This window comes from Thalassophryne amazonica, chromosome 14 (genome assembly GCF_902500255.1).
Source record: "Thalassophryne amazonica chromosome 14, fThaAma1.1, whole genome shotgun sequence".
NCBI lineage: Eukaryota > Metazoa > Chordata > Actinopteri > Batrachoidiformes > Batrachoididae > Thalassophryne > Thalassophryne amazonica.
The window spans coordinates 16,553,269-16,697,447 of NC_047116.1; the positions used below are offsets into that span (position 1 = coordinate 16,553,269).

At 39.5% G+C, this 144,179-nt stretch overlaps 4 protein-coding genes and 1 long non-coding RNA gene across 5 annotated transcripts; 4 read left to right on the forward strand and 1 right to left on the reverse strand.

The window, feature by feature from the left end:
* Nucleotides 1-16,647: 16,647 nt before the first annotated feature.
* Nucleotides 16,648-34,551, forward strand: LOC117524526. The gene is made up of 4 exons (XR_004564791.1): nt 16,648-16,765; nt 29,354-29,358; nt 31,674-31,683; nt 34,542-34,551. It is a non-coding gene; the product is annotated as an uncharacterized LOC117524526 (long non-coding RNA).
* On the reverse strand, nt 24,372-26,682 carry trim13 (tripartite motif containing 13). Its single transcript, XM_034186322.1, has one exon. It carries the CDS (start codon nt 25,956-25,958, stop codon nt 24,603-24,605), a length of 1,356 nt encoding a protein of 451 aa, XP_034042213.1. The 5' UTR covers nt 25,959-26,682; the 3' UTR covers nt 24,372-24,602.
* Nucleotides 34,552-35,896: 1,345 nt separating the features above from the next.
* Nucleotides 35,897-52,859, forward strand: spryd7b (SPRY domain containing 7b). Its single transcript, XM_034186798.1, has 5 exons — nt 35,897-36,046; nt 42,492-42,608; nt 43,792-43,958; nt 44,117-44,219; nt 52,270-52,859. Exons 1-5 carry the CDS (start codon nt 35,941-35,943, stop codon nt 52,365-52,367), a joined length of 591 nt encoding a protein of 196 aa, XP_034042689.1. The 5' UTR covers nt 35,897-35,940; the 3' UTR covers nt 52,368-52,859.
* A 3,446-nt stretch (nt 52,860-56,305) lies between these two features.
* Nucleotides 56,306-87,591, forward strand: LOC117524188 (importin subunit alpha-4-like). The gene is given in 18 exon segments (XM_034185950.1): nt 56,306-56,466; nt 65,636-65,680; nt 67,525-67,614; nt 71,926-71,955; nt 72,055-72,107; nt 72,189-72,284; nt 75,423-75,508; nt 77,942-78,028; nt 78,103-78,272; nt 80,204-80,248; nt 80,406-80,537; nt 83,881-84,009; nt 84,195-84,299; nt 84,487-84,558; nt 85,249-85,411; nt 87,316-87,345; nt 87,348-87,408; nt 87,494-87,591. Coding segments are annotated over 18 exon segments (1,485 nt in total). The 5' UTR covers nt 56,306-56,397; the 3' UTR covers nt 87,516-87,591.
* A 7,605-nt stretch (nt 87,592-95,196) lies between these two features.
* On the forward strand, nt 95,197-125,270 carry LOC117525333 (importin subunit alpha-4-like). Its single transcript, XM_034187172.1, is given in 13 exon segments — nt 95,197-95,223; nt 110,872-111,079; nt 113,502-113,588; nt 113,663-113,763; nt 113,765-113,833; nt 115,779-115,823; nt 115,981-116,112; nt 119,452-119,580; nt 119,767-119,871; nt 120,059-120,130; nt 120,821-120,983; nt 122,888-122,982; nt 123,069-125,270. Coding segments are annotated over 13 exon segments (1,332 nt in total). The 3' UTR covers nt 123,168-125,270.
* The last annotated feature ends 18,909 nt before the right edge of the window (nt 125,271-144,179 follow it).

A 144,179-nucleotide genomic window follows, 5' to 3' on the forward strand; every position in this document is an offset into this window, starting at 1 on the left:
ATCCTCACCCCACTGAGTCTGGTCTGCTTTAAGTTTCTTCCTATAATAATAATAATAATAAAAAAAAAAACGGCTGAGGGAGTTTTTCCTTCCCACTATGACCAATGTGTTTGCTCAACGGTTGGGTACGGTTGAAACCTCATTGGTGTACAGCACACTGCGTGACGTGTTGTGGTTTGGTGCTGTATAAATAGAAAATTTTAACCTGTATTAGATTATGGATTTGAAAATCTGTCCTTTCCCCCCATATATTTATTTTGGATTCCCCACAGAAGATATTAAAGTGTCTACGATTCAAGGGAGTGTCATTGCCTTTGCCTCTTTGCTCTGAGAATTTTGCTTTTGTGGAAATCACCCTTGCCACTTTTAATTAAGGCCTGGATGCATGATGTCTTGTGTCTTTTGAAACTGGTTTAAAAAAAAAAAAAAAAAACTCTGTACACACTCAGAGGCTCCTCAGATCAGTCCTATCACCACTGGAAGCCTCCGATTAACTTGCAGGAACTACTGATTGGTCCTCCTGTGTGTGTGTGTGTGTGTGTGTGTGTGTGTGTGTGTGTGTGTGTGTGTGTGTGTGTGTGTGTGTGTGTGTGTGTGTGTGTGTGTGTGTGTTTGTTTGTTTTCTCTGCATCTTTTTTTTCCTTTGATCTGTTTTTATGGTTTGTATATTCGTTTATATTATTCATAATGTTCAATAAAATATATTGATTAAAAAAGTTTAATTATTTATGTAAATTTAAAGGTGTCAAATTCCGCAAAATACATTTTAAACTCATGTTTGGGATTTCATATGAAACGACCTCAAAGTCCCACGATTCTTTACCTTTGCATGTAGACACAACCTGGCCATAATCAAACTTTAGGCCTGGCATAGCTCAATTAATAATAACCATAACAACAATAATCCTGTGACATATGTTTTGGAATTACATGTCTGAAGTCCTACTGGCTCTGACGTGCCCCTTGAACCTGTGCCTATGACACGCTTGCACCCTCTGTCTGAAAGAGATAAGATGTGCTCCAAAACCTTGCATGCTCATCTCCTTCATTAATTTGTATGTGGTGCAAGAAGCACTGGCCTTTGTACATGCAGCCAGTGAGTGCAGGTCGGGGACGACAGAGGAGGGGCTTATACTCATAACATATATGTTGAAATTTTACAATGACAAATTAGTATTCTGTTGACATCAAATATAAAAATCACAAACATGCATGATTAGTTATACACAGTGGTGGGCACAGCTAACCAAAAAGTTATCTTTGATAACCATTAATCCGATAACTGAAAAGTTATCTTTATGATGCTAAACCGAAAAACTGCGAAAAAAATTTATCTTCATTACAGATCACTGATAACCGATAACTTTTATTCGGACGCGGCCACAGTTTCACTGTCACTTTTTGCTGTTGGGTAAAGGATCACAAACACATAAGAATGCATGAAAAATGAATTCATAAAAAAAAAAAAAAAAAAAAAAAAAAAACTGTCATCATCTTTCAAAAGCAGTAAAACACAGTATTAGAAGTCACAGTTTATCTCGGTATTAGATACATTGTCATTTACGAACTAAAAAGCTGCTGCTTTTTTCACATGCTTTGAACCCTGCGGCTTAAACAACTGAAATACGTCCATTAATGCATTGATTGGCAGAGTAAAATGTTAGTTTCAGTGGGGTTCTTCTGAATAAATAATCCAAATAAAGCGTCCTCTTTTTTTAATCCAAAACAGTGTCTAAACATGAAGAAAAGTCCCTCTGTACACACAGCTGCGCCGTGAGAGCTCCTCTCCCCCACCGAGTCTTGGCGATTAAATTACAGCCAGAAAGAAATAAAATAAAATAATGTTAAAATTAGTCCATTTTGTTCTTGTGTTGAGCCGACAACTCACTGTAACGTCCAAAGTGAACCTGAACTACACTACCCACAATGCTCCCTGCATCGACCACCCAATCATGTTTTGCGTTTAATGATGACGTCATCAGCAAGTGACAGCCAGTCTGCCATAAATAAACATACAACATCTAAAAAGCTAATCCGCTAGCAAAAACATTAGCTTCGATAATCTGTTATCGGATTAACTGAACTGTGCCCACTACTGGTTATACAAACAGTTTGAAGTGCAAATAGGTGTAGCAGAGCTAATGACATGGCTAGTGTTTAGCAATGGGTGTATAGCAGAAGAAAGCATAGGGCCACAGGCGGTTTTGGGGACGTGAAGATCTGCATGGTCCAATGGGTTGTACAGAGTGCAAGAACACACCTATGGACTGCTCAGGAATGACCTTAGTATTGCAACCCCTCCCTTCTGAAGATGTATGTGGCTAAGAAACAGGTAGTTTCTAGAAGACCTTTTTAGGGTGCATCACTTCAGTGTCAATGTGACATTTTTGACCACAAAAATTAAAATTTCTTGCAACGTTGATCATTAAAACAATAAATGCTGTCATTGAATGGGCATATAATGAGGACAAACTGATTAAAATCTGGTAAACTTTGAAGCACCACATCAATTGAAAAAGCAACTTTGTTTAGCCTGTGTAAGATCCCATTAACCTGTCTGCCACCTGCTGGATGCAGCGGCCACCTTTACATGAGCTAACAACATCAGCTAGCAACCATAGGGAAAAACATGGCCACGACACGGCCAAATACAGGACAAAATGTACAACAAAATGGGAAAATAAAATTGGAAGTTAATAATGGAACTACCATCTAAATGGGAAAAATACTAAAACTTTTCATCGGTACTTCAAATTACTCATGGTACATTGGTAATTAAATGTCTTGAAAATGAAATACCTGCATTTCCCGGCTTGTTCTGGATTCTGCATGAAAAGAAAAATTCAAATGAATGTGCATTCATATGAAATTACGAGTTTCATGTCAGTGTAGTACCCCACCTCACAGTACACCCTATGGCTGCTGGGTTGGGTATTACCCCGTTGATGGTCAAAGATTATTTTCTAGACTAATTTTTCAAAAAAGGATTTCTGGTTTGCTAGCATGGAAAGTAAATCGTTCTGAGACAGAACTTGCCCACCCCCATGGCTAGAAAGCTAAGGCGAGTGGCTAACTGTATCATTGGTCATCTTAAAAAGCTTCTTTACATCTACTGTGGCAGGATAAACCCCCCAAACATCTAAAAAAATACAGCGCAGGTTGGAAAATATTAGTTCCCCTTTAAGATAGTTAGTGCCCTTGGTCATAGGCGTAGGAGGTGGGGGGCAGGGAGTGGCAATCGCCCCCCTGGGCTCAAATTCGGGCAGATGGGCTGGGAAATTCGGGCATGGGCCATGTAGACTTTGAATACAGAATAGAATGACCTAAAATGTTGTCAGACTTATTTTCGCAATTAATGTAAGCAATCAAACCACTATTTGGTCACCAATATAAATATAAATATGGGTTACCAAATAATTTCATAATAATTTAAATAGTTTAATAATTTAAAGAGCCATGGGGGTTTCTGAAATTCAGGCAAATTTGGTGTCGCTCCCCCAAATAGACCCCACCTCCTACGCCTATGCCCTTGGTGATGGGACTTTTATCATGGGCGGATCCAGCTTCAGCTAAAGGGGGGAACTATGCTGTAGTTGCATGTTCCCCCCACTCCACCTTTAATAAATAAAAAAATAAATAAAAAATCTCAAGCCTTTTTTTCTGCATTTGGGCAATATGGGAAGCTCAATACTCTAGTTGTTTTCAATGCAGTTTTTTTTTTTCATTTTATTTTAACACTGTAACACTTCTAATTCGTCAGTCAACCTTTGTTGATATACCTTTTCCCATATGTTAAAATGTCAAAATACTCAAATATCAGCTAATTTGGTTTATGACAATATAATAAAGATACAAAAAAAACAAACAAAAAAAAACATGAGTGGACTCCCCTCCCCCACCCCCAACATGTAGCTGAGATTATGCTGAGTCAGTAAAGGGCAGTGATGCCGGTAACGCGTTACTTAGTAAGTCTAATCTGACCACTTTTTTTAGTAACGAGTAATCTAACGCGTTAATCTTTCCAAATCAGTAATCAGATTAAAGTTACTTCTCCATGTCACTGTGCGTTACTATTATTTTTGCATTGTGGGTTGATAGCAGCATTAAACTTGGTCCGTGGGCAGGAGGTCGGGGTTCGACTGAACTGCCCACTTTAAACGAGCTGTGAGCTTTTCATCCGCGGTTTTCTACAGCAGCTACAACTCCTCCTCACCTCTTAAAGCGCAGTGATAACAGCACACCTGCACTGAGATTTACAAAGACATTTTTATACTTTTTTTCCTCCTTTATTTAGAATTCTGAGCTGAGCCGCTCCGTATCTGCTGCTAAAAACAGCTGCTCCTCCGCGACACGTCAACAACTAACACTATTTTCCACTCAAATGCACCTAAACTCTCTTTCTGAGGACCACATGATGTGAAAACGCAATAAAACTTTCTTACCTGTAAATCTGGTCATGTTTTCTGCATAAATAAATGTTATCCATTCTTTGCAGGGGCGAATCCAGCTGGAATGGGGGCGTGGGGCAAGGATGTGCCCCCCCCCCCACAACACCCCTAGATTAAAGGTCCAGTTTTGAAGCCTTTTTTGTTTACTACAACTACTAATACTACTTATAATAATAATTTGGATAAGTAAAATGTTTAGAGAGAATTTAAATGTTAGAAAAATGTTAGAAAAAAATTCAATAGTTACATTTATAAACAATGTAGGTTAAAACAAGTATTTATTTTCATTGAAGTCAAGAAAGGGTGACTATAAAGTGAGTTTTGGCAAAACAGGTATCATTGTCATGTTGAGGTGGCAGAGGGTTGTTGTCAGCAGCTGGGAAAAGTAACTAAAAAAGTAACTAGTAATCTAACTTAGTTACTTTTCCAATTGAGTAATCAGTAAAGTAACTAAGTTACTTTTTCAAGGAGTAATCAGTAATCAGTAATTGGATTACTTTTTCAAAGTAACTGTGGCAACACTGGTAAAGGGTAACATGACTCAAGTTTTCTGGACTTGACAGTGTCAGTGGAATATTGTGAGCTCTCCTGAGTACTCCAAAAATAATTTATTTTTAATCACAACTATTAAGAACTTTTCAACTTTTCAGCGAGTGGTTCTGGATTAAGGGTGCGAAAGAGTTAAACTCACCCTGTCGCGCTCTCTCTCTCTCGCTCTCTCTCTCTCTCTCTCGCTCTCTCTCTCTCTCTCTCTCTCTCCCCGGTTGAACTCGGGAGATCCCCGCGAGATCGTCCGAGAGTGCATTTTCGGCGACCAATCAGCTGCTCGTAGCCCGCTCCGCACCCAGCCAATGGCGAGAGTGGGAGGGTCTATCGAATTTGAATGAGGACTGAATCTTTCGGCGCCATTTTCGAGTGAGCAGCGGTCGGTTCGACAGCTGCAGAGAGAGGATGCTGACTGCTGCTGCGAGTTACAGAAGGGCTGCCGTCTGACACGGGAGGGTGAAGAAAGCGCTCCAAACTGGAGGAACACACGGCGAATCCGCAGGTAAAAAAAATAATAATAATAAAAACCAGCAGCACATACGTTTACGTTCATCTTCAGCGTGTGGCGGGAATACGTGGAAAAACAAGCGTAACCGCCGCGGAGGGAGACGTTAGCCGTTTGGCCAGCTTTGCCAGATCCTACTAGCCTGTTAGCTTAGCGTGCTAGCAGACAGAAAATGGGCTTGGAGTTTGCTGCGCTGTAACGGTAATAAATAAATAAATTAAAAAACACCCTCACATCACAATTCATTTCACAAAATACTTACATAAGGCGTACGTCAAATTATCTTGAGTAGCGTCTCGTATGGGTTATTAATCGATTTTTTTTTTTTTTTTTTTTTTGGTAAGCTACTTTATTTTTTTCTCCGCTTTGGAGCTCAGTTTTGAGCGGGAGGTGCGAAAGCAGCCAGGCAGGAGCAGCCGAGGGGAGCACTGGGCAGTGTCAACAAATGCACCTCCGCTGACTTGGGAGGGGACGAGAGAGAGGAAAAAAAAGCCTGAGACAGACACAGTGGTGTCTTTTGTGATAACTTCAAGCGAGTTCGCCGTGGCTGAAATGACGTGTGTCGTTGCGAGCGGGTTTTTTTTTTTTCCCTCCGGGCTTTCGCTCTCCTTGATTGAATTTTAGTACAGTAATGCACAAAATAAATACGTATTTGCCCATTAAAATACACGAACAGCACAAGAAAGCGATAAACTCTTGTTTCCATTGTGGTCTTCACTAGTAAAGTTTAACCACACTCACTGGTGTCTATTTATTATTATGGCGGTGGGGGGTGTTCATGTGGCTGAGTGCTGATATTCTAATTTTCTGAATATTTTTTTTGCATGAGTCGCCTGTATATGTGATGTCACTTTTATAAGTCGTCGCTTATGAATAACTCAAAACCGCTAAATATGCAATAGCCGTTAGATTTGTTGGAATTGCACAGGGGTTATTTTCCCTCCCTTTTTCTTGGTTGCAGACTTGTTATATCTCCTGTCCCAGATTAAACTGAAGTAAAGAATTTGGGGATTTTTTTTTAAGGGGGCATTGCTTTCATCTAACGGGTTTGATGTCATTTTGGATGACTTTGGGTGTACTGATCATGAACATGAAGCAAAAGAGAGCAAAGCTGACTGTTAGTCCGAACCTGCCCCTTGGAGATCGCTTTTCATATATTACATAATGTGATGCACTATGTCTTTTCAAAACGGTTTGTGGATTTAAATTACAATCTGATTACTTTAAAGTGCCATCTTGCAAGATCTGCCAAAGCAGTTACATTGATGGTGTTCAGGTTATAAAGTGTCTGTCAGTTTTGGCACAATATACATTCACATCCTATTAAGGTAAATAAATTCCTCCTGAGGTTTCTGCAACTATCGATTCTGTTATCTTTTTTTTTTAAATATGTTCTCTCACACACACACACACACATATATACGTGTGTGTGTGTAAATTATGCTGGAAAATGTGCAACACACTTCCCTTGAGTCCAGGGTGCTGTCTGTAAACTCAGCTAGTTATAGTCCATATACACATATCCACCCCCACCCCCCAAAAAAGCTTCCATTCTTTACCTGTGAAGGTGATATCGGCAAATGTTAGGCATTTTTATAAGTATGCTAAAATGAAGGAAATGTTTAGGTTGAATAATTAAGTTACATTAATAAAATTAGTCAATTTTAGTATTGTGAAATTTTTGTGCCAAATTTTTGCTGTCTGTATGAGACATTTTTTTTTGGGGGGGGGGGTGTATGTTTTTTTTTTAGTTTTTTTTGTTTGTTTGGTTTTTTTTTTTTTGTTCATGCTCTGATCTTTGGCAAGTTGATTTTAACTATATACACAGTCTTTGCCTGGTAATGCAAATCATTAAAAAAATATTTCTTGATTATCACACAGGGCTACATCATATGCTTGTTTGTTTTATTTTCTGTTACTGGCTTGTTTAGATTACACTCCACCCCCCAAAAAAATTTCAGAAAATACTAATTACACCTCTCTAGATTTTAAGGTGGTTACTTCAAATACTAAGTTATGCTCAAGATATCCAAAATATAAATGTTGTTAATTTCCATTGTGATCAGAGAGAAAGGAAATTTTGTCAGATGTAACTTTTGGCATTCAAATCGTAATATTTAAAATTATTTAATATTTTCGAAGGTGCAGTTGTCTAGAGTGTGATGCCAAATACATGCTAAAATTGAATGGCAGTTTGGTATTAACTGTTAAGTAGATGATTAGTGGTGGGTGTTTTTTGTTCTGTACATTTGGAAATTATTATTATAATTAATTGATCATTAGTTGTTTGACAAGAAATTTGCACAGTTGGACTCATTTGCATGTGTGTGGCAACCCTAACTTTTTTTCTTAATCATTGATTATCTGGCTGATTGATAAGGTCGAAGTGATTTGATGGAAGACAATTACTCAGTACCCTGAGAATTTGTAATTTTGTCTGCGTGTGTTCTGTTTTGTTTTTGTCTTCCCCCTTTGTTTCTCAACCACCACTAAAGTACCTAACAAAGGTGAGTAATGGGGATAATTGTTAGTTGCCATTCTAGTGTTGACTGATGGCATATATTCTAGGAATTTGTACAGTGGCAGTAAAGGTCGGTGGCTGACCTGATCATACACATTGAGATGCTTGTTGAATATAATGGTGTGTTATGTGTAGTTTTGCTGATGGAAGCAGCAGTGTGTGTGGTTAAAATACTTCTCTTGCAGGCATAGCGTTTTATGATGAAACATTTGTATAGTAAGATGCTTATTATTTTTTATCTTAATTATTTATTAGGCATCAAGTGGAAATGAACTTGGCTGATGTGACTTGAGGAAAATACCTTTCAAAGCCACGTAGAATAGCAGGGAGTTGGGAAGCCCAGTAGAAACAGGTCTGATAGTTGGGGATAAAAGTAGAAAGTTGTGCCTAGTAATTTTGAAGTTTGTGGTAATGTGCAGTTGTAGGTTTTTTGTGGTGTCTCCTGAACATGTAAATTGGCTTAAATTTTTGTGTATTTTAGGGCTGCAACTAACTATTTTCATTATTGATTAATCCATGCACTCTTTTTTGTAGTTTACATATGTGTATATATTTGTATGTAAAGTAGTTGTTCGGTCCATAAAATGCTGTTTTCTACAATCCTAGAAGACATCCTCACATCGTGTTTTGTCCACAAACCAAAAATATTCAGTTAACTGTTGGAGAGGAGTAAAGACACCTGAGTGTTAAGTTGAAATTGAATATGGAATTTTTTTTTTTTTCTGACTTAATCAGGTTAACTGATTATCATAATAGTTCACAATGACTTCATGATGGTTAATAATTGATTAATCACTGCAGCTCTAAAGTATTTTTGAAAAGGGTTTAATTTAAACCAAGTGGGTGTTTCACACTACAGTTCTGTAAGCAGTTGTGTACTACAATATTATCATTATTTCATTTTTATTTATTCATTTGTGCATAAATGTTTATTGATATTTTCTAAATATGCAGTTTTTGGGTAAAGCTAAAGGGGAAATAGCTGTGTAGCTTATGACTACCAAATCGAAAAGATTTATAAAGGCAGCATAGGAAAATTGTTTATTCAAAGCTGAATTTGGAGTTTGTTTTACAGGAAACATTCGTAGCAAATACGTATGCGTACTTGGAATATTAATTAAGTATGTCAGCTTCATCTGGTGCCAAAACGTAAGTCTTCCTACTGAATGGGGTCATCAGTTATATGGTGTGATTTCATATGTGGCTCCAAATAATGATAAAGATAGTATCTAGGATTACGTTCTCATTTAGATATTTAAAAAAAAGTGCTGCCTTTGAGGTGTGATTAAAAAAAAATTAAAAATCACAGTAAAAGTGAATGATGCTGACAAGCCCATGTGCTAAAAGAAAGGTGTTAAAGATAATGCAGAGGTTTTAAGTTGAAGGTGCATTAGAGATTATTAAATTCAAGATACTTTTGTCTATATGCTTGTTTTTCAACTTGTTACACTGTTGTTAGTGGTAATGGTTGTGCCTATGCAAGTTTGATTTAAGATGGCTCCAGTGTGTGAAATAAACTTAGTCACAGTGAGATTTTATGATAGAATGTGGTTTAGTAAATTTATGAACTTGTACTTTATAGTTTACTCATGCTATCTTATAACACATATGCAGCATATATATGGTGATCCCTATATATGAGACCAAAGATGAAATTGATAGTCCTTGTAATCTTACACTTGTGCTGTTTCAGTGTTAGCATGACATTCTCTGACTCATCATTCTGTCTTCTCGGACCCCTCCGGCAAAATGGGCTCCCACCCCCATTTCCTGGTGAAACTGTGCCTCTCTTCTCATACGCACTCACATGTGTTTTTGCCGGGCTGTGCAGAACAACCACCCTACAGCGTTTCTTTCTGCACCACTCAGCACAAACTTTGGAGTATTTAAATTTGCTGTGATGAGGGCAAGTTTTCACAGGTTGTCTTGGTGGTTTGCCAGAGGTTGGCCTCGCTGTCCCGGTGACTAATCGGCATTAAACAGAAGCTGTCATTGGTTTATGACGGCTGCCAATTAAACCTGTGACAGGTGTCTAGTTTTTGTGTCCTTGCAGGAAAGGTTAAGTCAGAGCATTTTAAATAGTTTATGAAGGGGGAAGGTGACACTTGTTTTATTAGACACTTTTAAAGATGGCAGTTTGGTCCGTGGTTAATAGAATTGTGGGAAAAACCTGAAAAGGTTGCTTGATTTGTTAATCGACTATTACATTAGTAGACTGACTTGATAATTGATTGGTTTTGATCCTGAGCCCAAAATTCTTTGATTTCAGCTCAAATGTGAATATTTTCTAGTTTCTTTACTCCTCTCTGATTGTAAAATTAGTGTCTTTGAGGTGTGGACTAAGCAAGATGTTAGAGGACGTCTTCTTGGGCTTTGCAAAACACTGATCAGCATTTAGTGTATTTTATGGAACAAATGACTAATTGAGAAAATATGCAACTTGTTACTGGTAATAAAAATAATTATTATTTGTAGCCCTACTTAAAAAAAATTTTTGTCCTTCTCATTAGCAGGGGGACTTGTTACAAAATTAATTGAAGGATTAATTGGAACTGACAGTAATCCTTCAATGCATGAGTGAGATTACACTTTCCAGCAGTGTCACTGAAATAAATATGTACAGTATGTATGTTTTATTATTCTGACTCAGCATTGTACAAAAGGCTAAATGTCACATTCTGTAGCTCCACACACATCAGTGTTGCACACAACCACACTGTAGACAGCAAGTCATAGAGCTAATTATGCCTATGATTTTTCTTATTTATTTATTTTAAGCTTGCGACACCACTGGCAGTCACACATTTCTCCTCACACTGGGGGGTGGGTGATGTCTAATTTTGCTTTTTTGTTATTATTCATTGTTATTTATTTATTTTATTTTACTGAAGAGAGAGGTTAGCCAACTTGGAGGTTATTTTATAAGCGCGGGGGGGGGGGGGTAGAGATTTGTAATGCTTTGAAAATAATTTGATTTCTGTAGCACCTTGTGTGCTCCTTCAGACAGGAAGTGTGTGTGTGTGTGTGTGTGTGTGTGTGTGTGTGTGTGTGTGTGTGTGTGTGTGTGTGTGTGTGTGTGTGTCTGTGTGTCTGTGTGTCTGTGTGTGTGTGTGTGTGTGTGTAGAGTGACCAGACATTTTCGTGCAGAGTGCTTTTGTTTTTCAGTTGTTAATGTCTTGCAGAAGTAATTATGAACTTATTCTGGATTTACTGGTGCATTTAATACCCAAGTGCTGTGAAAATTTGCTCAGTGTATTTGGAACTTATTTTATTTTGGGTTAATTTCATGTGGACCATTATATGATATGATTTGAGAACCACTCTTTTACACCAGGGTGGAGTTATGTTTTGTTTTTGTTTATTGTTTGTTTTTTTTTTGGGGGGGGGGGGTTTCACTTCTGAGTAGGAATTTGCAGTAAGGGGGGCAGTGTGTATGTTTTGTGTAGTGGTGCACACTTGTTTATGGGTGTGTGTGTGTGCGTGGCATTCAGCTCTTACACTTTGCTTCCTCTTTTTGCCTCTCTGCTTTGTGTGTTTGCACGTACAACACATGCACAGCTAATCCTAATTTCGGCCCTCCTGCTGCTCCTGTGTGCGGTGATTCACTGTAATTAAACTGTGGCAAGCTGTGGTTATCAAAGCTTCACTGACTTAGGCAGTTGGAGTCAGTGTCCCTTAAAAAAAAAAAAAAAAAAACTTAATACACTAGTGGTCAACTATAAATTGAGTCCTAATGTCTCACATTTGAAGTTGCGTTGCAGTGTACTGCTTTGTCTACATCCTGTTTATAGCTTTACTGTGTTTGACGGCAGAAAGAAAAGTTTAAATGGAGTGAGAGGAAAAAAAATGGACTAAAATCGAGGAACACCATCTTTTTTTTAATAATGGGTATGTAACACATATTTTTCTTAATTGACTATTTTGTGATTTTTAGCATTTACTATGTAAACATTAAGAAAAATAATAGCAAATCACCTCTTCCAGCTTCCTACAGAATATCGAAATATGTGTTTAGTTTGTCTGGCAGCAGAAGATTCTGATATTCAGTGGTGGAACCTGAGAGTCTTCATATTTGCAATGCTAAAAACAGTTGAGGAAGAAAAAATGGCTTGGTATTATTACTCAAGTGATCAACCAGTCATTTCACATCTAGTACAGTAATTTGGGGAGAAATGTTTCACCATCAAATAAGAGTCGTATTTGTATATTTCCATCATTAGTGCTGTTCAAGCAGCTCTGTGACTGCTGGGGTCATTTGTAATATTTGTAATATCCATCACAGTGGAACATCTTCAGGTCTGACATGTTTAAGAAGTTGCTGACAAATTACCAAAGTTACTGTTTGAGAATGTGTTTAATGTATTGGTTAAAGTGTCTACTCATTAAGAGATTAGCTGTGCAGACTTCATCCCAGATGATATTCAGGGACTCCATGCATCACAGTGACACGCATTTGAGTAAAATTTCTTCTCATATTTTTGAACCTCTGACTCTATTTACGAGCGTGGGTATTGTCCGTCACATTCACACCCGACGGTAAATGGAGATATTGCTGACAGGGTAGTGTAGAGAAAGTGACTCATAGATCGCTTGCAGCTATCTGCTAGTTCTGTCCTGTGAAATGGTTTTACGCTGTTGTGGATCTGCTGTTGTTGTTGTTGCTTATTTCTGGTGTGTATATATGTATATATGTGTGTATATGTATATATGTGTGTATATGTATAATAAAAAAATCCAGGTGCTAGACTGCTGGGTGTGGAAATAGAATCGGTTTATGTAGGATTATGAAAACTATTTTTTTTTTTTTTTTTTGGTGTGTGTGTGCTTACTTTTACATTTCTACACCCCTTGAGCAGTTTTTAATTTGTGATGTACTGATTGTTGTGGGTATTTTATTTAGAGAGGACAGTGGGGTTTTTTTTTGGGGGGGGGGGGGGGTCATGCTGCTCTTTTAGCTGATGAAATGTTTCATCACACCTTTCTTACAGTTGTGCCACAGCTGAACAAGTCACATTTGTAGCATGTGCCTGTGTGCATCTTTTCCCATCACAGGGCAAATGACTGGCCTCATGTCTTTGGTTTATTTGATTTTGTTTAGTTTTTTTAGCAGTGTTGCATGTTGAAACTGTACTATAACTGTGGATTGAAGTAATCTTGGTGTTTTAGTTGTGGAATGTCTGCATTAGGACTGCCCAGGGCTTGATTTATAATTTATCACTGAGGGGCCAGCTGGCTTGCAACTTTAACTAGAGCACCGCACTTGTAGAGCACAAACCTCAGCCAACACTAGTTTCCAATTCCACAAATTTTTACCTTACTTATCCCTAAGTGAAGTGATTTTTACATTTGCACAAGATGTTCGACAATATTGCACATAACTCTAACTGAATACTTCTTAATAACTTTGTTCATTGTGTTCATCCTGCAGAGGAGGGAGGAATTATAGAGTCTGATTGCCATAGTAGGAAAGACATTCTGTGGTGCACCTCGGTGATCTGTCTGTGGATGAAGGTGCTCTGATAGGACATCAGTGTGGTATGCAGGGGGTAGGAGGTGCTGTCCTGGATGCTGAGCAGTTTCCTCAACATCCTCCTCTCTGACACCTTTGCCACAGACTCTAGCTCAACCCCCAGGACAGAGACAGCTCTCCTGTTGAGCTTGCTGTGTCTGTTTGTGTCAGCTGCCTTCAGCCTGCTGCCCCAGCACACTACAACGTTGAAGATGACGCAGGAGACCACAAAATCTGTAATCCAGATCAGATCCGAATCAAACATTCAGTCTATAAAGGATGCCATCCTACATAACGCTCACCAGTATGAAAGAAATTAAATCTTTTTGGACAGTTACGAATTTTTGAAAATTAATTGATAAAATTAATTGATATTTAATAAAATATAGGGATTTTTCCTTACTTTGACCCATGACCTTGAAAATTTAATCAGTTCTTGCCTATCAGGATATGAATCCTCTGTTTAAAATCATAATGATGGATGAAAAATTATGGATTAAGGCTGTTTACACCCAAACAGGGTGAAAACATAACCTCCGCCCATCTTCACTGGCAGAGATAAAATTTAGGTGCCAGTCAGAATTTCAAGGAGCAACTAAGACTTAAAAACTTAGCTTTTCAGAGTTTTTCTTGGAGTGAAATGTAATTTTTTATTGGTGGGGGGGCCATTGGACAAAGGGATTTTTATTTATTTTTGGTCTGAGATTTAAAAACAAAATAAAAACATCATGCATAAACGTGTTAATGAGATTGAGGGACAAAAAATGTAAAACATAACGCTCAATTAAAGTAATCAACAAGAAAAGGGCTAAAAATTAAGTTCTTATTTAATTTGTATTTTTGTCAAAGATGTCTTTCACTGCCCTCCTGGTGGAAAGGGCATTTAAAAATTCAAGTCACTGACTGGAGATCTATTTTGGGAAAGTTTGTCAACCTTAAAAAAGGCAAAAAATTACAACTTGGTCACCACAGAGCACTTTTTGTTGCATGATATATTGTTTCAGGAATAACTGCAATAAACATCTGCTTTTTTTGCCATTTCACACAACTGCTAATGCAAGTTCGCCCTTTTGAAAATTGTAAATAAAAATATTGCAGGTGGTGTGTGTTGGGGGGTGGATGGATATTAAAATATTATTTTTAAAAAACTTGACTCTCGGGCTGTAAACAGAATTTGTGTGGTAATAAATAATATTAAAAGCTGCTTACTGGCTCATTCAGTTTGAACCCAGAATGGAGTGGCACTTTGAAACCATCTCAGTTTGAACTTACTCTTCCAAACTTTTTGGTTGGAATTATGCAGTTGTCTGACGAAAGGCCTATTGTCATCAAGTAACGCGTTATCTTCACCTGCCTCACCGTCACTATATGTGTGTGCGAATATACACATTAGCAGAGCATTCTGATTATATGTGTTTTGTTTTTTTTTTTTGATTTAGTTTATCTTATTTCTCTCTTCAGTGAACCTCTGATAAAGAGCAGAAGAGATGTCTGTCCTGTTAATTTGGCTCAGTGTGGAAATGGGCCTGGTCATGTTGCCCAAGTCTTAGAATAGTAGGGAAAACCATGCTGTTTATTGTGGCATCATGTTGTTGAAATTCTTGTGTAAACAAACATGCATGTAAACACAACGGGTAATGTTGGCATCATATCCATGTCCATATATCATTTGATAAGTATAGTAAAGACTGGTGTAGTCTGTATATTTTGAGGTAAAGATAACGAGCTGGACAAGAACTATGAAATACCCACTAGAAATAAACTTTAGTTGAGTAAATGTGACTGCAGGTTCGTATTCATTCCTTGGACACCACTGTGGCCTCACTTAGTCTGTCCTCCTGGATGGACCAGAGGCCATCCAGACCACTTGTTCTGGGGAGGAGGTCAGTTGTCATGTCTGTGTCCCCGAACCTAGTGGGGTGTAGAAGGTCGTGTGACCTTCAGCCTCCGGGTCGGGTAATTCTTTGAGACCATTGTGTGTGAGGAGCAAATGCAGGAATGGGTTAAAAAGGCTAAGCAGCAAAGGTGACATGTCTGGGCATAATTTCTGAAACAGGAGAGGGCAAAATGAGAAGCGGTTAAAGCTGTATTGACATGAATTTTTATTCTTGGTTATGTGTGTGGATATATATATATATATATATATATATACACACACACACACACACACACACGGGACTGTGCAAATGTTTTAGGCACATTTAATGTTCATAAACATTAAAATTGTGCAAATCTGGACAAATGAAATGTCTGAATTTCAACTTTAATGATAATCAATATGAAAGCTTGGTTCTATTTATGTGTGGCATTTTTTTTGTGTGTGTATTTGTCATTCCAGAGTATAAGTCATAGGACCTCAAAAACTATATCTTAATATTGCATGATCATTGTATGTGTGGTATTCCACTGATACTTACAAAAGATGTTGTGGAAAAAGAAATGTATTGCTCACATTCACTTCTGTTTGAAATGACTTTGTGTTGACATGCCAATTTAAAAAGGGGGGGGGGGGCATCAAACACTACCTTTTATTAGAACGCTGTGATGCCTAAAGCATTTGCACAGTACTGTGTGTGTATAAAAATGTTTCTTAATGTCAGTAACATATGGTCATAGTCTGGAATTAGCACATCATGTGTCCCCCTCCGGACAGTAATAAATTTACTGATCTTTTAATGGAATATTCACACTTGTTCTGTATACTGTTAACGAGCAGGCATGCTGTGGCTACAAGTAGCTGAAGAGCCAACCCATAAATGGGTAAAGAGGAGGGGTGTGGGCAAGAACCTGTGTGACCTTGGTGGGATGAACACACCCCCCATCTCAATGCTACCAGGCTAACTTTGGTTCAGGGGTTCCTGGTTGTTGCTGTTTATTGGTGTAAGTGGACTGGACTGTGGGGTATAAAAAAAAAAATGACCGGCTTATTGCCTCAGTAACTGGAGTGGAAAGCGTTCCTGCAGATCCTTAGTCTTAAAAGGCATTGGATTTGTTAATCTCAAAGTTAGGCCTTAATTGTATTAAGATGTTTTAAATGCTGAAACGTAGGATTAAAGGACATTAGAATTTTATTCTTGTTCCAACAGTGCAGTTGGAATGAATGTGTATAATTATCTGTCAGGGTTCTACCTAGAACAGTTTTAGTGCCGGGTAAATTACGTGATAGCAGCTCATGGCCGGGGGTGTAGGGCCCCCCAGCGGGGGTCAAGGGGGCAAAAGCCCCCTGAACCTATAGGGTTTTATACCTCTAAAATGTTATTGGCAAGCCCTATTTTAACCAATTTTGAGTGGTTGTATAACATTGAAAAGGTTAGAAACACATTAGTATTTGATGGTCATGTAGCATTTACTCTGTTCTTCTTTAATCCAGTGAAGCAGGCAGTTTTTCTGTCGAGTTTTTTTTTTTTTGCGTGTTTGAGTGGGATTGCATTACTTTTAAAAACAATAACAAAAATTAATTAATAATTTTTAATTAATTGTCTTGTTTGAACATGAGTTGAATGAGGCTCCTCTCTCCTCCTCCCCTCTCTCTCTCATGAGCGTTCTCTCCTGCTCCTCCTCCTCCTCACTCTCGCCATTCCTTCAAGCTTTTTGGTAATGGGAACCTTTAAACTGTAAAATAAACCGTAAACGTCTGAATGTATCAGCATCTACAAACACTGACACTCAGGATTATTTTAATGAAACATTTTAATCAAGTTTTATTCAAGTTTTTTCCTTTAAGTCAGAGCCGATTGAGACGCTGTGCTACACAAATAGAGACCGGACCCGCCAATTTTATTTATTTATTTTCTTTCTTTTTCTTCCTTGCTGGGATGTTCAGAGCAGACAATGAAATTTGTGTTTTCAAGGAAGATTTTTACGGCACAGCTTAAACCAGTACCTGGGAATGTTTGCAGCATGGTGCATTTTATGCAGGAAGTCCTCCAAACTCTGCACAATATCAGTAGAGAATAGTCACATTTCCATTTTGATAAGCAGAGGTTGGACCTTGGTGTATATCACAAACATTAACGTAATCTGAGAATACAAGTAAGAGTACACTGCGAGTTTAGTGTATATAATATACACCATTGACATATGTAGCAAATTTGCATGAGATTAATTTCTGCAAACTGTAAAACCACTCTGGATAAGTGGTAGTCTTATCAATCACGCTGCAAATCCATGTGTTCAAATTAGCCAGAAAATGCAGCAGTACAGCATAGAAATGGCTAGTGGAAATTTAGGCTCTACCTTCTTTGGCTAGAAAACAGCCATGAAAAATAGATTTATTTTTATTTATTTATTTATTTTTTACCATTGTGACTGTTGTCTGGTTCAGAAAGCTCACTTTTCTCTTCCAACCGGATGGCCACATGAAAAAAAAAAACTTTGAATTTTACAAAAAAAAATTAAGCAACAACACATGGAGTAACTTTGGATGATACAAATCATGGAGAAAAAAAGAAAAAGTAAACGGATGGTGAGTCCGCATAAATTTTGATGTACCTATTAATATATTAACATGGTCCACGTGAGGTGTTTTTGTCTGCCCTGATGACAGCTTAATTGATGCTAGAGTTTGTTGCCCTAACAATAATCACGATTACTTATGAGCTGTGGTGGTTAGACGGGTGATGCTGTGATGTAATCCTTTCAGGAACATTCTGTATACTCAGATTAGTTGTGAGAACACATCTGTGTCTTATCTTGGAATAAAACAAGTTTACCTGTATTCACTGGCTGTGTTTAGTTAAGTTTGTTCATGTTCTCCAGTTATATTAAAAACAAAACAAAAAATCAAAAATATAATTCTTACTCTTTAATTTGTCTTGTTGGCCCAGATTTGCTCCTACAACCTCATATTTTATAAAAAATTATGTTGGGAGGCCCTCTCCGCAACTTACCCACATACCACTGTTGGGGGCGGCATGGCCCTTTGGGACATTTCAGGTTTTTCCATCATTACCTATTGGCACCCCTGCAGGCTAGTTTAAAGAAAAAAATGTGACTGATACTTGTGGGGGGGGGGGTGATATATTTATTTTCTAAAACATAACTTGAATTGTGAAAAGGTGCTTATTGCGGGCACCTGAATGACCGGAAATTGGATATGAAGACTGGGAGAATTTAATTTGGCTCATGACCGAAAGAACGAGATTGCGAGTACAAGCGGCCGAGATGAGTTTCCTCCGCAGGGTGGTTGGGCGCTCCCTTAGAGGGTGAGGAGCTCGGTCACTCGGGAGGAGCACGGAGTCGAGCCGCTGCTCCGCCACGTCGAAAGGAGTCAGTTGAGGTGGCTCGGGCATCTTTTCCGGATGCCCCCCTGGACGCCTCGCTGGAGAGGTGTCCCGGGCACATCCGATTGGGAGGAGGTCCCAGGGAAGACCCAGGACACGCTGGAGGGACTACATCTCTCAGCTAACTTGGGAACACCTTGGGGTTCCCCCGGAGGAGCTGGGGGAGGTGTGTGTGGATCGGGAGGTCTGGGTGGCTTTGCTTGAGCTGCTGCCCCCGCGACCCAACTCCGGATAAAGTGGAAGAAAATGGATGGATGGACTCAAAAAATAGTAAGGTACAGGAAGTATTTGGAGAAGTTGCTGGTGAAGACTACAGCAGTTCAGTTATATTCCTGTGCACTAATTGCAATGCCATTTTGCAGGTCTGTCATAATTTTGTCTTTAATACTCATGATACAAATCAAGGTGGGTTGGAGTGAAGCATTGGACAAGTGTGGGTCCCCCATCGCTGCCACCATTCAAGTCTATGCTCGTTAGCGAACCAGCAACATGGCTGTATATTTACAAAAGGTATCTATGCTCTGCTTCGCTTCAAATGTGCTTTTTACTTTTCACCAAATTAAATATTTGTTCCATTGAAAGAATGTAAAAACACATTGTTTTATATAATGGCTAAAATAGATCCTTGTCATTTGACATTATTCATTTACAGAAAAGGGACTTACATTTTGGTGTGCATCACTGGTGCTTTATCAGTAGTCCAGCACAAACTTTAAATAGAAGTCCAAAATTGTTCTCAGTCAACTTGAAAAAACTGATGTAGTCACTGATACTTCTAAAAAAAAAAAAAAAAAAATTCTGCACTTCCTCAGTACACCAAAAAAATGTCAGAAATTTGTCCAGGTTTTCATCTTAACAGCTCTTCATGCCTCCAGACGGGTTCTTGTGTAGTGGATGTTTGTGTGTGTGCTAGAAGACTTAGCACCATCCATTAGCTCATTGAAATCATCGTCCGCCAGCAAAATAAACTGTCATGTTTAACTAAACGACACCACCACTATTTTGTGTGTGTGTGTGTGTGTGTGGAGGGGGTTGCAGCATGCAATGGTACAAAACGTATGGAACCAAATTTGCACACTAAATGCAACGCAACACAAATGGGACAAATAAGCCATGTCACATGACATACAAAGCACCAATCAAATGACAAGGATCCACTCAGCCGTTATGAGATCTAATGATGGATCAGGTGGGCAGGATCCAGTTTGAAGGTCTCATTTCAAAGATTGTGTTGCTATTTTATTTATTTATTTTTTAACATTTGCACACAACGGGTCTATGGAGCAGGACTTCTATCAGCTAAAATTTACACACTCTCACAAGTTGAGCCGATAATTTGACAGATTGAGTGTGCTTTTCCACATGCGTAAGGGTGACGGCCAAGCAGTTAAGTGCACTTGTTGCCCATGCGGAAGGTTCCCAGCTCAAAAACACCTCTGCTCGTTCTCCATGTAGTATATGAAGTTGTGTCAGGGAGGGCAACCAGTGTAAAACTTGTGCTGAATTAACATGCAGAGACCCAGAGTAAAAACAAGGGAGCAGCTGAAGGGGCTTACGAAAGGGGGGGTAATGTGGATGAATGCATTTTTAACATCTAAAATACAGCAATCTTTGATACGTGTTGTTCAGTCTGGACCGGAAACCTTTATAGGCTGCAGCACAAGGCAGGTAATGAATGACAAACCTGATTTTTATAAAAGACAACCAAAAAAAAATTACATGTTGAGTACTTACCCATTATAGAAGTGCAAAAATCATAGGGGGGGGGGGGGGGGGGATCAATGTGCAACATAATGTAATGCAAAAGATCTGCACCCAGTGTTTTAGAGTTTAAGAAAGGGGAGAAAAGAGACTGCATCTGCACGATGATGGTTTGAGATGTTCCGGTGATCAGCTGCGGTGGACCAGGATGAATGTCAACGTGACCTGAAGGTTTTCTGTGACAGAGAAAATAGCTTGTCAGTGTGTTCAACATAAATGTCTTTGAATATGAACGAATTGATAACAAACCACCATGAACTCACTTTAAATATGTGCTCTGTTTTTGGTTTACTTTATAGTATGTTGTTGCATGTTCAGTGAATCCAAAGTTGAGGGAAAACTACTCTCCCCCCCCCCCCCCCTTCTTTTCCTGTATGGTCAGTGGTATTTTCTTGATCCAGTCGGAGCTGATGTGTAAATGTTGGGTGCCTGAGCTGTCCTCTGGTCTTGGGTGGTCATGTTTGTCTTGGCAGCGGCGTAATGTCAGCCAAAATATTTCATCTTATTTTGCAAAGCTTGCAAAATAAAATTTGATGGAAGCATCTTGTGTCGTATATGCTCAATTTGGCAAAAGTTTTTTAGTCTGCCTGGTAGGATATTAACCGAACATCACAACAAACAGTTGTCTCTGTCGACATTCCAGGGAGAGGGAGAGGTCGTGAACTCTTGTAGATGATTATCCCAAAGACGGTAATATCAAAGGAATAATAATTCATATGCACTTACCAGCATTTAGCCCGAGTCTCTTATCTTAATTATGGGCCTTAACCAGCAGGGCCTGCTGTGGTGACAAGACATATACCACTGTAAGTGACACAGCAAAGCAAAATTATATGATGCATAATGGGCAACAAATTTTTTATTTATTTTAACTGGTTGAGTTCTTGCATTTAATTAATTGCAGACTGATTTAAGAACCTTTCTGCTTGTTTTTAATAAAGTCACTGTTATGTAAGTGTTACTACCTACATACAAAGTATTCACAATTCAATAACGTAAGATGAGTTGTCATCTTCTCCCCCTCCAAGACACACATTTCTGGTCAATCTCAGAGCTGCCACATCTTAATGCATCTCATCCAACAGCTGGGGCTGATCAAGATTATACACACACACACACCAATGAACTAAACTTGGATTTATTTAACATTAAAAGGCAGACTTTATAAAGTTATGTTTTTATTGGGGGGGTCTTTTTATTTTAATTTAAGTTTGAGGGCATATGTGTAGTAAAACTGGCATTTGATCTTTTGGTTATGAGAGTTTGCTTCAAATTGTTCACTTGTATCTAATAGAAACAAAAATGTTTAGAGAACGTAATTGGATCCTCCTACCCCATCAAACTTACTACTGGAACATTGGTTGACAAACTGGTAAACATTTTTTAAGTTGATTTTAAAAAAAATTAAGTCCTGCGTGAGAAAGAAATGACTGAGGATATAAAGGAACTGGATTTGGTTTGGAAGAAAAGTCTGAATTTTGACTTGATATCCAGATAATTGTATTATACCATCTATAAACTTCACACTTTCTTCTCTTGTGTGTTTCAGCTTTCTGCAGCCGTGGAGAAACACATGAATAAATCTGAAGAAGCTGCCGATCGACCTCTTCATCTCTGCACAGACAGTTACTTGTCCAAGTTTGTCTGACCGCTCAGTAAGCCGCTGACTGTGACCCAGAAGTTAAGAGGAATGTGACTTTGGGGGATTTTTGACTGCAGTTCTGGTGATGCTGTAGCAGCACGGAATGGTTTGTGGGTACACTGAGATGCAGGCCGTACTGTGCTGCAGCAGTGACGCCCGGACATACAACCGAACGTCTGCCAACCCTCTGAGTTAACAAATAATCAGCAAGTGTGTTGTGTGGGGTTTTTTTTTGTTTGTTTTCCAGGGTGGGGGGGGGGTGTCTTCTCTCTTCCTACAGGTCACTTTACTGTAGCAGCACGTAAATATTGGAGTTAGAGTCTAGCTGAAACCTCCAGTATTGCCCGTGCTGCTGAAGCAAAACTGACCATTTACACTCTGGCACTCTTTTTTGTTTTTCAATTAATAATAATAACCAGATTCACTGTTCTGGCTGAATACTTGTTGAAGAAATAAATGATTACACTGGCTTTTGTCTCCTGTGTTTTGAACTTTAACCTATTCTTTATTTGGGAAAACTGCAGATTTTTTTTTTTAGTTTGCGTGGTGCTGCAGCCTGTTTGACATGAGCTGTGGATTAAATTTCCACGTATATTAGGTCGATGCAAACACTAAAGTTATGCAAGCATGAAGCGCTAAATGTAATCCCTTTCACTGGTTTCATTGTGACTTTTATTTCTGTGAATTTAAGGCTGTGGGTTCACTGATCAGTCTCATGGTTCTGGCCTGGATTAATTTTTGCGCAACATGCAGTCTGGCACGCAAAGACCTACTTAAAACGCGCGCAATCTGCTTAGGCCTTTTTTTTTTTTTTTTAAGGGGAAATGCCGCTACCGTCAAATTATTTAAAACTGAGGGGAGAAAAGAGGCGACGTGAAGTGACTAATTTTATCTGCGACGCTAAAAGTACAAATGCGCACACTGATTTTAAAGGCCTGAAAACGTTCTTGAAGATTTAACTTGCTTTGGCTTTGCGGGGCCTTTTATATTTTCGTTAAATTTGCGCAACTTAAAGCTTTATTTTCCACTAATTTTGCCCAACAATTTTTTTTTTGCAGTTAATAATTATACATATTTGTGGTAACCGTCGGGCCTTCCTACTTCAACTTAGAATGTTTTTTTTTATATATATATATATTCATTAATTTTATAAATCCGTGAATGCCGCTGTTAAAAATGCACCAGAATATGGATATACATACAATTTATAATCGGCAATTTAGAGAAGTGTTTTTTGTATTTTTATTAATAGCTCACTGGTATGCAGTTTATATGACGCGCGGCCTTTGTTTTGTTAGAATCTTAAAACCTGCAGATAACTTGCAGATTTTGATATTTTGTCACCATCTTGAACAATTTTTTTTTCTTGCATAATAAAGCTGCATTATTTATTAAAACAAAAGTGAATATGGAAATTAAAATAAATCTGGTTGTATCTGCCGGTACATAAATATACATAAATATGCGCATTTACTTGGAAATTTAGTTTTAAATTACATAATCACATAAAAGTGCGATGTAGATTTGTCTAAGAAAACAGCTCAAACATTTAACTGCGCTTAATTTTTTTTTTTTATGACCGGCGTTTGCGAGTTGGACATTAATGCACAGTGGCGCTTCTATTTATTGTGTATGTATGTGTGTATATATGTATATGTATACATATATGTATATGTAGCGTGCGCACTCATGCAGTGAGCGCTGACATCGTAAATTCAGTTATTTTGGAAAATATTTGATGCGTGTCTAAAAGCTTATCTACAAACGATCAATGCAAAAGTTTTTTTTTTTTTTTTATTTCGGCCATGTAAATCTATTTTAATGAAATTCATTTGCAACAATGAGGCAAAATTCAAATCTGAACTGTTTGCAATCAGCGCCCACTTCGTGCAAGAATGGGCTCAACACACGTTCAAATGAATCTTTCCTGGTGTCACTTTCCCAGTATTCATCAATAAACCTCGATGTTAGTCAGTGAGGGAGGAAACAGCCGTGAAGTCTCGTGTGCGTGTGGCTGCGCACGCGGCGCTGTGCTCCTGCAGCCTGCCGTTACGTAACGCGTGTAACCTTGAAGAGGCTGCAGCATCACCGTGCAGGAAAACAGGCCCACGTCAAGATGCCTTACCTCTGTGCAGGAAAACAAAACACTACAGTGGCTCTCACATTCGTGTTTTATTTGACAGCCCTAACTGATCACATGGAGGTAAAAAAAAAAATTCAGCAAAAGAAATCCATTTCAAAATATATTAGAAATTATTGCTGTTTTAACCAAGTCAACCCCGAGCTCCAAAAATGTTGCCAATGTGACTTTTTTTTAACACATTGGAGTGCGTAAAATCCTCGGGGATCAAAGTGTGCATGGGGCGCACACGCGCCACAGGCTGGTAATTAAAATACCCTGAAACTGCCAATAAAATCGACAGCTGAGAGAACAGAGCTGTTGATGTATTCATGGCCTGCACCCACGAAGGTTTTATACATCTCTTGACAGTAGAGGAAAGTGTGAGTCAGATGCGTGTAAACTTCACTGAAAAATTTCTTCTCAGAGTGTAGATATGATTCAGGAATGACAGCCTGATGGATCCAAATTAACGCACAGCACAGCAGAACTCCGAGCAGTGCCATTAGTGTGCGAGCTGCGCGGGAACACTCCGCTCTGTGTGGAACAGAGATCTTGTCCACATCTCTGAGTCTGACCGAGTCCCATTTTTGGACATCGAAATTACGCACGAAGGCACCGGCGTCTTTCCGAGTGGGCATCGGGGTTTCCCGAAGGACACGCACCCTCTCCCGAAACTCCTGCATCTGCAGGAGGAAGCACTGGGGGTCGGTGACGCTCCTGAGGCACTCCGCAGCGCAAAGCGCGCGCGTCTGCTCCTCCAGCGCCGCGCTCAGCTGCGTGATCTCCGGGTCGAACTCTTCCATCACTGCCTGCTTGCGCGTCTCCAAATCGGAGAGGACCTCGCTCTTTTTGCTCTCCAGGGCACCGACCAGACTGTCGAAGTACTGCGTTACTTTCTCCGCGTCACCGGACGCGCGCTGCAGCGCTGCGTTTTTGCCGCTTTGCAGCGTCTCCACGCATGAGTGGATCTTCGCGCTGTCCCAGGTCTCCACCACCCGATGTAACTCTCCAAACTCCGCCTTCTCCTTCTCGAATGCATCCTCCAATGAGCAAAACTCGTGGCTTTTGTGGTCGTCGCTCGTTGCGCAAATCCCGCAAATGAGTTTCAAATCTGTGGCGCAAAACATGTTAAGTGGCTGTCCGCTGTGTTGTTTGCAACTCGGTAATCTGGGCAAGGATCTTATTTTACTGTACTTCTCCACGATTCTGCGCATGGAATAGTTGATCTGCAGGCTGTCTGCGCCGTTCTGAGGCGTCTCTTTGCGGCAGGTTGGACATCTTAAAGGTGTTCTGAAATGCGGAGCTCTGTTGGCCTCTATAACATCCTGCAAACATTTCCTGCAGAAGGTGTGCGAGCACAGCAGGACCCGCGGGTCGTCGAAGAGGTCGCAGCAGACTGGACACGTCAAATCCTCTTCCAGCCGCTCCATCGCGTCCTGTAAGAACATGATCCAGACGTCAAAAACATCAAATGAGAACTTTAGAATTACACGCACCCGCAAACAGAAGGATTGCACGGGGACTATATGAATGACGCACGAACATGCAGCATCTGAAAAGGATACAGAGCAGTCCCGCTCTGGGCGCTCAATCCCGAAAGTGAAACTGACTTGCAGCTCCATGTATCCAAACAAAGAAATGGAAAAAGGCTCATTTTGAGGGTCTCCGTTTTATGTGATGCGCTAAAACGCGATTAAACCCACGTCGACTACCGCAGAGAACTTTTCAGTCTGCAAAACCCTTTTTTTTTTGTCAGTTTTCTGTTGCTGAATAACAAGGAGAGACGGTTCGGCGAGATAAATCCTGCAAAAATCACCGCCGCGTCATCGAGCCACAGCGACAAATTACGCACGGACGTGCCTCCGTATCCGCGGGAAGATGAGCCGTGACAGATTTTTGCAAGCGCACAGTAACATGCAACTACTGGAGCAAAGAAGAATCACTCACTCACCAGCTGCTGAGACGCACAGTGCAACGCAATCATGGCGCTTGTTGCTGTGCAGACTTCGCCCCTTTCCGGTTAAACACTTAACCGTTTCAGTGCCGCAGCGCAAGTTAAAGACGCGATCGTTCGGATTCATTAGCGCACCGAAAAATCAGGTGAAAATCAAATATGCGAGCTTCTGATGACTGTTGTTTCACTGGCAGTCTTACTCAAAAGACTGGCCGTTTTGCGTTTTTGTCAGCGTTGGGTAATTTGCAGAGGATCCCTGTCTGGTGGATGGGGGAGGGGCTGTTGCTATGCAAAACATTACAGCGTGAAAAACTGTCAACTGCGCTTCTGTCTTTGCGTCACGAGATCGTGTGCTGCCCCACTTCATCTGCTTGTTTGGGTCTTTGCGTCTGCCACAAATACACACACACACATATAATCTTCAGAATCACCTCAACTGGACTGTGAAAGTATTGCACTCAGAGTGCATACCTTGGCCAGAGTTAACATCTCAGGGTACAGCGTTGCGTGCGGCACTTTGCTCGTGACGTGCAAAAAAAAAAAAAGCATAAAAAAAAAATCCAGATTTGTTGGACTTTGATCGTGCAAACCCACTAATCTTTACAGTAGTGACCGTGCTCACAATAAAGGAGATGATTAAGCAATAAGTGTGTAAATCGTGCTATAATTTGAGCAACATTTGTCTGTTTGTTCCCCTTCGCCTGCCAGGTCCTATATCAGATTTCCACCATCTGATATGTGCTTGAAAGTTGACCCCAGAATTTTCCTTAAGGAGTTTGTTTGGGCAAAGGTCAAAATATTATTTCTTTCCACTTCACCACTTCAGTGTCCACCAAAATTGTCACATATGGAAGTGGGTTCCAGAATTGCCCCGCAAGGTCAAATTTACCAAAAGGCAATCATCATTGTTTGTTGGCTTACTTGTCCCACCTCATTTTTACTAGGGGAGCTACAACCACTACCTTTGCCGCCCCCCCCAGGACTTAACCAAACCAACTTTTTTAGGTTCCTTAGATGACCCCAAAACACAATCAGGATGTTCCCAAAAATAAAAACTGGCCTCAAGCCAGTTATCCAAGATGGCCTCCAAAATAGGGTTTTTCACTAAAACACCTTTAAACAACATATGAACAACTTAAATATCACACAGGTTCAATGATAAGGGTCTATTGGTGGCCATTTTGGATGCCATTTTGAATCTTAAACCCATGAATGAATTTAATTTAGGTACAAATGAATTTGCTGTGACCTGTAATGGTCTTCCCATTGAATTTTTGTGATATTTAAGTTGTTTATATGTTGTTTAAAGGTGTTTTAGTGGAAAAACCCTATTTTGGCAGCCATCTTGGATGCCATCTTGGATATGAACTGCACTGGCAGATCTAAGGGGAGTTTAGGGAGTTTGACCCCCCCCCCCCCCCCAGCGACACCAAAAATTAAACGGCTATGTTACAACTTGCCAGTCAAAAGCTTAAAGTATGCCATTCTGAGTACAGTGCTTGATCAAAATATAGGGGCAATGGCTACAAATGAGGCAAAACTATAGGGGAATACTAATCTTGTACAACCAACTTTACAGCAAATACATATTTATTAAAAGCAGATAAGGTTACCCATAGATAACACAAAGAATTTAGGCTCTAACTAGGGTTGCTACAATATACTGAATGTATCACAATTTGATACTTTTTGTGATTTGTATCATGACATTTTGACTGTAGTATTGTGAGAAGCTTAATATATAGTTTAGATGTTAAAATTCAGCAATGCTTAAATGTCTGTTTAAAAAAAAAAAAAAAATTACATCACAGTGGTTTCATGGTTGGCACTGATGCCTCACAGCAACAAGGTCGTGGGATCTGTGTGGAGTTTGCATGTTCTCCCTTTCTGTGGGTTTCCTCTGGTCACTCCGGTTTCTTCCCACAATCAAAATAAATAATGCTTATTTAAAGGTCTGCTTCTTCTCTGCTCTTCTTGACCAAGGCAGCGTCTGTACATCTGGAGTTGGTCCCCAGGTGCCGGACTGTGGCTGCCCACTGCTGCTAGTGGCTGGATTGTGTCTAACTGTAATTAGAATGGAGGCGGGCCGACCGGGCGGCATCGCGGGGGCGGCACGACCGTGCGGGAAAAAAAAAAACGGGGTGGGGGTTGTCCTGACGGGGGGGTTCATGGTTACGTTACGGCAGAGCGGCGCCCTCTCACTCATTCCCGCAGCTTCAGTGCTTTAAACAGTGTGGACGCAGAGTTCAGTAGCGACACAAAGCATGCAGCGAAACGAGACGAGTCATTGGATAAATGCTGGGCTTTGTCCCGCCCATCGGACGCTCAGCGTCTCTGGGGGTCTATTGGGCAGTGGGCTGGCCTCGGCTGGCCCGGACGCTCAGCTTCTGCATGATGATTGGATGATCTGTCTGAGGCTGAATCCCTTTTTGATTGACAGCGAAATGAGCGAATCAGCGATCTTTTGGTGTAAACATCAGTGGGAGCATTTTTTAATTTTCATTCCGTTCTGAGTTGAACCGGAGACTTTCCTAATCCTCTTAGCGGCATTTTCTTTGTTAAATCGACTAGCAACAAATCGAGCTTCTATTTCTGGTGTTTTTTTTTTGTAGCTGCTTGTGTTTGGAGACTGATTTCTATCACTCTTTCTGACTTCTATCGCAGTTTCTGTCCCTACCGAGCAGCGGGTGCTGCTGAGCTCCTCCACCGTCACTAAGCACTCACAGGCGGACACACTTCACACTAGCCTCGCGCCAGTCCCAGCTAGCGAGCTAGCTAAGTAGGAAGTTGCACATGATGGCAGACAATTTGAATGTTGTGGACCGGATTTTGGCGAAGCCATTTGATAGTCTTCCTTACGAAGAAGCCATGGCTGCTGTCATGGCTTCAGCTCTCAATAGTTTTGCAGGCCAAAGTTAAAGCAATTGCCCCCAGTGCAATGTTTGTGCATTGCTATGCACACAGACTGAATCTGGTTCTGTCTCAGGGGGCTAAATGCTTATGAGTGCAGAATATTTTTTGCATCACTCTGGGTTTGCCACATTTTTCTCAGAATCCACAAAGAGGGTGTCTTTTCTTGAGTCTGCAGGCTGCTCAAGGTTGCCCAGAAATAGTGATAGTGATGGTGAGCACTGTGGCAAACAATTATGATGCCTCCTGCAAACTTTTGAGATGATCATTGCAGATAAGTCCATGGATGATGACACATTAGACTGTGCCAATTTCTTTGTTTGTTACTGCAGTAGTCATTAAAACCGGAAATTTGTTCTTGAAAATAGCTGTTGTGAGTTAATTTGTGGGATTGTGGGTGTTCTGGATGAAGTTACTGTTTTCATGGGTGGTGGGGCGGAGGTGGTGGCCACGTTAGTGTGCGCGGGGGCACGCAGGGGTTTCGCCCAGGGAGTAAATCACTCTAGGACCACCACTGACAATAAAAGCTCTTCCTCTTCTTCAATTTGCAACTTTTTTAACATGAGGCAGTTAAATCAGGCAATTGAAGGGGAAATTAACACTGAGGATGTTGTCAAACGCTTCATTCAGGCTCACCCCAGGCACCTCTTCTGCACCCCTGTGTTATTTGAGAATCAGGAGGATAAATAATCTTGAACAATGAAGAATCAATAATCTCTCCAAATAATGTGCTATTTCCAGCTTTCTACCCCCCCCCCCCCCCCTTCTGAGCAAGCTAGATCCGCCCCTGAGTCTATGGGTTGAACTTGTATCAAACTTGTCTGCCAGCTGATAGACTTGTCATAGACTTGTCCCCAGTCTGTCAGACCTCCTCCTCAGTTGTTAGATTGTGACCATCAGTGTTGCCACAGTTACTTTGAAAAAGTAATCTAATTACTGATTACTCCTTTAAAAAGTAATTGATTTTAATGATTACTCAATTTTAAAAGTAACAAAGTTAGACTACGAGTTACTTTCAGCAGCTGACGAGAACAATCCCCCCGCCACCTCAACATGAAAATGATAACCAGTTTTGCCAATCAACACTTTATTGGAAGTGCATTAACAGTAACAAAGTAAACAATGTATGTCCTGACGTTAAGCTGAACTTAAACACTATTTTCTGAAAAAAAAAAAAAAAAAAAAAAGGTTTGGAAAACATGAAACAAAGACAGTCGTTCTTTTCTTCATATTTAACTGTTGCCAGCACTGTAATGGTAAAACTTACAATTTATAATCTACATTGTTTATAAATGTAACAATTAAATTCTACCATTTTTCTAACATTTAAATTTTCTCAGCATTTTAGTTGTTGAAATTATAAGTACAACCCCAATTCCAATGAAGTTGGGACGTTATGTAAAATGTAAATAAAAACAGAATACAATGACTTGCAAATCCTCAACCTATATTCAATTGAATACACCACAAAGACAATATATTTAATGTTCAAACTGATAAACTTTGTTTTTGTGCAAATATTTGCTTATTTTGAAATAGCTGGGACAGTTGCAACAAAAGACTGGGAAAGTTGATGAATGCTCAAAGAACACCTGTTTGGAACATTCCACAGGTGAACAGGTTAATTGGAAACAGGTGAGTGTCATGGTTGGGTATAAAAGGAGCATCCCCAAAAGGCTCAGCCGTTCTCAAGCAAAAATGGGCAGAGGATCACCACTTTGTGAACAACTGTGTGAAAAAATAATCCAACAGTTTAAGAACAATGTTTCTCAAGGTTCAATTGCAAGGAATTTTGGGATTCCATCATCTACAGTCCATAATATAATCAGAAGATTCAGAGAATCTTTCTATGCGTAAGCGACAAGGCCAAAAACCAACATTGAAAGCCTGTGACCTTCGATCCCTCAAGCGGCACTGCGTTAAAAACAGACATCATTGTGCGTCAGCTCAGGAACACAAAAACAATGAAGTTTATCAGTTTGAACATTAAATATATTGTCTTTGTGGTGTATTCAATTGAATATAGGTTGAAGGGGATTTGCAAATCATTGTATTCTGTTTTTATTTACATTTTACACAATTTCCCAACTTCATTGGAATTGGGGTTGTAGTAGTAGTAGTACGAAAAATGTCTTCAGAGGTGAACCTTTAATCTAGGGGTGTTGTGGGGGTCATGTCGCTCCCCCAACTCTCCCTTACCATCTGGATTCGCCCCTGGTTTGCTGTCTGACCAGGAAGAATGGATGTGTATTTCTGCAGAAAGCATGACCAGACGGACAGGTAAAAAAGTTTAATCAGCATTTTTTTTTTTAACATCACGTCGTACTCAGAAACAGACTTTAGGTGCATTTGGATGGAAAAAGAGCGTTAGTATTTGTTGTTAACGCATCACGGGTCTTCAGTTGTTTTTAGCGAGGACACACACAGAGCAGCACACAGTAAAAAAAAAAAAAGTAAAAATGTCTTTGTAAAGCTCTGCAGGTGTGCAGCCATCACCACACTTTGAGAGATGACAACTTTTTTCGACTCAGAGCTGCTGAACAAAACAGCAGCGAAACAGCTCGCAGCATCAAAGGGTAAAAGTGGGCAAAGTGGGCAGTTCAGTTCTGCCAAACCCCAACCTCCCCCTGCCCACGGGCCAGTTTCAATGCTGCAACCGATGTATTGCAGTTTACAGAAAACTCACTTACACTGACCAATATCTGCTCTTTGGCTCAAACCACCCCCTTGAACACAAGCTCGGGGTGATCAGGACTCTTCAACACAGAGCCCTACAGGTGCCCACAACTACAGAGGGAAGGGCTAAAGAACAACAACATGCCTGGAAAACCCTCACCGTATGTGGGTACCCACAATGGTCCCTGGATAAAGTGCAGAAGTCCCAAAGAACAAAGAGACCAGCCAGACAGGAGACAGAGCCAAGAAGAAGAGGAGTGTCTCTCCCTTTTTTAGCAGGAGTAGGGGAAAACCTACAGAGGATCTTCAGACAGCACAAAATCCCAGTTTACTTTAAACCTGTTAACACCTTGAGACAGAAATTAGTTCACCCTAAGGACAGGATCCCTAGTTACAAACATAGCAATGTAGTGTATTCTATCAGATGTCAGGAAAACTGTAACGAACACTACATAGGTGAGACTAAGCAGCCGTTGCACAAAAGGCTATACCAGCACCACAGAGAGGGCGCTGGTGGACCTCAGTCTGCAGTTCATCTCCACCTTAAAGACACTAACCACATGTGTGAGGACAAGGAAGTTAAAATCTTAGTCAGAGAGAAGAAATGGTTTGAGAGGGGAGTGAAGGAAGCTTTGTATGTGAAACAGTTGCAACCCAGCCTTAACCAGGGAGGGGGTCTGAGACATGCTTTGTCCCCTGTTTACAATGGGGTACTCAGATCTAAACACTTTCAGTCTTTGTTCATGGTAATGAGTCATTCACGTCGTCAGGAGAGGTGTCAGTCCCATTGTTAGGAGGGACAGCTGCCCTGTCATTAAGAGGGTGCTAACTAGAGCACAATAGATGCTAATTAGAGCAATTGTTAATCACTAGCCAATAGCAGTCTGCCTCTTGGTAGGAGGGGTCTGGTTAGGTTTAAAACCAGCTGGCTTCTGGCTTCTGTTATTCTTCTCTACAAGAGTCAAGACAGAGGTCAGACTACCAGATCAAGAATTTTATAGCTGAGGAAGCTTCTACGATTAGAAGCGAAACGTCTTCGTATCAAGCAACCCAGTCCAGTCGAAGATTCAAGCTTCTTTGCTATGGAAACCACCTGGACAACTGAGAGCCTTCACAGAAACATCCCAGGTGACCATCAGAGTGCGCTGTGAAAGCAGTGATGTAGCTCTTATGTGACAAAAGCTTTTAGTGTTCAAGTTGTTTGTCATGTGGTATTTGGTAAAGGACTCTTGCTTTAGTTTTCAAAATAATTTTCTCCTCCTACATTACCCTGCTTGGGCACTGCTCCACCATGATGACATAACCAGAGTCTGACTGAAAAAGAACCCGAGGGATGCGCCACCAAGCCGCTGTTGACGCGGCACAAAACCACCTCGGTGTTGGTCTCTCAGGACGGCTTTCAGATGGATTCCGGTTGCTTTTCTGTCATGTGAATATCCGAGGAATTGAGCTTGAGCTGGACAAGCCCCAACATGTCCTGCGAGGCTTCATCACGGCGTTTCTTTGCGCCGAGCGGCTGCACCACGACGCGCCGAACTCCTCCGCACGTCTGTCTTAATGTGCCGAAAAAGTGCTGATGTCCACGTCTTTTCACAATTCCTGTGTTAGTCAGAGGACATACCGGATCAAGACAGCATCCAGTTTAGAAATGAACGGCACATTTCACTGTTACAGGAGTTTTTGTCATGGAAAGAGGAACAAAGGCGGAGGAATTCCGCGCGTCACGGCAGAGCTGCGTGGCGAAAAGAAAGTCCGTGATGAAGCCTCACAGGACATGTTCTGGCATGTCCAGCTCATGCACAATCACAATCGGATATTCACACGACTGGAAAGCAACCGGAATCCGTCTGAAATCCACCTTTAAGCCGTCCTGTGAGACCAACAGCGAGGTGGTTTTGTCCCGCGTAATGAACGGCTCCGTGGCGCGTCCCTCGGCTTCTTTTTCCATGAAAAAAAGAACTCCTGTAACAGTGGAATGTGGCGGACAAAGTGCTGGTGTCCACATCTTCTGCCTTTTTGTGAAAGTCAGACGAGGTCCCGGATCAACAAAGCTTTCACATTGGAAATGATCTGGTTGTTTGTGCGGGGTGTCAGCCTGTCCATCGGCGCTGGGAGCGCGCTGCGCTCTCAGCAGTTGTGGGCCGTCCTTAAAGGGGCAGTAACACTCCTTAATCTGTTTAATCCCCATAAAATCGTCCCTGAAAGCCATATTAATTTTTCGAACGGTGTCCACCTGGAGGTCTCTTACAGTTTCTGGAAAAAAATTGATGCAGCAAAGATCCAATCGTTCAGACATTTATGGGTGATTCTTTAACTACGGGCACTATTGGCCTTGTAAATGTAATTTCCACCACACCATTGCCTTACAATATAAAGCACCTTGGGGCAACTGTTTGTTGTGATTTGGCGCTATATACATGTGCTCTGATGTCACTGTTTATCTCCATAGAAACTACCCAAACAATCTTTCATACAAACTGTTTAAAGGGACATTACAGTGTTGTGGTGGAAATTACGGCAATAGTGTGGGACAACTACATTTTGTTTAAAAAAATCACAACAGTTGTATGACATTGAATACCCCAATTATGTTTTGATTATTTTATTGAGATATTTTAAAACATTAGAAAAAACGTTTCTTTCCCATTCATTTTTATCATTGAAGATCAAAAGTCTGAGTGTGGGACAAGCACAAAACGGCAATATTTGCATATAATGATGCTGAAAAAAGGTGAAAAAGTTATCATGGACTACTAGAACAAATTTCTTAACACACTTTCATTGTAAAGATAACTATAAAAGTGTGAAATTTCCCCTTTTTTCTGTTTTTCATACAATATGATCAAAGGACATAAGTGCCCGTAGTCTAAGAATCACCCTTATTCGCAATAAAAAATAGACGAGAGGGGTAGACCACACCTCACTCAAAGCCTGCTCACAGGCGCATGAAGCAACCGACAGGCATGAAAAAACTCACGCATGCGCACGAGGGTTCAAGCTTGGCTGACGCAATCACACGTGATTCAAATCCATATGGTTTTTGAAAAAAATAAGGTCGGATACTTTTCTAACAGACCTCGTAAATAAAAAAAACTTATTTAACATCCCAGAGATGTGTCTGCAACCTGCTGAATGTGGCACCTGTCTTCATATGAGCGAATAAGTTAGAAATTGCAATGCAAAACATGATACCCACAATTTGTCCAAATATAGGGTAAAATGTACAACAGAACAGAAAAGCATAAGCTGAAATAAATCAAAAAAATAGAATGTGTGACTCTAGATGAAACCAAAACTCTTCCTTGGTGCTACAAATTAAGCACGGAAAACCTGAGCCACTGCTCTGAAACATATATGGAAACACTTGTGTTTTGAACATTGATCCTGAGTCCACACACATAACATACTGTGCTGCCACCTGCTGGACAGTTCAGGAATGTGCATCCATATCAACTTGCAAATATTATTCTTAAATGCTAAGTCAGTGCTGTGCTTGTAGTATCTAAGCACTATTAACATGAAGCAGTTACATGCAAAGTATTCATGCAGTGTTGGCATGCACAGATGACAGAAATTCAATATGAAGATGAGCTACCACAGCACTGCAAAACATAGGATAAAAATACAGTTTAAAAAAAATAATCTTCAGCTGCATATGAACAGAAGTTCAATCACAATGACTTCATTTTCCAACCAGCTGAAATTAACTTCCCAGGAAGCTCTTCAATTATAAATGAGCATTAGCGATTCATGCATTATCAACTACAGAGATGTTAGTATTTCTTCCTCCCCCTAAAAAAAAAAAAAAAAAGACTCTGTTCAGTCGTGGTTATGTAACATTGATATCCAATAGTTACTTAGTCACGTGTGGAATTTTTTGACCTTGATTTTCTTCCCTTGTTTCCATGCCATCAGGAGCAAACCGCCTGTCTTAACCAGCGCTGTGATTGGATACAGGGGGAAGCGGGGCATCGGCAGCGCTGTCTTCTACCGCCGGGTGTCGCTGTTGCGTGAACAGATCCAGTCATTCTTAAAGCGTTGTTGACGTCTCTTCCGGATGAAAAATGGCTGCGATGTTTACGTGTTGTTTGGGCTGCTGCGGCGACGGAGGCTCGGGACATATTCCCCTCAAAGAAATGCCCACGGTTCAGCTTGACACTCACCACATGGGTAAGTGCTTTAATCCTCCCGGGTGGTGACGTACGGTTCACGCTCACCGTGGGTGTTTATTTGCGATGTTCGCGTTAGCTCAAGGCTAATTAGCTTGATCCCCAGGATGAAATCCAATGAGGCTTTTTAAAAAGCTATTTCTGCCCTGTTTTGTTAATTGAGAAAATGTACTGCTTCTTAGCCGAGGAAATGTGCAGGCTCTGCATTAAACAAAACATAACTGTTCACTTGTCGTCTCTGGGCTACAGATCAAGCTTATATTTGAGGTCAGAGGTCACCTATCGTGTGGACAGGTGTACCTGCTGCAGCCACTGTTGATTAATGAAGGCTGGTGTTGCCAAGCTATTGATTAAGCACACCTGACTTAGTTAATTAGCATCGGTTGGACTGGATAAGTGAAAGCTGCAGAACATATATATAGTATATATATATCATACATCATATACACTCAACAAAAATATAAACGCAACACTTTTGGTTTTGCTCCCATTTTGTATGAGATGAACTCAAAGATCTAAAACTTTTTCCACATACACAATATCACCATTCCCCTCAAATATTGTTCACAAACCAGTCTAAATCTGTGATAGTGAGCATTTCTCCTTTGCTGAGATAATCCATCCCACCTCACAGGTGTGCCATATCAAGATGCTGATTAGACACCATGATTAGTGCACAGCTGTGCCTTAGACCAGTGATTCTCAACCGGGGTGCCGCGGCACCCTAGGGTGCCGTGATCGATCGTCAGGGGTGCCGTGGGTATTTTTCATATTCGCGATTACCGTGAATTATTTATTTTATTCATAAAGCATAAAACGACTCAGAATCTGATGTCAAACGTGCTGCAGCCTCGCTCTCGTCTTAAGGCGGGACAATAACAAGGAGGCTGACGGCCGATTAAAACAGTGCCGTCTCCTTCAAAAGCCGTCTAAAATGCGGAGCTGTCGGTGTGTGTGTCTGTGCCTGTGTGTGCACGCGCGGAGTTAACAGGCTGCAGACTGCGAGGGAGGGGGTGAGGGAGGGGAGGGGGTGGGTGAGGGAGATTCCTGAATGCAGGTGCGACACGTTCAGAGGATTTTAAATGGAGTGAACGGAAACATGAAGCTGCCTTTACTTCTCTCTGAACTTTCTCTAAAGGTGTGATTCTGCCGTTACCGTCCTGTTCACACCATGTGCGCGTCGTATGCTGAATTTATGAGATCATGAGATGAAATAAATGGTCAAATATCTTTAAAAACATATTTAAAAAATCAATCAATCAATTTTTTTATATAGCGCCAAATCACAACAAACAGTTGCCCCAAGGCGCTTATGAGAATATATGAATGAACTGAGCCACACACAAAAAAAACAATGTTCAGACGCACAGATCACAAAAAGCAGGTGAGAACTCTGAACTTTAACAGCTGTTATTTTCCAAAGGTATTTATTTGTTCAGTCTTGAGCTTAATGTAGTGTTTAAGCACAAAACGTGACTGATGAGGAGAAACAATTTCAGAAATGCAACAGAAACAACCACAAATCAGAAAAAGTTGGGACTGTATGTAAAATGAAGATAAAAATAAAAATGTTGCACCATTCCGTTTCTCCACTCACAGAAGCCAAACGTTCTTCCAGAGTTGTGTAATTATACTACAATTATAGTAGAATATAAAGAAGGGGAAAAAAGAAAAAAAAAAATAGACAATATATTCGTCAATCGCAATTATTTGTCTGACAATTAATCGTCTCCAGAAATTCGTAATCGTGACAGCCCTACTTGAGATCAGAGCGCAAAATGCTTGAGGATTTTCGAAATGCGATGTTTTCTGTATCGATTTTCTATTGCGATAATTGGGTTTTGCGCAAAACCAGAGGTAATAGCATTATAATATTATTTTGCTTGGTGGTGTGCCGCAGGATTTTGTAAATATAAAAAGGGTGCCGCGGCTCAAAAAAGGTTGAAAAACACTGCCTTAGACTGCCCACAATAAAAGGCCACTCTGAAAGGTGCAGTTTTATCACACAGCACAATGCCACAGATGTCGCAAGATTTGAGGGAGCGTGCAGTTGGCATGCTGACAGCAGGAATGTCAACCAGAGCTGTTGCTCGTGTATTGAATGTTCATTTCTCTACCATAAGCCATCTCCAAAGGCGTTTCAGAGAATTTGGCAGTACATCCAACCAGCCTCACAACTGCAGACCACGTGTAACCACACCAGCCCAGGACCTCCACATCCAGCATGTTCACCTCCAAGATCGTCTGAGACCAGCCACTCAGACAGCTGCTGAAACAATCGGTTTGCATAACCAAAGAATTTCTGCACAAACTGTCAGAAACCGTCTCAGGGAAGCTCATCTGCATGCTCGTTGTCCTCATCGGGGTCTCAACCTGACTCCAGCTTGTCGTCGTTACCGACTTGAGTGGGCAAATGCTCACATTCGCTGGCGTTTGGCACATTGGAGAGGTGTTCTCTTCATGGATGAATCCTGGTTCACACTGTTTAGGGCAGATGGCAGACAGCGTGTGTGGCGTCGTGTGGGTGAGCGGCTTTCTGATGTCAATGTTGTGGATCGAGTGGCCCATGGTGGCGGTGGGGTTATGGTATGGGCAGGCATCTGTTATGGACGAAGAACACAGGTGCATTTTATTGATTGCATTTTGAATGCACAGAGATACCGTGACGAGATCCTGAGGCCCATTGTTGTGCCAACATCCAAGAACATCACCTCATGATGCAGCAGGATAATGCACGGCCCCATGTTGCAAGGATCTGTACACAATTCTTGGAAGCTGAAAATGTCCCAGTTCTTGCATGGCCGGCATACTCGCCGGACATGTCACCCATTGAGCATGTTTGGGATGCTCTGGACTGGCGTATACGACAGCGTGTACCAGTTCCTGCCAATATCCAGCAACTACGCACAGCCATTGAAGAGGAGTGGACCAACATTCCACAGGCCACAATTGACAACCTGATCAACTCTATGCGAAGGAGATGTGTTGCACTGCATGAGACAAATGGTGGTCACACCAGATACTGACTGGTATCCCCCCCAATGAAACAAAACTGCACCTTTCAGAGTGGCCTTTTATTGTGGGCAGTCTAAGGCACACCTGTGCACTAATCATGGTGTCTAATCAGCATCTTGGTATGGCACACCTGTGAGGTGGGATGGATTATCTCAGCAAAGGAGAAGTGCTCACTATTACAGATTTAGACTGGTTTGTGAACAATATTTGAGGGAAATGGTGATATTGTGTATGTGGAAAAAGTTTTAGATCTTTGAGTTCATCTTATACAAAATGGGAGCAAAACGAAAAGTGTTGCGTTTATATTTTTGTTGAGTGTGTGTGTATATATATATATATATGATAGATAAAATCAACTCAAAAAGTGCCACTCCTGGTGTTGCCATGTCCTTCCTTGCTAACCCACAAATGGGTAAAGATGTACAACATGGTGAAACCCTGTGTGATGTGGGCAGGGCAACTAAGCCTAAGCATAGCTGTATCTCAAGCGTTACCAAGCAAGCTAAAGCTAAGAGGCTACCTTTGGTTTTGGTGTTTATAACCCTGTATATTTTTGGGATTAGGTGGGGGTTTTCGTGATGGGTGGTTTAGTTTAGGGTATTAAAATAATTATGACTGCTTATTTCCTCAGTAACTGTGGATTAACTGGACCTAATGCCATCATGTTACCTGTAGCTGCTAAAAGTGCTAACATACAAAACTAAACAGGCAAATTTCATTCAGTGGAAATACAGTGGAAATACTGAAGCACAGACTTATTAGATGATCCATTACAACAGTTAATGACACAACAAGCCTTATTATTACAGATGTTAGTAATAAAATGATCAGAAGGACAGACACTGTATCCACAACAGCTAGCTGTGTCTGCGACCGGCGCTGACTCGGCTCAGCGGCACACACTACCTATAGAGGGTTTTCAATCACATGACCGATTTGCTGCAGGACAGGTGCGGTCTCCATTCTGGATTACAAGGAGGCTGGCACGTGATAGAAAAATCCGTATCTTATACCAGATGGTGAATTAAGTGTTAATGTAACAAACTGGCCGACAGTGTCACACTGCGATATTGTGAACTAGGAAGCTGCCGACCAGGTCAGCCTCGCCGGCCTCCTGCAGAGCATCACAGCGGAGCTCTGAAAGCGGAGGTCGTCTTGAAGTCCTGAGCGATTTCTCTCACCAGGCGCTAGAAGGGTAGCATGCGGATCAGCAGCTCATTGCTCGAGGACCACAATGTAAATAAGCATCCGTATTGGAAGCGTTCTTGTGTTATCCTCAGCGGTATTTTTATGTATTCTTATATAATTTTATTGCCGAATGAAATTATAATATATAATAATATTATAATAAAACAGTGGATTTCTGGTAGCGGCGGATCTCTCTCAGCGCCACGGTGCCGTGAGGCTTCTTCACATCGACGTTGAAGCTTCTGCAATTGTTCACCAAATGTACGTAGCGTATCACAGCGGCCACCGTGTCATAATCCAGATTGGCCGCGGGACACAAAATGACGTGACCGATACATCACATGAAAACCCTCTATTACTCAAAGTGACTGTACTCCTAATTATGCATAATGTTATGGCTTAAAACATCTTAAACTAGTGACATATTTAAAATAATAATAATAATTCACCCCAGTGCACTTGTCACGAAGGGGGAAACTAGCTATAGAGACCAAAACCAGTTTTTGTACCGAGCTGGAAACATTTTTATTTCTACTGAAAAGTTGGACATTTTAATGTGGGCTATTATGGGAACGTGCTGCTTTTTTTTTTGTTTTTTTTTTTTTTTGTTTGTTTGTTTTTGGAGCCAGTCTCAAGTGACCATTCAGGAAACTACAGCTTTTTACATTTTTGAATATACTTCATTTTTGGCAGCTGGGGGTTGGGACTAGGTTACTTTGGGTGATGTTATGGTATGGAAGAAGTCAGACTTGCCTCATCCAGTTGAGTGCCGTGCCATAGCAACCAGCACAAAGGGTAAAATAAAGCCTTCTGCAGTATGTTTCCAAAACCATGTTTGTGACATTTCCATAAATAAATATTGTCAAAAACAGTTGTGTTGGCTGTCTTACGCATAGTATGCAAAGACATATCTTTTGTGTGTGTGTGTGTGTGTGTGTGTGTGTGTGTGTGTGTGTGTGTGTGTGTGTGTGTGTGTGTGTGTGTGTGTGTGTGTGTGTGTGTGTGTGTGTGTGTGTGTGTGTGTGTGTGAGATATATATATCCACTAATCTCCAGCATTTCTGGAAGGGGACGCCATGCTTCTGAGGTCAAAATGAGGATTCTAAGAGGATCTTTGCAAAATTATTTTATCATAAGAGGTTTAGGATTAAGATAAGGGATAGGGTGTAATTTTTGTGAAAAGCACAAAAATTTAGGAAACTATTTGGACAATATTTCTGTTTTGGAACCATAACTTTGCACACATCCCAGAGACTTGCATACCAACAATACTGCTAACAGAGAAGGGCTCTCCTTTCACTTGAGAAATGGCTACAGGTGATTAGAAGAGCTGCTGCTCCAGCTAGCACTAAACTGTGGTGGCCCAGATCGGATTATCATTACGTTTGTTTCACATTTCATAGAAGGCACGTTGAATTTACAGCTTAATGGGAAAAGCATGCACTGTCCTGCTTTAAGGATCCGAGGCAACATGAACAACAGGGCACCCTGCTGTTTATTGTAAGTTGTTTTGTGGCCATTGCAAAATTTTGAAATAATTTGCACGTTTGTACAAATTTATGTTCATTATGTGTATGGATCAGAAAAGTAATGAAAGCATTTGTCTCACTTGCACATTTTTCCATAAAACTGCTTTTTCTTCATATATTGGTCATTAGTCATAATGTTTTCACATTATGCCACAAACAGATTAGAGACTAGGCTGCAACTGATGATGTTTTATAATTGATTAACCCATCAGTTATTCTTTCAGTTAATATGTTAATTTAGTGGGGGGTTTTTTAAGTCTTATTTTGGATTAGTCATTTATCCTTTAATTTAACAGTAAATCTTAACGGTATGTGCTAGCAATAATGTTCATTTTTGCATTCATATGTTTTGTCCTATAAATATTTATTTTTCCAAATTTTAATAAGTCTCAACATATAAAGAATATAAAGTGGCATAAATTAAAAAGGCAGTCATAAAAACAAGAAAATAAAAATTGTAACATTTAATAAAGCTGCAACTAACAATTATTTTCATTATCAATTAATCTGTTGATTATTTTCTGGATAAATCCTGTCTTTGTTCTTTCCATAAGATGCCACAAAATGGTGAAAAATATTGAGTGTTTCTCAAAGCCCGTGATAACATTCTCAAATGTCAGATATTCACTTTGCTGTTAGAGGAATAAAGAAAGCAGAAAATATTCACATTAAAGAAACTGAAATCAGAGAATTTGTATTTGTTTTGTTCTGACAGGCACCGACGTTGTCATTGTAAAGAGTGGACGGCGGATATGTGGCACCGGTGGTTGTCTGGCTAATGCCCCTCTGCATCAGAACAAAAGTTATTTTGAGTTCAAGATCCAGTCCACTGGTGAGCCTTGACTTTTCAGCTAATTGCTGTCTTCCTTTATTCCACTCTGTTCTGTCATAACGCATTTGTGTGGTGCCTTATAAATCTGTCATTTTCATTTGTTTAACATCATGTTCGTGTGGTCACGAGTTTACTGACGTCCACAAGGGATTTACAATCTTCAGTAGATTCAATGATGCTATCTTATCTGGCTGTGAAAGGGACAAACAAGGAGGTCGGTAATGTAGATAAGCAAATTTGTCGAAACAAATTCCAAGAAAACTGGTTGTATTTGTATCAGTTGGTATAGGCTTTGTGCCAGACCTCTGAAATTGAGAGTGTCATAACCACCTACGTACTGCCTGTAATTTACCAGGTATTTATCCCTGGTTAATATTTATGTATGATAGCCATCCCAGGTTGGTAGCTATAGCCAAGTAGGGGTCAATAAAGGATCACACAGGGGTCAAAATCTAAAAGTGCTACAATCGTATTTAGAAGAATACCATATTATTTGTTATATTATAGATTTCAAAAAGGTATATTTTGGACTACCTATGATAGAATGTTACAGAGTTATGAGGTAACAACAGTGCCAAGAAAAAACTAAAACGTGACAAAGGCAAATTTCAGTTTGTATAGGGGTTAAAAGTTAAATTTGCTCCAATTTTGGTAAAAACTGTTTGCACCGTCTTGCTTAGTTTCCATGTTGCTGGGTTAAATATATCAAGCCACTGAATACAATAGACGTTGACTTTGTTTGACCATTACTTTAGACTCTTAAAATTCAGCACAGTTAATACTATTCCACTTATTATTCCTGGTAGCTCAAACAATAATTTACTTGTCTAATTACTAAAGTTGAAATTTTGAACTCTGTACAAACAGAAATAGACCGTGTCCCCATTTTAGCTGTTTTTACTCCATAACATGCCTCAATGGATCATTCAAACTATACCTTTTTGGAATCCCTGTCATCACACAAATGATGTGGTGTATTTTTCAATATGACTGGAAAATTTTTAAATTTTGATCCCTCTCTGGCTATAGCTACCACACTGGAATGGCTGTCATCCTATCAAAGGTTTTGCTACCCTTGATGGTGGTGAGCAACCTGTCTGGCCTACTAACTAGTAATGTTAACCTCTTCCACAAGTTGGATCCTGTTGTTAAATCAACAGATATTTATTGCATTTTTGTTTAGGTGTATGGGGAGTAGGCGTGGCCACTCACAAAGTGAATCTTAATCAAGTACCTATGGGCAGAGACACAAACAGTCTTGTTCTGAGGCATGATGGGTCTGTTTACCATAATAATGAAGAGAAGAACCGTCTACCTGCAAACAGTCTTCCTCAGGAGGGAGACATTGTGGTAAGTAGTTTTATAAGCATCTAAATATATTTGGGAGACTTAAGTTGATGAATAGACAAAGACTTTAGGGACTGCTTTTTAATAAAGCAGGAGTATCTGATTATATCTACATGCCTCAAGTTGTTTGTTCCTTATTTTAATTTTTTTGTGCTTCTCAGGGTCTCACGTATGACCATGTGGAGCTGAATTTATATCTGAATGGGAAAAACATGCACTGTCCTGCCTCAGGGATCCGAGGGACAGTATACCCTGTTGTTTATGGTGAGTCCTTTTGTCATCTTGAAATAATGTTGCTTGTTTTTTTAGGAAATACCTATTCATCGTTTGGCTGAAAAAAGTAATGACAGCATTTCTCTCACTAGAGGGCAGCATTTACACACAAAAATTCTTTCTATGGCGTGTTGAAAGTAATGATTATACTTTTATCTTGTACGACAAACAGTTCACAAATGGTGGCCGTTAGTTTTAAGTATTTATTTGAATTTGAAAACAAAAAATTCTGATAGTTATCTTCTCTCATAATTTTCTTCTGCTTCTGGAGTTACACCATTGAAAACAAGTTGAACACATGAGCTGTTTATTTATTTTTTCCTCAATTCATAAATGACTCCAAACATTCCGACAACTTTTGATCTACAGAATCCACCTGATCCGTCACACTGTAATGGTTGATGCCTTCATTTTCGGGTTGTCATGATACTAGAATTTCAAATTCTATGCCAATATCTGGAAATACTTAATGCCATTTTTGATACCATGGGAAGGAAAATTACAAAAAGTAAGAGGCACATTTTTAAATAAAGGTTTGAATATACAAACTATAATACAGTATCAACGACAACACTGTTTTTAAGTTGACTGGCATCGAGCAAAACAAAAATACAGCAACATTAATGTATATGAGACATATTTTCTAATATATTTCATATAGGTAGTGCCAAAAAGGACGATATTTTTAGATTGTCTCAGCCAGGGTAGATAAATAAATAAATAACCCAAACAAACCCCAAAACAAGTTATGTTGTCATTATGGGGTGTTGTGAGTAGAATTTTGAGGGGAAAATAATTGACTCCATTTTGGAATAAGGCTGTAACATAACAAAATGTGGAAAAAGTGAAGCGCTGTGAATACTTTCCGGATGCACCGTACCTTGTTTTTGTTTTGGGCTATATTTTGGTTCACATTGACTGTGCTTACAGTTGTATTGTCATATGAGATCTGAAATTGGGATTCCTATCACAAACCTCTCAAGGCCAAACCTGATTTGTGACCACATTTGAAAATGATGAACTGGTAAATTTTTGATCTTTTGTGGGTGAGATTTTTGAGTTTTGTTTGTCAAACTCACTTTAATCAGTTTTCACCAAATGTAAGACTGAAGTCAGGTGTGACTCATAATCAAACATACTGAATTTTGTGCAATTCTGTCCACAAATACTTTTAATTTTTACATGTTTTTGTAAAAACAGGTCATGTGCCCCACATGACCTACTACTACCAAATATATCAGATAGCATCTGTTCATTCTCCTGTATCACTGTACAAACTTTTGTGTTTATCAGAGTTACTGTTACAGAAATATACATACCACCTGTTTTGACTGCTACCTGTAGCAGGTTTTCCTTCATTACTTTAACAGCTTTGCAATTTTAATAACTTCAGGTCTTGAGGGTGCAGAAATTGCACATTGAAATCAGTGTCTGTGATCTGTGAGTTTGAAAAAATAGGTTTTGCATATGTTGCAATTATGTGTAGCAACCAGAAATGGGTGTGGTCTATAACAGAAGATTCAGCACAAGGCATTGCTTCGCATCCGCTGCTTTCTGCATCGTAGGGCTTGGACCCGTAATTATGTTCAGATAATTGCCATGACGCTGGGACTGCTCAATCCGATGTCAATTTATAATGTGTCTATCTATCATCTGTCTCACTATTCGTTCATTTATTCATTTTCTGTGTCTCAGTGGCAGCAGACCAAGAAACTCTGGATATGTGTCTCTCTATGTACTTGTATGTTTGACTGGGTGTGGCATTCTGCAACATATCAGTCCATTTCAACCTATCTTCTTGAAAGTAGGAGAATAATCTGTTTTTCCAAAGACTATATATATATATATAATATATATATAGAATTTATTTATTTCTTTTTTTTTTTTTATTAGCCTACTGAACTTGATCAGACCTGTCAGTCACATATATCCAATTTTTGTGGGGGTGGCAGGTCCTCATAGGGCTCACAATCTCTTACAATAAAATATTGTATCCAGTCACAAAGGGAATTGTGATATTGAAGTTGCTGAATTGCATATATCAAATAATTAAAAATTTACTTTTGACCTAATGGAAGTGGTATCTTAGCTTCTCTTAGTTTATCTCACCTTAAAGGAGCCTGGGATGGTCGGGTACCACACAGCAAATGGAATTGGCTTAAAGAAGCGTGGTGTAATCAGTCAGACATCACGTTTGCTGCCGCCACACCCAAGACTGATAATCGGTAATACAACAGTGCTAAATCGCTGTGCCAATTGGCTTGGAGCTGTGGGGTTGCCTTGAAAACGCGTGTCTTTACAAAACAAGGACCAGTTTGCAGTTATGAAACAGACACTAACCCTAAAGTGTATATTGTGCCAAAACTGAGCTAATAAGATGACTGCTTCCAAAGATTTTAATAATGCCAAACACAGACTGCTTTTAACTCTGCTCAGTGAGACCTGGTGTTCACATTGTTACTTTGAACAACTGCAAGAAATACTTAACAGAATTAGAATGAGACCTGGTGTTCACATCGTTACTGTTAACAACTGCAAGAAATACTTAACAATTAGGAGTGCAGAACCCAGAAAGCCAGCTGTTTCTTATATTAATCTTTCAGAAAAATAAAGAGCCTGTTTAGGATTTTTGTTTTTTTTAAAGAGGAAATTATTTTAATACATTTGTACTCCCCGTGTATTTCACTCAACCAGACATTCATTTCTTTGTCTGTGTCCATAAACATCATAAAATATTCACCAGAATTACATGAAGTTTCTCAGTTTTGCACTTGAACCGAGTGAATTTGAAGCAGTTTTTGTGCATGTTACGCCTCATGTTTTCCATTTCTAACACCTGAACACCTACTGCTGACAACTCATGTTCTCCTGAATGCTCTTTACAAGAAAAGCATTTTACCATCACACCAGCAGCAGAGTCCATTTATACCACATCCATGAACATAGCCAGGAATAAGTGACGCATAGAGCCATTTTGTTTCAAAACTCAAGATGTTCCTCCGGAAAAAATAATTACAATCTGCTCCTAAATTTATCAATGGATGTAAAATGAAGTACATTCAGTTGATCGTATTTGAAAATACCTATAGAGGCAACAAGATTTTACCTCGTGTGATGGTTGTTGACTGATTAGGGAATTTACTCAGCAAGGCGGCCAACAAGTGTTTCTATTCTAGCCATCATTGTGACAAAGCTACACATGCATGTCTTGATTTTTGTTTTCTAAAGTCACTGATTAATTATTGGTCAATAATTAACCCTAGAGCAAAGTGATATTGGTTTTATTGGGGCAGATAAAAAAAAACTGGTATTGAAGAGTAAAAAACATTTCCGATGCTGATATATACATAAAAATGGCAGTGATTCATTCTGAAAATTTCATCATCACCGGTGTCACAGAGTCTCAGTGGTGCGGTAGTCTGAGCAATCCACGTTAGCAGTGATTAACAGATTATCACCTTGTTTCTGCTTAAAACTGCACTCAGTCATCATCTATCTCAGCAACAGATACCTAAAGCTTTTGTACAACAATTATTTCCACATAAATTCAGCATTATTTCATAATAAAAGACGAGGTAGCAATCACAACATGACACCAGCGCATCTGAGACTGACTCTGTCTGACTCTCTACTGAGCAAAGAGAATAATGTTATTATTAACCATCAGATGACAAAGTAAAACCTCTTAAATCATTCTAAAATCAGTTTTAAGCAGAAACGAGGAGATAATCTGTTAATCGCTGCTCACACTCCGACATGATGCATGTGCAGTGAAGTCGGTGGGGGGACTGATCAGACTGTGACACGGGATCGCATATGCGCAGACTAGTGTAGAGGATCACTCAGACTAGGGGAGTGCTCAGACCCCGACACTGAGAAATATATATATATATATAATGTGTACTGTGTGTGTAAAATTTTTGTATTATTCCTAGCATACAGCCTTCCCCTCTGTGAACAATTCTTCCATAAATACATAACATTGATGCCAGTAAATAGCAAGCCCATTTGTAATAAACAGCATACTTTTTTCTAAAGTACTAAAAACATGGCAAAATGACAGTAAGAATGTGTAAACATGTCTTATTTCAGCCAGCTCTCACACTTTGTTGTTGTTCTGATCCGCCTCGCTGTTTCACTCCGCCATTTTTATTGTGAAACGTGTAGTTTTGCGTGTTAGAGTTATGTAATGTTCTGTGTCTGTGATAACTTGCCCATTTGAGTTACTTGCCCTTACTTACTGAGTGACTATACTGTTCCTTCAAGAAGCCACAGAATGCCCCATTTTGAACTCAAATTTTCAAAAGCTCTGCAATGTTCCTAGAAAACACATTTCATAATCAAACCTTATGACAAAGAAATGTAATTAGTGCTTGATGTTTTACAGTTTAAACATGAACTTTATCAGTAACTACAAATATAGCCAACAAACCAATTATGTACATCATACTGCCTTCACTCAGATTGGCAGTCCCGATGTTACATTGTTCTGTATTTGCATAAAACAGACTTTTTGTATATTTTGGCCCCACCTAGCTGGCAGATTAGTGATCTCTTGTTGCTGTAAAATGACCATTCTGATTGAAAATGAATGACAGGTGGACGCTTTGTCTCTGTTTCTTGTTGCTAATGTGATCAAGGAACCTTGGAGGTTGCAGCCATGCTTGATAGCATTCTTAGCAATACCATTGGAGTGCTCTCTGCTGGACACACTATGAAATGCTACTGTTTCCAACAGCTAGTGTTTATTCTGTAAAATAAGTTTTAGTATTTGCAGAAATAATGCAGATACCAATATGTTCATGGAAGGCTCATATTGGCCAACCCGATATATTGATCACGGCTCTAATGAACCTTTTACAATAACTAGTATTTGTGAAAAGTATATGAGTGTGTGTACACATGACACTGAATCCTATTAAAACACACTGGAACAACAGTACACTTGGAAAAAAAAGCCACTCAGACTTTCTGTTGTTGCTACTTTCTAAACGTAGGGACTGTAGGAGACAGTACAGAACTGAATTGTGCAAGCTTAACACCAGCCATCAGACTAATTGTTACAAAATTAAAAAAAGGATACACAGGGGCACACACCAATTATGATATATTGAATTAAAAAAGCAATTATGTAATGGGTATATTTGCTACACTGTTGCTTTGTTTTAAACTATAATCAGGATCTCATGCTCCATCCTTGAAATTTGTTCATTGCATGAAATAATGATTGAGAATTGAATGTGATGATTTCACAATTGTGGCTCAGTAATAAAATATTACACAGGCAATTCTTGCCCTCATCTGTGTTGCTGAGTAGCTAGTTTCATCACAGTCCAGGAAGTCCTTGTGGAGTTCTTGCATAAATTTGGTTTCGGAAACTCCGCTCCCTGATGGCAATACTTAAGATAGAAGTGTCCCCAATGTCAAATATTAGATGATTTTGTTTACTTAGTTTTGCCTTGATAGTTGAATTGCTTGACAAAATAATGCACACACAAGGTTTTTGAGACTCTGCCCCCTGGTGGCAACAATGAGAATTGAAGCAGACCCGTGCCAAACATTTCTCAGTGTCAGTGAGGTGACCTTGTGTTCCAAATTTTACCTTTTTATACAAAGTCTTTGACCAAATATCGCATTCACAAGGTTTGTGGGACTTAGCCCCCCTACTGGCCACAATTTAAATTAGTTTTCTAACATCTACCGTGACAGAGTTGTTAGCAAAGTCAAAGTTTGACTTTGAGACACAGGCTACATCAGAATACTCACACTAAGGTCAAAAATGGTACGTCACAGTCCATAGGGTATCCAAATACTCAGGCATTTAGTAGTAGTCAGATGTAGCTGAATGATCTGCTTCATCCATAGTGTACAAACTGACTGCACTAACCCAGCTGCAGCTGGAGCCAGTGCTAAAACAGTGAGCAGTGGGGGGGAATCACTCTTTAAAAACCATTACAGAAATATTTTATTGTTAAAAAATAAATAAAATGTTGGAAATGTAACCTGGGGAATAGAATGAGTGCAGACTCTAATTGGTACGGGACTTACAGTTAAAGGTCAGTGGAATTACAAAAATAAGATGAACTGTGTTCAGGGAAGAGGGCTGCTAAACTGGACAGAGGATATTGTCAGGTGGTGGAAAGCACAGTTTGAAGCTCTCCGTCAAAGAGGTAGGAATGGAAGACTCGGGCGGACGTGGTGCCACCACCCAAGCGGAAGTCACAGAGTTAGTCAAAAGCTCCTCTGTGGCAAGTCGTCTGGAGCAGACAAGATTTGTCCTGAGATGCTGAAGTCTCAGGCTGAAGTCATGCTTGACACACTTATACAATTTTGCATGGAAGTTGGGGACAGTACCTCTGGATTGGCAAACTGCCGTGATGGTCCCCATCTTTTTAAAAAAAAAAGGGAACCTGAGAGTGTGTTTCAATAATAGAGGAATCACACTTTTCAGCCTCCCTGGGAAAGTCTATGTCAGGGTACAAGAGAGGAGACTTAGACCGTCAGTCGAAGCTCAGATTCAGGAGGAGCAATGCGGGTTCCATCCTGGTCTTGGAACGGTGACCAGCTCTCTACTCTTGCAAGGATTTCAATGGTCTTGGGAGTATATCTAAGAACCAATCTGCATGTGTTTTGTGGACTTGGAAAAGGCATATGACCAGGTCCCTTGCGGTATCCTATGAGAGTATGGGCTACCGGATTCACTGCAGTGTGTGATCTGGTCTCTGTTTGACCATAGTAGGAGCTGTGTCCACATTCTCTGCATTACCTCAGACCTGTTCCATGGGGGTGCTGGACTCTGCCAGGGCTGCCCCTTGTCATTAATCCTGTTTGTGATGTTCAGGGAAAGAATTTCAAGGAGCAGTCAGGGACAGTAAGGTGTCCAATTTGGTGAGCTCAAAGTTGCATCTCTGCTTTTTGCAGATGATGTGGTTCTGTTGGCTTCATCAGACAGTGGCCTCCAGTGTGCACTGAGCAAGTTTGAGGCAGTGTGAAGTGACTGGGATGAGAATTGACACCTCCAAATCTGAGACCATGGTCCTCTGTCAGAAAAGGGTGGATTGACCCCTCTGGGTTAGGGGGAGAGTTATTGCCCCAAGTATTGGAGTTTAAGTATATCTGGATCTTGTTCCTGAGTGGGGGTAATTTAGAGTTTGAGAACGATTGACTGATTGGGGCAGCTTCTGATGTTTTATGGACCCTTTACCCAACTGTCGTGGTGAAGAAGGAGCTGAGCCAGAAGGTGAGGCTGTCTGTACACCAGTCAATTTACACTCCTATCCTCACCTATGGTCATGAACTTTGGGTAATGACGAAAAGAATTAAGACTGAGGATACAAACGGCAGGTATGAGATTCCTCCGTTGGGTATTTGGGTTTACACTCCTGGACAGGGTGAGAATCTCGGTTATCCGGGAGGGACTCTGAGTAGAGCTGCTGCTTCTTTGAATCGAAAGGAGCCAACTGAGGTGGTTCGGGCATCTAGTGAAGATGCCCCTGGTTGTCTCCCTGGGGGGGGTTGTCTTACAGGCATGTTCAACTGGGAGGAGGCCCAGGGGAGACCCAGGACACGCTGGAGGAATTATATTACCCAGATGGCTTGGGAACACTTCTGGATTCCCTGAGAAGGGTTACAGGACTTTCCCAAGGATAGAGAAGTGTTGGATTACAATTGATTACAGTAGATTGGTTTACTGCCACCACACCCAGAACCTGATCAGCAGCATAAAATAAATGAGCTGAACTATAACCTATGGAGTTTCACTTTCATAAACAGTTTTCATCAAGATGCCACACACACATTGATTGCACGGACACACAAATGCACACAGAGAGCCGAGCTGTCTCCAGACCCGCTCTGCGTTTGTTAATTAACTGAACAAGCAGACACAGAACGTATACGGCGTTACTGTCAGATATTGTTGAAGAGTTGTTTGATTTGTTTCCTGTTTGAACAGGAATGCTATAAGCAGATGGAGTGGTTGGTATTTACAGTGCTTATTTTTAAGCTTGTGCTTTGTTGCATTTCTCTTCTGTTCTTCCAGTTGATGACAGCGCCATCTTAGACTGCCAGTTTACTGACTTCTATCACACACCTCCACAAGGATTCGAGAAGATCCTGTTTGAGCAGCAAATCTTCTGAAGCAGCACTTCAGAACCCCAGCCTGCAGTTAGCTTCTCCAGTGTGTTATTGCAGGCTGTGTGACACTACAGTGTGATCTTGATTGGATGATGTCGTTATGTGCATTTTGAATGCCTCTGTTTGGTTTTCCTGTGATTGCTCCGAATGTCCCGTGGATTCCTGATGGTGGGTCGATAAGACTGCTTAACGTTTAAAGCGAAACCATTTTCATCTACGTGTCCGTCTCATGTGGATTTTCATTTTTTCAGGATCACAAGCCATATTTTATTGACCAAACTTCATATTAGGTTTCTGATTTAGAAATTTGGACTGTATATGGTTTATCATACATTTAGTCATTTATTTGGTTCACAGAGTAATGTGACCCCCCCCCCCCCCCCATCATAATTGATACCTGGTTATGTCTTGCCTTATTTTATTTGCTGACACATATAGAAATGTATTGAACCTATATCTTCTACACCAGACTCTACAAATAAAAACAATGTACAACAAACAATATATAATTAAATGAAATGTCTCTTATTAACCACAGTTGCTGCCTGTTTTAAAAAAGAAATAAATATACTAGGGAGCCCCATTACATCATTCTCATTATTATTCCAAAGTTTTACAACATGGAAAAATTCACTCTTTTTTTTTTTTTTTTTTTTTTCCTCCTGAGTGACATTTCAGTATGAAAATGTTAGAAAGTGAAGTTACAATGATCGCCTCTGCCTTTGTTGGATTGATGCAGTAATTCCTGAAAAAGCCCCAGCCAAGTAATTGAGTGCAGAAATTAACATACTTTTCCAGTTCAGCATTTTTGTATTATAAATTCTTTTTTAATTTGTTTTTAATAGCTGCAGACCATAATTATGAAAACTAAAAAAAAATGCTTGATACATTTTAGTTTATGTAATGAGTCTAATTTATAAAATTACTTTCTGAAATAACACAAATACGTATTGAGCTTTTCCGTGATATTCTATATTTTTTTTTTTTTTTTAAAGATGAAGACTATAGGGCACATTTTGCATCATAACTCTTATTTCATAATGAAAAAAGAGATTTTCATACAAAACAGATTGAGGCTTGCATCTCCCATGTGCCTTCTGGCAGACTCCAGCCAAATTTTTAAGATCCTCCTCTGTATCACTTCGTGAAGCTGCTGATGCAAAACCTGCAAGATGCACATTTTCTTCAGTTGCAGCCACATATGTAAGCCAATAACCTTCAGGGTTGTGTTGGTGGCTTTTCTCACTAGTCTCATTCTTGAACAGTCAGCCAGTTTATGGGAACTGCCTCCAGACAGGTTTACCACACAGTCACTAATATGGTAATGTTCATATATCCATCTGATGAGCTGTCTAAAGACAACTGGCTATAAAAATGATTTATTTGAGTTATACTAAAGGATGCCATCATTTATGCCACCCATCATTTTGGTTTTGATCATGGAGAGGTCATCATTTTAGGGGATCATTTTAGAATTTTTTTTCTATACAGAAGCCTGATTTATTTATTTATTTATTTGTCATTCCAATATTGAGCCATGTAATGGCTCAAGGCTTCACATACTTTTTCTTGCCATTGATTTGTGTGAAATTTTAAACACCTTGCTAGCACTGGGTTGGACCCCTTTTTGCCTTCAGAGCTGCCTTAATTCTCCATGGCATGGATGTTGGAAACATTCCTCAGAGATGTTGGTCCATATTGACATGATAGCATCACAGGGTCACCTATTCGACCAGTTTGTCCATTCTCCTCTGACTTCTATCATCAACAAGGCATTTACCTCCACAGAACTGCCGCTCACTGGATATCTTCTGTTTTTCAGACCATTCTCTGTAAACCCTAGAGATGGTTGTGCATGGAAAATCCCAGTACATCAGCAGTTTCTGAAATACTCAGACCAGCCCATCTGGAGGCAACAACCATGCCACATTCAAAGTCACTTAAATCCCATTTCTTCCCCATTGTGGTGCTCAGTTTGAAAATCAAGTCATTTTCACCATGTCTAGATGCCTAAATACATTAAGTTGCTACCATATGATTGGCTGATTAGCTATTTGTGTTTAACAAGTAGTTGAACTGGTGTGCCTAATAAAGTGGCTGGTCAGTGTATACCACAAAGATTATCTGTGAATGTTGGCGGTATTTAAATGAATACAACCCAATAATTATGGAATCACCGGCCTCGGGGGATGTTCATTCAATTGTTTAATTTTGTAGAAAAAAAGCAGATCACAGACATGACACAAAACTTTCACCCTGTAAATTTTCATCCCCAAAACTAACACCTGCATCAAATCAGATCTGCTGGTTAGTCTGCATCTGAAAAGGAGTGATCACACCTTGGAGAGCTGTTGCACCAAGTGGACTGACATGAATCATGGCTCCAATACGAGAGATGTCAATTGAAACAAAGGAGAGGATTATCAAACTCTTAAAAGAGGGTAAATCATCACGCAATGTTGCAAAAGATGTTGGTTGTTCACAGTCAGCTGTGTCTAAACTCTGGACCAAATACAAACAACATGGGAAGGTTGTTAAAGGCAAACATACTGGTAGACCAAGGAAAACATCAAAGCATCAAGACAGAAAACTTAAAGCAATATGTCTCAAAAATCGAAAATGCACAACAAAACAAATGAGGAACGAATGGGAGGAAACTGGAGTCAACGTCTGTGACCGAACTGTAAGAAACCACCTAAAGGAAATGGGATTTACATACAGAAAAGCTAAACGAAAGCCATCATTAACACCTAAACAGAAAAAACAAGGTTACAATGGGCTAAGGAAAAGCAATCGTGGACTGTGGATGACAGGATGAAAGTCATATTCAGTGATGAATCTCGAATCTGCATTGGGCAAGGTGATGATGCTGGAACTTTTGTTTGATGCCTGTTCCAATGAGATTTATAAAGATGACTGCCTGAAGAGAACATGTAAATTTCCACAGGCATTGATGATATGGGGCTGCATGTCAGGTAAAGGCACTGGGGAGATGGCTGTCATTACATCATCAATAAATGCACAAGTTTATGTTGATATTTTGGACACTTTTCTTATCCCATCAATTGAAAGGATTTTTGGGGATGATGAAATCATTTTTCAAGATGATAATGCATCTTGCTATAGAGCAAAAACTGTGAAAACATTCCTTGCAAAAAGACACACAGGGTCAATGTCATGGCCTGCAAATAGTCCGGATCTTAATCCAATTGAAAATCTTTGGTGGAAGTTGAAGAAAATGGTCCATGACAAGGCTCCAACCTGCAAAGCTGATCTGGCAACAGCAATCAGAGAAAGTTGGAGCCAGATTGATGAAGAGTACTGTTTGTCACTCATTAAGTCCATGCCTCAGACTGCAAGCTGTTATAAAAGCCAGAGGTGGTGCAACAAAATACTAGTGATGTGTTGGAGTGTTCTTTTGTTTTTCATGATTCCATAATTTTTTTCCTCAGAACTGAGTGATTCCATATTTTTTTCCCCTCTGCTTGGTCTAAAAAAGTAACCGTTACTGACTGCCACAATTTTTTTTCCTGATTTCTTATAGTGTTTCTTAAAGCCAGAAAGTTGCCATTTGAAATGACTTTAGTTTTGTGTCATGTCTGTGATCTGCTTTTTTTCTACAAACTTAAAACAACTGAATGAACATCCTCCGAGGCCGGTGATTCCATAATTTTTGCCAGGGGTTATTGTCATTATTTTTCATATATTGATCCATTACCTAAACAAACATTGTGGATGCACGGTTTGTGCAATCTGTGTGTATTTTAAATTCCGTCATAGTGCTTAGACCCATATCAAAAATATATACATACGAGTATATAAAGCATTATAAAAACTGCTTTGAGGTCATAGAGTGTATATGGTTGAGGCTCATGTTGACAGTATGCAGACTCCGCCCCTACGCTCTGTGATCTCCGCCCCCTTCTGACGCACCGCCTCCTCCTCCTCCGCACAGGAGCTGCTGTGCCTCCGCCTCGTCTTTCACCGAGAGGAGATCCTGAGAGCTGGAGACGTAACGAAGCCGCTTACAGCCATGGCAGAAAACGCCGGCTTGGAAAACCACCGTATCAAGAGCTTTAAAAATAAGGGACGCGATGTCGAGGTAAGCTGACGCATAAATGTACTTGTAAAAGACAGGGTTCGAGTTAGTTTGACGTGCAGAACGAATCTTGTTGGGCCTTATGAGTAAGACTGGTCCCGGCTACAGCTAGCTGCTAGCTAGTGTTAGTTGTCATAAAGAGTTTTCCATCTGAAGTAGTTATTAAGCACAAAGTTTCGCCGTGGCGTTGCTTGAAATAAAAGTCGCCCCGGTGTTGTTGTAGTATCCAGTATTCAGTCTTCATATATTCTAAGCAAACGTAAAGCTTCGAATCAAGAGGCGGAATTTAGTGCAGGCGTTGCTGTCACTGCCTGCTAACCGGCTAACTAGTTGGATTGGACGCCGGTACCTCATGAAGCTGGGCTTGTCCAGCACAAGAACACTGACATTTGCTTTCCCGGTGCCCACACGTTAACCAACATAAAACTGGCTGTTTAATATCTTGTATGTCTAATATCTTGAAGTGGACGACACTGTGGTCCACATGGAACCGAACCGGACATTGCCCCTCCTTGCTAACGCTGTCAAGCGGCTAGCTTGTAATGGCAGGTGTGCTAAGTGCTAATGCTATTTAGCCAGCTATCAGCTGCTTAATTACGAAACAGCTGAGTGGAAGTGATGTATTAATTTAATTTAAAGTGCGACTTTTTTAAGACGTGTATGTATCTTACCACCAAAGGTCGGCTAAACTAATACTACGCTGTAACTGAGCAGGCGAGCTTGGTTGTTATTAAGCTGCCAACATTTAGGGCTGCAAAATGCGTTGCTTGGGACACTGGTGATGGAACGTTGCGCGTAATAATAATTAAAAAATGTCAAAAGAATGGAAAATGCATGCCAGTTCCCTGCAGTGCTGTCTGCAGCTTTGTTTTCCCAGCCAGCACCGCAAAACCCAAAGATGTTCCATTTACAAAGACTAAAATGGAGTCGTATTTAATTAATAATAACAAATAAAATCTATAGTAGCACATTTGCTTGTCAAATTACTTAAATATTTAATGGGTGTGGATCAGTGGGAGAATAGTTGGACCACCACAATATAGGCTGGAGTTAAATTCCAGGTGTGTGCTTCAGGCTGCCTATCTGTGTTCTCCTTAAGCAAGATACTTCATCTGTATCATGTCAGATTCAGCTGTAAATGGGTACTGGCTTTGGCTGAGGAAGTTGCCTATGATGGGCTGGCATCCCATCCAGGTGATTCATAGCTTCTCATCCACTTCATGCTGTGATATCCGGGGATAAGCACAAGCTTCTTAAGCGTTAGTGAGAGTTTAAGGCTTTTTTTTTTTTTTTAGCCTATTAATGGGTCAGGGTTTGGTTGAATTTCAGATTTTTGTTTTCATTCTCATGCATTGCAATGTGGTCAGTTACTTTGCCAGTTGGACACCGTAGTCTCCTTGTGTGTCCCCATCAGAAACGTGGCACTTTCTCTTGAGTTTTTGGGCAGATGCCACAGCAAGCAAAGTGAAAATACAAGGAAAGTAACGATGCAGTGGAAAGCAGACATGTTGCGGTTTGTTTATGACCTTGAGCTCAAACATTGACATGCTGAGGTGGTTGTGTAGGCAAGAAAACACAGCTGATCTGTCAAAGTGTGTAGGCCAGTGGTGTCCAAACTATTCCAGAAAGGGCCGAGAGGGTGCAGGTTTTCTTTGTAGCCACTGACTCCAGCAGGTGATTTCACTGATAAACTCATCCCACCTACTCAAAGGGATGTTAATCACAGAAATCACCTGCTGAATTCAGTGGCTGCAAAGAAAACCTGCACCTTCTTGGTCCTTTCAGGAATAGTTTGGACACCACTGGTGTAGGCTAAAACTTACTGACATGACCTCTCATTTGCCTTGTCTTCCCTTCTCCACTGGGAACAGAAAAAAACTGCAGTTTTCGCGACTGCTTTGGTGATTGCATCCGAAAACCAAATGGTACACCATTTTTTCACATGAAGTGATGCTGTGTTTGCATTGCGCAATGGCAGGCTGTCCCCTGAAGTGGTCAAATCCCTCTATCACACAGGTGTTCAAATGAGACTGTGCTGCAATTAATTCAAATTGATCTCTTTTAGTTAAATAAATCTGTTACAGTACAGAGCAGTGGTATTAGAGTAAAGATTTTATTGCATAGTTTTTTTTTATTTTCACAATATTAAAAAAAGCTTTCAGCAACAAATGGTGGACTTAATATCCACCAGAATCAGGTGATTAACACTACTTCACAAGCAACCTGATAGGCCTGTCTGCCTTTAATTTGTGTTATCGCCATTTTGCATGGCAAAAGATTCCAACATTTCCCAAATTAAGAGGGTCAGTAGTTTTTAATTGTATGTATTTTATGTAATTTATGCACACAATTTCCCAATTAAATGCAGTAAATGAGTAATGTTCTTCTCTAGTAGAAATCTTGGATATGCAGTAAGTTAATTTGATATGCTTTGGCATGCTATACAATGGAATTTGTGTGATGATGTCTAGAATTAGTGATTTACACCGGCATCAGTGATTGTAGAAAATGCTGTCATTAGCTCTTGTGGTTTACAGACATACCTGTGGTGTGAATTGGAATTGCAGGGTCCTTCAGTCTAAATATAAATCTGTGACAGTATTTGTCTGAACTGTGCATTGACGTGATGTCCTAATTCTTTGGCAATGAATGTGTTCAGACAAGCCAGGGAATGTTTTTAGTGATGTGACAGTGTTAAATGTGGAGCTGTGTCAGAGTATGTACGTTATATACCTGAACCGATTTATCAAGATAGCATAGGTGCTTACAAATGGAAAAATTTGTTTGTACTTTATATAACTTAGTTACCCTGAGGTAATCCTTAGCAAATAAGATTTCTTGAAAATGCCTGTTATTCATTTACCTTATGCCTGGAATGAGTTTCAATCACTGGTTGCCTAAGAGAACAAATTCATGCCCCATTGGTGGTTGTTTTGAAATTCAGAGGTAGTATGATGAGCACATGGCTACTATGACACTCAGCTGTAGCCAAGTGCATTCCTGATGCTATTTTAGGCATCTTGGAGATCTGACTTAGGTCCCCTCAAGATCCTCTGAGAATTTGACTTTTCCCAAAATGATTACTTGGATTACAGGAACAACCTCTAGTTTTGGGATTTCTCTCATTTAAATTGGCATAATGTGAAGACCCTAATTACTGGTCTTAAATTGTAAAGCTGGGAATTCTGTCATGATTCTTTACTTAATCCTGTTTAACCATAGTCTCCCTATGTGTAGTCTTCAAATCCACCTTGCAGTAGCTTGTAGGTACTATAGTTGGCGTTGCAATTGGTCAAGTTATTTACTTGGAATTGCAAGTATCCTGATTGGTCTTCCATTATTTCTACACGTAAATACACTTATGGTTTAGTTCAGAGCTTTTACTTCTTTAGTTGACAGGTGTAATTTTATTCTAACGGCACTTTTTTGGGGGGGCGGGTATATTTGGGTGTGCTAAGGTGAAAACCAATCACGCTGGTACCTTGTGGATTGAGGACTTGCTTTTTCTAAATCAACATTTGGATATTTTTTGGGGTAGTGTGTTGTGATGTTGTTGGTTTGTATCATTTGGAAGATAGCTCTCTGGTCTGCAGACTCCTGAGTTATGACAGTTCCCGATTATGCAAGAGGCTATTTAGGAAGGCAACTTGAACCGGCGTTGATAGTCACCTGATCTAATACCATCTCAACACACAGTTCAGAATGGAATAGAAAGCCAGCTGACACACAGAATACAGCACTTGTACATAACTTGTTTTTGTGAAGTTCTTGTAAGATGTGTGCTTCAAAATGATTGTCTTTATGGACAAAAAGGCATCTGTAAGAGTTGAATATGTAATCATTCAACTTCTTTTAGCATTCTTTGCTCCGACATGGCAAAAATTTCTTTTGCCTCTTTAACTTCTGATCCCAGCAACATTGATCACTAGGGCTGCCACGATTAGTCGACTAGTCACCATTACATCAACTATCAAAATTGTCAGCGACTAATTTACTAATCAACATCATTTAAAAGCTTTGTTTTTCTCTCAAAGCTGCTGCTGTATATTCCGCTGCCTTTCTGTCCTTGGTGCACATGTGCCATGATGTCACTGGAAAAGTTATGCCCAAACAATATCGTGGCTAGCTGCCAATGGAGCTCAACAGTTTGGGCGCCTTTTAATCAAATTAAAGAGAAAACCATGCAATGCAACATCTGCAAGCAGAACTTTCCTTCCATAGCAGTACAACAGCAATGCAGGAGCATTTGAGAAGGAAGCACATTGTGGCTGATTCTGACTAACAGGGACAGTCATCTCCTGTAAGCTAATTGGCTAGTTAGCCACTAACAATAACATCTTTAGTGAGCTACTTATAATGATGACCGTAAACGTTAACATTAACGATGACGATTTCATTAGCCTTAACACATGTAATGTGTTTGCTGTATTGTTATAACATCAATGTCATATTTGAATAGGAAATGTGATAATGCTAATTAGATTAGATAGAACTTTACTGATCCCTTGAGAAGGCTCCCTCGGGGAAATTAAGGTTCCAGCAGCATTGTATAGCAGCACACAGGGTAAGAAGTACACAGAGTATCAGAAGTGAAAGTAAAAAAAAAAAGTTTGCAAATATTTGATCAATACTGGTTTACTGGTTACTGCTGTTCCTCTCCTTCCCTTCTTCTGTCTTCCTGTTACTACTCCTCCCCCTCAGTGAAGACTTATGTTTTATAACGCTATGTTACAGTGCTAAAGAAATACGTTCATCTTCAGTGGACGACTTTGTTACCAAGCCAACAACATGCACATCTCAGCAAGCAAATATCCTGACATTTTGTGACTGACATGAGATCCCTGGCCATGGTTGGCGATCAAAGTTTCAATTGTTTTTATTTTTTAGTTAGCATGTACCTTAAACACTTCAAGCTTGAAGCCAATGATAGTTACATAAGAGTAGCTGCATGCTGGTGTATTAAGCCGCAATTTACTTATGATCCAATTAGTCAACTAATTTCAAAAGAATCTGTGACTAGTCAATTTTCAAAATAATCTTTTGTGGCAGCCCTGTTGATTACAATATCATGACTTGTTGCTCCCCAAATGGATGTTTCCATTCAGTTAAAACACAAATTGCAGTGTTATTAGCACAGCATTAACACCAGCAAAGTTGCCTAAAGCACATCTATGTTTTCTTTGGGAAAAGCGAGTAGAATGACTGTACTGCCCCATCTCGTTTTTCTTGCACTGTTTGAGCACCAACGTTGTCGTTAGGTTTCTGGTTTCCAAAGTTGACTCGTTAGTATTCTGGACCTCAAAACATGGACAGGGATAACAACAGCTCACATGTTAAGGACTGCAGTATATGCAGTTTCAAAGATGACTTGACTGGCATGTTTTGTCTCTTGAGGTGTACTGACACAGGGGTTCTCTCTGGGGTCCACAATTTGTTAGCCAGCCATTTTGGTTGATGGCAGTTTCAGTTAGCCACATGAGAAGTTGGTTAGCAATATTTTTAAAGTAGTGATGCAAATACACATTCATGCACATTGATAACTCATTAAATATAAACAATTAAAAAAAAATTTACCCAGTTGTTCAGCTGAGGCTTAATATTAGGGAATAACTCTGTGTCTGATTTGCGGGCGTTCATGCTGGTTATAACTTTGCAAATTAAGCTTTACTGGCAGTGCGTTAGTGGATCTGTAAAATGGCTATTTGCGACCATATAATGGCATGAACGTCGGAACACGTCGCCGTAAAACGGCTATTTGCGACCATATAATGGCATGAACATCGGAACACATCGCCGTAAAACGGCTATTTGCGACCGTATAACGGCATGAACATCCGCAAATCATCAGACACAAGGGGGTTATTTACATTCTAATTCAATTCCATCGTTAGGTAATTCAGCCGGCAAGGCTTACCGTCGAGCAGAGGCGGCGTCGCTCCAACAGCAGTCAGGGCGCGTAGTAATCCATCAAATGTGAAACTGTAATTCTGTATCAGAATCCACATCAGTATTTTGAATTTGGTGGCGTAAATTCGGCCATTTCGGCGGCGGTACGCGACTTGCCCTCGCTCACAGCTAGCAGCGCATACAGCCGGTGTTTTGTCAAATTGTGTGTCTCCTCGCCTAAATCGAGTTCCGCGTCCCGACAATATTGCACATGCGTGCGCATGTGCAGTTGCGCGGAGGACAGGAATTACATTTGACAGGAATGACATCTCTTCAGAATACCGGTCAGGGCATGGAGTAATACATCCAAATGTGAAACGGTCGAATATTTTGTCACCGTTACCCCGCTATTATATGGTCTGAAATTTAACGCTTAACCAATCAGATTTGTGGAAAAAATGTAATTGGATTAGAATGCATTTTTAATGCTGTTGATACTATTGCACTGTAGTCGACTCGCTCACTCAGACTGAACTCTGCTGCTCCTTAATACAGTCTGGGTGGTGGATGTTTATATTTGCTGATGCTGAGTTGTGATCAAGGGCTGATTTATTTATTTATTTTGAATACTTTATTTTCAGTTTTCCATTTTACACAAGAACAAACAACCCCCCACCCCCATCCCAAAAGGATGCTCCATTAATTGACAATAAATATGCAATGTTCCAAGGTCAGTCACATTCCAATGTCACATTGTCTATGTAATCTAGATAGGGTTGCCAAATTTTAATAAATGATTTATATCCTTTCTAAGGTTATATGTTGGGTTTTTTTTTTTTTTTCTTAAAGGTACACAGTTATTCATTTTGAGATACCATTTTGTTATGGATAGGGGGAGTCAGACTTCTAGGTGACAGCGATACACTCTTAGCTTCAAAGTGGAGTAGAGCAGAGATATTATTTCACCAAAACAGATCATATCTAAGCTTGCATCTCAGATGTACCTTCTGGCAATTTGTAGATAAACTTTCAGGTCATCTTTTTAAGAAAATCCTCCTCTATACCACTTCATCATGAAGCTGCATATCTGATGAATGCAAAGCTTGCACTCTGCCATATTTCTCAAATCACGGCCACGTAAAGCTGCGCTGACACTGGCATGACTTTGATGCATGCACTTGCATGCACATTGTCGTGATGATCCCACCCACTGTGTTACCAGCTGGACTCAGTGTTTTGTTCCACCACCTGCTACGTGCTCTGCGCTGTGTATATAAAATAATTATTTTGTAGCGGATTAATCATTTTCTCTGCAAGTTGTCTGTTGAAAATGGCTCTAATCGCTTGCGCGTTTATGAGCTGGAGAAAGCATTTGGAGCCGTCTAAAAGGGTAATTATTTGTCTTGTTTACATTGTCATGGCTTCGTAAAACACTTATATGTTCTTGCCTTCTTGTGAGCAGTTGTTAAAGTATGTTTGATAGATTTAACGTCTTGTAATCCTTCAGACGAGCTGCGCTCTGATGCGATCCAATGACGTAACCACTCGCTCTGTTCACTTCTTCACTCCACTTGATGAGCTGCACGTCGTGTTGGTGAGCAGATTGCGCCACATAGCTTGAAATTTATGCATGAAGGATTTTTTTTTTTTTACATTTCAAAATGCTCTTTGCACAGTTACATGCGCTGGCGCCCCTCTCACGTTCAGTCTACACCCGTTAAAGACGGGTTTACTCTCCTGCACGACACAGGTTGTACAAGTGCGTGAATCAGTCATGCAAGTGTCGATGTACCTTAAGCCTGTAACTTCTTCTGGGTTGTCTTTGTGGCTTTCCTCTCTGTTCTCCTTGCACAGTCACTCAGTTTTTGAGAAATGTCTACTCCATGCTGAGATACCATAGAGTGCCACACTGTTTGTACTTCTTCATAATTGAAGTAAATAAAGTCCAAGACCTATTCAATGGCAGCTTGACCATCAGACAGCCTCGTCCACAACTACCACAAAAGACTCCAAGCTGTCATTGATGTTAAAGGAGGCAATACACAGTATTAAGAACAAGGGTATGTAAGCCTTTGATCAGGGTGATTTGGGTAGTTTCTGTTGTCATTGTGATTTAAATTTAACACAGTTGTTTGACAATACATGGCTTCAGGAACCACTAACCATGAGTGGGGAAAAAGTTATCATTCATATTCTCTGAAAAATGGCCAAATAATCCAAAAAGTCTGCCAGGGTACGTAAACTTTTGAGCACAACTGTGTGTGTATGTGTGTATATATTTACACAAAAATAGATATAGGTTAATAATTTGTTTATTATATGGTTGTTCGGAGCTGTGTTTTCATCTTGTTGGTCTTCATTTTGCATGCCCACTTCGAGCTTCTTTACTGTTAATTCGTCCAATTCAAATTCGATGTCATAAAATTCGCTTGGAGAACGGTCCTCTTCATTGCTCATAATTTCTTTCTTCGCTTTTTATTTTGCACCGTGAAAATTATAAACAAAGTTGAAAATCTGATGCGCGATCCAGACCGATTGTCATGGTAACAGTCTGATATGAGAATATATCAGACCGGAAATCAGCCAGTCGGAGCATGCATACCGTTGTAGCTATATATATATATATATATATATATATATATATACACACACACACACACTCTGATATGTAGGCTGCGACTGCAGGCAATATTATTCCCCTAATACCTGGTTTCTGACTGCAGCACAAACCACTAAAAGGTGTTTACCATTTGTCCAAAATGTCAGGAATAAAATGTTTTTGCCAGTAACACTCCCAGAATTTTTAAGCTTGTATTTCTGGTCACCACTGTGACAATTCACCAGCAAACTAGGGTCACTGCATCACACGATAACCATGCACTACATGGCAAGAGCTACAGTGATTCCTCTTTGTACTGTGGTATGTTTTGATAAGCAAAAATCTGGATTCTGTTTGAAATATATACTTGAATAGGGTGTATATTATAATTGTAGATGTGTTGTTTTCAAGTCTGTGTTGTGTACTCATAATTTTTAATCATGGTGGAATCTGAAGGAGTCCATGTAGTACTGTTTTTTAATCATTGCATGTTGTGATTAATTTGAATGAGCCTGAATAAAAATAAGCTACCAGTTAGATGGTAAATCACTTTATCCATGTTTGTAATTCTAGTGCAATGAGTTACATGTGAATTTATTTATTTTTTAAACAGACATTGCCCTGTTATGCCAAAGTGTAAACTTGAAAACAATCTTTATTCTTTTTCTTGATCTTTCTTTGTTGCAGATGATGAGAAGGCATCGAAATGAAGTGACAGTTGAGCTGCGAAAGGTGAGAGAACTGCAGTACAATCAGTAGGGATACACCAGACCAGTCCTCAGAATGCTCTATTCACTTCTCAGACAGGTGCATCCAAAACAGAATATTTTGAATAAGTACAATATTTTTGTCAGTTATTTCAGAAAGTAAAAATTCTTGACTCCCTGCATGTAAACTCAAACGCTTCAAGCATTTTTTTTTTTTTTTTTGGTAATTGTGATCTGCAGCTCAAAAAATAGAAAAATCTCAAATATTAGAATATTTTCTTCTATGGCAAATGACCTGTGCAAGAAAACTAAGTAAATTTTGCACATCATCTGGCCTTCCACATTAGTGCAATTTTTAAGTCGACAAGATACTTAAATTTTATTTGACGAGTTGCAATAAACAAATTATTGGTATGCTCTCTGTAACCCTTTTGTTGATAATTACAATGGCTCTCTTTTGCAACAAATACAAGGACTTAGTGGTACTGCTGTATGTGTTACCTCAGACTTCAGTGCAATAACTGAAGTAAGCAATACACCTGTACTCAAACTGAAGCACTAGATTTCAGCTCGGTTGAGTATAGATGGCAGATTTAATATACAAAGTGAGATAATTTCTTTGTGTACATTTAGCTGTTTTAAACAATTCTGTAATTTTTGGGTGTCTTGAATCATGGTCATGGATGTATATGGAGTTGTTAGATATGACATAGTATGCAACAAACTGCAGATATTACTTTGGCTGACCGTAGTTTGAACAATTACACTGTGAAACTGACACTGAAAGACAGAGTTACAGTGATTAATCGACGACTGTTTTTTAATAATTAATCCTTTTGGTTTAACTCACTGATAGTACTCAGAAAACTCAGACTTCTGCTTCTTTAAGAGCTGTAGGTATTCATCTCATGACAAACAGATCTTATCAGACCTTCTCTCTACCATTGTTTATTAGTTCAGACTGATTTTCAGTGATCTGCGTGACTTGCTTGTGTTTCACTCTGTCTCATTGCATTCTGGGCTGTTTTTGTGATGAAAAGATTGACTGCTGCAGAATCCTTGTTCTGTCAAAATGTTTTTGCAGTGCTGTATGGGAGAACACCGCACTACAAATGCCACACACTGATTAGGTGACAAAGACATTCACTTGCAGTAAAGCAACTTGTTTATAGGCCGGCTGAGCTGGTGATTCTAGTGATCTCATTTTAATGAGACACTTTAAAATTTTCTTCCTCAGAAAGTCAGAAAATTGTCTGGGCTCTATGCGTTACAGCTTCTGTAGACATTCTTCTATATAGTGGATTACCCCGGAATATTAAACACAGTACGTCATAGCTCCAGGCTACTGAGGTGGTTTGCAGTCTAGCACATTCCATTCATCTAGTTCACAGCAGCAAGCACTGCGCTGATTAGCCATCAGTGACGCACAACAGCATGACACACTGGAATGTAGGGCAAGGGAATCTCCTCCTACCACTGACTCGCATCCACTGAATTATTGGGACGTGTGAGTCTGTCTCCCTGTCATAGTCCTAAAGGCCTTCTGACGTCTCAGGAGCTGCACATTCTTTCTCGTCTCCTGATTCCATGTGTACGTACTCTGGTGTGGTGGTGCATGTTACAGTTTGAGCCCTTCAAACATCTGTGGTGTTACACATTGTGCTTTACATAGTTCAGGCAGATTTTTGTTGCTGCGTTCAGAATTTATGACTAACAGCACAAGTTTAAATCTGCAAAAAACAATTTTTTTTGAGAGGCCTAGATTCCTGTCCCTGTTACTTTTAACAATTCATGAATGTATTAGTGAATGCTTTCATCTCATTCCCTTATTGCTTTCTTGTCTTTTTTGTGTGTGCATGTACTTGTCAGAACAAACGAGATGAACATCTACTGAAGAAAAGAAATGTCCCACAGGAGGAGAGTCTGGAGGACTCGGATGTCGACTCAGACTTCAAAGGAGTAAGTGGGTTGCATGAGTGAGCTGTGTTGAGGTCATTGTGTAAAATGAAATGGGTAGTGCGGTTCAAGGACCATCTGAACAGACTCGGTGAAGAGAAATGGTTATTAGTCGACTAATTTATTCTCCATCTTTTTTATGTTATATCTATGTAACCTTTTCTCTGTGACCTGGTCCTGCACCTCTTTGCCCCACAGAGTGAGGTTAAATGGTAAATGGACTGTATTTATATAGCACTTTTCCATCTGCATCATACGCTCAAAGCACTTTACACATCAATGCCTCACATTCACCCCGATATCAGGCTGCTGCCATGCAAGGCGCCCACAGTTTTCGTGTTTTTCTTTATTCATCTACCTCTTGTTCTGTGGTGTGGTAGATGCAGTGACGTGTTGCACCAATGCATGTTCCAAGACTTGTGAGCTCTTGAGAAGCTGAGTGAGGAGATGGAGTGCCTGGGTTTGTTATTGTCCTTGATCAAAATGAAGTCCCACTACTTGGCCACCAGAAGTGTCCCTATATTCTGGGAAAGTGTCAAACTTGTAGAAAGATTAACTTTTCTTGGCGCTGACATTGATTCAGTTGTCATGTTTGGTGATGGTGCCATCTTGTGGCCGTAGATGACAATGCGGTGCATTTTTGACATACAAGTCACGGGAGCAATGAGCAAAGTTTAAAAAAAAATAAAGTCCACTTACTGTTTGGAAAATACAGTGTTTGGCTTTGTTTTTAAAGGTGAAGGTCGACCAAGTTTCTTTCTGGGTTTTGAACTTTTAATCAATATTTTTCGAGGTGAATGGGTTGTAGAAGTAACTCGCACAAAACGGAAGGGCTGAAATTATTTTGTTTTGGTCTGTTTTTAATTTTGTTTTTGTTTGTTTAATCCTTCTTGTCCATGTTTTGTGAGTTATTTGGATCACAAAAAAGGCAGAACTTGCAGTACTACATTAGGGGAGGTGATGGTCTAGTGGTTAAAACATTGGGCTTGAGACCAGAGGATCCTCTATTCAAATCCCAGCCTGACCGGAAAATCACTAAGGGCCCTTGGGCAAGGTTCTTAGTCCCCGAGTTGCTCCTGGTGTGTAGTGGGCACCTTGCATGGCAGCAGCCTCACATCAGGGTGAATGTGAGGCATTGATGTGTAAAGCACTTTAAGCATCTGATGCAGATGGAAAAGTACTATATAAATGCAGTTCATTTACCATTTACATAACAGTGAGTTGTCAGGCCCAACATATTGCAGAGCGGTTTTACATTTCATGACGTTGCTATTAGTCGTCTCAAATAAAGCACAATTATTTGTAATTTGAGAAGGAAAATGCCATTCAAATAAAAATGTTCACAGCACTGTGCGACTGAAGAACAGCGCTGCTGAGGATCTTGTTACTCTTGATTCTCGTGTGTCACTTTATAAAGTCATGCACAAGAACACGGCACAGACTTGGAAGCAGTTGGGAGGCAACAAGCAACTTCTGTCTTGACTAACTGCCTACAGATAAGCTGCAGGCTGGTGGCACTGTGATGGCCAATCATGCTTCACAGCAAGAAGATCCTGGGTTCAACACAGTCTGCTCATTCTCTTTATAGATGTTGAATTGCTTCAGCTGAAACACACATTCTCAATTAAGCGGTGGCCATTACCTTGTGTTAGTGTGTATCAGACAACTAGCTATATATACGAGTGTGTATGTATATGTGTGTGTGTATATATATATAGAGAGAGAGAGAGAGAGAGAGAGAGAGAGAGAGAGAGAGAGAGAGAGAAATATGCAATAAAATAGATTTTTAGAGCTGAACTGAAAAGGGAAGTGGTATTGACAATATTTGATTTAAAAATTTTCTTATCCTTAATGTGTCAGAACAGTTGAAAAGAATCCACCTAATTGAGATTGTCAAAGCACTGTAGGGAAATACCAAGTCTCTCAAAGAGCAAAGCTTCCTCTCCTGAAGCACTCTATTGTATTGTGGTTGACAGCAGAAATGTTATCCTGGCAGACAAACCCAAGCTGTCTCCATGGTTAGATATCACTAATGCTAAGATGTATAAATTTTTGGGGTTAACAATGATCCTTTAATTCTGTCTGGCAAACAGAGGATTTTAGGGATTAGGGAAGCAAAATGTCCAGGATAATCAAGATTTTAGCTGTTAGATGAAGAACTCTGCAGCTAAGAATGCATAACAGTCAGTTTTATTGCCTCATTTCACTTTCTTTAAATAATGTATGTGGGCAGTGTATAGTAATATACAGTCAAAATGTATGGCTTTCTAAAAGCCATTAATTTGTCCTTCAGTAGAAATGTAATTAAAGAAATGATGATGAATGATCTGCAGAGTAGGCAATAAGTTATGCATTTTAATTAGTTACTGCAATCTTTATTTGGGTTTGCATGGCCGCAGTAGCACTGGTGAGGATAAAAATGCACAGTACTAATCAAACACAAGGTCAGTGTGTGCCACCCTGTCCATGCTGCTTCCTTCAACCATATCTCTTTGTGGTATAACTTTAAGTCCTTTTTTTAGTAGCGTTAGCTTCCAACACCAAAAGACATAGGGCCGTTTAACGCTCCAGATATTTAAGTCCCCTGTCTGAACTGTGTGGTTCAGTGGGGGGGAAATAAGTGCAGTGTAAATGTGTCCAGTGAATTTGTCTCCGATTTTAGGTGGGCGTGGCTCAGTTAGAAATATTGTACAATGCCAGCTGAATATGGTATTCTTCCCAAGTCCACTGAGTACCAGAAGCTGGTTCAAGTGCACATGGTATTGTTAACATGATTTGCCCTATTTTCTGGAGTATGTCATGGTTTTATGTTTTGTTTTATGTTTTGTTTTTTTTTTTGTTTTTTTTTGTTTCTTACTAGTTTGGGAGGCCTTGCAATTTTGTCAATTTTTTTTTTATGTTGGACTTTCCCATGAATCAAAGCACTAAACAAAATAAACTCTTATAATAAAATAATGAATGGCAAGAACAAAACATACACTTGAGCAATGCTCAAAAATCCCAAATTAAACAACTAGTAATACAGAAAAAACCGTGGGACTTGTACTCTGGAAAATACGGTAAGTGTCAAAATTTACAATGTTAAAAAAAAAAAATTCTGGTGTGAATGGAGGCTTTTGCGCTGATTCTGATTACATGGTAAAGAAGCTGTAACTACAGCGCTGATGCCATGGTTACATTTAGGTATGTGTGCTGTGGCTCTCCACAGCCAGTGAGACTATAACCATGCCAGCTATCATGATCAGTTTGTCCACTATTATGTGGCTAAACTACACTTATCCCACTTGGATTCAAATTGATTTGACCCAGTTTGAACTTGGCACATGTAAACTGTAAATGTGGCTTTAGAAAACTGTTTTATTCTTGAGGGAGTAAGATAAATTGGTTCATACTAGACTTCTGGCTACAGCTCTTGATTATTATCATGTTTAAATGATGAATTGGCATGTGTCCCTGAAATCCATCATAATCGATCATCACCTTTTTATATTTTAACCTTAAAAGGATAGGTACTGCAATTATTATTTGTTGAACTTTACAATGCACATGAAAAATTGTACTGTACAAAATGCATCTTTAATAAAAATCTGTGGCCAAGTGGTTAATGCGCTTGGTTTCAGTTCAGAAGGCTCCGGGTTCAAATCCCACCCCTGCCACATTTCTCCATGCAATGTGGAGTTGCGTCAGGAAGGGCATCCGGCGTAAAACCTGTGCCAATTCAACATGCAGATCCACCTTGGATTTGCTGTAGCGACCCCGAGCGCAAACAAGGGAGCAGCCTAAGGAACTTTTTTTTATTATCATCCTGATGATTTAAGAGAGCTGCATACACCCTATTTTTATCCCCTGCTGGCTGAAGGCTGGAAGGGGGATTATGTTGTGGTGATGTCCGTCCGTCCCAAAAAGGGTATAAACATTCTGAAATCAACCCCCTCACATTTTTTTGAGGAATTTCTTGAAACTTGGTACAAGTCCTTGTTATAGGTTGATAATACACATATTGTAATATTGTACAAGATTGACACATTTTGGCAGAGTTACGGCTATTGATTAACAAACCTAGACACTGCCAGTTTCATGAGTTGCTGTCTGGTGTTCTGAAATCATCTGTCACATACCTTGAAATGTTATCAGAATGTAGCAAACACTTGTACCAAAGCAGCATTTTTACTAGCAGGGGATATTGTGCTCTGAGCACTTTTGTTAGCTTATCACAGGGAATTGTATCTGCCATCAGCTTCAGGAGTGATATGTATTTTTGTTTGTCTGAGTTTGTCAAACTCAGTGCTAATAGCCATATTTCTTTCCATGCAGCAAAATGTCACACTTGATGCCATCTTACAAGTAAGTCCAGCATTCATTCTTTAAAATGCAAAAAGCCTGCTGCAGCTGGCTCTTTGTGTACTTTTAATATTTACTTTGGTTGCCTTTTCTCATCACCAGAATGCTACCAGTGACAACGCAGTTATCCAGCTCAGTGCTGTACAGGCTGCCAGGTGAGGGATTGAATATTCTCAAGATATCATCTGCTTTTGTATATAAAGTTCTTTACATTTTGTAACCTGCTGTTTTGCCAGAAAACTGCTCTCAAGTGACAGGAACCCCCCCATTGATGACTTGATAAAGTCTGGGATCCTGCCCATTTTAGTCAAATGTCTGGAAAGGGATGACAAGTAAGTCCACTTACAAGACATTTTGACAGTTGTTGTATGTTATAACACTACAGGCTGTTGGGTTGTCGGCTAGGTTGCTGACACATGTACAGTGTGGACAATGAGGTTTCTATCTGCTACAAATGTGTGGAGGAGCATGGGGCTGTTAGCTGGTTGTCTCAGTCCAGCCCAAGCCAAATACAACAGCATTCCTGTCTCCAAGTTGCCAAATTCCCAGGACCTTGTGTTCACTTATGTGGAGAGAATGAATAGCTGGGGTAGGTGAACTTAACATTGTAAGTATTTTACCATGGCAACCCACACCACATAGTGTTACGTTAACCCCCTTTAAACCGACACCGGCAGAGCTCTGTGGGGTAACTAATTTCTCCCTACATGTATATGCTATAGTACACACTGTGAGTACAGTGAGTTGTTGGCCATACAGTGTCTTCAGACATTCCAAAAAATATTTGGGTAATAAGTTTACTGTAGAAAATCTATTGTTTATTCTTAAGGATGCTGGACATTGCTGGCTAAAAATGCTAAATGAAACAGATGGTCATGTCACGTGATGCAACACTGGAGTTCTAAAGATGATCATGTACTCGTATATGCATATGCTCGTGTATATGTTGTTCAGTTAGTGAACCATTTAACGTTTGGTCTACACAGGTGTGGGTGGGGGACAAAGGTGGCATCAGTGGAATGCTAAGAGGTTTCAGTTGGCCCATTAATGAAAGAATTACAACATTGTTCCATCATTATTTCCCTGTGTGTGGACAGTCTGAATGGTAATTCATCATTCCAAACCTTCTATTAATGGCCTCTGGTGACTGTCTGGATCTAAGCTAAAACCACATTGGGGATCTCATCCGTGCTTGATTTGCATCTGTGTTGCAAAGCTCTTTTCTTGGTTGTTCTGTAAATGCTTGATACTGCGTGGGTAACAGACGGGGTGGAAAGCAGAGACTCTGCACTGAACACATTACAGTGGTATTTTTATTCGCTCTTCTTGTGTTCATCGATCAGAACTGATTCACTTCCAAAGCTTCAGCTTCACACTCCCTTTTTAAATGTAACTGTGATCTGAAGCATTGATTTAGTCTTGAGGCAGTTATCTATATTGTAATAGCCAAGTTTGTGTGTGTGTGTGTGTGCGCGCGCATGTGTATGGCTTTGATCACGCAGAAACCAGGGAGAGCTTACATTTCCTGTTTAGTATGCTTATATATTTTGGGTCAAGAATGAATGCTGTGAAAATGGAGTTAGCTAGCCATTGAACAATAGATGTTGTGCTGCAATACACCATGAGAGTTTGGGTTTTTGAGGTTTTAAATGTTGTGGTTCATGTTAGTTTAAAAGTGTTGTTAGTGTTATTGATCTTATTGTGTTTTTTGTAGTTCAATTGGTGTAGTTCAGTGGTGTCCAAAGTATTCCAGAAAGGGCCAAGAGGGTGCAGGTTTTCTTTCCAACCACTGACTCCAGCAGGTGATTTCACTAATTAACATCACTTTAAGCAAATTGCATGAGTTCATCAGTGAAATCACCTGCTGGAGTCAGTGGCTGCAAAGAAAACCTGCACCCTCTTGGCCCTTTCTAGAATACTTTGGACACCACTGTACTATATGCTCCACAGTCTCCTTGAGCACAAACGAGCATTGGGCCTTTACACAGCTGACATTGAACTACCCACTACCTCTGATCTTTCTGGAATACTTTTGACACCACCGGTTTAGTCAATTTAGTTAAGTGTCATGTTGCTGGTACTTAGACTGAGTGTATTGCATTCCTCTTCTGCCACCATCTCTGTTTTTGTATGTTTAAAATTAGAAGCACCTGCTTGGGGCAGAATGCGGAAAAGACAAAAAGCTCTCTGTGCATGCAAGCGTGCATATAACTTTGATCACAGAGAGACTGGGGGAGAACTGACATTTGCCCTTTGGTATGCTTATGTATTTTGGGTCAGATGAAGGCCACCAAAACGGAACATTGATAGGACTAATATTTTTGGAGAAGCTATGTATAATAGCTAACAACAGTGGACGTTGCTAACTACATTCTAGACTTGTACGCCATTCCAGCAGGGTGCGGTAAATCATCTTTATATTAAAAGCGTGAGTGGTTGCTTGCATGGTTTTATTTAGTAAGTTCAATGTAAGAACATAATTTAATTGTAAATACGTTAAAAATACGTGGATACAAAGTGAAAACCCTTATTTCCATTGTGGTCCATTTAAAAATCAAATGACAAAATAAAAGTAATAATAAAATAATGATGATAATAGTGTGTATATGATAACAAGAACCTAAACAATTTATAAATACATTAAGACAGTAAATCAGCATAAAAAAATTACATAATTAATAAGAAATAAAAGGATTTAGTTCTTCTAAAAACTGTTGAGGTTTAAATTTCTAAAAACATTCTGGACTCACACACCATTCCAACTCATTATGCAACCTTTGCTTAATTTATTATCACCCTTGCAAAATGTCAGCTACCTATTTTATTTACACTACCCAATCTAGAGTTTGTGGATCCCCACGGGAAACACACTAGTTACTTTATATTTTGGCTGAATACCTCCAGTATTCAAAAAGGCTATTTTATTCCCTTGTGTTTAAACTCTGAATCAAAGATTGTCACCTGTATTATCTTAACTAGGTCGAGTGTTTTGTGTGTTGCCAAAATTTTGTAAGATTATTTGCTACTGTGACTTTGAAATTTTTGGGCTTGCCATAAAATAGAACTCACATTTTTCTCCAGTTTCCTTTCATGAACAGCTGCAGTTTCCAGGCAGTTATGTCCAACCAACTGAGTTGTCTATATCTTGATCACCACACGTGCAAGTTTTTTTTTTCTCTCTTTTTCTTTCATATGTTTAAAAAAAGCCTTTCATAAGAAAAATTCATTGATTGGAAAACTCATGATGTAATTCAAAGAATGAGGCAAATTGCTTTTCACCACTTTAGAAGCACAAACTGACAAATGCTGTGTACAGCTGCTTGGTGTGTCACAGTAAGAATGTCGTAGAAAACCCAGCAACATTTATCATGTGTTGTAGTCATTCCTCCCCCATTCCCACTACATGAATTAAAACTGTTTGCTTTATTCCATTTAACCTGTTTAAATGTTAAGTTTTCTATCTCCTCTAGCCCTTCTCTCCAGTTTGAGGCAGCTTGGGCCCTGACCAACATTGCCTCTGGGACTTCAGCACAGACTCAGGCTGTGGTTAAATCCAGTAAGTTAACTCTACCCCCCCAAACCCCATGTTACATGTGCAATTATGTACGAACTGGTTGTGAACACATTTATTGGAGTTATTTTCCTACACTCAGTAATGCACAGTCATGTCTACAGCTCCATGTTTTCTTGATGAATTCACTACAGTTAACATTCTGTTTATTGGTGATACAGTTGTGCAATACTGTGTACTAGCACAGAAATTAAAATGCTAATAAACAATATCGATAAAGCGGTGAATAGTCTTCTTGAAGCAAAAACAAAACAAACTTTTTTTTTATGTCAAACACAGAGCACTGATGTCTGGGGAGACTCGGTCCATCTGTCATCTGGTTTGTAGCTTAATCAGAATGTAGAAAAAGTAAAACATCAACAGTGTTTTCAGTGATGAAAGTTTGCCAGAAATTTTCGGGAAACCGGATTTTTACTCGTGGTGAACATTTCCGGGTTATTTTTGATAACATACGTCAGAATCCATTCATTCAGTTCATTCCCAAACAGTTGGTGGCGGTAATGTTTTGCAAGCCGCCATTATACTCAGAATTGTTTCACGTAATCTGTCTTCATGAAGTTTGTGTTTGTAAAAACATCTCTGAGACGCCACAGTGGATATTAACTTTGACATTTTCACATCATGATCCAAGACTGAAGGATTAATGTTACGTGCCGCTGCATGTCCACAAAGCAGCGAAAGAGAGATGACATTCTGATTTTACCGTGAGCTGCGCACTGCGCTGAAATTGTAAGACAAATGGATGAAACATTGTCCTGCTGTGCGAGATGATTTGAAGTTCATCAAAAAAATTAAGCTGGTTTGACCCAAACGAGCGACCCAACTTTTTTTTTGAATCGTCATTTATTCAGAAAAGCTAACAACATGGTAAGTCTTTGATCTTGTTTCACAAAACTTCAAATTGTCTCAATGCAAACTCTAAGAAATGCAGAGAAGACACGCACATCCAAAATGCATAAAAAGGCGTGCTGGACCAAGAAAAATTATACCAAAGGTAGAAACTGAATGATCCGCACAACCACAGCGCTCTAATACAAAAAAAGCTTTATTTAATAAGACATAATGTTTTGGGCAACCTGCCCTTCGTCAGACAGCCAATGAAAATGATGCAAAGTCTAGCCTGCTAAATCTGCGTTTTATGGGTCTTCTGTATACAGGCTTTCTGAAGTTCTGGGATGAAAAAAATCCAAAAGATAATGGCAGATTTCACACTTTTGAAGAGGGGATGGCCTGCCTTGTGACAACAGTGTGATGAACAAGTTTAGATGGCAGTGGTTAGAGGAAAAAGACAAAAATGGCGTTGATTATGTAGCAAGTCAGTTTGACCCTTACTGTGTAAATCCACTCAAAAGTGGAAAAAAAGGGTTAAACCAATAACTTTATTTTAGATTATATAAACATTTAGAAAAAAAAAATACATTTTTAATGCCACTACTACATTTTAGAACTGTTAAAGTTAACACTTTTTTTTCCCCATTTGCCCCATTTTCTCAGATTTTCAGTATTCAACATTTTCAGTGTTTTCCAGACAGAATGTAACTGTGCTTTCTGAGGATGTAATTCTTGTATTTCACACAACCAAAGTACTGCTTATCCTTTCTTCATGAAATTTTGTGACTTTTCCTTAAGGACATTGCAGTTGTGTGTCTCACCATGATTCCACAATGTTAAATTGTCAGACTTTTAAGGTATTCATACTGTTTTTCTGTTAATTTTATAAAAACAACAATATGAAGGACATTTTATTAGGAACACCGTACAATAATGCATATTGTATTAGGTGTGACCTGAAAATAGCATTTGAGTTGACACTCTATAAAGTAGTCGAGAGCTGAAGCAATTTTAATAAGTGAAGTGTTTTTTTATTCAGATTCTGCCCTGCTGAGAGTACACACATTAATCACTGAGCTAAAGTTCTACACAATAGTGCAAGCTAAAGGGTTTTTATTCAACAGTGGCAATCGCTCTTAGCTTCCCTCCACTTTGGGGGACACAGCCTAAGTAACAGCTGCCTGAAAGGATTGGAGTTCACAACAGCATAGTATCACTCACTGAAGCACAGGTTTAACATTTTAAACGTGTAATACCATTATTACAACAGCATGGTACAACATACGGTTGTACAGCGTTCAGTGCCGTTATTAATTGTCAGGTACCCCCAGTGTTTTTAATAAAGATGGGTGCAAAACCAAAGATGAGCTAAAAATTTTGATTGTATGTCTCAAAAATCTCATGCTTGGTTATAAGACATAATTTTACTATGAGAAGTGTGTCCTCCATCTCCAAGGTGCCTGTACTTGGTACAGAAATTTAACTTGACAGCTGTATTATGAAGTATACCATATATTACTGTTCTTAGTAAGTTGCTTTTGAATATGACTGGGCAATTTGCTAACTTGTAGACTTGTATGTATCCAGATGCAGTGCCTCTCTTCCTGCGACTGCTGCACTCTCCCCATCATAACGTCTGTGAACAGGCTGTCTGGGCTCTGGGAAACATTATCGGTGAGAACTTTCTCATTGGCTTGTGTGATACTGCATCTGAGAGTTGTATTAACTTCTGCTTCCTGCATAACCAGGTGATGGTCCACAGTGCAGGGATTATGTAATCTCTCTCGGTGTGGTCAAGCCGCTTCTTTCTTTCATCAACCCCTCAATCCCCATCACTTTTCTCCGCAACGTCACTTGGGTCATTGTTAACCTCTGTCGCAACAAGGACCCGCCACCGCCCATGGAGACTGTGCAGGAGGTACAAACAGCATTTTTGTATGCCATTGGTCATTTAGAATAAGGGCTGAAAGGATTAATCAAGTAACTCGAATAATTCGGTTACAACAAATGTTTGAGGCAAATTCTGTGCCTTGAAGCTTCATTAAACGTTGCAGTACATGTGCCAGGCCTGTGTGGTGCTGCAATGTCCCCAGGAAAAAAAAAAAAAAACAGAAGACGACTAGAGAATAACAGCTAATCAAATTAGCAATGATAGCTACAACTTTCCAACGTGACACAGAGTAAAATAAAGCCTTTAAAGAGAAAGACGGTCCACTCTGATCATCTGAAATAGACTTACTGTGCATTTAAAGCGAAACACACGGTCTGCTTGACGTGGGGAGTGACTACTGAACTGGCGGCCGGCTGCTGTCTCTCTGCGAGTCACAGCTCCGTCCCCAGCTACACTGACAAACAGCAGAAGTCCAGTCTGTCTTCTGTGTTTCGCATTTTAATTTTCTTTTTTGGGGGGGGGGAAGCAACACAGAACGCTTCACAAACAGTAACTTAAATAAAATAATTTAAAAAACTGACTGCAAGGCTTGCATGTTCAACCTCCAGCTGAAATGCATCTGTTGAATTGCAAAGAAAGAGGGATAAAAAAATTACAGTGACCCAATTCACCAACCTTTATATAAAACAAAAAAACAAAAAGCCAAACAAACTTAAAAATGGTTACATTTTACAACTTGGAGAAAACAAAACAAAGCCACATCCCATCGCCATTTCAGCAAAATGTCAACACTTTGGCACAGCGACATTGTGCCATTGCTTAAGGGGCTTTCACAGTGGCGTATTCGTAGAGCTGCTCATTACAGCGTATCATCTATGCTGTAATGAGCAGTTCTCCGCCCACTTCATGTGGAGTTTTTTCTCAATACGCAGCAGTATGTTGAGGGCTACGTGCGTAGGATGGAAGAAATTAAACCGGTTTAATTTTCTTCGGCATACAGCACAGCATGGAGCCTTCACGCGAGTACACCCAGCGCCGTGCTACTGTCTGATATTGTGAGCCTGCCCACGCTTCAACACGGTACTGTACGCCACTTCACATCTCCCTGTTGTTCTTCAGGAGCTATAAAAACTGCAACATCATTGCTTTACTTTATCATAGTGGACTCATTATATGAGGACTGTTTCACTGTATCGCATCGTTTCATAATCTCTCTCTCTCTGTCTCTCTCTCTCTGTGTGTCTGATCAGAGCTGTGACTCTTTAAAATAAACGCGCACTCGCTGCATGTCGGTGCGCTCATCAAACGCCCTGATCGATCAGTCTGATCAAAGCTGAAAAGAGCTGTGACTCTAAAATAAACGCACACTCGCTAAAAATAATAATAATAATGTTACATGACTATTTTTAAGCCGCACAACACCATGCAGTAGTGCAGCATGGCACACGCGACTGTGCACACATTAAAACGCGAACACACGCAGCTGCAAGTATGAACGAACACTGTTAAAGGCTGAGTACGCGCGTGTTTAAATGAAACGCAACGCTGCAATGAGCATCTCTACGAATACGCCAATGTGAAAGCCCCTTTAGTGAGAGCCCTGGGCTATTGATGTTGTTTAAAAACACAAAAGTACTTTTTTGCCAATTACTCGATTAATCACCAGAATACTTGATTACTAAAATAATTGGTAGCTGCAGCCCTATTTAGAATGGAATTCAATTTCTGGCTGAGTCATGTAGGATTGTTGCAGTGCTTCTTTAAGAGCTAAATTAGCCTCATCACCCTGGGAAATTCTTAACTCAAAAGCTATTTGGGGACATTGGAAGTGTGATTACAACAGATTTGTCCATTCTGCCCTGTTTTTCTCCTTTATCCTTGCTGTTTTTTTGTTTTGTTTTTTTTTTCCCCTCTGCCTACATCCAGCCCACTTACCATCTACTTTTCCTTTTCCACAGATTTTGCCGGCCCTTTGTGTGCTAATATACCACACGGATATAAATGTAAGTATAACAGCTATAGCTTACTTGCAGTCATTTTCCTTTTGCACATATTTATGTTACACACACAATAACTGTGCTGTTGGAATTGTCTTTGTAAACAGCAGAAGCATCATTGTTCCATGTTAGTGTTACCAGCTTTTTGTGGTTCTTGGTTTAGATCCTAGTCGACACAGTGTGGGCCCTGTCCTATCTGACGGATGGTGGTAACGAGCAGATCCAGATGGTCATTGATTCAGGTGTCGTTCCATTTCTTGTGCCTCTCCTCAGCCACCAGGAGGTGAAAGTTCAGGTCAGACTTTTCAGATGGCTTTATGAATCAGTACTCTGCAAAAATGTTGTGCATGATTTAAAAATAAATAAATAAGAGAGAGAGAAAATGTTGGCACTAAAAACACATCATGTACGAGGTCTATTAGAAAAGTATTCAACCTTATTTAAAAAAAAAAAACATATGGATTTGAATCACGTGTGCTTGCATGAGCCAGCCTTGAACCTTCATGCGCATCCGTGATTTTTTTCACGCCTGTCGGTTGCATCATTCGCCTGTGAGCAGGCTTTGAGTGAGGAGTGGTCCACCCCCTCGGCGGATTTTCATTGTCAGGGAAATGGCTGAGAGACTGCTGCTTTGCTTGATCAATTTTTTTTTTTTTTTTTAAACTGTGAGGCACATCTATGTGGACACCATTCGAGAAATTCAGGTGGTTTTTGGTGAAAATTTTGTGGGCTTCAAAGACATTAAGGGATGTTACTGTCCCTTTAAGGATGGCCCACAGCAGCTGTGGGGTGCGCCGCGCTCCAGCTGCCATCGACAGGCTGAACGACCATTTCATTTCTAAACGAATGGCTCTGTGGATCCGTGACCATCGTGTGCACTTTCTCTGGTTATCACAAGAGCTGGACATCACCCATTTTCCTGCAGATTTCACTTTTAACAAGAGATTTTGTCGTGGAAAGCCGAGCGGACACTTCGCGCGTCATGATGGATTCGCTGCTGGACCGACACAAAACCACTTCTGTTTTGGTCTCACAGGTCGGCTTTGAGATGGCATTCAGACAGCTGTCAGTGGTTTTTCAGTCGAGTGATTACCCAAGAAATTGTGGATGTGCCTGGACATGCCAGAACATGTTCTGTGACGCTTCATCACGGCGTTGCTTTGCGCGTCTGTCTCAATTTGCCGAAAAAGTGCTGATGTCCACGTCTTTTCACAATTCCTGTGCTAGTCCAGACAACCTCCCGGATAAAACACAGCGTCCAGTTTGGAAATGAACGGCACATTCCACTGTTACGAGGAGATTTTGTCATGGAAATGAGCGGACGCTTCGCGCGTCACGACAGCAAGCGAGACAAAGAACATCTCCGTTTCGGAGTGCCAGAAGGACAAGCTGGGACATGTCCACCTCTCCACAATTTCTCTGATACTCACTCGACTGGTAAGCACTGAAAGGCATGTCCCAGCTTGTCCTTCTGGCACTCTGAAACGGAGGTGTTCTTTCCTCCGCTCCTTTCCATGACAAAAACTCCTCATAACAGTGGAATGTGCCGTTCATTTCCAAACTGGACGCTGTGTTTTATCCGGGACGTCGTCTGGACTAGCACAGGAATTGTGAAAAGACGTGGACATCAGCACTTTTTCGGCAAATTGAGACAGATGTGCGACGCGCAAAGCAACACCGTGATGAAGCGTCACAGAACATGTCCAGGCTCATCCACAATTTCTTGGATAATCACTCGACTGAAAAACCACCGACAGCTGTCTGAATGCCATCTCAAAGCCGTCCTGTGAGACCAAAATGGAGGTGGTTTGTGTCGGTCCAGCAGCGAATCCATCATGACGCGCGAAGCGTCCGCTCGGCTTTCCATGACAAAATCTCTTGTTAAAAGTGAAATCTGCAGGAAAATGGGTGATGTCCAGCTCTTGTGATAACCAGAGAAAGTGCACACGATGGTCACGGATCCACAGAGCCATCCGTTTAGAAATGAAATGGTCGTTCAGCCTGTCGATGGCAGCTGGAGCGCAGCGTGCCCCACAGCTGCTGTGGGCCGTCCTTAAAGCGACAGTAACATCCCTTAATGTCTTTGAAGCCCATAAAATTTTCACCAAAAACCACCTGAATTTCTCAAATGGTGTCCACATGGATGTGCCTCAGTTTCTAAAAAAAATTTGATCAAGCAAAGCAGCAGTCTCTCAGCCATTTCCCTGACAATGAAAATCCGCCGAGGGGGTGGACCACTCCTCACTCAAAGCCTGCTCACAGGCGAATGATGCAACTGACAGGCGTGAAAAAAATCACGCATGCTCATGAAGGTTCAAGGTTGGCTCACGCATGCACGTGATTCAAATCCATATGTTTTTTTTTTTGGTTTTTTTTTAAATAAGGTCGGATACTTTTCTAATACTCCTCGTAGTGTAGGAGTTGGGCTACCAATATGTAGACATGGACATGATCCCCAGTTATGCTACATGTCTGTGTTATTGGATAAGATGCCTAATCTGCACAGCCTCAGTCCAGCCTGGGGGGGGGGTAACCTGCGATGGAGTAGCCGTCCCATCCGAGACAGAGTTAGACACTCATGCTTCATGTTACAGAATCCGGGAATCAGCACTGGCACCAGTGGACCTCAAGGGCTGATATAGGACTTGCGTCTGTATATTGAAAAAAGAGCACAAATAACATGTTAGAAATATCAAATGAGACCATGCTATCTATAGTATTCCTTTGTCATAAGTTAGGAATCATTGAAGCACTATGCAACCTTGTTAATTGTGTAACATTTCAAATACCTTTTAATTCAGCTTCATTTAGTAGTGCATGTTAAATGTACTATGTCAAGGGTGATTGATAAAATGTATTTTGGCCATTGATTTTAAAAAAAAATCATCCTGATAAAATCTGTTAAAGTTTTAGCTTATGCCTGTAAATTGTTAGCTTCAGTGTCAGTTATGCTTTCAGAATAAAGGATACTGTAGTTGGGTCTGATATTAAAATGTATGTATTGTGAAGCACATTCCGGAGAGTCAGAGCTATTGGCATTAGCAGGGAGAGCTGCTCTATAAGGCCTATATGAAGATTTTGGCCATAGTGTTTCTCAAAAATGCTCATTTGCAGGACAAAGATGGACAGAAGTATGAAGAGAATCTATTTTAATGTCCCTGTTTGCACTCTGTGGCTGGGATAATTGCAAGAATCTAATGTTGATTGGTTTATGATTAATTGAATGTCCAGTTTGTTGTCTTTCTTGAATAATGTTTTAAGTTGTAATCCTATACGTCTGAAAAGATCTTTCTTACTCTTAATATATAATGCTAATTCACAAAACTCCCTCATATTTGATTTTTGGAGGTTTACATTTGGAAATTTCAGGAATAGTGTTCTACTAATGTCACAAATACAATATGATTGATTGTAGATATTTTTTCCCCTGCTACAGCGATGTATGATACAAATGTGTTTAAATTGCTGTTCAAAATTAGAATATATGTACAGAATATACTGGAATACATTAGCTATGAATACGTTAACTTATCAAGTAATTGCAGCCTGTCAGTAAAGTGACTGTTTCTCATTTTCACCCTTGGGGAACTGAGCGCTTTCATTTGAAGTGTTTTGTTCTTTGCTTTTCCATCATCCAGACAGCAGCTCTGAGAGCAGTTGGAAACATTGTGACGGGGACAGACGAGCAGACACAGGTTGTCCTCAACTGTGATGTCCTTTCTCACTTTCCCAACCTGCTAACACACCCTAAAGAAAAGATCAACAAGGTGTTATTCTCATAGCATTACTTAAGTAGATGTATGTTTTTAATGTGGGTGGATTTTAGACAGTCTTGTTGAAGAGAGGATTCTTATTGCAGTACTTCTTTGAAACCACAATGCTTTCATTACTGCGAGTGCGCTTCCGTTTTATAGTAACTGCCAACTTCAGTTTGTGTTTTGTCTATTCGTAGGAAGCAGTTTGGTTCCTGTCCAACATTACAGCCGGGAACCAGCAACAAGTCCAAGCTGTGATCGATGCTGGACTGATTCCTATGATCATTCACCAAATGGCCAAGGTAAACATGTCTGTGTGATAGGATGGGAACAAATTCCAGGGGAGAATTTTGCAGCCAGTGAAACAACTCGCAATAAATTAATTGCCAGTGGAGAAAGTGGTCTAGATCTGGTGTGCGTCTTGGTGCTGTGCTGAGGCAGAGAGCTGCTGCTGTGGGTACATGTTGGTGACAGCCTGTCTCTCCACAGGGTGATTTTGGCACTCAGAAGGAGGCAGCGTGGGCAATCAGTAACCTCACCATCAGTGGGAGGAAAGACCAGGTGAGCTGGGCTGTGTGTGCACGGACGGAAAAATCTGAAGCTGCGTTGTATCCAGTTTTATAAAATCCTTCACACTGTTCCAAAAACAGATCATTGTAATTTGTGGTCAGCTGTACAGTGGCTGGATGCTATGAACACAATAATTTGAAGTCAGTGACGTGTTAACATGTAGCATCTGCTAACTTTGCTCAATAATTTAGCCTTGTAATTTTGATACACAATTCGGTACAGAGATTAGCGACGCAGTGATGACACGATAGCACCACGGCAGAAGCCTGTCGCCAAGCTTCCGCTCCTGGAAATTCTGATAGTACGGGTCATGTTGACTTAGTTAATCTGTGGTTTGAGTACAGTGTCATCCTGCTAACAAACAAGGCAAAAAAAAAATCTTAATTTCCAGTGTAGCAGCAATGAAGCTGTATTTCATATGAAGGGGAGAAAAATATCGTAATCATTAGCTTCAGGCCTTATGAGGTGCATAATGGAAGACGTGATGAATTCCTGTTTTGAATGTCAACAATTGTCTATAATTTAAGTTTCTCTCACTGTTGCATTTCTTCAGAGGGCAGAACTTTCTTGTTGTTTTGTGTAGTTATGAAGATGACTGCAAATGATGTCACGATAAGATCTCAAACACTGAACCATCTGTGTTGTAACAGAGTATTTGTGTGCGGGTGTTTGATCTTACAGGTGGAGTTCCTGGTGGAGCAGCACGTCATTCCTCCCTTCTGTAATCTCTTGTCAGTGAAGGACTCCCAGGTGGTGCAGGTTGTCCTGGATGGTCTGAAAAACATTCTCATCATGGCTGGAGATGAAGCTAGCACCATTGCTGAGATCATTGAGGAGTGTGGAGGTCTGTATCTCACTACTGAGGGTTTTATTTAATTTTTAATTTAAATAAATCACCCAGTGTGACTGTCATGACTGACTCCACCAGATGTATCATTGTGGATGTCCAAAATGTCCACCAATGATATGTGCAGCAGTAGCTTAGGATATCATACATTTGAGATCAGTTTTGGGACACAGCGTAACACTTCCAGGAACCTCTTTCTCTAAACTTGACTGACAGGCATGGGTGAGCCCCAGATGTTTACGACAGCTTGGAGTTATCATAATACGTGGAGCCTGCGTGTCTCTTAATTCACAACAAATTGTGTGTCAGAGCCTTTTATGTTGGAATAAACTGTTGCATCAGACATTTTCTTGCAAATAAGTCATGAAAGATGAGAAATGTGAAACTTTTTTCTTTTTTTTTTTTATCAAATAACAAAGGTGTAAGCTGATTTAATTTGCCATACTTGAAATTGCACACCCTGGCTGAATCTTCATGGTGTGACAGCTGCACAACTTAGTCGACGCAGCCAGCGCATTCACCAGATTTTTCACAAGTTGGCATACACTGGCTAAATCGTCAAGGTGCGGCAGACCCATAACATTAGCAGAGCTGTGGATTAATTGCAAAGTTTTCATAAGCGTCATGTTGTCATGACTTGTTTTTAAATCGATAGCTGTTATTTTCGATGTCTGAAACTTCAGCAGCCACTCTCCACGGTGTGAAGATGTGCTGTGGGTCCATATCGAGTAGTCGTAAGTGCAGGCTATTAAAAACAATGTTTGTGAGAGAGACAGTTTTGTGCACATGCACAAGTGTTGTCATCAATGCAGCAACTGTGAAAAGTCTCAAATATATCTGTGTGTTCAGGCAGTCTATAAGAACAGTGTCATAGTGGAGTTTCAGCTACGTGTTCACACAGCCGGGTTAAAACAGTATTGTGGAGAGTTTCACGTGTGCATTAGCAGTTATAACCAAGTTAACAGTACATCTTCCAGTACAGACAGCCAACACTGTACAGATCTGACTGACATTCTCTTCAAAAATTAAAGGAGTTGAGAGCGAAGCGTCTGTCTTCCCTCTGTACGGAGCACTGAACCAGGTGACGCTCGCGTAACACGTGTAGTAGAAAATCCTGAAGCTCCTAAAAATAAGGTATTCTGATTTATTCCAAAGTAAGAAATGCGTTTAGAATCAGGCAGCCTGTAAACACAGCATGGTAGCAGTGGTGGTGTTTCGACTCGTACGGACATCTGGGTTAAAACGGTGTGTCTTCTCGCAGGTCCATCTGATCTGAATGAGTGCTGAGCCATCACTTTCATATGAACACTCAGTAATTTCATGATCTGATGTTGCAACATTTGTTTCACGCGGTCTGTTCGTCATCGTGCTGTTTTGCTGGGACTGACATCACCCGCTGACTTGCAGAGCAAGACGTTTAATTAGCAATAAAGTACGTCACCAACCATCAGTCGTGACCACGTGCACATATAGACTTAAAATTGCAAATACTTTGATGTTGAACGGCAAGTTCACCAACATGCAACATATCTTTTGTTTGGCCAGTGTGTGATATGGTATTTGTCTAGGTTACTTAGGTTGTTTCCCAGTAGCTGTGGGTTGAACGGTGTGGGTGTGTAAGAGTTCCCTGTGCAACAGCATCCTAAAAACGCATCACAGCCCCCAAGGGTGGTGCAGGACCTGATGCAGGGATGATACTACTCCGCGTCCCACTGCTTTGAAAGGTGTACTTGAATATTGTTTTATAAGAAATAAGAGCCGGTTTTCCCCAGCATTTCTTGACAAAGATTTTGTTCATGACAGAAAAGTTATACATTTAGAGTTGCGTCAGACAGGGTGTCCGTGGTGAAACTTGCCAGAAGAACTGTGTGCATGTGAAAACTTTTTTTGTGGTTCTTCAGGTTTGGAGAAGATAGAGAACCTCCAGCACCATGAAATGAAGACATCTACAAACTGGCATTTGAGATTATTGATCAGTACTTTCAGGAGATGATGTAAGTCTACAGTCACTAATTGACAATGCCTCCCTCCCCACCCCACAGGTGCACTGATATCTGGTTTTAATTTTTTTTTCTCCAGATTGATGAGGATCCCAGCTTGATTCCTGAAACTGCTCAAGGAGGAACCTTCAGTTTTGATCCAGCTTCCAGCATGCAAACAAAGGAATTTGATTTCTAGAGACAGGATCCTTTTGGTTCAACCAGCTGCACGGGTACTCTGTAATCACCCCAGACACTCACCCATCACTACTCCAACCTGGCAACTTGGTACTGAAGGATTTAATTAGCATCATTTCACCATGGAAACGTGCTGTTGAAGGATTTTGCCACTCCCATGTCTGGTCATTGGGTGCTTTGGAAATGGTCATCCTTCGCAGAACTCAGCCACCCTACACTGGAGTCCCGCTCACTTGTTTTCACCGTCTGGCAACCTGCATCAGGAGGATTGCCAGCAATTCCTTTACCAGTGCTTCTGAATCTCTCACAGTTCAAAGCAGAAGGAAGATGGGCCTTCCCAGTAAGGTTTAATTGCCAAACTTCGGTCTTCACAAAGACGAACACACAAGCACATTTTCAGTCACGAACCATACGCACTGTTTGACACTTAGAATTTGTGTGCATACTTCTGTTCGATGCATCATATCACTTATGGGCAGAAATACTGCTGTTTTCTTTGTGCTTATTTTTGTGCTTTCCCTCTCCTGGATTGTTGATTGGTGTTTAAACTCACCCACACAGTATGTACATGAGGCACATACAAACAGCCTCCTGATAACCAGGCACCCAGAGATCGCACTCACCCAATTAATGAGTTAAGGCCCAGAGCGAAGCCAAGACTAACCACAGACCCCCACCGCCCTCCCAGGGGTGCTCAGGGACGGGTGGGAGGGGCTGTAAGGGCTCCAAGGCAAAAAGGATTCATGGCAAACTGACTGATGAGATGTTAGGCTCCATGACGTCACTTTCTTACGCAAACCTTTGTTGACATATCAACTTTAAAGGAAATCATCAAAAAATGTGAAGAAAACGTAACTTTTTTTTTCTTGATTACAGAAACTGTAAATTAAGACCTGCTGCTGACTAAGCAGAGCGGGAAGTTTTTTATTTTTAAGTGTGGATATCTGTCATGGGAGGAGGCACCCACAGGTGAAAGTGCAGCAACTTGAAGGAACACGTCACTGTTGCTTCCCCCCCAAAAGACTTTTGGAGCAGCACGAGATCTGCATGTCCTCTGATCCAAAGGTCTCCACTCGTGACTCCTTCTGTAATGTGAAACTCGAGAGGTGTTACTGGAGAAGAAAAATATTGACCTATTATTTTTGGATTCAAACATTTTAGGTTCAGTATCTCCCCCCACCACCACCCATGTTTCTGCAGTCTTAATGCACACGTCCTTGACAGCATGCCATCGTCAGGACTACCACTCTCCGAAGACCAGACCGCGCAGCCTGCAGGTCTCCCAGCCTTCACAGCACAGAGACACATGTCGCCACAGATTTGAGTAACTGTACAAATGTGATGTGGTCTCTTTACCGTCTAATGGATGATATAAATGTATTTACATAAAGCCTGTAAAGAGTTGCTGCAGCGGACAGTTGTTGGATGACCTGTCAGAAGCTGGGGAGGTTTTTTGTTTTTGTTTTTTTAAGCAATATTTCATTTTTAATTTTTAACATGTAATGACAGCTGATAAATCAGAAGCAGCGCTTTTGTTTGTAGTAGTGACGGACTGTGTAAAATGTACCGTCCCAGTTGTGGGACTGGGCTTGTGATGTTTGAAACTTGGAGCCCAGTCCTGGTCTTGTAGACTTACTGATCCTCTGTTTGGCTGCTAACTACTGAAAGGGGGTCAGTGCAGTGGGTCACCCTGTGGGATGTGAAATATTGGGTGGGGATATTTCAAGTGGCCCAGGGTATGTTTCTTCTTTTTGGGAGGTGGGGGGGGTGCTGTTTATTATGGATGAACAAAAACCATTTTGAGGGTGTACAGTGATAAACTAGACTTAGACCGAGCCACTTTAAAGATTACAATTTTGTTGCCTTGTATCGGAATTGGATACAAGCTTATATTTGCAAGATTTTTACTTGCTAATGAAAAGTTGTTTTAAATAAAATGATAGAAGAAAGCAACAGACAGCGTTTTGGCCTCTGATTGTTTATATCTTTTTTAAAATTTTAGATTGAAATCTCTTTAAGGTGGCTCATTGATGCTTTCAACTCTTGTGCATATTAAAGATGAGACTGAGTTGAAGAAAAAAAATTGTGCCTTTTGTTTGTCATTTCAACCAAAAATTAAAAAGGAATTTTAAAAAAGACTGACTTAAAGAATTTTGAAATGGGAGAGGTGGATGCATTGAGTATCCTCCCTGTTGTTGCCATGGGAATGACTGCTGCTCTCTTTTGAATGAGTATTTATTCTTCCCCCCCCCCTGATTCATTGGTACAACATACCATTTGTCCGCTCATAAGCCACAAACCATGGCCACGTTTTAGTCAGGGGATTTGGTTACAATTTCTCCCCCTCATCTCGCCTTCAGGACAATCTGTGTTCTGATCCTAATCAAAATAACTTGCTGTTTAGCCGTTTTATCTTCCGTGCTGCAAGAGTTGTGATTCGCACACTCGGTGACATTTTAATTGTGTAGAGTGGACAGAAGAATTTTAATAGACATTAACTATCATTAACAAATTTTTCATCAAAAAATGACTGCATCATAATAACAAAGATGATTTTAAACTGAGACAACTGGGCATTTTTTGCATTTACTTAGAATCTTAAAGTTGTGCACCTGGGTTCTAAGCCTCATGCTGTCTCTGTCCTTGGACAAGACTGTTGATTTACATTCAGTCCACCCAACGTATGTGACCTCAGTGGATGTTGACCTTGTTTGACCTTTACTTTGAAGACCAAACATTCAGCATAGTCAAAAATATTCCCTTTATTAATCCTTTTATTTCAACCAATAATTTGCATCATTTTTTACTGAAATTGGAGCAGCTTTAACTTTTGGCCCCTGTACAAACTGAAACTGAGCTTTGTCACCATGTTTGCTGTTTTGATCCCATAACTCCAGAACATTCTGTTACAGATCGTCCAAACTATACCTTTTTGGAATCGTTATCAAATAATGTGATAGTTTTCAATATGATTGGAGCATTTTTACATTTTGACCTCTGTGTAATTCTTCATTGACACCTATCTGGCTATAGCTACACACTGTGATATCATACATTTTTGTGTAGGCCATGGTACACTGAGGCTGGATTCTAAGTGTCGTTTGGTCACCTTCAGTGGTACCAATCAGGTCAAAATTGATGACTGGCTCCTGGAGTAATGTGCACAGGGGGGGACCTGGGGTATATAGGGAGAAGGATGCTGAGGATGGAACCACCAGGCAGGAGGAGAAGAGGGAGGCCAAAGAGGAGGTTTATGGATGTGCTGGGAGGACATGCAGGTGCTTGGTGTTACAGAGGAAGTTACTACGGAGTAGTAACTGAGCTGATTCTCTTATGTACTCTTTTGTTCTCCAAGTAATGTAACTGCCATCCCTGCTAATCTGTCTGCCATCATTAGCTATTTGATTTTTTTTTTTTTCTTGACACATTCTCCCCTTCTATTCTCAATTACTCATATCACTAGGACAAATACTCGATTCTAAAAAATTGTTTGGTTTTTTAATCTAAGTTTTATACAAGTGTAGCAAGGTGAAGTCCAGATTGAAAAGATGTTCCTGCTAGCTTGGCTAACGGAATGCCCCTTTGGCTGACCTGGTAGAGCTCTGGTCTTTAGTTCGAGCAGTTTGGGGTTTGATCCCACTGCCATCCCAGCCACAAAGGTCCTCCGGTCACGCAAGTTTTGTTTTTGTTTAATCATCAGCAAGCTTATTGAGATACACACACACCAGTAGTGTTCAGAATAATAGTTGCTATGTGACTAAAAAGATTAATCCAGGTTTGAGTATATTTCTATTGTTACATGGGAAACAAGGTAACAGTAGATTCAGTAGATTTTCACAAATCCAACAAGACCAAGCATTCATGATATGCACACTGTTAAGGTTATGAAATGGGCTATTACTAGTAAAAAAAAAAAAAAAAGTAGAAAGGGGGGTGTTCACAATAATAGTATTGTGGCATTCAGTCAGTGAGTTCATCAATTTTGTGGAACAAACAGTGTGGAATCAGGTGTCCCCTATTTAAGGATGAAGCCACCTGTTGAACATGCTTTTCTCTTTGAAAGCCTGAAGGAAAATGGGACGTTCAAGACATTGTTCAGAAGAACAGCGTAGTCTGATTAAAAAGTTGATTGGAGAGGGGAAAACTTATACACAGGTGCAAAAAATGCTGTTCAACTACAATGATCTCCGATGCTTTAAAATGGACAAAAAAAAACAGACGCGTGGAAGAAAACGGAAAACAACCATCAAAATGGATAGAAGAATAACCAGAATGGCAAAGGCTCACCCATTGATCAGCTCCAGGATGATCAAAGACAGTCTGGAGTTATCTGTAAGTGCTGTGACAGTTAGAAGACGCCTGTGTGAAGCTAATTTATTTGCAAGAATCCCCCACAAAGTCCTCTGTTAAATAAAAGACGTGCAGAAGAGGTTACAATTTGCCAAAGAACACATCAACTGGCCTAAAGAGAAAGTCTTTTTTTATGCCTCGGCAATGCGAGACAGTGGGTTATACCAACAAATCGAGAAAGAACATTAAAATCCACCATGACACACCAAGCAGCACACAGATCAGTATCATGCGTTATTTTGAGAGAAATAATCAGTAGCAGTGCCTCTCCAGGGCAGACCAGCAATTCACAAAGCATGCACGACATAAATGATTTAAAATACAGAAATGCCTGGTGTGTCTATGAGGTAGGAATAATATCAGATATTGAACAACTGGCCATTGTGTAGGATAATTTTAGCCCAACAGCCAGCCTTGAATTGGGCCAGATACTGGCCTCCATTTTGGAGTGAGCATTCCCAATCCTAAATGACCAATAGGAGAGCTGCGCTGGAATTCCCTGTCCTAAACGACCAATTGGAGCAGCGCTCGTGCCACATTAAAATAAGGCTGACATCAGCATCTCGGCAGCCATTCAATCACAGGCCAGGAGTGAGAGGACAGTATCTGGCCCAATTCAGGGCTGGTTGTCGGGCTCGGATAATTTTTCCATTGTCTAGCTTCGACTTGGTACTGTGAAGAAGCCAGTCCCGCTACTGCTAATTTGATTTTATATCGCTCCTGGGTGATATTATCCAAACCCTCTGAATAGTTGATGGCCAGATGGCCCTGACAACAGAAATATTGCTAAATTCAAACAAATTACTTAAATCTGGAATTCAAGAGCAAATACCACTCCCACATACACAGTGTATCTCTATGGTAAAACACGACAACAACCACGCCTTTTCACACCAGCGACGGACCTAATGCGGAAGCAAACCGCAGTAACGTGGATGCGACCAAATCAATATGGCCATTGTCGCCTGTCTGTGGTCAGCGTAACTCCAGTTCTACTGCCAGAGTCTTTAAATTTACAGGGAGCATTCTTGGGACACAGACCGTGGTCAAGTTCAAAGATGGCTAACCTTGACCTATTTTAAGAGGTTAAAAAGTCACATTCTGTTTCAGTCTGTTCAGTTTTGTACTTTAGTGGCAGGTGTGACAGCCGTCAGTGGCTTGTCTCCCAAAATCACTTTGTTTTTGTGTTTATATACATGTTTCTCATAATATTATGTAAAAGCTAGTGAGAAATAAACACTTCTAAAACTGAAAATGCTGTTTTTGGAACCTAATAACACCTCAGAACTTATTTACAACAAGATATTTTACGGACGTTAGCGTGGTGACTTTACGGGCTGGTAGCTATCTGCAAAACTCCATTTTATTTGTGGTAAATATATCCTCTTTGTCATATATGTAAAAGCTAGCGAGAAATAAACGCTTCTAAAACTCAAAATGCTGTTTTTGTAACCTAATAATATGGAGTCATTGACAAGACATTTTGCAGACATTAGAGATTGTAGATTTTGCAGACTTCATATGGAGTTAAATTTGTCTAATAATTGATACCTGCAAATGCACGGAGGATGATCTACAAATATTCCTTGATTTGCACAACTTCCACTCTTAAAATGTAAATATTGTTTTGGATTGACTGGGCCTTTGTTGAACATGTACAGGGTATTTTATCCTTGCATTATTTACAGTATATCAGTCCTGCTTACCTGGATTTTCGGGCATTTAGAAACTTTTGAGTTTTTGAAAGTATGGGCTACATTTGGGCTGTCCTGAAAAAAATATATTCATTCATTCAGCGATTAATAATTCCTTTTTATTCATCTCAAATTATATGTAGCCAAATGATATGCTACAAAAGTTAAATAGTGTCCAAAACATTTACAATAATATAAAATTCAGAAAAGCAGCAACATTTCATAATAGATTAGATTCCATAAATGTGAGGGAATGTAGTTTGAATTTATGATTTTTACCCAGTATTTAATACATCGGTGTCTATTTTTATGGCTGCTGACAGTCAGCTCCAGCTCTTATTTTGGTTTAATAAATAGAATAGAATAGAGCCTTTGTTGTCATTGTACATATATACATACATACAGTGAAATTTGTCCTCTGCTTTTAACCCATCCTAATTACAGTTAGACACAATCCAACCACTAGGAGCAGTGGGCAGCCACTGGCCGGCGTCCGGGAGCAACTCCGATGTAGAGACTCTGCTGTGGTCAGGTCAGGGCAGAGAAAGAAGCAGACCTTTAAATCAGTATGTTGTGATTGTGGGAGGAAATCGGAGTGCCCAGATGATACCTACGCAGGGAGAACATGCAACTCCACACAGAAATGGATTCAGATTCAATTTATTATACCCTTGGGTAAATTTGGTTTACAGTGAGTGAGTCATCTTGTTTTGTAACACACAGAAGAACACAGAACAAGACAAAGTGATGACAGTGCTAAGGCTAAAAAAAAGAACAATAAAAACGGTTGCAAGATAAAAACAAACAAACAAACTCCAATCCAGTCCAGTTTATTTGTAGAGCACATTTAAAAACAACAAGGTTGACCAAAGTTCTGTACAACAAAGACGTAAATAATTACATGATGAGTTGGGATGGCAGGAAGCAATCCCACGACCTTCTTGCTGTGCTAACCACTAAACCACTGTGCTGCCCTTACACCATATGTCTGATTTACTCGTGCTCAGTGTGCTGAATCACAATTTAAATAGGCCAATCACAGCCCAGTATGCAAGTAAACTTGAGAGTATTGATCAGGGGTTAGATCACTGTCCTTTAATAAGGTGTTACTTTCTGTAGCAATAGGAACTGCTTTTGTTCTTGGTTGGGACTCGGACAAGTTAGAGTGTTACACAGGCTGAATAATGCTGTGTTGTCGAGCCATCCTCTGAATAAAGTTCCCTGTGAGCAGGGGTAATGCTCAAACGTCCAGTTTGTAGAGTCATTGACAAACAGAACAAGCTGAAACATGCTGGCAGCGGTGCGTTCTGAGCGGTAAGAACAGCAAAGGTGTCGCAACACGAAGAGTTTGAATGAGGCTGACTAAAGCTAGCTGAAGCTCACGCCACTAGCATAGCAGTGCGCTGCGGGCATGAGCTCTACACAGGAAGAAAATAGAAGCGCTACAAGTACAAGAATGGATGGATTAAGACCGCCTCAACAGTGGTGTATGGACTCTGCTAATCTTGCCAAGTCATGGAAAACTTGGAAGGAAGAATTTACACTGTATATTGAGCTAGCAATGCCGGAAGCAGAAGAGGAGGCACGGGTAAAATTTGTCTACTACCTCATCGGAGAACAGGGCAGAGAACTCTGTGGGACGTTAATAGGCTTGGAAGCAGGAGGGACTGTTACCAGTCTGACATGCAAAATTGTAGAAGAAATGACAATTATAGATGATGTTATAGAAATTTTAACAGTGGAAATTGTACAGGAAACATCTAAAAAATATTCTAATCAGTTGTGTATACAGAGCACCAGATTCTTGTGTTGTGAAATTTACAGATAAAATATAGAATTATTCCATCAAATAAAAAATAAAACACTCTTTGTGTGGAGACTTTAATGTTAATGTGGAAAGTTCCACTTGCCAAAGAGTAAGTGATTTTGTGAATTCAATGAACAGCTTGGGCTTATTCCCTTTGATAACAAAACCAACCAGAATTACATCACAAAGTGCAACTGTAATTGATAATATATTCACAAATAGAACAGATGAAATTATTAAGAATGGGATATTGATGACAGATCTCAGTGATCATTTACCAGTTTTTTCAATATTTAAATATAAAAATAGGCATAAAAACTGATATAAACTTTAAAAGATAAGTCATTACAAGCCATAGAGGCATTAAATTATGACCTTAATAATCAAAATTGGGAAGAAGTTTATGTCGGTGATGTTAATGTAGCATATAGTTCATTTATGAAAATATTGATGAAATCATATAATAAAAATTGTAAATTAATAAAAACTAGTAAGAAAAGAGTAGATAAACCATGGCTGACCAAGGGAATAAAAAACGCTTGTGTAAAGAAAAACTATTTATACAGGTGCTTTTTAAAAATGCAAACAAAGGAAACAGAATACAGATACAAAAAATATAAAAATAAACTATTGACAATAATTAGGAAACAAAAAAAAACATTATTATAGTGAACAATTGAATAAGAGTAAAGATATAAAGGGCAACATGGGGAATTATAAAAAGGGTGATGGAAAGTGATGGAGTGAAATCATCTTTTCTGAACTACCTTGTCAAGGAAAATAAAGAGATATATGACATAAAAGAAGTTTTAAATGAGTTTGATTATTTTTTGAAGGTGGGATCAAATCTGGTGGGAAATAAACCAATAGTAGAAGATAAATACTATTGTAAATACGGTCAATAGTATTTTCCTTGACAATGTGGAAAAAGATGAAATAAGGAATATTGTAAAAAAAAACTGTAAGCAAAAGATCAACTGACTGTGAAGATTTAGACATGATGACTGTAAAAAAGTATAATAGAAACTGTTATTGAACCATTCACTTACATTTGTAATCTGTCTCTGTCAACAGGAATTTTTCCAGAAGAAATGAAAATTGCCAAGGTAGTCCCATTATAGAAAAATGGAGACAAACATATCGTTTCAAATTACAGGCCAGTGTCATTGCTTCCACAGTTTTCTAAAATTATGGAAAAGGTTTTTGTGACAAGGTTGGATAAATTCATTGAGAAACATCATATTTAAAGAATGCTCAGTATGGATTTAGAACAAAACATTCGACAGCTATGGCAATTATGGAATTAACAGAGAAAATCAACAGCAATAGATAATAAGGATTATTTGTAAGTGTTTTTATTCATTTGAAAAAAGCTTTTGATGTTATCGATCATTCAAGATTGCTTCATAAGTTACAACAATATGGAATAAGAGGGATTGCACATCAATGGGTAAAAAGCTACTTAGAAAATAAAAAACAATTTGTTCAGATAAATGATACTAAATCAGAATTGTGTAATATTATGTGTGGAGTACCACAAGGATTGGTACTTGGACCTAAACCATTCATTTTGTATATTAATGATTTTGTGAATGTGTCAAAGGTACTTGGTAGCATTTTATATGCTGACGATACAACATTATTTTACTCTGGATCAGATATACAGGAAGTAGTACAGGTGATAAATACAGAGTTGGAAAAAGTTAAATATTGGTTTGATACAAACAGATTGTCACTTAATCTTAATAAAACAAACTTCATATTGTCTAATGACAGAGTAAAAAAAAATGAGGTGTCAATAAAAATAGATGGAATGGACATTCAAAGGGTAAAAGAAACAAAATTTCTAGGAGTTATGATTGATTGAGGATTTTGCATGGAAGTCACATATAAACTACATAAAAAGAAAGAGCGAAAGCCATTGCTGTTTTGCATAAAGTTAAATATTCATTAAATAATTATGGATTATTAACATTGTACAATTCATTGATTGTTCCATATTTGACTTATTGTGTAGAAATCTGGGGATCAACATGTATAACTTATACACAACCTTTATTTATTTGCAGAAAAGAGCTTTAAAAGTGATTAGCAACAGTCGATTTAGAGATCCATCTAATCCATTGTTCGTTAAGTATAGGGTACTTAAATTTCATGATTTAGTTGATTTGAAATTATTACAATGTACAAAGCCAATAACAATACCTTACCAATAAACATTCAAAATATGTTTGAAAAAAGAGTACGTAGTTATAATTTGAAGGGCATAGAAGTCTTTAAGAAACCAAGATACAGAACCAAGATAAAGGAACGGAGTATTGCAGTGAATGGTGTAAAATTACGGAACAACCTCAGCAAAGAAATCAAAGAATCAAGGTCACTTAAATTATTTAAAAAACGTATTAAACTTGATGTATTTCAAAGTATGAAACTATGAAATAGGTCAGTGGACTGTGACAAAGCTAAAATGTAGCTGTTAATAATGTTTCGAATGTTAGAAGTTTAAAATGTAATCTGTTAGGGGTGTAATCTTATAGATAATGGTTAAAATTAGGAAATAAGTTGGTGGCATGTGACATAATCATAGAAATGTAATTATTGTGTGTCGATTGATGATGCTTTGTGAGATTGTATTGTAAAAAAGGGGGGCAGATTATATAGACTTGTTCTTCTAAACTGCTCCTTTTCATTCAGTGGTTTGTGGTGTTTTGTTGATTCTGCTTTCTGTTGTTATTTTCTTTTAAATGAATTAAATAAATGAATGAAATGAAATGTTTCATGAAAGATTGTGAACTTCCAGAGTGACTGTGGTGCAACCTGCAACGTCATTTCGATCAACCTGCGTGAGTCCAGATTGAAAGTTGGAGCACACGGACAAGTACTATGTATGTACAGTAAGTCCAAAGCAGTGCAAGTGAAGCAGTAAACTCATTCGTCCAATACACATTATTTATGCACTGGACAGTATTGTGACTAAAGAGCCAGGGACCAGTGACACATGGCAGTTGGAGAAATAAGACTGAGGTTCAAGACAATGTTTATGGGCGAAAGACTGTGGGAATAGCACATAATCTATTGAGAGATGGAAGCAGAGAGTGTGGTACACAACTGCAGGTTTGCATCTGGGGATTGTGATTGCCCAGGCCATTTCAGCTATTCCCATTCCCAACTGAGCCAGCCAGGAGAGGAGAATGGACAAGTTAGTCAACAGAAAGCAGCAGCTGGAGTCCGGCAGTGTAAATAACTGGATAATTCTCGTGTCCGTAGTGTACACTTTACTGATGGGAAACGCACAGAACTGCACCCAAACCCAACACTTCAACTTGGCTATGAGCTAAAGCAGGGTGTGTGATAATAAAGCTTATTCTTCATGATTTCTACCTGTTTTAGTGCTTGTTGATCCCTCCTCCACTGCAGGGAGTGACATTAAGCTTTTTCATGCACCTGTTTTCATGCAGGCTGGTGACCATTTTACCTGCCTGACGAAGTTTTTCAATTGCCCACTTTTTCATTTCCTACCAGAAAACATTTATTCTTCTTACTTTAGGTGCAAAATGTTCTTGAAGGGTGCACGCTCATGAGCGATATTGAAGTGTTTTGCCGAAGCGCGTGAGGCACGGGTTTGTTGTAACACTGGCATCCATCAACTCCTGCGCGGCGCGGAACTCCGATACGGTCTGTTTTATTCTTATTTTTAAAAAAAAAAACGGGAAGTCAAAATCAGCCGCATTGTTCTGTCCAGTTTATAATCAGTTGCCTGCACATGCCCATGTTTTTTCCTTTCTGTATAGGAGTTTGGTGTTTACATTTGTTCTACAAAGTTTTAAAACAAACCTAAATAAATAAAATGTTAACATTTTTATAGCAGTTCTGTAACTTCAGAAATGTAACATAAACAACCACAAATCATAAAAAGTTGGGAGTATATGTACAATGAAGATAAAAATAAAAATGTTGCATTACTGGACACCAATACAGTGTTCCACGGTTTAATAAGGTCAGACTGAAACATTCTTTTGTGTATCAGTTGATACTTAAACTAAATAAGAGCTTAATCCATAACAACATTATCAAGGCCACAATGTGAGTAAATTTTTGTTGTATGGATTGTTTGTAAAATATCTGTCTTATTTGTGTTGTTTATGTATTGTGTTGTCATGGAGCAACTGAATATGTAACACAAATTTCGGATCTCTGATCTGATAATAAAGTATTATCTTGTCTTATCTTATTATTTCCAGTGTCTCCACTCACACCCACAGAAGCCAAAAATGATTTCCAAGATTGTCTTGGTGGCTGCACTCACTTGTCTCCATCCAGCATGGACATTTACTTTTTGAGAACTGCCTACTTGACACAGATTTACTATAAAGTACCACATTGTTTGTATTTCTGAATGATTGATGTAAATGAAGTCTAAGAAATATTCAGACTTGTAAATATTCATGTGTCCATCCCCTGACATTTCTCCCTTCTTTTTTCTTGGAATATGCTGTAAGCCTTAAATGTGGAAATGGATGTATATTAAGTAATAAAATGAAGCTAACCACACAAAACATGAAATATTCACACTGTCTGCGGTTACAGAAATAGAAGTCAAAGAAAATATCAAAATCATTATGGACACCCCCCACCAAAAACACATTTTCTGTATCATCCAAAAGTTTTCTGATTTGGAGTTCTCTCTCTCGATAGATAGATATGTATGTATAATTTTATTTGTGGAAGACAGGACAAAAATGGCTCTTGACAGTAAAGGTTGCAGATCTTTGGTATAGAAAGAAAATTGAGGTGTTCATTAGCAAATATACAAATACTTTCATTCATTATGCATTTAACAGCAAGAGAGCAGAAAAGATGGGCATTCAGGTAATGAAAATGTATCTTTAAAATGATTATTTAAACATTAAAACCTCACAGTTGAAAGATGACTACAATGATTGATTCTTTTTTCATTTTTCCAAAGTATAAAATCTTGTTTTTTTGTTTTTTTTTAAGTAGTTTGGAAGGCCCTGCGATTTACACTCATATATACTGAAAAATCATTCATTTTTCATAATTATTGTAACTGTTTATATAGGACTTTCACAGAAATTAAAGCACAAACCAAAGTAAGCTCCAATATTAAACGAATAAAAGCCAATAACCAGTACTTGAAAGCAATGCACAAAAATCCCAAAATGAATGAGTGATGATAATCTAGAAAAAAAAAAAGGTGTGACTTTACTCCAGAGTGATGTATACTCAAGTGCGACTTATGAGTTTTTCCTCTTCAAGAAACCTTTTTTTTAACAGGTGCAACTTCTACCCCGGTGCAACTTATACAGTAGTGTTCAGAAAAATAGTAGTGCTATGTGACTAAAAAGATTAATCCAGGTTTTGAGTATATTTCTTATTGTTACATGGGAAACAAGGTACCAGTAGATTCTCACAAATCCAGCAAGACCAAGCATTCATGATATGCACACTCTTAAAGCTATGAAATTGGGCTATTAGTAAAAAAAAAAAGTAGAAAAGGGGGTGTTCACAATAATAGCAGCATCTGCTGTTGACGCTACAAACTCAAAACTATTATGTTCAAACTACTTTTTTTAAGCAATCCTGTGAATCACTAAAGTAGTATTTAGTTGTATAACCACAGTCTTTCATGATTGTTTTGATTCTGATTTCATGATTGTTGTTTGGAACCAAGATTTTGCTTGTTTACTAGTGTGCTTGGGGTCATTGTCTTGTTGAAACACCCACTTCAAGGGCATGTCCTGTTCAGCATAAGGCAACATGATCTCTTAAAAGTATTTTGACATATCCAAACTGATCCATGATACCTGGTATGCGATATATAGGCCCAACACCATAGTAGGAGAAACATGCCCATATCATGATGCTTGCACCACCATGCTTCACTGTCTTCACTGTGAACTGTGGCTTGAATTCAGAGTTTGGGGGTCGTCTCACAAACTGTCTGCGGCCCTTGGACCCAAAAAGAACAATTTTACTCTCATCAGTCCACAAAATATTCCTCCATTTCTCTTTAGGTCAGTTAATGTGTTCTTTGGCAAATAGTAACCTCTTCTGCACATGTCTTTTATTTAACAGAGGGCCTTTGCAGGGGATTCTTGCAAATAAATTAGCTTCACACAGGCGTCTTCTAACTGTCACAGCACTTACAGGTAACTCCAGACTGTCTTTGATCATCCTGGAGCTGATCAATGGGTGAGCCTTTGCCATTCTGGTTATTCTATCCATTTTGATGGTTGTTTTCCATTTTTTCCACGCGTCTGTTTTTTTTTTTTTTGTCCATTTTAAAGCATTGGAGATCATTGTAGATGAACAGCCTATAATTTTTTGCACCTGCGTATAAGTTTTCCCCTCTCCAATCAACTTTTTAATCAAACTACGCTGTTCTTCTGAACAATGTGTTGAACATCCCATTTTCCTCAGGCTTTAAAAGAGAAAAGCATGTTCAACAGGTGCTGGCTTCATACTTAAATAGGGGACACCTGATTCACACCTGTTTGTTCCACAAAATTGACGAACTCACTGACTGAATTCCACACTACTATTATTGTGAACACCCCCTTTTCTACTTTTTTTTTTTTTTTTTTTTACTAATAGCCCAATTTCATAGCCTTAAGAGTGTGCATATCATGAATGCTTGATCTTGTTGGATTTGTGAGAATCTACTGGTACCTTGTTTTCCATGTAACAATAAGAAATATACTCAAAACCTGGATTAATCGTTTTAGTCACATAGCACTACTATTATTCTGAACACTACTGTACTTCAGAAAATACAGTAATTGATAAATAATTTATGCATGTTACCATGCTTGTCATTGCTAAATGCAAACACAGCAGCGGCCACTATCAGCACCACTCTCGGTTGATGTCTGCGAGTTCTGTTCACAAATATGTTGATTTCCCTCTGTACACATTCAGGTGCTTGTTTTTGGCTTAAACTACAGTAACTGCCTCGGAACTGGCGACAACAAGAGCACCATCATTCCCAATGCTTGACAAGCAGGAAGGTGAACAGTCTGAATTATGGTAGTGGCCCCCACGTCCTGCTGCCCCCTGAGGGTACCTGCACACAAAGTGGAATACTTCTGTTCACTGTTGACTTATGAAGCAATGCTGAATGACTACACGTGTTTTCAGATGGAGACGTTTTTGCTTGGGGACCATAACAGCTACAGCCAACTGGGAAATGGGACCCCCAACCAAGGAGTGTCCCCGGTGCTGGTCTGCCAGTCTACTTAAGAAGAAGGTGACAGAAGTGGCCTGTGGCAGTTTTATGATTACAAGTACGAGTAAATACATACGGGATCAGGCCGATACTGGTATTGGGATCGGTGCATTCCTAACTTATGTATATGTGATTTCTTAGTTTTTATATATATATATATGTGTGTGAGGTGGGGTACACCCTGGACAGGACACCAGTCTGTCACAGGTGTGTGTTTGTGTGTGTGTATATCAGTGGTGGGCACAGATAACCAAAAAATTAACTTCGATAACAGATAATCAGATAACTGAAAATTATCTTCGATAAAGATAAAACAATAAACCACCCAAAAATGTATCAGAAGTTACAGATAACCGATAAATTCTAATATTGTCTCTGGTACATTTACAACTACTAATAAATGAATTTAAGTTTTAATGCCACAATAACTTCTAGTAATATTAAAAGTAACAACAGACCCAAACAATGAGACCACACTTTTGTCTTTGAACATTCTGCCTCTGCTAGAAGCACTTGTTTACTACAGAGCTCCCAGTACAGAGGCACTCTGAGAGCAGCCATAAAACCAACTATCAGTCACAACGCTCCGGTCAGGCGGTGGTCTTGAAAAATAAAGTCATGCTGACTTATGGTTTGATTTATAAATAACATTAATACCGATAGAATAACTCCATTAATGTCAATTCTGTCATTTGTACAAAGTTAAAATATAGCATATATCTTTTAATGTTGAATAATGCACTAATTCTGAGGTTTTGTAACAAACACAGACAGATCGCAAAGAATTCTGGGTAAAAGTGCCTCTGCTAAACACTGATTGGTTCAGTCATTCATTATGTAAACCAACACGTTAATGTGACGTCTGTCGTGTGGGTGTTTACAGATAAATGTGCTTTTGTAAAATATTCCATTTTTTTATTTGTAAAAACAGGCAGTTTTACGGAGCCCTGGAAGTGTCATCGCAAAATGATTTGCATGTGGAGAGAATGTGCGCACGTTTTATGATGTTGTAAAACATGCTTTACACTGTGCGAGATGATTTTTCATGCAGGAATTTTTTGGACCAAGTTTCAGGTTAATCGCACGTCCTGCATCGTGTAGTGTACATGGAGTAACAAGCTGCGTTTAACATCTCAGGACCACCTCCTGATCGTTGATCGTATGGTCCAGTGAAAATCAAACCTGTTTGATATTATTGTGGTCGGCCGTCATGAGGGTATCCTGCTGCTGAAGATCTACAAGCATCTAACCGCTCAAACTGTGCCTGTGCAAACACCGCAGAGCTATCTTGTAATGTTATTTTATTATTATTATTATTATTTTTTTTTTTTTTTTTTGCTGTTGTTTTGTTTTGTTTTTAAACCTCATTTGTAAAAAAAAAGAAAAAAAAAAAGAAGCCATTTGCAAAGCCAAAAAGTTGATTTGGTGCCCAGACGCTTAGTACTTATGGTGAATACTACCATGAACACTACTGGCCAGTAGATGGCAGTAGAGGCCTTGAAAACAAAATTCCAGCTAATCCCTGTCTGCTACATTTAAAATGCGTGGAATTTAACAAACGCAAATACAATAACAACGTCTATAAATCCAGAGAATATATTCACGAGAGTTTTAGGCACTAGAGTTTAATGCTGTTGTCCGTGGAGCCTGAACAGAGTGTCTAAAATGCAATTGTCCTGTCGTGATCGTACTGAGATTACGTCATCCTACCCATAATGCACTGCTGGAAACAGCATGTGCTCACAAAACCTTAAAAATTAGCACATTACTTTAAACTAAAACATATATCTAATATTTTCACTTTATAAAACTTCAGATATGACAGTAATTTTAAATAACTTGTCCAAAATTAGTTTGGTTAAAATTTGAACCATAAGTTAAAAATGTATGCCTCTGGATGACTTAGGTGATATTGCCCGCATATCGGTATGGTGTTAAAGGAAATGATTTTTTTTTTTTTTTTCTTTTGGGCTTTTCATCTTTGTCTACAGAGGATAAAGACGCTTTTCATAGAAGCAGCTCTCTTCTGTCAGCAGAGGGTATAACTGTCCATCTGTTAACCAATACTGTATAAGTTTTCCCCACTCCAATCAACTTTTTAATCAAACTACGCTGTTCTTCTGAACAATGTCTTGAACGTCCCGTTTTCCTCAGGCTTTCAAAGAGAAAAGCATGTTCAACAGGTGCTGGCTTCATCTTAAATAGGGGACACCGGATTCACACCTGTTTGTTCCACAAAATTGACGAACTCACTGACTGAATGCCACACTACTATTATTGTGAATACCTCCTTTTCTACTTTTTTTTTACTAATAGCCCAATTTCATAGCCTTAAGAGTGTGCATCATGACTGCTTGGTCTTGTTGGATTTGTGAATCTACTGAATCTACTGGTACCTTGTTTCCCATGTAACAATAAGAAATATACTCAAACCTGGATTAATCTTTTTAGTTACATAGCACTACTATTATTCTGAACACTACTGTACATACCCTGCAACCCGATTCTGGATAAGTGGTTGAAGATGTGTACACACACAATATCTGCTTGTCATTGCTCGATGCAGTATCGGTGCAGCTCACAGTTGATGTCTCCTGTTCATGAGTCCTGTTCACTAATATGCTGACTGAATTTGTACGTTGATTCGCATTATTCCTCTCTTTGTCTTCCTTCATTCTGAATGACTACACGTGTTTTCAGATGGAGACATTTTTGCTTGGGGCCATAACAGCTACAGCCAACTGGGAAATGGCGCAAATATGCGTCATCTCAGCATCAGCCATAGACAGGATGGGATGAATCTTCGCTATATTTCCCAGGTGGAAGAAAGCAGTCCTCGTAATATTTCTAATGTGGGGGTCAAAGGACAACATAGAATCAAAAATTACCCCAAGGTTCCTCACTTTGTCAGTGTGATGTATGACACATGAGCCTAGGCTAAGTGTTAACTGGTGAAATTGATGCCAATGTCTCACTGGACCAAGAACCATCATTTCAGTCTTATCAGAGTTTAAAAGTAGGACGTTTCTAGACATCCAACTTCTCACTGATTCAAGGCAAAATGATTTTCCAGCCTATCAAGTAGAATATGATGATCCATGGTATCAAATGCAGCACTGAGATCTAACAGCACCAGAACCGTAGTGGTGTCCGAATCCATTGTAACCAGAAGATCATTCACCACTTCAGTGAGAGCCGTCTCTGTGGAATGATATTTTCTAAAAGCAGACTGCAGTGGCTCAAAGAGATTATTCTCAGTAAGATAGTCCACAAGCTGCCGTGACACCACTTTTTCCAGAATTTTAGAGCAAAATGATAGATTTGATATCGGCCAATAGTTTTTCAATGCACTAGTGTCAAGATAAGGTTTCTTAAGTAATGGTTTAATCACTGCAGATTTGAAGCATTTAGGAACAGATCCAGAAGTTAAAGAAAGATTAATAATTTCCAGCACAGTCAGCCCAAGAGTGGGCCATCCTTAAACAGTTTTGTTGGTATAGGATCAAATAAACAGGTTGTGCTTTTTGTTGACGTTACAAGTTTTGTCAGCATGCCTAGTGAGATCCTATCAAATTCTGTAAATCTAGGTAATACCTCAGTAATGGTACCCACCTCAATAGCAGGGTGTAGTGGCTGGATTAAGGCATGCTGGGATATGTTTAACCTAATATATTCTATTTTCTTCTCAAAGTAATTCAGGAAATCTTGTTCTGTAAAAGGAGCGTGAACTACAGGTGGTTGTCCATGAATAAGTGTTGCCACCATGTTGAACAAGAACTTTGAGTTATGCTTGTTTTGTTGATCAAATCAGAGTAGTAGGTCCGCTTTGTAGCCAGTAATGCATGCTTATAGTCTAAGACAGCATCATGCCACACAAGGTGGAGTACTTCTAATTTTGAACAATGCCATTTCTGTTCTAGACCTCTAACCTTATGCTTGAGGTTAAAATCACTGAACCAAATCAGATATTTATCGTCCTCTTGCACAAATACTGTTAAAAAAAAAACTGTTTACTTCTGCAGCAATCTCACCATCTTTCTCTAATTCCTGTCCTTCCTATGATTTTAGTTTTGTAATTGATTGTTTGCTCTTAGTCTTGCTATTAACATACATAGAAGGTTTTTGGATTTCTCTTCACTCTTGCACACTGTTTTTTTTCTAATTCTCTTTTGGCTTTACACACAGCTTTGTTTGCAGCATCCCTTTTCTTGACATATTCCCTATACTTTGCATGAGATCTACTCTCCTGGTACCTCTTCCAAGCAAAATACTTGTTTTCAGAACCCACCTAACAGGCATATTTAGCCACAGTGGCAGGCCGACAGATGGTGGCTGCCAGAAAATGTATCCCCTATGCAACTCCAATAAATAAAGACAAAACTTCCTGAAATTTACTGTAGTAATTGTGGCTGAGCTAAAGTATAAATGAAGATAAAACACCTGATGGTCGGGTGCAATACCAGCTATAACGATAGGGGATACAAATTCTGGCAGGCCGTCAGATGGTGGGTGCCAGAAAATGTATCCCCTATGCAACTCTACTAAAGACAAAACTTCATGAAATTTACTGTAGTAATTGTGGATGAGCTAAGGTATATGAAGTTGAAATATCTGATGGTAGGGTGTAATTTTTTTAACCTTTATTTAACCAGGTTAGTCCCATAGAGATCAAGATCTCTTTTGCAAGGGAGACCTGAATATGTATAAAGTTTCCAGTTCACCTAACTTGCATGTCTTTAAATGTGGGAGTAAATTGAAACACCCGGAGGAAACCCACACAAACATGGGGAGAACATGCAAACTCCACACAGAAAGGCCACAGGTGGGAATCGAAGCAATGACCTTCTTGCTCTGAGGCAACATGTGCTAACCACAAAGCTACTGTGCTTATTAATCTATAAGATACAGACAGATATCAGGGGTGGTGGCCAAGTGTTTAGTGCACTTGGTTTCAGTAACGTAGGTTCCTGGTTCGAACCCCACTCCTGCCACATTTCACTGTGTAATGTGACGTTGCAGCAGGAAGGGCATCTGGTGTACAGCTTCTGCCAAATCAACATGCAGACCCTCCTTGCATCTGCTGTGGTGACCCTGAGTGAAATCATGGGAGCAGCCAAAGGGACTTAATATAGTATTTGCAAATTTTGAAAAAAAAAAAAAAAGGTATAATATCAGCATGGCCATGCCAATTCAACATGAAAAAGACCGTCAGAATTACAGATTAATATTTTTTAATTACAGATTTAAACTAAAATTTACATAAATATGTATGTGCAAACCATTTACATATTCATTGTCATTTTGATAGAATTCCCCTGGAAACCACAGCTGACAAAATTTTTCTGTAAAAACAACTGGATTTTTTTTTTTTTTTTTTTTTTACATCGTAAAAGCTGAATTTTATTTCTTGTAAACCAAAACAACCATCACCCACATCACGTTTGTCTGCTTATCTTTTATTTAAAACAGAAAAAGTCACAGACAAGTACAAGAGTGTACAGTTTATAACTGTTCATATTTTAATCTTGAATGAATGAACTGAACTGAAGAGTGAAAATCATTGAATTATCTTGACGGTGGTGCGATCACAAACGTCTTACATCGTTTTTTTTTTTGTTGTTTTTTTTTTTTTTACATATAAAACGGGTTATAGCGTTTTCTTTTTTAATAAACGTCTTCAGCGTATTTTTTTTAATGTTGGACGTGTAATCGGCGTGAAGACACGCATGCATTTAGCTAAAAAGATGCAACACTGAGTTCTAAAGATGATCATGTACTCGTATATGCATATGCTCGTGTATATGTTGTTCAGTTAGTGAACCATTTAACGTTTGGTCTACAGGTGTGGGTGGGGGACAAAGGTGGCATCAGTGGAATGCTAAGAGGTTTCAGTTGGCCCATTAATGAAAGAATTACAACATTGTTCCATCATTATTTCCCTGTGTGTGGACAGTCTGAATGGTAATTCATCATTCCAAACCTTCTATTAATGGCCTCTGGTGACTGTCTGGATCTAAGCTAAAACCACATTGGGGATCTCATCCGTGCTTGATTTGCATCTGTGTTGCAAAGCTCTTTTCTTGGTTGTTCTGTAAATGCTTGATACTGCGTGGGTAACAGACGGGGTGGAAAGCAGAGACTCTGCACTGAACACATTACAGTGGTATTTTATTCGCTCTTCTTGTGTTCATCGATCAGAACTGATTCACTTCCAAAGCTTCAGCTTCACACTCCCTTTTAAATGTAACTGTGATCTGAAGCATTGATTTAGTCTTGAGGCAGTTATCTATATTGTAATAGCCAAGTTTGTGTGTGTGTGTGTGCGCGCGCATGTGTATGGCTTTGATCACGCAGAAACCAGGGAGAGCTTACATTTCCTGTTTAGTATGCTTATATATTTTGGGTCAAGAATGAATGCTGTGAAAATGGAGTTAGCTAGCCATTGAACAATAGATGTTGTGCTGCAATACACCATGAGAGTTTGGGTTTTTGAGGTTTTAAATGTTGTGGTTCATGTTAGTTTAAAAGTGTTGTTAGTGTTATTGATCTTATTGTGTTTTTGTAGTTCAATTGGTGTAGTTCAGTGGTGTCCAAAGTATTCCAGAAAGGGCCAAGAGGGTGCAGGTTTTCTTTCCAACCACTGACTCCAGCAGGTGATTTCACTAATTAACATCACTTTAAGCAAATTGCATGAGTTCATCAGTGAAATCACCTGCTGGAGTCAGTGGCTGCACCCTCTTGGCCCTTTCTGGAATACTTTGGACACCACTGTACTATATTCCACAGTCTCCTTGAGCACAAACGAGCATTGGGCCTTTACACAGCTGACATTGAACTACCCACTACCTCTGATCTTTCTGGAATACTTTTGACACCACCGGTTTAGTCAATTTAGTTAAGTGTCATGTTGCTGGTACTTAGACTGAGTGTATTGCATTCCTCTTCTGCCACCATCTCTGTTTTTGTATGTTTAAAATTAGAAGCACCTGCTTGGGGCAGAATGCGGAAAAGACAAAAAGCTCTCTGTGCATGCAAGCGTGCATATAACTTTGATCACAGAGAGACTGGGGGAGAACTGACATTTGCCCTTTGGTATGCTTATGTATTTGGGTCAGATTGAAGGCCACCAAAACGGAAACATTGATAGGACTAATATTTTGGAGAAGCTATGTATAATAGCTAACAACAGTGGACGTTGCTAACTACATTCTAGACTTGTACGCCATTCCAGCAGGGTGCGGTAAATCATCTTTATATTAAAAGCGTGAGTGGTTGCTTGCATGGTTTTATTTAGTAAGTTCAATGTAAGAACATAATTTAATTGTAAATACCGTTAAAAATACGTGGATACAAAGTGAAAACCCTTATTTCCATTGTGGTCCAGTTAAAATCAAATGACAAAATAAAAGTAATAATAAAATAATGATGATAATAGTGTGTATATGATAACAAGAACCTAAACAATTTATAAATACATTAAGACAGTAAATCAGCATAAAAAATTACATAATTAATAAGAAATAAAAGGATTTAGTTCTTCTAAAAACTGTTGAGGTTTAAATTTCTAAAAACATTCTGGACTCACACACCATTCCAACTCATTATGCAACCTTTGCTTAATTTATTATCACCCTTGCAAAATGTCAGCTACCTATTTATTTACACTACCCAATCTAGAGTTTGTGGATCCCCCCGGGAAACACACTAGTTTACTTTATATTTTGGCTGAATACCTCCAGTATTCAAAAAGGCTATTTTATTCCCTTGTGTTTAAACTCTGAATCAAAGATTGTCACCTGTATTATCTTAACTAGGTCGAGTGTTTTGGTGTGTTGCCAAAATTTTGTAAGATTATTTGCTACTGTGACTTTGAAATTTTTGGGCTTGCCATAAAATAGAACTCACATTTTCTCCACGTTCCTTTCATGAACAGCTGCAGTGTTCCAGGCAGTTATGTCCAACCAACTGAGTTGTCTATATCTTGATCACCACACGTGCAAGTTTTTTTTTTTCTCTCTTTTTCTTTCATATGTTTAAAAAAAGCCTTTCATAAGAAAATTCATTGATTGGAAAACTCATGATGTAATTCAAAGAATGAGGCAAATGCTTTTCACCACTTTAGAAGCACAAACTGACAAATGCTGTGTACAGCTGCTTGGTGTGTCACAGTAAGAATGTCGTAGAAAACCCAGCAACATTTATCATGTGTTGTAGTCATTCCTCCCCCATTCCCACTACATGAATTAAAACTGTTTGCTTTATTCCATTTAACCTGTTTAAATGTTAAGTTTTCTATCTCCTCTAGCCCTTCTCTCCAGTTTGAGGCAGCTTGGGCCCTGACCAACATTGCCTCTGGGACTTCAGCACAGACTCAGGCTGTGGTTAAATCCAGTAAGTTAACTCTACCCCCCCAAACCCCATGTTACATGTGCAATTATGTACGAACTGGTTGTGAACACATTTATTGGAGTTATTTTCCTACACTCAGTAATGCACAGTCATGTCTACAGCTCCATGTTTCTTGATGAATTCACTACAGTTAACATTCTGTTTATTGGTGATACAGTTGTGCAATACTGTGTACTAGCACAGAAATTAAAATGCTAATAAACAATATCGATAAAGCGGTGAATAGTCTTCTTGAAGCAAAAACAAAACAAACTTTTTTTTTATGTCAAACACAGAGCACTGATGTCTGGGGAGACTCGGTCCATCTGTCATCTGGTTTGTAGCTTAATCAGAATGTAGAAAAAGTAAAACATCAACAGTGTTTTCAGTGATGAAAGTTTGCCAGAAATTTTCGGGAAACCGGATTTTTACTCGTGGTGAACATTTCCGGGTTATTTTTGATAACATACGTCAGAATCCATTCATTCAGTTCATTCCCAAACAGTTGGTGGCGGTAATGTTTTGCAAGCCGCCATTATACTCAGAATTGTTTCACGTAATCTGTCTTCATGAAGTTTGTGTTTGTAAAAACATCTCTGAGACGCCACAGTGGATATTAACTTTGACATTTTCACATCATGATCCAAGACTGAAGGATTAATGTTACGTGCCGCTGCATGTCCACAAAGCAGCGAAAGAGAGATGACATTCTGATTTTACCGTGAGCTGCGCACTGCGCTGAAATTGTAAGACAAATGGATGAAACATTGTCCTGCTGTGCGAGATGATTTGAAGTTCATCAAAAAAATTAAGCTGGTTTGACCCAAACGAGCGACCCAACTTTTTTTTGAATCGTCATTTATTCAGAAAAGCTAACAACATGGTAAGTCTTTGATCTTGTTTCACAAAACTTCAAATTGTCTCAATGCAAACTCTAAGAAATGCAGAGAAGACACGCACATCCAAAATGCATAAAAAGGCGTGCTGGACCAAGAAAAATTATACCAAAGGTAGAAACTGAATGATCCGCACAACCACAGCGCTCTAATACAAAAAAAAGCTTTATTTAATAAGACATAATGTTTTGGGCAACCTGCCCTTCGTCAGACAGCCAATGAAAATGATGCAAAGTCTAGCCTGCTAAATCTGCGTTTTATGGGTCTTCTGTATACAGGCTTTCTGAAGTTCTGGGATGAAAAAATCCAAAAGATAATGGCAGATTTCACACTTTTGAAGAGGGGATGGCCTGCCTTGTGACAACAGTGTGATGAACAAGTTAGATGGCAGTGGTTAGAGGAAAAAGACAAAAATGGCGTTGATTATGTAGCAAGTCAGTTTGACCCTTACTGTGTAAATCCACTCAAAAGTGGAAAAAAAGGGTTAAACCAATAACTTTATTTAGATTATATAAACATTAGAAAAAAAAAATACATTTTAATGCCACTACTACATTTTAGAACTGTTAAAGTTAACACTTTTTTTTCCCCATTTGCCCCATTTTCTCAGATTTTCAGTATTCAACATTTTCAGTGTTCTCCAGACAGAATGTAACTGTGCTTTCTGAGGATGTAATTCTTGTATTTCACACAACCAAGTACTGCTTATCCTTTCTTCATGAAATTTTGTGGACTTTTCCTTAAGGACATTGCAGTTGTGTGTCTCACCATGATTCCACAATGTTAAATTGTCAGACTTTTAAGGTATTCATACTGTTTTTCTGTTAATTTTATAAAAACACAATATGAAAGGACATTTTATTAGGAACCCGTACAATAATGCATATTGTATTAGGTGTGACCTGAAAATAGCATTTGAGTTGACACTCTATAAAGTAGTCGAGAGCTGAAGCAATTTTAATAAGTGAAGTGTTTTTTATTCAGATTCTGCCCTGCTGAGAGTACACACATTAATCACTGAGCTAAAGTTCTACACAATAGTGCAAGCTAAAGGGTTTTATTCAACAGTGGCAATCGCTCTTAGCTTCCCTCCACTTGGGGGACACAGCCTAAGTAACAGCTGCCTGAAAGGATTGGAGTTCACAACAGCATAGTATCACTCACTGAAGCACAGGTTTAACATTTTAAACGTGTAATACCATTATTACAACAGCATGGTACAACATACGGTTGTACAGCGTTCAGTGCCGTTATTAATTGTCAGGTACCCCCAGTGTTTTAATAAAGATGGGTGCAAAACCAAAGATGAGCTAAAAATTTTGATTGTATGTCTCAAAAATCTCATGCTTGGTTATAAGACATAATTTTACTATGAGAAGTGTGTCCTCCATCTCCAAGGTGCCTGTACTTGGTACAGAAATTTAACTTGACAGCTGTATTATGAAGTATACCATATATTACTGTTCTTAGTAAGTTGCTTTTGAATATGACTGGGCAATTTGCTAACTTGTAGACTTGTATGTATCCAGATGCAGTGCCTCTCTTCCTGCGACTGCTGCACTCTCCCCATCATAACGTCTGTGAACAGGCTGTCTGGGCTCTGGGAAACATTATCGGTGAGTAACTTCTCATTGGCTTGTGTGATACTGCATCTGAGAGTTGTATTAACTTCTGCTTCCTGCATAACCAGGTGATGGTCCACAGTGCAGGGATTATGTAATCTCTCTCGGTGTGGTCAAGCCGCTTCTTTCTTTCATCAACCCCTCAATCCCCATCACTTTTCTCCGCAACGGTCACTTGGGTCATTGTTAACCTCTGTCGCAACAAGGACCCGCCACCGCCCATGGAGACTGTGCAGGAGGTACAAACAGCATTTTTGTATGCCATTGGTCATTTAGAATAAGGGCTGAAAGGATTAATCAAGTAACTCGATAATTCGGTTACAACAAATGTTTGAGGCAATTCTGTGCCTTGAAGCTTCATTAAACGTTGCAGTACATGTGCCAGGCCTGTGTGGTGCTGCAATGTCCCCAGGAAAAAAAAAAAAAAAACAGAAGACGACTAGAGAATAACAGCTATCAAATTAGCAATGATAGCTACAACTTTCCAACGTGACACAGAGTAAAATAAAGCCTTTAAAGAGAAGACGGTCCACTCTGATCATCTGAAATAGACTTACTGTGCATTTAAAGCGAAACACACGGTCTGCTTGACGTGGGGAGTGACTACTGAACTGGCGGCCGGCTGCTGTCTCTCTGCGGTCACAGCTCCGTCCCCAGCTACACTGACAAACAGCAGAAGTCCAGTCTGTCTTCTGTGTTTCGCATTTTAATTTTCTTTTTTGGGGGGGGGAAGCAACACAGAACGCTTCACAAACAGTAACTTAAATAAAATAATTTAAAAAACTGACTGCAAGGCTTGCATGTTCACCTCCAGCTGAAAATGCATCTGTTGAATTGCAAAGAAAGAGGGATAAAAAATTACAGTGACCCAATTCACCAACCTTTATATAAACCAACAAACAAAAAGCCAACAAACTAAAAATGGTTACATTTTACAACTTGGAGAAAACAAAACAAAGCCACATCCCATCGCCATTTCAGCAAAATGTCAACACTTTGGCACAGCGACATTGTGCCATTGCTTAAGGGCTTTCACAGTGGCGATTCGTAGAGCTGCTCATTACAGCGTATCATCTATGCTGTAATGAGCAGTTCTCCGCCCACTTCATGTGGAGTTTTTTCTCAATACGCAGCAGTATGTTGAGGGCTACGTGCGTAGGATGGAAGAAATTAAACCGGTTTAATTTTCTTCGGCATACAGCACAGCATGGAGCCTTCACGCGAGTACACCCAGCGCCGTGCTACTGTCTGATATTGTGAGCCTGCCCACGCTTCAACACGGTACTGTACGCCACTTCACATCTCCCTGTTGTTCTTCAGGAGCTATAAAAACTGCAACATCATTGCTTTACTTTATCATAGTGGACTCATTATATGAGGACTGTTTCACTGTATCGCATCGTTTCATAATCTCTCTCTCTCTCTCTCTCTCTCTCTCTCTCTCTCTGTCTCTCTCTCTCTGTGTGTCTGATCAGAGCTGTGACTCTTTAAAATAAACGCGCACTCGCTGCATGTCGGTGCGCTCATCAAACGCCCTGATCGATCAGTCTGATCAAAGCTGAAAAGAGCTGTGACTCTAAAATAAACGCACACTCGCTAAAAATAATAATAATAATGTTACATGACTATTTTTAAGCCGCACAACACCATGCAGTAGTGCAGCATGGCACACGCGACTGTGCACACATTAAAACGCGAACACACGCAGCTGCAAGTATGAACGAACACTGTTAAAGGCTGAGTACGCGCGTGTTTAAATGAAACGCAACGCTGCAATGAGCATCTCTACGAATACGCCAATGTGAAAGCCCCTTTAGTGAGAGCCCTGGGCTATTGATGTTGTTTAAAAACACAAAAGTACTTTTTTTGCCAATTACTCGATTAATCACCAGAATACTTGATTACTAAAATAATTGGTAGCTGCAGCCCTATTTAGAATGGAATTCAATTTCTGCTGAGTCATGTAGGATTGTTGCAGTGCTTCTTTAAGAGCTAAATTAGCCTCATCACCCTGGGAAATTCTTAACTCAAAAGCTATTTGGGGACATTGGAAGTGTGATTACAACAGATTTGTCCATTCTGCCCTGTTTTTTCTCCTTTATCCTTGCTGTTTTTTTGTTTTGTTTTTTTTTTCCCCTCTGCCTACATCCAGCCCACTTACCATCTACTTTTCCTTTTCCACAGATTTTGCCGGCCCTTTGTGTGCTAATATACCACACGGATATAAATGTAAGTATAACAGCTATAGCTTACTTGCAGTCATTTTCCTTTTGCACATATTTATGTTACACACACAATAACTGTGCTGTTGGAATTGTCTTTGTAAACAGCAGAAGCATCATTGTTCCATGTTAGTGTTACCAGCTTTTTGTGGTTCTTGGTTTAGATCCTAGTCGACACAGTGTGGGCCCTGTCCTATCTGACGGATGGTGGTAACGAGCAGATCCAGATGGTCATTGATTCAGGTGTCGTTCCATTTCTTGTGCCTCTCCTCAGCCACCAGGAGGTGAAAGTTCAGGTCAGACTTTTCAGATGGCTTTATGAATCAGTACTCTGCAAAAATGTTGTGCATGATTTAAAAATAAATAAATAAGAGAGAGAGAAAATGTTGGCACTAAAACACATCATGTACGAGGTCTATTAGAAAAGTATTCACCTTATTTAAAAAAAAAAACATATGGATTTGAATCACGTGTGCTTGCATGAGCCAGCCTTGAACCTCATGCGCATCCGTGATTTTTTTCACGCCTGTCGGTTGCATCATTCGCCTGTGAGCAGGCTTTGAGTGAGGAGTGGTCCACCCCCTCGGCGGATTTTCATTGTCAGGGAAATGGCTGAGAGACTGCTGCTTTGCTTGATCAATTTTTTTTTTTTTTTTAAACTGTGAGGCACATCTATGTGGACACCATTCGAGAAATTCAGGTGGTTTTTGGTGAAAATTTTGTGGGCTTCAAAGACATTAAGGGATGTTACTGTCCCTTTAAGGATGGCCCACAGCAGCTGTGGGGTGCGCCGCGCTCCAGCTGCCATCGACAGGCTGAACGACCATTTCATTTCTAAACGAATGGCTCTGTGGATCCGTGACCATCGTGTGCACTTTCTCTGGTTATCACAAGAGCTGGACATCACCCATTTTCCTGCAGATTTCACTTTTAACAAGAGATTTTGTCGTGGAAAGCCGAGCGGACACTTCGCGCGTCATGATGGATTCGCTGCTGGACCGACACAAAACCACTTCTGTTTTGGTCTCACAGGTCGGCTTTGAGATGGCATTCAGACAGCTGTCAGTGGTTTTTCAGTCGAGTGATTACCCAAGAAATTGTGGATGTGCCTGGACATGCCAGAACATGTTCTGTGACGCTTCATCACGGCGTTGCTTTGCGCGTCTGTCTCAATTTGCCGAAAAAGTGCTGATGTCCACGTCTTTTCACAATTCCTGTGCTAGTCCAGACAACCTCCCGGATAAAACACAGCGTCCAGTTTGGAAATGAACGGCACATTCCACTGTTACGAGGAGATTTTGTCATGGAAATGAGCGGACGCTTCGCGCGTCACGACAGCAAGCGAGACAAAGAACATCTCCGTTTCGGAGTGCCAGAAGGACAAGCTGGGACATGTCCACCTCTCCACAATTTTCTCTGATACTCACTCGACTGGTAAGCACTGAAAGGCATGTCCCAGCTTGTCCTTCTGGCACTCTGAAACGGAGGTGTTCTTTCCTCCGCTCCTTTCCATGACAAAAACTCCTCATAACAGTGGAATGTGCCGTTCATTTCCAAACTGGACGCTGTGTTTTATCCGGGACGTCGTCTGGACTAGCACAGGAATTGTGAAAAGACGTGGACATCAGCACTTTTTCGGCAAATTGAGACAGATGTGCGACGCGCAAAGCAACACCGTGATGAAGCGTCACAGAACATGTCCAGGCTCATCCACAATTTCTTGGATAATCACTCGACTGAAAAACCACCGACAGCTGTCTGAATGCCATCTCAAAGCCGTCCTGTGAGACCAAAATGGAGGTGGTTTGTGTCGGTCCAGCAGCGAATCCATCATGACGCGCGAAGCGTCCGCTCGGCTTTCCATGACAAAATCTCTTGTTAAAAGTGAAATCTGCAGGAAAATGGGTGATGTCCAGCTCTTGTGATAACCAGAGAAAGTGCACACGATGGTCACGGATCCACAGAGCCATCCGTTTAGAAATGAAATGGTCGTTCAGCCTGTCGATGGCAGCTGGAGCGCAGCGTGCCCCACAGCTGCTGTGGCCGTCCTTAAGCGACAGTAACATCCCTTAATGTCTTTGAAGCCCATAAAATTTTCACCAAAAACCACCTGAATTTCTCAAATGGTGTCCACATGGATGTGCCTCAGTTTCTAAAAAAAATTTGATCAAGCAAAGCAGCAGTCTCTCAGCCATTTCCCTGACAATGAAAATCCGCCGAGGGGGTGGACCACTCCTCACTCAAAGCCTGCTCACAGGCGAATGATGCAACTGACAGGCGTGAAAAAAATCACGCATGCTCATGAAGGTTCAAGGTTGGCTCACGCATGCACGTGATTCAAATCCATATGTTTTTTTTTTTTGGTTTTTTTTTAAATAAGGTCGGATACTTTTCTAATACTCCTCGTAGTGTAGGAGTTGGGCTACCAATATGTAGACATGGACATGATCCCCAGTTATGCTACATGTCTGTGTTATTGGATAGATGCCTAATCTGCACAGCCTCAGTCCAGCCTGGGGGGGGGGTAACCTGCGATGGAGTAGCCGTCCCATCCGAGACAGAGTTAGACACTCATGCTTCATGTTACAGAATCCGGGAATCAGCACTGGCACCAGTGGACCTCAAGGGCTGATATAGGACTTGCGTCTGTATATTGAAAAAAGAGCACAAATAACATGTTAGAAATATCAAATGAGACCATGCTATCTATAGTATTCCTTTGTCATAAGTTAGGAATCATTGAAGCACTATGCAACCTTGTTAATTGTGTAACATTTCAAATACCTTTTAATTCAGCTTCATTTAGTAGTGCATGTTAAATGTACTATGTCAAGGGTGATTTGATAAAATGTATTTTGGCCATTGATTTTAAAAAAAAATCATCCTGATAAAATCTGTTAAAGTTTTAGCTTATGCCTGTAAATTGTTAGCTTCAGTGTCAGTTATGCTTTCAGAATAAAGGATACTGTAGTTGGGTCTGATATTAAAATGTATGTATTGTGAAGCACATTCCGGAGAGTCAGAGCTATTGGCATTAGCAGGGAGAGCTGCTCTATAAGGCCTATATGAAGATTTTGGCCATAGTGTTTCTCAAAAATGCTCATTTGCAGGACAAAGATGGACAGAAGTATGAAGAGAATCTATTTTAATGTCCCTGTTTGCACTCTGTGGCTGGGATAATTGCAAGAATCTAATGTTGATTGGTTTATGATTAATTGAATGTCCAGTTTGTTGTCTTTCTTGAATAATGTTTTAAGTTGTAATCCTATACGTCTGAAAAGATCTTTCTTACTCTTAATATATAATGCTAATTCACAAAACTCCCTCATATTTGATTTTTGGAGGTTTACATTTGGAAATTTCAGGAATAGTGTTCTACTAATGTCACAAATACAATATGATTGATTGTAGATATTTTTTTCCCCTGCTACAGCGATGTATGATACAAATGTGTTTAAATTGCTGTTCAAAATTAGAATATATGTACAGAATATACTGGAATACATTAGCTATGAATACGTTAACTTATCAAGTAATTGCAGCCTGTCAGTAAAGTGACTGTTTCTCATTTTCACCCTTGGGGAACTGAGCGCTTTCATTTGAAGTGTTTTGTTCTTTGCTTTTCCATCATCCAGACAGCAGCTCTGAGAGCAGTTGGAAACATTGTGACGGGGACAGACGAGCAGACACAGGTTGTCCTCAACTGTGATGTCCTTTCTCACTTTCCCAACCTGCTAACACACCCTAAAGAAAAGATCAACAAGGTGTTATTCTCATAGCATTACTTAAGTAGATGTATGTTTTTAATGTGGGTGGATTTTAGACAGTCTTGTTGAAGAGAGGATTCTTATTGCAGTACTTCTTTGAAACCACAATGCTTTCATTACTGCGAGTGCGCTTCCGTTTTTATAGTAACTGCCAACTTCAGTTTGTGTTTTGTCTATTCGTAGGAAGCAGTTTGGTTCCTGTCCAACATTACAGCCGGGAACCAGCAACAAGTCCAAGCTGTGATCGATGCTGGACTGATTCCTATGATCATTCACCAAATGGCCAAGGTAAACATGTCTGTGTGATAGGATGGGAACAAATTCCAGGGGAGAATTTTGCAGCCAGTGAAACAACTCGCAATAAATTAATTGCCAGTGGAGAAAGTGGTCTAGATCTGGTGTGCGTCTTGGTGCTGTGCTGAGGCAGAGAGCTGCTGCTGTGGGTACATGTTGGTGACAGCCTGTCTCTCCACAGGGTGATTTTGGCACTCAGAAGGAGGCAGCGTGGGCAATCAGTAACCTCACCATCAGTGGGAGGAAAGACCAGGTGAGCTGGGCTGTGTGTGCACGGACGGAAAAATCTGAAGCTGCGTTGTATCCAGTTTTATAAAATCCTTCACACTGTTCCAAAAACAGATCATTGTAATTTGTGGTCAGCTGTACAGTGGCTGGATGCTATGAACACAATAATTTGAAGTCAGTGACGTGTTAACATGTAGCATCTGCTAACTTTGCTCAATAATTTAGCCTTGTAATTTTGATACACAATTCGGTACAGAGATTAGCGACGCAGTGATGACACGATAGCACCACGGCAGAAGCCTGTCGCCAAGCTTCCGCTCCTGGAAATTCTGATAGTACGGGTCATGTTGACTTAGTTAATCTGTGGTTTGAGTACAGTGTCATCCTGCTAACAAACAAGGCAAAAAAAAAATCTTAATTTCCAGTGTAGCAGCAATGAAGCTGTATTTCATATGAAGGGGAGAAAAATATCGTAATCATTAGCTTCAGGCCTTATGAGGTGCATAATGGAAGACGTGATGAATTCCTGTTTTGAATGTCAACAATTGTCTATAATTTAAGTTTCTCTCACTGTTGCATTTCTTCAGAGGGCAGAACTTTCTTGTTGTTTTGTGTAGTTATGAAGATGACTGCAAATGATGTCACGATAAGATCTCAAACACTGAACCATCTGTGTTGTAACAGAGTATTTGTGTGCGGGTGTTTGATCTTACAGGTGGAGTTCCTGGTGGAGCAGCACGTCATTCCTCCCTTCTGTAATCTCTTGTCAGTGAAGGACTCCCAGGTGGTGCAGGTTGTCCTGGATGGTCTGAAAAACATTCTCATCATGGCTGGAGATGAAGCTAGCACCATTGCTGAGATCATTGAGGAGTGTGGAGGTCTGTATCTCACTACTGAGGGTTTTATTTAATTTTTAATTTAAATAAATCACCCAGTGTGACTGTCATGACTGACTCCACCAGATGTATCATTGTGGATGTCCAAAATGTCCACCAATGATATGTGCAGCAGTAGCTTAGGATATCATACATTTGAGATCAGTTTTGGGACACAGCGTAACACTTCCAGGAACCTCTTTCTCTAAACTTGACTGACAGGCATGGGTGAGCCCCAGATGTTACGACAGCTTGGAGTTATCATAATACGTGGAGCCTGCGTGTCTCTTAATTCACAACAAATTGTGTGTCAGAGCCTTTTATGTTGGAATAAACTGTTGCATCAGACATTTTCTTGCAAATAAGTCATGAAAGATGAGAAATGTGAAACTTTTTTCTTTTCTTTTTTTATCAAATAACAAAGGTGTAAGCTGATTTAATTTGCCATACTTGAAATTGCACACCCTGGCTGAATCTTCATGGTGTGACAGCTGCACAACTTAGTCGACGCAGCCAGCGCATTCACCAGATTTTTCACAAGTTGGCATACACTGGCTAAATCGTCAAGGTGCGGCAGACCCATAACATTAGCAGAGCTGTGGATTAATTGCAAAGTTTTCATAAGCGTCATGTTGTCATGACTTGTTTTTAAATCGATAGCTGTTATTTTCGATGTCTGAAACTTCAGCAGCCACTCTCCACGGTGTGAAGATGTGCTGTGGGTCCATATCGAGTAGTCGTAAGTGCAGGCTATTAAAAACAATGTTTGTGAGAGAGACAGTTTTGTGCACATGCACAAGTGTTGTCATCAATGCAGCAACTGTGAAAAGTCTCAAATATATCTGTGTGTTCAGGCAGTCTATAAGAACAGTGTCATAGTGGAGTTTCAGCTACGTGTTCACACAGCCGGGTTAAAACAGTATTGTGGAGAGTTTCACGTGTGCATTAGCAGTTATAACCAAGTTAACAGTACATCTTCCAGTACAGACAGCCAACACTGTACAGATCTGACTGACATTCTCTTCAAAAATTAAAGGAGTTGAGAGCGAAGCGTCTGTCTTCCCTCTGTACGGAGCACTGAACCAGGTGACGCTCGCGTAACACGTGTAGTAGAAAATCCTGAAGCTCCTAAAAATAAGGTATTCCTGATTTATTCCAAAGTAAGAAATGCGTTTAGAATCAGGCAGCCTGTAAACACAGCATGGTAGCAGTGGTGGTGTTTCGACTCGTACGGACATCTGGGTTAAAACGGTGTGTCTTCTCGCAGGTCCATCTGATCTGAATGAGTGCTGAGCCATCACTTTCATATGAACACTCAGTAATTTCATGATCTGATGTTGCAACATTTGTTTCACGCGGTCTGTTCGTCATCGTGCTGTTTTGCTGGGACTGACATCACCCGCTGACTTGCAGAGCAAGACGTTTAATTAGCAATAAAGTACGTCACCAACCATCAGTCGTGACCACGTGCACATATAGACTTAAAATTGCAAATACTTTGATGTTGAACGGCAAGTTCACCAACATGCAACATATCTTTTGTTTGGCCAGTGTGTGATATGGTATTTGTCTAGGTTACTTAGGTTTGTTTCCCAGTAGCTGTGGGTTGAACGGTGTGGGTGTGTAAGAGTTCCCTGTGCAACAGCATCCTAAAAACGCATCACAGCCCCCAAGGGTGGTGCAGGACCTGATGCAGGGATGATACTACTCCGCGTCCCACTGCTTTGAAAGGTGTACTTGAATATTGTTTTATAAGAAATAAGAGCCGGTTTTCCCAGCATTTCTTGACAAAGATTTTGTTCATGACAGAAAAGTTATACATTTAGAGTTGCGTCAGACAGGGTGTCCGTGGTGAAACTTGCCAGAAGAACTGTGTGCATGTGAAAACTTTTTTTGTGGTTCTTCAGGTTTGGAGAAGATAGAGAACCTCCAGCACCATGAAAATGAAGACATCTACAAACTGGCATTTGAGATTATTGATCAGTACTTTTCAGGAGATGATGTAAGTCTACAGTCACTAATTGACAATGCCTCCCTCCCCACCCCACAGGTGCACTGATATCTGGTTTTTAATTTTTTTTTCTCCAGATTGATGAGGATCCCAGCTTGATTCCTGAAACTGCTCAAGGAGGAACCTTCAGTTTTGATCCAGCTTCCAGCATGCAAACAAAGGAATTTGATTTCTAGAGACAGGATCCTTTTGGTTCAACCAGCTGCACGGGTACTCTGTAATCACCCCAGACACTCACCCATCACTACTCCAACCTGGCAACTTGGTACTGAAGGATTTAATTAGCATCATTTCACCATGGAAACGTGCTGTTGAAGGATTTTGCCACTCCCATGTCTGGTCATTGGGGTGCTTTGGAAATGGTCATCCTTCGCAGAACTCAGCCACCCTACACTGGAGTCCCGCTCACTTGTTTTCACCGTCTGGCAACCTGCATCAGGAGGATTTGCCAGCAATTCCTTTACCAGTGCTTCTGAATCTCTCACAGTTCAAAGCAGAAGGAAGATGGGCCTTCCCAGTAAGGTTTAATTGCCAAACTTCGGTCTTCACAAAGACGAACACACAAGCACATTTTTCAGTCACGAACCATACGCACTGTTTGACACTTAGAATTTGTGTGCATACTTCTGTTCGATGCATCATATCACTTATGGGGCAGAAATACTGCTGTTTTCTTTGTGCTTAATTTTTGTGCTTTCCCTCTCCTGGATTGTTGATTGGTGTTTAAACTCACCCACACGTATGTACATGAGCACATACAAACAGCCTCCTGATAACCAGGCACCCAGAGATCGCACTCACCCAATTTAATGAGTTAAGCCCAGAGCGAAGCCAAGACTAACCACAGACCCCCACCGCCCTCCCAGGGGTGCTCAGGGACGGGTGGGAGGGGCTGTAAGGGCTCCAAGGCAAAAAGGATTCATGGCAAACTGACTGATGAGATGTTAGGCTCCATGACGTCACTTTTCTTACGCAACCTTTGTTGACATATCAAACTTTAAAGGAAATCATCAAAAATGTGAAGAAAACGTAACTTTTTTTTTTCTTGATTACAGAAACTGTAATTAAGACCTGCTGCTGACTAAGCAGAGCGGGAAGTTTTTTATTTTTAAGTGTGAATATCTGTCATGGGAGGAGGCACCCACAGGTGAAAGTGCAGCAACTTGAAAGGAACACGTCAGCTGTTGCTTCCCCCCCAAAGACTTTTGGAGCAGCACGAGATCTGCCATGTCCTCTGATCCAAAGGTCTCCACTCGGGACTCTTCTGTAATGTGAAACTCGAGAGGTGTTACTGGAGAAGAAAAATATTGACCTATTATTTTGGATTCAAACATTTTAGGTTTCAGTATCTCCCCCCACCACCACCCATGTTTTCTGCAGTCTTAATGCACACGTCTTGACAGGCATGCCATCGTCAGGACTACCACTCTCCGAAGACCAGACCGGCGCAGCCTGCAGGTCTCCCAGCCTTCACAGCACAGAGATCACATGTCGCCACAGATTTGAGTAACTGTACAAAATGTGATGTGTGTCTCTTTACCGTCTAATGGATGATATAAATGTATTTACATAAAGCCTGTACAGAGTTGCTGCAGCTGACAGTTGTTGGATGGACACTGTCAGAAAGCTGGGGAGGTTTTTTGTTTTTGTTTTTTTTAAGCAATATTTCATTTTTAATTTTTAACATGTAATGACAGCTGATAAATCAGAAGCAGCGCTTTTGTTTGTAGTAGTGACGGACTGTGTAAAATGTACCGTCCCAGTTGTGGGACTGGGCTTGTGATGTTTGAAACTTGGAGCCCAGTCCTGGTCTTGTAGACTTACTGATCCTCTGTTTGGCTGCTAACTACTGAAAGGGGGTCAGTGCAGTGGGTCACCCTGTGGGATGTGAAATATTGGGTGGGGATATTTCAAGTGGCCCAGGGTATGTTTCTTCTTTTTGGGAGGTGGGGGGGGGGTGCTGTTTATTATGGATGAACAAAAACCATTTTGAGGGTGTACAGTGATAAACTAGCAGACTTAGACCGAGCCACTTTAAAGATTTACAATTTTGTTGCCTTGTATCGGAATTGGATACAAGCTTATATTTGCAAGATTTTTACTTGCTAATGAAAAGTTGTTTTAAATAAAATGATAGAAGAAAAGCAACAGACAGCGTTTTGGCCTCTGATTGTTTATATCTTTTTATAAAATTTTAGATTGAAATCTCTTTAAGGTGGCTCATTGATGCTTTCAACTCTTGTGCATATTAAAGATGAGACTGAGTTGAAGAAAAAAAAATTGTGCCTTTTGTTTGTCATTTCAACCAAAAAATTAAAAAGGAATTTTAAAAAAGACTGACTTAAAGAATTTTGAAATGGGAGAGGTGGATGCATTGAGTATCCTCCCTGTTGTTGCCATGGGAATGACTGCTGCTCTCTTTTGAATGAGTATTTATTCTTCCCCCCCCCCTGATTCATTGGTACAACATACCATTTGTCCTGCTCATAAGCCACAAACCATGGCCACGTTTTAGTCAGGGGATTTGGTTACAATTTCTCCCCCTCATCTCGCCTTCAGGACATGATCTGTGTTACTGATCCTAATCAAAATAAACTTGCTGTTTAGCCGTTTTATCTTCCGTGCTGCAAGAGTTGTGATTCGCACACTCGGTGACATTTTAATTGTGTAGAGTGGACAGAAGAATTTTAATAGACATTAACTATCATTAACAAATTTTTCATCAAAAAATATGACTGCATCATAATAACAAAGATGATTTTAAACTGAGACAACTGGGCATTTTTTTGCATTTACTTAGAATCTTAAAGTTGTGCACCTGGGTTCTAAGCCTCATGCTGTCTCTGTCCTTGGACAAGACTGTTGATTTACATTCAGTCCACCCAACTGTATGTGACCTCAGTGGATGTTGACCTTGTTTGACCTTTACTTTGAAGACCAAACATTCAGCATAGTCAAAAATATTCCCTTTATTAATCCTTTTATTTCAACCAATAATTTGCATCATTTTTTACTGAAATTGGAGCAGCTTTAACTTTTGGCCCCTGTACAAACTGAAACTGAGCTTTGTCACCATGTTTGCTGTTTTGATCCCATAACTCCAGAACATTCTGTTACAGATCGTCCAAACTATACCTTTTTGGAATCGTTATCAAATAATGTGATAGTTTTCAATATGATTGGAGCATTTTTACATTTTGACCTCTGTGTAATTCTTCATTGACACCTATCTGGCTACAGCTACACACTGTGATATCATACATTTTTGTGTAGGCCATGGTACACTGAGGCTGGATTCTAAGTGTCGTTTGGTCACCTTCAGTGGTACCAATCAGGTCAAAATTGATGACTGGCTCCTGGAGTAATGTGCACAGGGGGGGACCTGGGGTATATAGGGAGAAGGATGCTGAGGATGGAACCACCAGGCAGGAGGAGAAGAGGGAGGCCAAAGAGGAGGTTTATGGATGTGCTGGGAGGACATGCAGGTGCTTGGTGTTACAGAGGAAGTTACTACGGAGTAGTAACTGAGCTGATTCTCTTATGTACTCTTTTGTTCTCCAAGTAATGTAACTGCCATCCCTGCTAATCTGTCTGCCATCATTAGCTATTTGATTTTTTTTGTTTTCTTTGACACATTCTCCCCTTCTATTCTCAATTACTCATATCACTAGGACAAATACTCGATTCTAAAAAATTGTTTGGTTTTTTTAATCTAAGTTTTATACAAGTGTAGCAAGGTGAAGTCCAGATTGAAAAGATGTTCCTGCTAGCTTGGCTAACGGAATGCCCCTTTGGCTGACCTGGTAGAGCTCTGGTCTTTAGTTCGAGCAGTTTGGGGTTTGATCCCACTGCCATCCCAGCCACAAAGGTCCTCCGGTCACGCAAGTTTTGTTTTTGTTTAATCATCAGCAAGCTTATTGAGATACACACACACACAGTAGTGTTCAGAATAATAGTAGTGCTATGTGACTAAAAAGATTAATCCAGGTTTTGAGTATATTTCTTATTGTTACATGGGAAACAAGGTAACAGTAGATTCAGTAGATTTTCACAAATCCAACAAGACCAAGCATTCATGATATGCACACTGTTAAGGTTATGAAATTGGGCTATTACTAGTAAAAAAAAAAAAAAGTAGAAAGGGGGGTGTTCACAATAATAGTATTGTGGCATTCAGTCAGTGAGTTCATCAATTTTGTGGAACAAACAGGTGTGAATCAGGTGTCCCCTATTTAAGGATGAAGCCAGCACCTGTTGAACATGCTTTTCTCTTTGAAAGCCTGAGGAAAATGGGACGTTCAAGACATTGTTCAGAAGAACAGCGTAGTCTGATTAAAAAGTTGATTGGAGAGGGGAAAACTTATACACAGGTGCAAAAAATGCTGTTCAACTACAATGATCTCCGATGCTTTAAAATGGACAAAAAAAAACAGACGCGTGGAAGAAAACGGAAAACAACCATCAAAATGGATAGAAGAATAACCAGAATGGCAAAGGCTCACCCATTGATCAGCTCCAGGATGATCAAAGACAGTCTGGAGTTATCTGTAAGTGCTGTGACAGTTAGAAGACGCCTGTGTGAAGCTAATTTATTTGCAAGAATCCCCCACAAAGTCCCTCTGTTAAATAAAAGACGTGCAGAAGAGGTTACAATTTGCCAAAGAACACATCAACTGGCCTAAAGAGAAAGTCTTTTTTTTATGCCTCGGCAATGCGAGACAGTGGGTTATACCAACAAATCGAGAAAGAACATTAAAATCCACCATGACACACCAAGAGCAGCACACAGATCAGTATCATGCGTTATTTTGAGAGAAATAATCAGTAGCAGTGCCTCTCCAGGGCAGACCAGCAATTCACAAAGCATGCACGACATAAATGATTTAAAATACAGAAATGCCTGGTGTGTCTATGAGGTAGGAATAATATCAGATATTGAACAACTGGCCATTGTGTAGGATAATTTTAGCCCAACAGCCAGCCTTGAATTGGGCCAGATACTGGCCTCCATTTTGGAGTGAGCATTCCCAATCCTAAATGACCAATAGGAGAGCTGCGCTGGAATTCCCTGTCCTAAACGACCAATTGGAGAGCAGCGCTCGTGCCACATTAAAATAAGGCTGACATCAGCATCTCGGCAGCCATTCAATCACAGGCCAGGAGTGAGAGGACAGTATCTGGCCCAATTCAGGGCTGGTTGTCGGGCTCGGATAATTTTTCCATTGTCTAGCTTCGACTTGGTACTGTGAAGAAGCCAGTCCCGCTACTGCTAATTTGATTTTATATCGCTCCTGGGTGATATTATCCAAACCCTCTGAATAGTTGATGGCCAGATGGCCCTGACAACAGAAATATTGCTAAATTCAAACAAATTACTTAAATCTGGAATTCAAGAGCAAATACCACTCCCACATACACAGTGTATCTCTATGGTAAAACACGACAACAACCACGCCTTTTCACACCAGCGACGGACCTAATGCGGAAGCAAACCGGCAGTAACGTGGATGCGACCAAATCAATATGGCCATTGTCGCCTGTCTGTGGTCAGCGTAACTCCAGTTCTACTGCCAGAGTCTTTAAATTTACAGGGAGCATTCTTGGGACACAGACCGTGGTCAAGTTCAAAGATGGCTAACCTTGACCTATTTTAAGAGGTTAAAAAGTCACATTCTGTTTCAGTCTGTTCAGTTTTGTACTTTAGTGGCAGGTGTGACAGCCGTCAGTGGCTTGTCTCTCCAAAATCACTTTGTTTTTTTGTGTTTATATACATGTTTCTCATAATATTATGTAAAAGCTAGTGAGAAATAAACACTTCTAAAACTGAAAATGCTGTTTTTGGAACCTAATAACACCTCAGAACTTATTTACAACAAGATATTTTACGGACGTTAGCGTGGTGACTTTACGGGCTGGTAGCTATCTGCAAAACTCCATTTTATTTGTGGTAAATATATCCTCTTTGTCATATATTATGTAAAAGCTAGCGAGAAATAAACGCTTCTAAAACTCAAAATGCTGTTTTTGTAACCTAATAATATGGAGTCATTGACAAGACATTTTGCAGACATTAGAGATTGTAGATTTTGCAGACTTCATATGGAGTTAAATTTGTCTAATAATTGATACCTGCAAATGCACGGAGGATGATCTACAAATATTCCTTGATTTGCACAACTTCCACTCTTAAAATGTAAATATTGTTTTGGATTGACTGGGCCTTTGTTGAACATGTACAGGGTATTTTATCCTTGCATTATATTTACAGTATATCAGTCCTGCTTACCTGGATTTTCGGGCATTTAGAAACTTTTGAGTTTTTGAAAGTATGGGCTACATTTGGGCTGTCCTGAAAAAAATATATTCATTCATTCAGCGATTAATAATTCCTTTTTATTCATTACTCAAATTATATGTAGCCAAATGATATGCTACAAAAGTTAAATAGTGTCCAAAACATTTACAATAATATAAAATTCAGAAAAGCAGCAACATTTCATAATAGATTAGATTCCATAAATGTGAGGGAATGTAGTTTGAATTTATGATTTTTACCCAGTATTTAATACATCGGTGTCTATTTTTATGGCTGCTGACAGTCAGCTCCAGCTCTTATTTTGGTTTAATAAATAGAATAGAATAGAGCCTTTGTTGTCATTGTACATATATACATACATACAGTGAAATTTGTCCTCTGCTTTTAACCCATCCTAATTACAGTTAGACACAATCCAACCACTAGGAGCAGTGGGCAGCCACTGGCCGGCGTCCGGGGAGCAACTCCCGATGTAGAGACTCTGCTGTGGTCAGGTCAGGGCAGAGAAAGAAGCAGACCTTTAAATCAGTATGTTGTGATTGTGGGAGGAAATCGGAGTGCCCAGATGATACCTACGCAGGGAGAACATGCAAACTCCACACAGAAATGGATTCAGATTCAATTTATTATACCCTTGGGTAAATTTGGTTTACAGTGAGTGAGTCATCTTGTTTTGTAAACACACAGAAGAACACAGAACAAGACAAAGTGATGACAGTGCTAAGGCTAAAAAAAGAACAATAAAAGACGGTTGCAAGATAAAAAACAAACAAACAAACTCCAATCCAGTCCAGTTTATTTGTAGAGCACATTTAAAAACAACAAGGTTGACCAAAGTTCTGTACAACAAAGACGTAAATAATTACATGATGAGTTGGGATGGCAGGAAGCAATCCCACGACCTTCTTGCTGTGCTAACCACTAAACCACTGTGCTGCCCTTACACCATATGTCTGATTTACTCGTGCTCAGTGTGCTGAATCACAAATTTAAATAGGCCAATCACAGCCCAGTATGCAAGTAAACTTGAGAGTATTGATCAGGGGTTAGATCACTGTCCTTTAATAAGGTGTTACTTTCTGTAGCAATAGGAACTGCTTTTATGTTCTTGGTTGGGACTCGGACAAGTTAGAGTGTTACACAGGCTGAATAATGCTGTGTTGTCGAGCCATCCTCTGAATAAAGTTCCCTGTGAGCAGGGGTAATGCTCAAACGTCCAGTTTGTAGAGTCATTGACAAACAGAACAAGCTGAAACATGCTGGCAGCGGTGCGTTCTGAGCGGTAAGAACAGCAAAGGTGTCGCAACACGAAGAGTTTGAATGAGGCTGACTAAAGCTAGCTGAAGCTCACGCCACTAGCATAGCAGTGCGCTGCGGGCATGAGCTCTACACAGGAAGAAAATAGAAGCGCTACAAGTACAAGAATGGATGGATTAAGACCGCCTCAACAGTGGTGTATGGACTCTGCTAATCTTGCCAAGTCATGGAAAACTTGGAAGGAAGAATTTACACTGTATATTGAGCTAGCAATGCCGGAAGCAGAAGAGGAGGCACGGGTAAAATTTGTCTACTACCTCATCGGAGAACAGGGCAGAGAACTCTGTGGGACGTTAATAGGCTTGGAAGCAGGAGGGACTGTTACCAGTCTGACATGCAAAATTGTAGAAGAAATGACAATTATAGATGATGTTATAGAAATTTTAACAGTGGAAATTGTACAGGAAACATCTAAAAAATATTCTAATCAGTTGTGTATACAGAGCACCAGATTCTTGTGTTGTGAAATTTACAGATAAAATAATAGAATTATTCCATCAAATAAAAAATAAAACACTCTTTATGTGTGGAGACTTTAATGTTAATGTGGAAAGTTCCACTTGCCAAAGAGTAAGTGATTTTGTGAATTCAATGAACAGCTTGGGCTTATTCCCTTTGATAACAAAACCAACCAGAATTACATCACAAAGTGCAACTGTAATTGATAATATATTCACAAATAGAACAGATGAAATTATTAAGAATGGGATATTGATGACAGATCTCAGTGATCATTTACCAGTTTTTTCAATATTTAAATATAAAAATAGGCATAAAAACTGATATAAACTTTAAAAGAGATAAGTCATTACAAGCCATAGAGGCATTAAATTATGACCTTAATAATCAAAATTGGGAAGAAGTTTATGTCGGTGATGTTAATGTAGCATATAGTTCATTTATGAAAATATTGATGAAATCATATAATAAAAATTGTAAATTAATAAAAACTAGTAAGAAAAGAGTAGATAAACCATGGCTGACCAAGGGAATAAAAAACGCTTGTGTAAAGAAAAAACTATTTATACAGGTGCTTTTTAAAAATGCAAACAAAGGAAACAGAATACAGATACAAAAAATATAAAAATAAACTATTGACAATAATTAGGAAACAAAAAAAAACATTATTATAGTGAACAATTGAATAAGAGTAAAGATAATATAAGGGCAACATGGGGAATTATAAAAAGGGTGATGGAAAGTGATGGAGTGAAATCATCTTTTCTGAACTACCTTGTCAAGGAAAATAAAGAGATATATGACATAAAAGAAGTTTTAAATGAGTTTGATTATTTTTTGAAGGTGGGATCAAATCTGGTGGGAAATAAACCAATAGTAGAAGATAAATACTATTGTAAATACGGTCAATAGTATTTTCCTTGACAATGTGGAAAAAGATGAAATAAGGAATATTGTAAAAAAAAAACTGTAAGCAAAAGATCAACTGACTGTGAAGATTTAGACATGATGACTGTAAAAAAGTATAATAGAAACTGTTATTGAACCATTCACTTACATTTGTAATCTGTCTCTGTCAACAGGAATTTTTCCAGAAGAAATGAAAATTGCCAAGGTAGTCCCATTATAGAAAAATGGAGACAAACATATCGTTTCAAATTACAGGCCAGTGTCATTGCTTCCACAGTTTTCTAAAATTATGGAAAAGGTTTTTGTGACAAGGTTGGATAAATTCATTGAGAAACATCATATTTTAAAGAATGCTCAGTATGGATTTAGAACAAAACATTCGACAGCTATGGCAATTATGGAATTAACAGAGAAAATATCAACAGCAATAGATAATAAGGATTATTTTGTAAGTGTTTTTATTCATTTGAAAAAAGCTTTTGATGTTATCGATCATTCAAGATTGCTTCATAAGTTACAACAATATGGAATAAGAGGGATTGCACATCAATGGGTAAAAAGCTACTTAGAAAATAAAAAACAATTTGTTCAGATAAATGATACTAAATCAGAATTGTGTAATATTATGTGTGGAGTACCACAAGGATTGGTACTTGGACCTAAACCATTCATTTTGTATATTAATGATTTTGTGAATGTGTCAAAGGTACTTGGTAGCATTTTATATGCTGACGATACAACATTATTTTACTCTGGATCAGATATACAGGAAGTAGTACAGGTGATAAATACAGAGTTGGAAAAAGTTAAATATTGGTTTGATACAAACAGATTGTCACTTAATCTTAATAAAACAAACTTCATATTGTCTAATGACAGAGTAAAAAAAAATGAGGTGTCAATAAAAATAGATGGAATGGACATTCAAAGGGTAAAAGAAACAAAATTTCTAGGAGTTATGATTGATTGAGGATTTTGCATGGAAGTCACATATAAACTACATAAAAAGAAAGAGCGAAAGCCATTGCTGTTTTGCATAAAGTTAAATATTCATTAAATAATTATGGATTATTAACATTGTACAATTCATTGATTGTTCCATATTTGACTTATTGTGTAGAAATCTGGGGATCAACATGTATAACTTATACACAACCTTTATTTATTTTGCAGAAAAGAGCTTTAAAAGTGATTAGCAACAGTCGATTTAGAGATCCATCTAATCCATTGTTCGTTAAGTATAGGGTACTTAAATTTCATGATTTAGTTGATTTGAAATTATTACAATGTACAAAGCCAATAACAATACCTTACCAATAAACATTCAAAATATGTTTGAAAAAAGAGTACGTAGTTATAATTTGAAGGGCATAGAAGTCTTTAAGAAACCAAGATACAGAACCAAGATAAAGGAACGGAGTATTGCAGTGAATGGTGTAAAATTACGGAACAACCTCAGCAAAGAAATCAAAGAATCAAGGTCACTTAAATTATTTAAAAAACGTATTAAACTTGATGTATTTCAAAAGTATGAAACTATGAAATAGGTCAGTGGACTGTGACAAAGCTAAAATGTAAGCTGTTAATAATGTTTCGAATGTTAGAAGTTTAAAATGTAATCTGTTAGGGGTGTAATCTTATAGATAATGGTTAAAATTAGGAAATAAGTTGGTGGCATGTGACATAATCATAGAAATGTAATTATTTGTGTGTCGATTGATGATGCTTTGTGAGATTGTATTGTAAAAAAGGGGGCAGATTATATAAGACTTGTTCTTCTAAACTGCTCCTTTTCATTCAGTGGTTTGTGGTGTTTTGTTGATTCTGCTTTTCTGTTTTTATTTTCTTTTAAATGAATTAAATAAATGAATGAAATGAAATGTTTCATGAAAATATTGTGAACTTCCAGAGTGACTGTGGTGCAACCTGCAACGTCATTTCGATCAACCTGCTGAGTCCAGATGTGAAATTGGAGCACACGGACAAAGTACTATTTATGTACAGTAAGTCAAAGCAGTGCAAGTGAAGCAGTAAAACTCATTCAGGTCCAATACAACATTATTTATGCACTGGACAGTATTGTGACTAAAGAGCCAGGGACCAGTGACACATGGCAGTTGGAAGAAATAAAGACTGAGGTTCAAGACATGTTTATGGGCGAAAGACTGTGGGAATAGCACATAATCTATTGAGAGATGGAAGCAGAGAGTGTGGTACACAACTGCAGGTTTGCATCTGGGGATTGTGATTGCCCAAGGCCATTTCAGCTATTCCCATTCCCAACTGAGCCAGCCAGGAGAGGAGAATGGACAAAGTTAGTCAACAGAAAGCAGCAGCTGGAGTCCGGCAGTGTAAATAACTGGATAATTCTCGTGTCCGTAGTGTACACTTTACTGATGGGAAACGCACAGAACTGCACCCAAACCCAACACTTCAACTTGGCTATGAGCTAAAGCAGGTGTGTGATAATAAAGCTTATTTCTTCATGATTTCTACCTGTTTTAGTGCTTGTTGATCCCTCCTCCACTGCAGGGAGTGACATTAAGCTTTTTCATGCACCTGTTTTCATGCAGGCTGGTGACCATTTTACCTGCCTGACGAAGTTTTTCAATTGCCCACTTTTTCATTTCCTACCAGAAAACATTTATTCTTCTTACTTTAGGTGCAAAATGTTCTTGAAGGGTGCACGCTCATGAGCGATATTGAAGTGTTTTGCCGAAGCGCGTGAGGCACGGGTTTGTTTGTAACACTGGCATCCCATCAACTCCTGCGCGCGCGGAACTCCGATACGGTCTGTTTTATTCTTATTTTAAAAAAAAAACGGGAAGTCAAATCAGCCTGCATTGTTCTGTCCAGTTTATATCAGTTTGCCTGCACATGCCCATGTTTTTTTCCTTTCTGTATAGGAGTTTGGTGTTTACATTTGTTCTACAAAGTTTTAAAACAAACCTAAATAAATAAAATGTTAACATTTTTATAGCAGTTCTGTAACTTCAGAAATGTAACATAAACAACCACAAATCATAAAAAGTTGGGAGTATATGTACAATGAAGATAAAAATAAAAATGTTGCATTACTGGACACCAATACAGTGTTCCACGGTTTAATAAGGTCAGACTGAAACATTCTTTTGTGTATCAGTTGATACTTAAACTAAATAAGAGCTTAATCCATAACAACATTATCAAGGCCACAATGTGAGTAATTTTTGTTGTATGGATTGTTTGTAAAATATCTGTCTTATTTGTGTTGTTTATGTATTGTGTTGTCATGGAGCAACTGAATATGTAACACAAATTTCGGATCTCTGATCTGATAATAAAGTATTATCTTGTCTTATCTTATTATTTCCAGTGTCTCCACTCACACCCACAGAAGCCAAAAATGATTTCCAAGATTTGTCTTGGTGGCTGCACTCACTTGTCTCCATCCAGCATGGACATTTACTTTTTGAGAACTGCCTACTTGACACAGATTTACTATAAAGTACCACATTGTTTGTATTTCTGAATGATTGATGTAAATGAAGTCTAAGAAATATTCAGACTTGTAAATATTCATGTGTCCATCCCCTGACATTTCTCCCTTCTTTTTTCTTGGAATATGCTGTAAGCCTTAAATGTGGAAATGGATGTATATTAAGTAATAAAATGAAGCTAACCACACAAAACATGAAATATTCACACTGTCTGCGGTTACAGAAATAGAAGTCAAAGAAAATATCAAAATCATTATGGACACCCCCCACCAAAAACACATTTTCTGTATCATCCAAAAGTTTTCTGATTTGGAGTTCTCTCTCTCGATAGATAGATATGTATGTATAATTTTATTTGTGGAAGACAGGACAAAAATGGCTCTTGACAGTAAAGGTTGCAGATCTTTGGTATAGAAAGAAAATTGAGGTGTTCATTAGCAAATATACAAATACTTTCATTCATTATGCATTTAACAGCAAGAGAGCAGAAAAGATGGGCATTCAGGTAATGAAAATGTATCTTTAAAATGATTATTTAAACATTAAAACCTCACAGTTGAAAGATGACTACAATGATTGATTCTTTTTTCATTTTTCCAAAGTATAAAATCTTGTTTTTTTGTTTTTTTTTAAGTAGTTTGGAAGGCCCTGCGATTTACACTCATATATACTGAAAAATCATTCATTTTTATTCATAATTATTGTAACTGTTTATATAGGACTTTCACAGAAATTAAAGCACAAACCAAAGTAAGCTCCAATATTAAACGAATAAAAGCCAATAACCAGTACTTGAAAGCAATGCACAAAAATCCCAAAATGAATGAGTGATGATAATCTAGAAAAAAAAAAAGGTGTGACTTTACTCCAGAGTGATGTATACTCAAGTGCGACTTATGAGTTTTTCCTCTTCAAGAAACCTTTTTTTTAACAGGTGCAACTTCTACCCCGGTGCAACTTATACAGTAGTGTTCAGAAAAATAGTAGTGCTATGTGACTAAAAAGATTAATCCAGGTTTTGAGTATATTTCTTATTGTTACATGGGAAACAAGGTACCAGTAGATTCTCACAAATCCAGCAAGACCAAGCATTCATGATATGCACACTCTTAAAGCTATGAAATTGGGCTATTAGTAAAAAAAAAAGTAGAAAAGGGGGTGTTCACAATAATAGCAGCATCTGCTGTTGACGCTACAAACTCAAAACTATTATGTTCAAACTACTTTTTTTAAGCAATCCTGTGAATCACTAAAGTAGTATTTAGTTGTATAACCACAGTCTTTCATGATTGTTTTGATTCTGATTTCATGATTGTTGTTTGGAACCAAGATTTTGCTTGTTTACTAGTGTGCTTGGGGTCATTGTCTTGTTGAAACACCCACTTCAAGGGCATGTCCTGTTCAGCATAAGGCAACATGATCTCTTAAAAGTATTTTGACATATCCAAACTGATCCATGATACCTGGTATGCGATATATAGGCCCAACACCATAGTAGGAGAAACATGCCCATATCATGATGCTTGCACCACCATGCTTCACTGTCTTCACTGTGAACTGTGGCTTGAATTCAGAGTTTGGGGGTCGTCTCACAAACTGTCTGCGGCCCTTGGACCCAAAAAGAACAATTTTACTCTCATCAGTCCACAAAATATTCCTCCATTTCTCTTTAGGTCAGTTAATGTGTTCTTTGGCAAATAGTAACCTCTTCTGCACATGTCTTTTATTTAACAGAGGGCCTTTGCAGGGGATTCTTGCAAATAAATTAGCTTCACACAGGCGTCTTCTAACTGTCACAGCACTTACAGGTAACTCCAGACTGTCTTTGATCATCCTGGAGCTGATCAATGGGTGAGCCTTTGCCATTCTGGTTATTCTATCCATTTTGATGGTTGTTTTCCATTTTTTTCCACGCGTCTGTTTTTTTTTTTTTTTTGTCCATTTTAAAGCATTGGAGATCATTGTAGATGAACAGCCTATAATTTTTTGCACCTGCGTATAAGTTTTCCCCTCTCCAATCAACTTTTTAATCAAACTACGCTGTTCTTCTGAACAATGTGTTGAACATCCCATTTTCCTCAGGCTTTAAAAGAGAAAAGCATGTTCAACAGGTGCTGGCTTCATACTTAAATAGGGGACACCTGATTCACACCTGTTTGTTCCACAAAATTGACGAACTCACTGACTGAATTCCACACTACTATTATTGTGAACACCCCCTTTTCTACTTTTTTTTTTTTTTTTTTTTTACTAATAGCCCAATTTCATAGCCTTAAGAGTGTGCATATCATGAATGCTTGATCTTGTTGGATTTGTGAGAATCTACTGGTACCTTGTTTTCCATGTAACAATAAGAAATATACTCAAAACCTGGATTAATCGTTTTAGTCACATAGCACTACTATTATTCTGAACACTACTGTACTTCAGAAAATACAGTAATTGATAAATAATTTATGCATGTTACCATGCTTGTCATTGCTAAATGCAAACACAGCAGCGGCCACTATCAGCACCACTCTCGGTTGATGTCTGCGAGTTCTGTTCACAAATATGTTGATTTTCCCTCTGTACACATTCAGGTGCTTGTTTTTGGCTTAAACTACAGTAACTGCCTCGGAACTGGCGACAACAAGAGCACCATCATTCCCAAGATGCTTGACAAGCAGGAAGAAGGTGAACAGTCTGAATTATGGTAGTGGCCCCCACGTCCTGCTGCCCCCTGAGGGTACCTACACACAAAGTGGAATACTTCTGTTCACTGTTGACTTATGAAGCAATGCTGAATGACTACACGTGTTTTCAGATGGAGACGTTTTTGCTTGGGGACCATAACAGCTACAGCCAACTGGGAAATGGGACCCCCAACCAAGGAGTGTCCCCGGTGCTGGTCTGCCAGTCTACTTAAGAAGAAGGTGACAGAAGTGGCCTGTGGCAGTTTTATGATTACAAGTACGAGTAAATACATACGGGATCAGGCCGATACTGGTATTGGGATCGGTGCATTCCTAACTTATGTATATGTGATTTCTTAGTTTTTATATATATATATATGTGTGTGAGGTGGGGTACACCCTGGACAGGACACCAGTCTGTCACAGGTGTGTGTTTGTGTGTGTGTATATCAGTGGTGGGCACAGATAACCAAAAAATTAACTTCGATAACAGATAATCAGATAACTGAAAAATTATCTTCGATAAAGATAAAACAATAAACCACCCAAAAATGTATCAGAAGTTACAGATAACCGATAAATTCTAATATTGTCTCTGGTACATTTACAACTACTAATAAAATGAATTTAAGTTTTAATGCCACAATAACTTCTAGTAATATTAAAAGTAACAACAGACCCAAACAATGAGACCACACTTTTGTCTTTGAACATTCTGCCTCTGCTAGAAGCACTTGTTTACTACAGAGCTCCCAGTACAGAGGCACTCTGAGAGCAGCCATAAAACCAACTATCAGTCACAACGCTCCGGTCAGGCGGTGGTCTTGAAAAATAAAGTCATGCTGACTTATGGTTTTGATTTATAAATAACATTAATACCGATAGAATAACTCCATTAATGTCAATTCTGTCATTTGTACAAAGTTAAAATATAGCATATATCTTTTAATGTTGAATAATGCACTAATTCTGAGGTTTTGTAACAAACACAGACAGATCGCAAAGAATTCTGGGTAAAAGTGCCTCTGCTAAACACTGATTGGTTCAGTCATTCATTATGTAAACCAACACGTTAATGTGACGTCTGTCGTGTGTTGGTGTTTACAGATAAATGTGCTTTTGTAAAATATTCCATTTTTTTTATTTGTAAAAACAGGCAGTTTTACGAAGCCCTGGAAGTGTCATCGCAAAATGATTTGCATGTGGAGAGAATGTGCGCACGTTTTATGATGTTGTAAAACATGCTTTACACTGTGCGAGATGATTTTTCATGCAGGAATTTTTTGGACCAAGTTTCAGGTTAATCGCACGTCCTGCATCGTGTAGTGTACATGGAGTAACAAGCTGCGTTTAACATCTCAGGACCACCTCCTGATCGTTGATCGTATGGTCCAGTGAAAATCAAACCTGTTTGATATTATTGTGGTCGGCCGTCATGAGGGTATCCTGCTGCTGAAGATCTACAAGCATCTAACCGCTCGCACTGTGCCTGTGCAAACACCGCAGAGCTATCTTGTAATGTTATTTTATTATTATTATTATTTTTTTTTATTTTTTTTTTGCTGTTGTTTTGTTTTGTTTTTAAACCTCATTTGTAAAAAAAAAGAAGCCATTTGCAAAGCCAAAAAGTTGATTTGGTGCCCAGACGCTTAGTACTTATGGTGAATACTACCATGAACACTACTGGCCAGTAGATGGCAGTAGAGGCCTTGAAAACAAAATTCCAGCTAATCCCTGTCTGCTACATTTAAAATGCGTGGAATTTAACAAACGCAAATACAATAACAACGTCTATAAATCCAGAGAATATATTCACGAGAGTTTTAGGCACTAGAGTTTAATGCTGTTGTCCGTGGAGCCTGAACAGAGTGTCTAAAATGCAATTGTCCTGTCGTGATCGTACTGAGATTACGTCATCCTACCCATAATGCACTGCTGGAAACAGCATGTGCTCACAAACCTTAAAATTAGCACATTACTTTAAACTAAAACATATATCTAATATTTTCACTTTATAAAACTTCAGATATGACAGTAATTTTAAATAACTTGTCCAAAATTAGTTTGGTTAAAATTTGAACCATAAGTTAAAAATGTATGCCTCTGGATGACTTAGGTGATATTGCCCGCATATCGGTATGGTGTTAAAGGAAATGATTTTTTTTTTTTTTTTCTTTTGGGCTTTTCATCTTTGTCTACAGAGGATAAAGACGCTTTTCATAGAAGCAGCTCTCTTCTGTCAGCAGAGGGTATAACTGTCCATCTGTTAACCAATACTGTATAAGTTTTCCCCACTCCAATCAACTTTTTAATCAAACTACGCTGTTCTTCTGAACAATGTCTTGAACGTCCCGTTTTCCTCAGGCTTTCAAAGAGAAAAGCATGTTCAACAGGTGCTGGCTTCATCTTAAATAGGGGACACCTGATTCACACCTGTTTGTTCCACAAAATTGACGAACTCACTGACTGAATGCCACACTACTATTATTGTGAATACCTCCTTTTCTACTTTTTTTTTTACTAATAGCCCAATTTCATAGCCTTAAGAGTGTGCATATCATGAATGCTTGGTCTTGTTGGATTTGTGAGAATCTACTGAATCTACTGGTACCTTGTTTCCCATGTAACAATAAGAAATATACTCAAAACCTGGATTAATCTTTTTAGTTACATAGCACTACTATTATTCTGAACACTACTGTACATACCCTGCAACCCGATTCTGGATAAGTGGTTGAAGATGTGTACACACACAATATCTGCTTGTCATTGCTCGATGCAGTATCGGTGCAGCTCACAGTTGATGTCTCCTGTTCATGAGTCCTGTTCACTAATATGCTGACTGAATTTGTACGTTTGATTCGCATTATTCCTCTCTCTTTGTCTTCCTTCATTCTGAATGACTACACGTGTTTTCAGATGGAGACATTTTTGCTTGGGGCCATAACAGCTACAGCCAACTGGGAAATGGCGCAAATATGCGTCATCTCAGCATCAGCCATAGACAGGATGGGATGAATCTTCGCTATATTTCCCAGGTGGAAGAAAGCAGTCCTCGTAATATTTCTAATGTGGGGGTCAAAGGACAACATAGAATCAAAATTACCCCAAGGTTCCTCACTTTGTCAGTGTGATGTATGACACATGAGCCTAGGCTAAGTGTTAACTGGTGAAATTGATGCCAATGTCTCACTGGACCAAGAACCATCATTTCAGTCTTATCAGAGTTTAAAAGTAGGACGTTTCTAGACATCCAACTTCTCACTGATTCAAGGCAAAATGATTTTCCAGCCTATCAAGTAGAATATGATGATCCATGGTATCAAATGCAGCACTGAGATCTAACAGCACCAGAACCGTAGTGGTGTCCGAATCCATTGTAACCAGAAGATCATTCACCACTTCAGTGAGAGCCGTCTCTGTGGAATGATATTTTCTAAAAGCAGACTGCAGTGGCTCAAAGAGATTATTCTCAGTAAGATAGTCCACAAGCTGCCGTGACACCACTTTTTCCAGAATTTTAGAGCAAAATGATAGATTTGATATCGGCCAATAGTTTTTCAATGCACTAGTGTCAAGATAAGGTTTCTTAAGTAATGGTTTAATCACTGCAGATTTGAAGCATTTAGGAACAGATCCAGAAGTTAAAGAAAGATTAATAATTTCCAGCACAGTCAGCCCAAGAGTGGGCCACAGGTCCTTAAACAGTTTTGTTGGTATAGGATCAAATAAACAGGTTGTGCTTTTTGTTGACGTTACAAGTTTTGTCAGCATGCCTAGTGAGATCCTATCAAATTCTGTAAATCTAGGTAATACCTCAGTAATGGTACCCACCTCAATAGCAGGGTGTAGTGGCTGGATTAAGGCATGCTGGGATATGTTTAACCTAATATATTCTATTTTCTTCTCAAAGTAATTCAGGAAATCTTGTTCTGTAAAAGGAGCGTGAACTACAGGTGGTTGTCCATGAATAAGTGTTGCCACCATGTTGAACAAGAACTTTGAGTTATGCTTGTTTTTGTTGATCAAATCAGAGTAGTAGGTCCGCTTTGTAGCCAGTAATGCATGCTTATAGTCTAAGACAGCATCATGCCACACAAGGTGGAGTACTTCTAATTTTGAACAATGCCATTTCTGTTCTAGACCTCTAACCTTATGCTTGAGGTTAAAATCACTGAACCAAATCAGATATTTATCGTCCTCTTGCACAAATACTGTTAAAAAAAAAACTGTTTACTTCTGCAGCAATCTCACCATCTTTCTCTAATTCCTGTCCTTCCTATGATTTTAGTTTTGTAATTGATTGTTTGCTCTTAGTCTTGCTATTAACATACATATAGAAGGTTTTTGGATTTCTCTTCACTCTTGCACACTGTTTTTTTTCTAATTCTCTTTTGGCTTTACACACAGCTTTGTTTGCAGCATCCCTTTTCTTGACATATTCCCTATACTTTGCATGAGATCTACTCTCCTGGTACCTCTTCCAAGCAAAATACTTGTTTTTCAGAACCCACCTAACAGGCATATTTAGCCACAGTGGCAGGCCGACAGATGGTGGCTGCCAGAAAATGTATCCCCTATGCAACTCCAATAAATAAAGACAAAACTTCCTGAAATTTACTGTAGTAATTGTGGCTGAGCTAAAGTATAAATGAAGATAAAACACCTGATGGTCGGGTGCAATACCAGCTATAACGATAGGGGATACAAATTCTGGCAGGCCGTCAGATGGTGGGTGCCAGAAAATGTATCCCCTATGCAACTCTACTAAAGACAAAACTTCCTGAAATTTACTGTAGTAATTGTGGATGAGCTAAGGTATATATGAAGTTGAAATATCTGATGGTAGGGTGTAATTTTAATTTAACCTTTATTTAACCAGGTTAGTCCCATAGAGATCAAGATCTCTTTTGCAAGGGAGACCTGAATATGTATAAAGTTTCCAGTTCACCTAACTTGCATGTCTTTAAATGTGGGAGTAAATTGAAACACCCGGAGGAAACCCACACAAACATGGGGAGAACATGCAAACTCCACACAGAAAGGCCACAGGTGGGAATCGAAGCAATGACCTTCTTGCTCTGAGGCAACATGTGCTAACCACAAAGCTACTGTGCTTATTAATCTATAAGATACAGACAGATATCAGGGGTGGTGGCCAAGTGTTTAGTGCACTTGGTTTCAGTAACGTAGGTTCCTGGTTCGAACCCCACTCCTGCCACATTTCACTGTGTAATGTGACGTTGCAGCAGGAAGGGCATCTGGTGTACAGCTTCTGCCAAATCAACATGCAGACCCTCCTTGCATCTGCTGTGGTGACCCTGAGTGAAATCATGGGAGCAGCCAAAGGGACTTAATATAGTATTTGCAAATTTTGCAAAAAAAAAAAAAAAGGTATAATATCAGCATGGCCATGCCAATTCAACATGAAAAAGACCGTCAGAATTACAGATTAATATTTTTTAATTACAGATTTAAACTAAAATTTACATAAATATGTATGTGCAAACCATTTACATATTCATTGTCATTTTGATAGAATTCCCCTGGAAACCACAGCTGACAAAATTTTTCTGTAAAAACAACTGGATTTTTTTTTTTTTTTTTTTTTTTTACATCGTAAAAGCTGAATTTTATTTCTTGTAAACCAAAACAACCATCACCCACATCACGTTTGTCTGCTTATCTTTTATTTAAAACAGAAAAAGTCACAGACAAGTACAAGAGTGTACAGTTTATAACTGTTCATATTTTAATCTTGAATGAATGAACTGAACTGAAGAGTGAAAATCATTGAATTATCTTGACGGTGGTGCGATCACAAACGTCTTACATCGTTTTTTTTTTTGTTGTTTTTTTTTTTTTTTTACATATATAAACGGGTTATAGCGTTTTCTTTTTTAATAAACGTCTTCAGCGTATTTTTTTTAATGTTGGACGTGTAATCGGCGTGAAGACACGCATGCATTTAGCTAAAAAAAAAAAAAAAAAACAACTTAATTGAATCATATTTGGAGTCAGTCTGCTCCATTT

Excerpts from the sequence above, each read along its gene's own strand:
- trim13 (XM_034186322.1), bottom strand. The coding sequence starts at position 25,958 with ATGGAGCTGCAAGTCAGTTTCACTTTCGGGATTGAGCGCCCAGAGCGG.
- spryd7b (XM_034186798.1), top strand. The coding sequence starts at position 35,941 with ATGGCTGCGATGTTTACGTGTTGTTTGGGCTGCTGCGGCGACGGAGGC. Across the intron at positions 42,609-43,791 it reads GTTCAAGATCCAGTCCACTG|GTGTATGGGGAGTAGGCGTG; the intron begins GTGAGCCTTGAC and ends ATTTTTGTTTAG. Across the intron at positions 44,220-52,269 it reads AGTATACCCTGTTGTTTATG|TTGATGACAGCGCCATCTTA; the intron begins GTGAGTCCTTTT and ends CTGTTCTTCCAG.